Below are 144,179 nucleotides of genomic sequence, written 5' to 3'. Positions count from 1 at the left end.
TCAGACAAGAATAATTAATTGAACAGAGAAAGATGAATAATAAATATTATCTGCAGCTAAGCAAGCTAGAAAATAAATTAACTTGTATTTAAGAAATTGGGTTTTTTAAATAAAGAAGAAAAAATAATAAGATTCACTATACAAAAAGCATGAGTGTGTTCAGAATTGGCCATCTTAGAGTTCGAACTGATGAATTTGGTTGAAGAGAAAGCGTAAGATTTCCACTGCAATCCATTTTTTCAAGTGTTTACCAAGGCATAAATCAGGTTACCTATAAAGCGATTCTTACAAATCACTATGATTTTCAAAATATGCAGAATAAATAACAGTTCAGGCACTCCAGGATAACAAAAATAGCAGCTTTAGTGGGGCAAAAGCGGCAACGTTTTAACTCTACCGTTGAAACTCTACTAATAATATCAAGCTTGGTAAAGACCTGGTAGGGTCAAAACGTTGCTGCTTTTACCTCAATAAAGCTGCTATTTTTGTTGTTCGTAGAGAAAAATTATTTTTTGCAAGACGGAAGAAAATATTTTCACCAATACATAAAAGTGTTTACAGGACAAAAAAACAAAACTTGAGTGTTTAACAATAATCTATTTATAAAAGCCCTAATACAATATAACTTTTAGTAATTTGGGGGTTTAATGTATACATTTTAGATGTAATAATAAAATGTTGAATGTGTGCTTTGTAATATGGAACAATGGTGAATAATATACTGATATGTGTAAGACATAGTATGGGAGATTTATCAAAGTGTCTGAAAGTAAAATAATCTCAATGGGAACCTTCAGACAGGTACATTGTATTGGTGACAACTCCAGTTTTTCATCTTTGCAGCACTTTTCAGAGTGCAACACTTTCATATGTTCCTCCCATATGTTATTTATCAAACCTATATGTAGAAATTCTGCAACTTAACTAATTCCAATGATGGAATGTGATGGAATTAAGTCCTAATTTACAATGTATCACTGATGAATTTATATTGTCCATTGTTTTTCAGCTAATAACTTCTACTCCCCTTGGATAACTTCTGAAATAGACTGTTACGTTTAGAAGATCAGTAGCATCATCAGTCTTTCTGTTATGATACCTATGTATGCAGATCCATCTTACATTTCTGAAACTTCAGTTTGCATGTAATGCGTTGCACTTGTATAGAAGGACAGAGCTGACTATGAAATAATAAAATAACGTTTTCAGAGAAAATAATTTTCATACCATTTTAATTTAGGAAATTCTTATTGTGTTGTTAGCCACCATTATGGAAAGAGAAATTTGCTGGAGTACATGAGGATATTATAGCAATATGCTGAATGCAAAACTTCACTTTTCAGAGCAAATTCAAAGTAGACGGGTAGTTATGTCTGCCTTAGAGGAACACTATAGGACCATGAACACAAACATGTATTCCTGACCCTATAGTGTTAAAATCATCATCTAGCCCCTCCTAGCCCCACCTTGCCTCCCTAAATATAGTAAAATCTTGCCTGCTATCTGCTGACATAACCAGAAGTGGTGTTCTAAGCCTGAGCTGAGACTGTCAAGGTGTCAGATCAGGGGCAGAGCAAGCACAAGCCAAGCACAGCCCTGGCCAATCAGCATCTCCTCATCTCTATGAGGAAAGTTCAGTGTCTCCATGCAGAGGGTGGAAAAACAGAATGGCAGCGCTGCACAATGTGATGCACTTCCACAGGAAGCACCTCTAGTAGTCATCTGAGGAGTGGCCAGTGTAGTTATCACTAGGCTGTTGTTGCGGTCACCGGCCTGCCGAGCCTCACGGCCGTGCCCGACCGGCACGGCCACGCCGACAACACGAGCTTACCTGCTCGTCGGCGAGCCGGGAACCGCTCCTTCCGTTCTTCCAGGCATCACGCCCGAATCAAACATGGCGCCGACCACGTGGTCACGCCTAAGAGTAGCTCCGCCCCCGAAAATTATACCAACGTGTGCGTGACATCACGACGTCAACGCACACGCACGTTTTGGGGTCAGAGGTCGCCCTCTGACCAATCATAGCCTAGATAGGGGTATTTAAACCCCTAGCTTTTCCCATTACTTTGCCATGTCGTGGTTTCAGTTTCCTGATTTCCTGAGAGTGCTATTTCCGTGATTCTGATTTCCTGGTATCCTGATCCTTGGCGTTTCCCTGGTTATTCTGATCTCTGGTTTCCCTGACTTGGCTTGTTTTATCGGTATTGAGTATTTTCTGGCTTCCTTGACCTCGGCTTTCCCTTTGACCATTCTCTGTCTCTAGCGTATTAGTCCGGCCATTCTAAGGTCCGGTTTACGCTCTATCCTGTTATTTTCCTTTTCTTACCTATGTATATGTTTACATAGTTTCTGCGTGCTGGACCACATTACTAGTCGTGACATTACGACATGGCCATGGATCCTGCAGAACTATGCAAGCATATGATCGCCTGTGAGAGTAGGGTGGAGGATATGGACCACAGGTTAGACCAATTTGCCCAGGCATTTCAGACCTTGCTCCAGAGGACTGCCTATTTAGAGGTCCCTCCGGTACCACCTGTGGTTCCGCCACCTGTAGTGGTTCCCGTACCACATAAACCACCGTCCATAACCTTGTCACCGCCCCCTCGCTATGGAGGTGATTCTAAGGAATTCAGAGGTTTTTTAAACCAAATTGAATACCACTTTGAGGCCTCCCCAGGTTCATTCCCAACAGATAGATCAAAAATAGGCTATCTGATGAACCAATTAACTGGAAAAGCCTTGACCTGGGCTAACCCCTTATGGGAAAGTGGTGACGCAGTAGCCCGTGATTACAGTACTTTTCTTACGGCCTTTAAGGCTACGTTTGAACCTAAAGGCAGGGAGAAGAACGCTGCCAAAGCCCTTATGAGAATCAAGCAAGGCAGTCGTTCTGTAGCCGATTATGCAATAGAGTTCAGGACATTAGCGTCTGAGGTTGATTGGACCAATAGTGGTCTGGTGGCTGCTTTCTCTGAAGGTCTAGCTGAGAGTATACAAGATGAGACTGCAGCTAGAGACCTTCCGGTTAATCTTAATGAGTTTATTGCCTACATGATAGACATTGATAACCGGCTCAGAGAGAGAGAGAAAAACAAACAACGTAACAGACGTTCTAATTTGTCCATAGCTCCTCGTTTCTCTAACCCAGTGGTGAGTAGCCAAACGCCTCTTCCAGAACCTGAACCCATGCAATTGGGTAGCGCTAAACTCACTGAGGCAGAGAGACAACACAGACGTAACGAGGGGTTATGTATGTATTGTGGCAAGAAGGGACATCTAAGATCATCATGCCCGGTTCGGCCGGAAAACTTGCACACCTAAGGCACGTACGGGGACCGACCTTAGGTGTGATGTATATGTCCCCTAAATTGACTAAGAACCGTTTCCTTGTCAAAGTAACCTTATCTTTCAAGAACACTACTGTTCAGTGTGAGGCTATGATTGACTCTGGGGCAGCGGAGAATTTCCTAGACAAAGAATTCTCTGCAAAACATCTCCTGCCCTTAAGACATAAAGAGAAACCGATAGCAGTCGAGGCCATTGATGGAAGGCCTCTTACCCAGCCTTTCATCACACACGAAACTCTGCCAATCACTGTTTCAGTGGGTATTCTCCACTCTGAAGAAATGACCTTTCAAATCATATCTTCACCTACAGTTCCGATAATACTCGGTTTCCCTTGGCTTCTGAAACACAATCCACGTTTGGATTGGATTGAAGGAGAGATTGTGAGTTGGGGTGAGAGATGCAAAGGTGTTTGCTTTAAGCAAATCCCACAACCTATTGGTACCATTAATGTTCCTGTTGCACCTCCCTTGACCACACAAATTCCACCGCAGTATATGGATTTGAAAGAGGTATTTAACAAGGTCCAGTCAGAAGGGTTACCTCCTCATAGACCTTATGACTGTACCATAAACTTATTACCAGGGACAATGCCTCCCAAGGGAGGAGTCTATGCCTTGTCCCCCCAGGAAAATCTTTGTTTGGAGGAATATATTAAAGATGCTCTCAGAAAGGGTCATATCCGTAGGTCCTCCTCACCAGCCGGGGCTGGATTCTTCTTTGTCTCTAAAAAAGAAGGAGACCTACGCCCTTGTATTGATTATAGGGGTTTGAATAGGATTACCATAAAAAATGCCTACCCTATTCCCCTTATATCAGAGCTGTTTGACAGATTGAGGGGAGCTCGAGTCTTTACCAAGCTCGATCTCCGAAGCGCATACAATCTAGTCAGGATTAAGGACGGTCACGAATGGATGACCGCATTTAACACCAGAATGGGACATTACAAATACCTGGTTATGCCGTTTGGATTATGTAACGCTCCAGCGGTATTCCAGGATTTTATTAACGATGTCCTAAGAGAGTACCTTCACATGTTCGTTCTAGTGTACTTGGACGACATTCTCATCTATTCCCCAGACCTAGAGACACATCACGAACATGTGAGAATTGTACTGAAAACCCTGTTACAGAACGGCCTTTACTGTAAACTGGAGAAATGCCAGTTTGACCAAACGGAGATACAATTCCTTGGATACGTTATATCTCCGTCTGGTTTCCAGATGGATCCCCGTAAACTGGAGGCAGTCTTACAGTGGCCATTACCCAAGGGCCTTAAAGCCACTCAACGCTTTATAGGTTTTGCGAATTACTACCGCAAATTCATAAAGGGTTTTTCCTCCGTGATTTCCCCTATAACCAATTTAACCAAAAAAGGAGCTAATTGTACATCTTGGCCCAAAGAAGCAAGAGAGGCATTTGAACTGTTAAAATCTTTATTTTCCTCAGCACCTGTCCTGACCCATCCTGGTCCAACCAAACCATTTATCCTAGAGGTGGATGCATCAGAGACAGGAGTTGGAGCCATTCTGTCTCAAAGAGAAAGTCCTGATACACCTTTACATCCTTGTGGATTTTACTCTCGCAAACTCACACCTGCAGAGAAGAATTATGACATAGGGAATAGGGAACGTTTGGCCATTGTACTTGCCCTTAAGGAATGGAGGCATCTCTTGGAAGGTTCCAAAGAGCCACTTTTGATCTTTACTGATCATAAGAATTTGGCTTATATTGGGGACGCTAAGAGACTGTCCTCTCGTCAGGCTAGATGGTCATTGTTCCTCTCCCGATTCAATTTCATAATTACGTACAGGCCTGGTACTAAAAACACCAAGGCAGATGCACTTTCTAGGCAGTTTGAGACAGATGAAGCTCCGGAACAGGTGATATATCCTATTATACCTCCTGAATGCCTCATTGCCACTACAGTTACCGAAGTGTCTTCTCCACTCTTCTGTGCCATAATAGCAGATCAAACTCAGGCACCTGTGGGAAAACCTCCGGACAAACTGTATGTGTACTATATTTGTTCCATGACAACCTCACAGCAGGCCATCCTGGAGTCCATAAAACCCTCTCTGCCATCTCCCGGAGGTTTTGGTGGCCTGCTCTTAGAAACAATATCAAAGAATATGTTGGGGCATGTCAAATATGTGCCGTTTCTAAAGTTCCTCCTAGATCGCCTCCTGGACTCTTACAACCACTGCCCATACCCAGTGCTCCTTGGACCCACTTAGCCATGGATTTCATTGTGGATCTACCCAGTTCAAACGGGTTTAATAAAGTCCTTATGGTTATCGATAGGTTCACAAAGATGGCACATTTTGTCCCCCTTAAAAAATTACCATCTGCTCAAGATCTAGTTCAAATATTCTTGAGAGAGATTTTTCGGTTGCACGGTGTACCTAAAAGCATAGTATCTGACAGAGGTACCCAGTTTGTTTCTAGGTTTTGGCGTTCCTTTTGTAAGCAATTAGGCAATGAACTCTCCTTTTCGTCGGCGTATCACCCTCAAACTAATGGAGCAGCAGAGAGGGCGAATCAGTCTCTAGAAGCCTATTTACGTTGCTTTATAAATGCCAATCAGTCTAACTGGTGTGAGCTCTTACCCATGGCTGAGTTCGCCAGGAACAACGCCACTCATGAATCTTCTAATCATAGTCCATTCTTTATAAATCAGGGTTATCACCCCGCTGTTTTTCCTTCTGAATTCTCAGACACGGAAATTCCTGCCCTGAATACCCGTTTGGAATCAATTCATGATACCTGGGATTCCGTCCATTCAGCTCTGCAGAAAGCTTCATTACGAGCAAAGGCCCAAGCTGACAAAAAACGGGGCGCTAATCCTGTATATCTTCCAGGTGACAGGGTGTGGCTCTCCACAAAACATATCAAACTTAAGGTCCCGTCCATGAAATTTGCCCCCCGGTACATAGGTCCCTTTCGGGTTACCCAACGTGTCAATCCAGTGACCTATTCTTTGGCACTTCCGGCTCATATGAGAATTGCGAATACTTTCCATGTGTCTCTGCTCAAGCCCCTTACTTGCAATCGCTACACCAGATTATCCACTCCTCCTCCGCCCTTGGTAGTGGGTGATCAAGAAGAATACGAAGTCCGTTCTATCATGAACTCCAAATTATCCAGAGGTGTCTTGTCCTATCTCGTTGACTGGAAGGGTTATGGTCCCGAGGAACGTTGTTGGGTTCCTGCTGACCGGGTCCATGCGCCCCGTCTTATCCGGTCATTTCACAACCGCTTTCCTCTTAAGCCGGGTCCTTCCCGCCCGGTGCGCGGTCTTCGAGTGGGGGGTACTGTTGCGGTCACCGGTCCGCCGAGCCTCACGGCCGTGCCCAACCGGCACGGCCACGCCGACAACACGAGCTTACCTGCTCGTCGGCGAGCAGGGAACCGCTCCTTCCGTTCTTCCGGGCATCACGCCCGAATCAAACATGGCGCCGACCACGTGGTCGTGCCTAAGAGTAGCTCCGCCCCCGAAAATTATACCAACGTGTGCGTGACGTCACGACGTCAACGCACACGCACGTTTTGGGGTCAGAGGTCGCCCTCTGACCAATCATAGCCTAGAGAGGGGTATTTAAACCCCTAGCTTTTCCCATTACTTTGCCATGTCGTGGTTTCAGTTTCCTGATTTCCTGAGAGTGCTATTTCCGTGATTCTGATTTCCTGGTATCCTGATCCTTGGCGTTTCCCTGGTTATTCTGATCTCTGGTTTCCCTGACTTGGCTTGTTTTATCGGTATTGAGTATTTTCTGGCTTCCTTGACCTCGGCTTTCCCTTTGACCATTCTCTGTCTCTAGCGTATTAGTCCGGCCATTCTAAGGTCCGGTTTACGCTCTATCCTGTTATTTTCCTTTTCTTACCTATGTATATGTTTACATAGTTTCTGCGTGCTGGACCACATAACTAGTCGTGACAGCTGTAATGTAGACAATGCATTTTCACTGAAAATACAGTGTGTACTGCAAAAAACCTGAAGGGAAAGATTCTACTCACTAGAACAAATACACTGGTGACTATAGTGTACCTTTAATGCAGAGAAATAACAGAGCCTTAGCAAAGCAATTCTAGAGGATGTATCTTAAGGGCAACTGTTTTGGTAAGTGCCTATGTGTGATCTTTTTGTGCCCATTATTATTGATTTTTTTTTATGGGTAACAAATAGATCTGGGTGGTGCAGTAGACACTGCTTACCTAAATTTCAATAAGGCTTTTGAAACTGTCACACATTATCCTAACTCTTTAATCTCTTGGTCTCTGTGACACAGCCCTCTCATGGTTCTCCTCCTATCTCTCCCAATGCTCCTTTAGTGTCCTTTTTCCATTGACACCTCCTCTCCTCGTCCTGTCTCAGTCGGAGTACCTCAAGGTTCAGTTCTTGGTCCCCTTTTGTTCTTTCGCTATACTGCCTCTCTTGGCAAACTCATTAATTCATTTGGATTCCACTACCAACTGTACGCTGACGACACCCAGATACATATTTCCTCTCCTGACCTCTCCCCTGCTGTCCTACAATATGTCACTTATTGCCTCTCCACTATCTCTGATTGGATGTCTTCCCGCTTTCTGAAACTCAGTCTCTCTAAGCCTGAGTTTCTTATTTTTCCTCCTCATAACACTGATCATCCTCCTTCACTCTCTCTGCAGGTTGACGGTACCTGTCTCACCCCATCCTTTCAAGCTCACTGTCTTGGTGTAAATTTAGATCCTGGCCTCACCTTTGCACCTCATGCCCAGTCTGTTGCTAAAACCTGTTGATTCCAGCCTAAAAACATTGCCTGCATACGCCCTTTTCTTACACAAGATGCTACCCAGGCTGATCTTTCTCTCCTGTCACTCCTCTCACACCTCACCCCTCTGTCAATCCTTACACTGGCTTACTGTACCCTACAGGTGTCAATTTAAAATACTAACCTTACCTATAAAGCCGTAACCAACTCTAGCACCTCTTAAATTTCTTTACTGATTCATAGGTATGCCCCATCTCGGTCTCTCTGCTCTGCTGGTGACCTTCTCCTGTCTGCTGCTCGCACCCTTACTACAAATTCACCCCTGCAAGACTTCTCACAGGCTGCTCCTTTCCTTTAGAACAGCCTGCCTACCCCTGTCAGACTCTCCACTAGTCTGCAATCCTTTAAGAAGTCCCTCAAAACCCATCTTTTCAGGATTGCTTATGGCCTCCAAGAGTAACTTTGATCTCTCAAACCTTCTTCTTGCTCTCTCTCCTAAAGGGCCACACTACACTCTCAACACCAGTCCTGTTACTTTCCCACCATGTCTGTTTGCTGTCTCCCTCAATATACTTCCTATTGTGTTTTTATACCCCACCTCCTCTGGATTGTAAGCTCATTTGAGCAGGGTCCTCAAGTACCTATTTTCCTGTTACGTTTTGTTAGTGTCTCATTTGTTAAATTCCACTTATTGAATAAGCCGACACTATATAAATAATAACTAATAATAATAATAATAATAATAATAATAATAATAACATAGAAGACTTATCAATAAACTACAATCTTTAAGTTTGGATCCCAATATTGTTGAATGGGTTAGGCAGTGGCTGAGTGACAGGCAACAGAGGGTTGTAGTCAATAAACCAAAGTCTTGCTACCAGTATGGTACTTCAGGGATCTGTATTGTAATTTTATTAGTGATATTGCAGAAGGTCTTGATGGTAAGGTATGTATTTTTGCAGATGATACAAAGATTTGCAACAGGGTTGAGGTTCCAGGAGGCACAAGCCAAATGGCAAATGATTTATGTAAACTAGAAAAATGGTCAGAGCTGTGGCAACTGACATTTAATGAGAAAACCCAAGGACAGAGTAAAGCACTTTTGATACATTACTAACCTCAACATCTGAGGAAAGGGATTTAGGGATAATTATTTCAGACGACTTAAAGGTAGGCAGACAATGTAACAGAGCAGCATAAAATACTAACAGAATGGTAGTATTGGGAGTGGAATTAGCAATAGAAAGAGGGAAGTGCTCATGCCATTGTACAGAACACCGGTGAGACCTCACTTGGAGTATCGTATGCAGTATTGGATACCGTACCTTCAAAAGGATATTGATACGTTGGAGAGAGTTCAGAGAAGGCCTAATAAACTGTTGCATGTATTGCAGGATAATACTTACCAGCAAAGGTTAAAGGTTCTTAACATGTATAGCTTGGAGGAAAAACAAGACAAGGGGGGATATGATAGAAACATTTAAATACATAAAGGGAATTGTATGTATCATAGTCTTAAATTATAGGGGTGAACCTTTCAAAATAATATCAGGAAGCATTACTATAGGCTATACTAGACATAAGATAAGGCTGATGGACTAATGAAAGTATTTAGAAAATTGGGCAGACGATGGGCCAAACGGTTTTTATCTGCCATCACATTCTATGTTTCTATGTTTCTATCTATGGAAAATGTTGGAATGCTTTTACAGAAAGGTCTCAAGACATAGTCAATTAACGTGCCAAAATAATTGGTCATGTTTTTGTATAAGAAAAACTCATGTATAGCTCACAAAGAGTACCTTTTATATTATAATTAATATCTATTATTTCTGGGGAGTGCACATGGAACTGGTTACAGGCAATAAGTATGTACCAATTTCTGCTCAGTGCACTTGTGTGAGATTTTTTTTTTTTACGTTCCTTTCACTGAATATAAACTAAGTAGACGTAGATAACAAGAATCAGGCAAAATAACAAAAAGAATTAGTGTAAAGATGTACAGACTAAACCATGCACTGAATAAGTATGGTAATTACTTTTGTTATCGCTTTTACTACTTTATTAAGAAGTTACTGCATGAGTGAGCTTTATTTCATGTGACATTAATTGAGATCCACTGGATTGAAAAAAAGGGTTTGAATTATAAGGGAAATTGGAAATGAGTAAATGAGAGTGTGTATGGTGTCCGCATCCACTTACCGTAGGTGACAACCCAATTAGAGACATGCACAGCATGTAAAATGTAAGAGTTGGTGCTTCTCCTAATAACCAAGAAATAAAGCACACCAAGAAATATACCTCAAATCAAAATGGGATTATATTAATATTTATTAATTTTTGGGGGACAAGGATGTCATGTAAGTAAATCCTGGACACTTGGCTAAAACTTGCTCAGAATTACATATTAATTATATTTTATATATATATATATATATATATATATATACATAACTCGTAGAATTATATATATATATATATATATATATATAAATATATATATGTGTGTATGTATATATATATATATATATATATATATATATAATATAATTAATATGTAATTCTGAACATGTAATTTTTAGCCAAGTGTCCAGGATTTACTTACATGACATCCTTGTCCCCCAAAAAATAATAAATATTAACACAATCCCATTTTGATTATATAAGATTTGTAGAAAAAAAACTTCTTATTTACTCCAATCGTCAACGTTTCAGTTCCGCTTGGGAACTTTCATCAGGACAGCTTGTTTTTTTTCTACAAATCCTGGGAGTGCTGATTATCTTTGGGTTTTATTTATCAGTGCAATCGAGCACCGGGTCATTTACTATGTGAGTAAGAGTGCAAGGTTTTTTCATTATATATATATATATATATATATATATATATATATATATATATATATATATATATGTATATAGAATCCATTGGTGCCCTGCACACACACTTTCAAGTATATTTATTGATATAATGCCGGGTGCATCAAAGCCATAGCCAAAGATAATAATAGAATATACAAAAGGAAGGCTTGCACTCACGGTCTGTATAATGAAATATCTTCTTTATTCCAACATTTTAAAACATGATATAAGTCATCGACGTTTCAGCCATCTATTGTGGCTTTCATCAGGATCAGTTTAGCACAAAATACACAGGCACTTCACAGGCACATATAGTGTATGTTGATTTGTATACACTTTATTGTACATAATAGCACTTATCACTTTATTGTATATAACAACAATTAGTTTCACTAAATGGTTACACTTATATTATATAAATACAAATTATTATTTTTTTCATATATTTGTTGCATTTTAGCATTTAGTGCTTATATATATGCACTTCACAGCAGGGAATTGATTTTCTGCACTGCATGGCACTTTTTTACTCATTATGGGAGTATATTGTACTGTATCTTTAAGAAGCATTTTGTATCAATGTTGCCCCCTGCAGGATTTATATATATGTATGTTAGGATATATTCTTATTCACATTCTAATACTTTAGATATATAGCAGTATGGTCTATGGTATATAGCTGTTTATAATAGATATTTTTGATTGTATGACAGTACTGTGAATATGGTATTAAGATCCTTACTGTAGACATGCTGTTACTTTTGTGGACTGAGGACACATACTATGAGGTTGTTTTATCATGTTTTAATTTGTTTGCTCATCTGGCATTCACCCGGGCGCTCAGGAGCGTCACCTCGTTGCTGGGGAGCTTGTAATCATTTCGGGTAACCCTGGCAACGGATGGTGACGCGGGATCGCTACTTCCGGTTTTGGTATATCCACACATGCGTATTTTAGTTAGTGAGACGCCAGGTGTGGAATACTTCAGTTGGTGAGTGTTTTCAATGATTTAATTATCAGTTTGTTTGGTTATATAAACGCCATGATTAACATATGTATTTTGTGCTAAACTGATCCTGATGAAAGCCACAATAGATGGCTGAAACGTCGATGACTTATATCATGTTTTAAAATGTTGGAATAAAGAAGATATTTCATTATACAGACCGTGAGTGCAAGCCTTCCTTTTGTATATTCTATATATGTATATATATATATATATATATATATATATATATATATATATATATATATATATATATTTATATATATATAAAAATCTATGAGTTCATTTTAAATATATCTATTTAAGTGACTTTGCTTACACAATGTCTATGAGTGGCAGTTCCAACTTGTACAAACTTTAGTGGATCTCTAACTGCAGGGACAAGGAAAAGGAAAATATTCTATTCAGCACTTCATAACATAGACTCCTTCTAATAGTTGATAACAGTATCACTGGTAACATAAAACAAACAGAAGCAAGTAATATTCTGGACACAGAATCATGTAATAGTCAAAAGGTATGTGTGGTAGCAGAACAAGCTGAACTCAAATTAATCAGAAATACAAGTAAAGTTAAAATGGTAATACAGAGAAACGTTTAGACTAGGCTATCAGTCAGGTTAATCACAACAGGGAAAAACACAGAGGCGGTAATGACTATATATGGCTTGCGCCATGTGTCAAACAGCTGTAGAACTTGTTTGAAATATTACACATGTGCCAGAACACAAATACCACATCATCATAAGGCAGCAAATGCCACACATAACTTCATTGGTTTCTGCATTAAAAAAAATTGAATATATAAGAAAATGTGAAGGGCAAGCTACTGAGATTCTCTTAGCTTTTGCCTAGAATTCTCTGTTTTTGTTGCAATGCATTTGCTTGGGCTCTCCCTAAGTCTAAAGAGTCATTTAGATGTGGACATCCTGCTCACTGTGCATAGAGGGGTATCATCTTCACATCACTGAGGAGCCCCCAAAATTCCATAATAATCATTCAGGGTATCTGTATCTCTCGTACAGCAAAAACTTGCCAACATTTTTGTTCAGGACTGCCCTTATCGGTAGAATCAGTCTGAAGTGCAAATGGTATAAGTTCTACTTTGTACTGGCATAAGTGAACAAAAACATTTTTAAGACCTGTGCACGGACTAACTGAAGGGCAAGCTACTGAGTGTCTATAAGCATTTGTCAATTCTCAGAGTTCTCATATTCTCTATTTGTGTTGCAAAAATAAATGGTTAAGATGAAAATTGTACTTTGATATAGAATTGGCTTAAAGATAGTACAGAGGTTTGTCATGGTAAATGGTACATTTTCAAGCTGGACAAAAGTGGTAAATGGTGTCCCTCAGTAGTCTGTTTTGGAACCAGTTTAATTCAATCTATATAAAAATGATATTCAAAGAGGCATTGAAAGTCATGTGCTTTCAGATTGCCCACAACTATGTAAGCTAATACAGTGTGAGCAGGATATTGCTTCACTTGCAGAGGAATCGAGATATGTTAGGTTGTGGCGAAACCGACCTCGCCACGTGTCCTTGGAGGGGGCTGCTTGCCCACCTCTTGCCTTTAGACTATGGCCCCTGTTCTTTTTACCTGCAGAAAGGCTGGTTTGTGCCTTTCTGCAGACTGTTAAAGCCATGCTACCCAAGATAGCTATGCCATGGAGCCCAGCCATATACCGAAAGACTGTATGAAAGACTTTGGCTCCATGGCGATTGAACTGCATGTATGTGATCTGAGCGCCATCCGGTAATAATGTGCGCTCAGATCTAAGCTATCTGGGGATAGGTAGAATGTATGTATTTTATGTAATAAATGTAACATTGTGTATTTTACTGTATTTTTATATATTTTATTGTCCTTTGTCTGCCATGTGGCTAATGGAGTTTTGCCTCTGTCCTTGGAGATAACTGGATTATTTCTCAATTATCTCCAGGATAGAAGACTCTGTGGAACTGGTTTTGGGCAGAAAAGCCATGCTTCATTTGGTCACAAAGGACTTTGATCTATCCTTTGAACCAATGGACCAATTTGGATGATTTTGACATATGTTTGTATTTGGAGTATGCTGCTTATGAAAATGTTTGCAGTTCGGGAGATTGGTGCTTACAGTAGCTGCCTGTGCATCTGGAAAGAGGAATATCGCCTAAACGGTTTTTAACCTCTGGTGAGCAAAACGGTCCGTTACATAGGTGACAGGGCATTCAAATGGTAGATGACATTCAATGTAGATAAATGCAAAGTTATGGACCTGGGGTGAGGATCGTACAAGCATATTATCTGTTAAATGGTAGTGAGTTAGGGTAAAGAACACAAGAAGGATTTGGGAGTAGTTGTTGATATCAAACGAGACAACAATGTCAATCAGCAGTTGCTAATGCCAACAAGATATTGTCATGCATAAAAGAGGTATTCATTTGTGGGACAAAAATATAAGTTTGCCTCTTCATAAATCAATTTTAACACCACACCTTCAATATATTGTGTAAGTTTGGGCACCAAAATTAATAAGGGGAATAGAAGATTTTAGTTGTGAAGAAATACAAATCTTTTTAATTTAGAAAGAAATAAAAAGAAACAGTGCCTCAGAGGGGGTATGACAACGTATCGCATAACATATACAAAACATATATAAATATATACAATATAAAATAAATACAAATAAATTTGCGCCTGTACATAGTACACAAGGTCACCAATTTAGAGTGGAAAAAAGAATATTTAGTCTAAAGCAAAGGCAAGGATTCGTTAAAGTAAGAACAATAAAGATTTAACATTCTTAGCCTCAAAAGTTGGTTTTATGAAATTCTCCACAGAATTTAAAACAGATACTGGATGAATTCTATACTTGTGCACGCTGAGATAATTTGGTCAAATCATTTTTCCTGAAATTAGAAAATGAATCAGAAAAACAAAAAAGGCACAAAAAACTTGAAATTGTTTCCTAATTTGTTTTATAGATCAAGTGAGAAAAACTATCCAATAGAGGTTCGTATATTTATATATTTAATGTATAATTTATAAACAAATAAAGTACATTTAAATATGCAATAAATATAGTTGTTGTGCTTTATACTGCTACTCTGTATTTTCTGTTGATTTGTGATTTGTCTGTAAATTGGCTTAGAGTTTGGGAATTTGACTAATCATCCAATCTACCTAATTTAGATTAATTGCAGTACAGACTGAAGTGATTCTCCACATTTAATAAATTCTTGCAAATACATAATATTCGGGGATATAATAGTTAATATGTGGGGTAATAGCTTCTTTATCCAAGACTGCCATTCTGGGGTTGAGAAATATTTTTTTCCTAGGTTGTTGCAAAATTGGAAGGTTCTTCAAGCTGGATTTTTCTCTTCTTTTGGATCAACAACAGATGTAAGAAAGTTTGAATTTGAGGAAACAAGTCTGTTTTTGAGCCTAGATCAAGACAATAGAGCAGTAGGAGACTAGTTATGGTCCTTTCAAATGTGAGCTAAATATATCTATTGCCCATTATCTCATAAGGCTTAAATAACTAGATAGAGGTAAAACTGGGTGTAAATTATACTGGCTGCTGTATGTTAGTAGCTTGCACTTTTTTTTTTTTTTTTTTTTTACAAAGAATAGCTAAAGATTATTATTTTTATTTCTACAAAATATACACTAAATCTCTCTGCTGGGAATTTAGAAGTAATTTATACAGGGTCACCTCTCACAATTTTAAATTTATACAATATTTGTGCCCTATTCTAGTTATGAAAAATACAGAAAAAATAGGCTTGAACATTTTTACATGTCTAAGTAAAATAATTGACTTCAGATTTAAAATGCTAGACCTATGTCTCAAGGGCAAGGTGAAAATGTTCAACATTTCCATCATGAAATAATGTTTTTTGATAACAAAAAAATGATAAATACCATATTAATGGCAATAACACTAGACAATTTAGAGTATAATATGGCATTTGAAGATTTGTTGGAAATCGGACATAAAGAAAACTCAAAATGCTTTTTCTGATTATTGGATTTTGTAAAGGATGCAAAGATTGCAGACTATTAGAATGTAATTCATTGGAGGTCTCAGGTTACTGATTACTTGATGTCTTCATTAGCCTTTATTCATGTGATTGGCACTTGAAAAGTATGTATGATTGGTACACAAATGGTCAGAAGGCATACATAATTAATGGAAGCTGTTAACAGATACAATCATATAATATCACACATATTTCTCTGTTCAGTTTCCTAGCAACGAAGGATGCTAAGAATGAAGAATGTATTCATATGGTTGTGCAGTTTAACACTAGGTATTTAGTATTTAAATGCTCTATAATTTATTCTCTCATATATAACAGAACTGCATTGACACCAAAGAAAATATGTCTTAATATTTTAAATTATATACCTGCAAATAGAATGTATGCTTCTTCAAAATATGTATTTATTAACAGTGCTTATTTTTTTTTTTATTGAATATAAGTATTGAGAAATATAGTAGCTTTGCTTAATCCCCAGATAAGTCAATAGTTTTCTGTCAATGCATTAGGACAAAGGTAAGGCACTAATTTAAAACAAACAATATTACTTGGATTTTGGTAGAGATCTCGCTTTGCATCTTTTTAAGCAATACCACTGTTTTGAGGATACTTTTAATTATCCAGATGTTCAGACGGCTAAGTGAACACATCTACACAAACTGGGAATGAAAGAGGTCAGACCAGTTATTAGGAATTCAATTTTTTTAAGTATACAGTCCCCAGCCAGGTATACAACAAAAATAAATATATTTTAAATATTTCCCAGTCACTTTCTTTTTTTATTCACTCACTGTGCAGCTAACTATTGTTGCCCTACATATAACACTCTCTTTGAAAACTGCATTGCGGGAGTCATATTTTTGAAAATAACAAAATAACCAGGCATTCTGGGTGTTTAAATACAATATGTGTGTACACAAACTACAGTGAAATAAGTGCTCAATAGAATATAAGCAGAAAAGAACCTCCCTGAACAGGGTAGAACTTCCCCGAAGACTTCCTCTTGTCTTCAATGAAATACGTACAGAAAAATAGGGGATAATACTTTCACTGAAGTTAAAAAGCCTTTAACATAGGTTTCTTTTTTCAGCATGAATGCATTTTCCAAATCAATTCTTCCATCTAGATGGAAGAATTGATTTGGAAAAGGCATTCACGCTGAAAAAAGAATTCTGGGTGTTTATCAAGATTTTTCTTATTTAACAAGGTTCACAGAGTGCCTGGCCCTTTTCCTGTTTTCAAGTTTGGAGGAAGGTGATATCTTTAGACAGTTCCAAATATTTTGGGGATATTCTGTTTCTGAGTTACAGAGTTCACAGGTCACATTTGTTGATGAGTAAAAATATAAGTTGGCTTATTCCACCCACAATTAAATTGAGAAGAAGGTGCTTAAGAATGAAAGGGATCGATCTATTTGGCACAGAGAAAAAGAAAATTATGCATGCTGTGAATGAGTAGCCTAGCAGAGGATTAACGATTCAGTCAACAATTTGGAGTCACAAAAACAACTATAAAATTAATAAAACACTACATCGACCTATGCATAAAAGGCTGGAGAGGAGCACCATCATCAGAGATAACCTTTATTTCCTAGAGAGTGGTGGTAAGTGAAGTAGGCTCCATTGCGGCTAAAAGAAAATTATCTGGAGAAAAAATTTGCATCAAAACTGTTGAAGCTTTTGGTTTACTCACTACAGAGATAACGTTACAATGACATGAACCGGTCATTTACCCTCAACCTGTCCTCCTTCAGTCTCATGTTTCTCTTTCTTTATCTTCATCATCTTGAATACCTTTGAATGCCATATCTGGATCAGCGTATGATCAGAAGCAGTGGAGTTTAGCTGTTTTACATATTGTCATTAAATATGTCTTTATGTGTATTAGAAATGTTGATTAGTATTTGTTCAGATGATCACTACCAATAGTTAATACATTTTCAACGGGATTGAATAGGTGTATTAGCAAGCTTAAAGAGGATAAAACTGCTACTTATTGGGAAATAAGGTAGCATTACAATGCACTAATCAAAAGGCACACGTCCTGTATACTTAGGTGACATTTGAAATCCATGTATACAATTTGCAATTTGCAGTAAGAATAATAAATAGAAGAACAGAAAGAAAAAAAATAGATGCATAAACAAATAATAAACCCAGCATAAACTAAGTATATCAAAGAGATGGCTGTATAAACCAGAGCTAATCTTCTGTTACCGGTCAGGTGAAAGAGACGAACATTCCATCAGAGCTGTTGCTTAGAATATCAAGGATGGAGAAAAAAGGGGTAGATACCCATCTGTTGTACAACTCCCACAATGCTTTGCTAGCTTGGGATCTACTATTTGTCAATCCTTGCAGGGTTGTATTTAACATTGAGTAGTGTATGTTTGTTTGAATGTAAGCATGTTTTTGTATTGATTATATGTGTGTGAATGTAGGGGTGTATTTGTATGTAGTGTTGTGTGTTTTTATGTACTGTTGCCATTTGAAAGCAGTGGTTTCCTTGTGTGTAGTGTTTGCCTTTGAATGCAGAGGTGTGTTAAATGTTTGTGTCTGTGTGTAGTGTTGAAGTTTGAATGCTGAGATGTATGCACATATACACTGCCACATACACACACACATATACACACAACCAAATACACAGATACACACACACATACATGCAGATACACTGACACACAGATACACACATTGACACACATGTAGATTCACAGACACACACATACAAATGCACTGACATACACACTAACACAAACAGATACACAGTCACACACCATGACACACATACAGGTACACAGACATACTGATACACACAAAGACACTCATTCAAATTGTGACACACATACAGATACACAAACACACAGATACACAGCAGCATGAACACACCGATATACAGACACAGATACTTATACACAGACACACACAGACATATTTTCACACAGACAGGCAAAATGTACACATTTTAAGCCACCCTCCTGTTTACTACCTTTTTGGTGCAGAGGGGTGGCTTCCCTTCCCCTTCCATAAACTCCTCTTAGAAATTACTAATGTATCCCTCCTGTTCCAACCACACATATTCCTCCTACCAGATGTACCTAAGACCATGCCGAGTCCTAAGCCGAAACTAGCACTACATAATCTCTTGACAGCTTAACGCCTAACAGCCAGAGCTTGGAAGTCACAAACCACCACTTCTCTTTCCAATTTGTTGTTGGAGATAGACAAACATCATATATATGAAACTTTATTTTATACCAATTCCCGCCCTCCAATACAAGCGGTTGATGCTTGGACAGAGTGGAGATCGGAAAAAAAAACACAAGACTGGCTGAAGGCTAAATTGAATCTGGCTACCCCCATGGGTCTGGTGGAAACTATGTAACTGAGCCAGAACTAAATGTAAGTTCTAAGGTGCATTTTGCGGTATAAGGAACAACGATTTCTGAAAATTGCCATTTCAATATGCTGTATAATTGAAAAACTGGTTCCAGACTGGGTAACCCAGAATTGGAATGGAACATCTGTCTTTGGCTGTGTCTGGAAAGGATGTACCAATACCACTGCACCTTCCAACCCTCACCACCCCCTCCACTTTTCTTTTTTCTTTACCCCCTCCTCTTATTTGTGAAAAACTAAAATTTCTTAATAAAACACAATAAATAGCAAAAAAAATGTTGCTATTACTGACTTATACCAATTATATACCAATTTAATACACATACGTCCATCAGCAAACATGAATCATCATGGTTTCTATGCTGTTCTGTAGGAATTTACACATTAACAGACATGTGTTGTATTATGTTATAAACGCTTTACAGCCAGAGCTATGAATCTTTATTTTATACCAATTCCCCCCCTCTAATTCAAGCGGTTGATGCTTGGACAGAGTGGAACATATGGAGATCGGAAAAACCCACGAGACTGAGTGGTGGAGAAGGCTAAATTGAATCTAGGGGAAAATTATGTAACCGATCAGTGTAAAAAAAAAAAATCACAGACATCCATCAGCAAACATGAATCATTGTGGTTTCTATGCTTTTCTGTAGGAATTTACACATTGACAGACATGTGTTGTGTTATGTTTATAATACATAAGCTAGTAAATATTATGTTATAAGTTTGCTGTCATCCTAGTTTTTCTCCCCATCGACTCTAAACTTGGAGACTAGGTAGCATATAGCAATGCATGGGAGTGAACATATAAATTAAACATTGGTTCTGTATCATTTTCTCAATAACCAACAAAAGCAGAATTGCTAATTTTTCAACCTAATTACTTACTATTAATTAGTATCAATGACTTTTACCAAAAGTCTATATAGATCTTTTAATTTCGGTACATTTAAAATGTATTACATACTAGACAACCTACAAAGGAAACCTGACTACATATTCTAATTGACTTATTACCAGATCTTGATTAAAGAGTTTTTAAAGACTGAACTCTGCCACATGATTTGTTAATCCCCTTGTGCTTGCAATGGGATTTTCTTGGCATAGTGCCTATTGCTGGCAACTCTCAGTGAGGAATTGTAAGAGCCAAGAAGTCTCTTTACCAGCTGAATTGCTACTTGCCCTTCTTAATATGACAAACAAATTTGATTCACTTAACAACATGACTAGAATTTATCATTCAACATAAATCCTTTCACTTTAGGAGAAGCTCTTAGAAAATAATAAGCAATTGCCTGTGTTATTGTTAATTACATTTCCTTAATTTGCCCAATTAAGTGTTCTAATTATTTCTTTATGAGGTTATTAGATAATTCTTAACTAGGACTTCTTAGTAAATTAGTCTCCAGAGATACTACGCTTGTTTTGACCTTATATTTGTTTAAATATTCTGATTAAAAGTAAGTGGAATGTTAATGTATTTTGAAACCAGTGTGCTTATTGGAATGTGGACTGTAACACATTTAAAGTTGAAAGTGCACAAATGAAAATATAAAATGTGTAGGCTATAAAACAGGTTGAACCTTTATGTTTACAATAATTCATGAAATTAATATTTTAATGTGCATTCAATATAGAGGTTTTTTTTTTAAATTTAGTTTTTAATTTACTCCCTTCTTTAAATGTATTATTATGTGTGATTATATTTAGCTTTTTGACCCATAAATATTATTTGTTTTTCAAATGTAAGAAATATGTATTTAACAAAAAATGTAATTGTAACAGCTTTATATTTTTTGCCAAATTACTTTTTTTCCTTTTATACATGGAGCATCAGTGTTCGGGTTGATGTAGTCATTAAAATGCATCACACATTCCTGTTCAATTCTTCCTTTTATGTAGTTATCTTTTAAAATTATTTATTTTATATACTTCTAATAATAATAATAATAGTATATTAAAAATACTAATAATGGTTTTGTTAAACCTACAAAAAGAAATATTAAAATAAATGTTATTTAGACAAACCTTAAGTTTTGTGTTTTTTAATTACATTTTAGACTGGTGCTGCTGTATTTCAGGCCTTGGCACTCTTGTCATATAAATATCTCCTCCCTATCTCCTTATCCTCCTAGCCCTAGGTCTCCTTTCTTTTCTTAATATGCTCTATTCTTTATTTCTTAAATTTATGAGTGGGAGAGGCGAAGGAAACAGAAGGGATAACTTAATTATTCCTGTACTATTAACTCCCTATTCCTTCCCTCACAAATTCCCCACCCCACCCTAATTCTTACTTACTATTGTAAATTCTTGTTTATAAATCTTTATTTCCTGCCGATCCATGGAGATCCTTTTACCGTTCTAATTGTCTGCCCATTTCTTAGGATCTGCTTCTTTTTCCCTCTTCCTCCCCTTTTGCCCAGTTATAATAGTTGTTAAATTATAGCTTCCATTTTGTTTATCCATGTGTCCCAGTCTTCTATTTGGATGTATCTATTTCTGAGGTTCACAAATATGGTCCTCTCCATTTTTGCTTGCCATATGACTTGTGCTATTAATTCTTGAGTATATGGGAATTTCTCTGTTTTCCAGTTACGTGCTAAGGGTAGTTTAGCTGCCGTGATGATTTATAATGTTACCATTTGTACTTTTTGTGACATTTGAGGCCAATTTAGGTTTAACAGGACCACTTCAGACTTGAATTCTAGTTTCATTTTCATTTCTGTTATTTGATATATTACTTATATTACATCCTTCCAATATTGACTTATGGGTGTGCATTGCCACCAACTGTGAATCAAGTTACCTTCATTGACAATGCATTTCCAACACCTATCTGATGCCTCTGGGAAGAGTTTTTTTAATCATTTTGGTGTTAGATACCATCTATTAGAGATTTTGAATTGTGTTTCCATGAGGTTTAGACAATGTATATGTTTGTATGTTTTATTTAGGGAGCTTATCCACTCTTCTTCTTCTTTGTGTACTTGTAGCTCTTTTTCTTATTTGTTGATCAGACCGTATATAACTTTGGCGCATTTTGCCAATAGGTTTTATAATTCTTTAGTTTGAGAAGATGTCTGAGATTTGTAATTTTCTCCCCTTATTTTTAAGTAGATATTCTTAAATAAAACCTTTGAATCTCAGATAGTTAAAAGTTTCTTTAGTGGAAATATTAAATTCCTCCATAATTTGGTTGAAGGGCTTAATTATATTTTCCACTAATATATTTTTGAATTCCCTTATCCCCCCGATCTTCCAGGTAGTTATTTTTATATTTTTCATATCTGAAATGGTAGAAAATTGAAGCACCTCTATTATTCTATTTCTGAGTCCTATATTGATTGTAAATTTATCCCACCAGCTCGTTAATTCTTTGAGTATCTGTGGCTTGCTCCGTGCCTCATCAATAGATTTTTTTATTCAAGTCTAAGACCGAGAATTGAGAGGATAGATTGCTTACCCCAGTTTTCGTTCTTTCAATTTTGTACCGTGTTTCTTTAGTTGCCGTATAGTTTTGGGAGAGCAATATATGGAAAAGCCAGGTAACATTGAAAAATTTCTGGGCACCCCAATCTTCCATCCTGCCTTGACCTAGCCAGGTTTTTCCTTTTAACCCTTGCTTTGTTGCTGCCCCATACACAATTTTTTTAAAAAAGGAGGAGTGTAGTAAAGATAACCAGCTTTCTGGGAACTTGAGAGGGATCATTCTCCATAAGTACAGCCATTTTGGTAAAATATGTGTTTTTAGAATATTTATTCTACCCAACCAAGAGAAGCCTAATCCTTTCCAGTCCCTTAGTTTTTTTATTGGTTTGTTTTAATAAGGTTAAGAAGTTGGCTTCAATTAGGTCTTTTAAATCTGGAGGTATGGTTATGCCTAAATAGTTTAGCCTGTCCTTATTTTCAGGGAGCCCTATATTTTGTACAAGAAAGTTAGTTAATCATTTATTCATATTTTTAGCAATGAATATTGATTTCTCTAGGTTCATTTCATATCCTAAAACTTCAGAATATTTATTTATCTCCTAGAATAGCTCTGGGATGGAGATTTTTGGTTCTTTTAGTGTTAGTAAAATATCATCTGCATGGATATTTTGCTTTGTCTGTCCTGACATGTTAGTAAAGCTTTTAATTTTTTAATTTTGTCTTATTGAAATCGCTAGAGGTTCTAACAAAATTATGTACAATAAAGGAGAAAGAGGGCATCCTTGTCTTGTTCAATTTTTATATTGAAATTTTGTGATGTAAATCCTGACCCTGTAACCTTTGCTGATGGGTCGGTATAAAGAGCAGATATAGCTTGTAGTATTAAATCAGCGATAACAAATTGTTTTAGGGTAACAACCCCAACCAACCCTATCAAACGCTTTCTCTGCATCTATTGAAAACCATTAAAGGGGTTTTGTTGTTGTCTGTTTCTTCTGATATATTTATTATTTTTATAAGATTGTTAATTAAGGACCTCTCTGGTATAAAACCCACTTGATCGTTGTTCATTAATTATGGTATAACTATTTTTAACCTTTCCGCAAGAATAATAGAAATAATTTTAATATCGGTATGAATTAGCGAAATAGGTCTATAATTACCAATCAGTTCTGGATCTTTATCTGTTTTTGGGATGGGGACAATGTTCGCTCTCAACAACTCTCCAGGACATTGTCCTGTTCTCATTATATAATTAAAAATATTAGAGAGTTCTCCTTTTAGTTGATCTTTCATTAGTTTATAAAATTTGTTTGTAAAACCACCAGGGCCTGTAGCAGTCTTTGTTTTAAGCTTATCTGTTGATTTGCTGACCTCTACTTCTGTTATGGGTGGATTTATCTATTTTAGTTGGTTGGGTAGAAGTTTTTGGCATATGTATATTTTGGAAGAATCTATCAATCTCTTCTTCCTTGCCGTATATTTCTAATGGTACATTATATACTTCCTGATAAAATTTTCCAAACGCTTTTCCTATTTCTTATGGGGCCATTGTATATGTTTCTTTATCCTTTATTTTGTATATCACTCTTCTATGTTTTTCTTTTTTAAGTTTATTTGTCATTACTAGTGTTGTCGCGAACCCGAAATTTTCGGTTCGCGAACGGCGAACACGAACTTCCGCAAATGTTCACGAACCGGCGAACCGCGCAAACCGCCATTGACTTCAATGGGCAGGCGAATTTTAAAACCAACAGGGACTCTTTCTGGCCACAAAAGTGATGGAAAAGTAATTTCAAGGGGACTAACACCTGGACTGTGGCATGCCGGAGGGGGATCCATGGCAAAACTCCCATGGAAAATTACATAGTTGATGCAGAGTCTGCTTTTAATCCATAAAGGGCAGAAATCACCTAACATTGACACCTGTCCTCACTGACTGTGCAAATGGGCAAGGCATCCAACCTGACACAGACGCTGGCAGGCAGGCAACTGCTCTTCTATTACAGTGAAAAAAAATGATTTCTTTAAAATCTAAAGCTTAAGCTATTGTTAAAACAGATATGAGTGGTGGCACTGACTGTGCAAATGGGCAAGGCATCCAACCTGACACAGAAGCTGGCAGGCAGGCAACTGCACTTCTATTACAGTGAAAACAAATTATTTATTTAAAATCTAAAGCTTAAGCTATTGTTAAAACAGATATGAGTGGTGGCACTGACTGTGCAAATGGGCAAGGCATCCAACCTGACACAGAAGCTGGCAGGCAGGCAACTGCTCTTCTATTACAGTGAAAACAAATTATTTATTTTAAATCTAAAGCTTAACCAATTGTTAAAACAGATATGAGTGGTGGCACTGGGCAAGTAGGCACAGTATCCAATGTGAACCTCACACAGAAGCTGGCAGGCAGGCACCTGCAATTACATTACACAGGAAAAAAAAAAAAGCAGCCTGATGTTATAGCCCTAAAAAGGGCTTTTTGGGGTGCTGTCCTTACAGCAGAGATCAGATGAGTCCTTCGGGATTGTAGTGGACACTGAATACCCTAGCCTAGCTATCAATTTCCCTATCTAATCAGCAGCAGCTAAACTTTCCCTCCTCTCACTAAGCATGCAGCTTCAGAATGAATCGAAAATGGATGCTGGGAGGGACTTTGGAGGGTGTGGAAGGGAGGGTGTGCTGCTGATTGGCTGGAATGTGTCTGCTGACCGAGAGGCACAGGGTCAAAGTTTGCCGAATGATGACGAATAGGGGGCGGATCGAACTGCGCATGTGTCCGCCCGCCGCGGCGAACGCGAACACGCTAAGTTCGCCGGGAACTGTTCGCCGGCGGACAGTTCGGTACATCACTAGTCATTAGTGCTTCTGGCTTATTGCCCTTTAGATACCACTTAGATTGTAATGATTCTATCTGTTTGGCTGCTTTGCTCATTAACTGGTTGTTTATCTGTTTTTCTATTTCTGCAATCTTCCTTGCTATTTGTGTGGAGGGTGTTGTTTTATTCTGCTTTTTGTTATCACTTAATGTTATATATAGCTTATATAAAGGCGGTATTCCTTTCTCTTTTGTGTTAGATGCCATTTTTATTCTGTGACCTCTAACTATGCTTTTATATGAGCACCAGACCGTAATATCTGGTGTGCCTTTATTTTTATTTTCTAAGAAAAAGAGATTAGTTAACATTAATCTTTTTATGTAATATATAATCTATTAAACGCCACTCTTTACGGAAGGTATCAAAAGTATCTTTATATTCTAACATAATAGGGCTGTGATCTGACCACGTTATATCCTGTATCTCTATTCTTTTAATTATAGCATGGTCACATTTCCCAACATAAGGTCAATTTTGGAATAAGAGTTAAATGTTCTAGAGTAGCATGTATAGTCTAGATCAGAATGGTGAAGTGTTCTCCATATATCTCTCAAATTATAGTTATTCAGTAAATTTTGCATTCTATTTCCACTTACTATCTTACTCTTTTAGTCATTCTGGCTCTTCCTATCCTTCAGAGAGTCAATTACACAGTTAAGTCACATTAATAGTCAACAATTCTTTCTTAATATCCAGGGTGTTGACTTGTAATTCCTCTCTTAATTTCCTAAATTGTATATCTAAGTGGCTGAGTGGGTGGTCATATTCATTCCTTCCCTCTCTTGACTCTTGATTGTCCTCCATTTGTCCCTTATTGATATCTCCCTCTATTGGGATATTTGACAGGAGAAATTCCTCCATGTTTGTCTTATTGCCTGGAGTATGTGGTGAAAAAAATTGGGGGGTTTTCTGTTTTATTTTCAGGTTTTCTTTCTTTCTTCAAATGCTTGCCATCTTATGTATTTTTTGTAGCCATTTTATTTACTCTCTCTCTAGAAATTATTAACTCTTGGGAATAGTGGTATCTTTACTTTTGATATATTGTCTTCCCGCGCACCTTCTTGTTTTTGCTTTTATGCCCAATTATTTTTTACCCTTTTTGTTTTTTCCCTTCTCTCCCTTTTTTTTCTTATCTCGCATACACTTATTTCTACTTTTAGTGAAGTAATGGATTTAGTGCAAGAAATAGAAAAAGTAAGGCCAAAGTACAGGGCAAACTAAAAAAAATTAAAATAAATTTAGGACGATGTACAAGGGGGCTGGAAGGAACAGCCAGAGAGAAAAATAAATAAATAAAACAAACAGAAATCACAAGGAGATTTAACCCAACCTGCTTGAGACTGTCAGGCTATCAGTTCAGCACTACGACCAGAGTTGATTGGACTTTAAATCCTTTCTTTAACAAGGGTCCTTTAGTATTCTGCTGACTATAAGTTTTACCCTTTGCTACTTGTACATTTCCCTACTTGCTATTGTGCATTTAGTATGACTAAACACTTAACTTTTTGGGGTATGCTCCAGGATTGGTTTGTAGCGCTTGCTGTTTCCTTCTGGAGGAGCTAGCGGTGTTGCATAGCTCTGTCCGGCACAATGGTAGGTAGCTCCCTTTTTCTTGGCTTGGTGTTGGGTCCTCTTTGGTCGTTGAGTGGGGATCCGTGCGCTCCCCAACTGGCATGCCATGAAGATCGAGCTGTCCCATCGGCTCTTGGTCGGCTCCCTCAATCGCCCCCTTAGCCGCGTTTCACGAGGACACACGCGTTTACATTGCATCATCGCTCCACCCTCTTAGAAAGTTAGCACCCAAGTGTACTAGCAATTCGAAATGTTTTCAAAAGTTATACACTACTCTTCAGTTGCAAAGTATAACTTCTATTAACACAAAATAAATTGGCTTATACAGCAACTATATTATAATGAATTGCGTTATTTAAATATGGGGAAGCCAATTTAAATATTGGACAGCTATCAAAACAATATATTTTGTCTACAATTTCTACCAATACAGTACTTGATGTAGTAAGCAGTACACATTGTATTTATTTGCTATGGACCTGTCGTAGTATAAAGGTTAAATTAGAGTTATTTCTGTACAGAAAATCTAAACATTAATTTGGATTATTTTTCTACGCTGCATATTTCAAAAGGAGGTCATATATGTACCTGCTGTTACATACAGCATTCTTTCTTTAGGGATATTCATTGCCAGACATGTGGCATTATACAAAACAGTCACTACAGACATGTCCATGTGATGCAATTAATTTTGAGAGTGCTTTCTTTACAGATGATGGAAATAAGTAAGAATTGGGTGGAAGCTTCTGGTGTAAGAGATCCAGCATAGATTGGAATCCTACTTATACAGTGTGATTAGACTTTTACTTTTCCATGACCCATTTTTGTGTGAGAAAAGCAATGAGATAGATGCAGACCAATCCAAAACCTGTAATAAGAGGCTACTGGGGACCTTTCTGCATGTGAAGAATGAAACTTGGGAACCCCTAGTCTTTTAAAATCCCCTGCAGGACAAGTGTAGAGACATCAGCTCTGCTCTTGTTCTATACAGTAACGTACATTACCAATGTTGTCCCTGTTTTTTTCTCATACTCAGTATTACGTTAGCGTTTCTAACTGACTTTTCTTAAAGATTTTTTTTAGAGTTTAGTGGAAGCATTTGTCAAACTTATATAGCTGTCTTTACAGATGTCTAAATACATATAATTCATTTCTATATGCACATGCTTATTCAAAGGCATATCAAGTAACTAAAAAAATGGAGTAGGCTGCTTTAGATCAAGAAATGTTTTTCTAAAACACATTTGGATGAAACAGAACTTGTTTCTGGAGTATGATGATTGGTGACTCATATTGTTAGCTGGAAATATAGTCTTAAAATAATATCATGCCGTAAAAGGTTGTTTATTCAATGTGTTTCTTTTAAATAAAAATTTGCCATAACAAAAAAAACAATGTGTGTGCCGCAAGTGGTCAAAAAGTTAATGTGTTATTTTTTTTCTAAAAACAATATCAAAAAGAAACATCAGCCAGAATTGCTTTCAAAAATGTTCTAGAATAACAGTTTAATATAAGAATAAAATATGACGACCTTAAAATAAATGATAGTTACAGTGCACACTGAAAAAAAGTTGGAGAACAAATGGTATACCCTGCATATATACTTACTAAAATATAGCATACTCTCCAACACTATCAGTTCATCAAAGTTGAAAATTAAAATTCATCAGTCATTATCAAAGCAAACAAACCTGGAATGTTTGATCTTGTGAGGTTTAATTATGCTTTTACCCCTTCATCACAAGACTTGTATATATGATTGCCAGGGCATGCACCCATACTCTGAACCTGTATATGCACATTTTTAATATTGCAATGGAAAGCTATTCTCTGCTGATGCAGATCTTTTCTCCAGGTAAACGACTCACACGTACCTAGCCATCCACCCGATTCATCAGACCAGGCAACCTTCTTCTATTGCTCCAGGATCCAGTTCTGATACTCAGGTCCCCATTAAAAATACTTTAGACAGGGGTCATCATGGGCACCGTGATTGGTCTGTGGCTATGCAGCTCCATATGCAGCAAACTGAAATGCACTGAGTGTTCTGGCACCTTTCTATCATGGTAAGCATTAAAGGAACACTTTAGCATTAGGAATACATATTTGTATTCTTAATGCTACAGTCTTGGTACTACTGCATTTTGCCCCCTCTCTAACCAACTGTTCAAAAATTAAATTGAAATGTAAAAAAATGGAACAAATTGATTAACCCCTTAAGGACCATGGACATACTAGGTACGTCTGACAAAAAACGGTCCTTTAGTACCGCGGGTGTACTTAGTACGTCTGCTGTAAATATGAGCGCTGGAAGCGATCGTGATCGCTTCCAGCTGCTCTAAGGGTATTGCAGTGATGCCTTGATGTTTATATGCATATATAAATAAATAAATATATATTAAATATATATTTAAATTCTACGTTCATATTTATGTAATATTTTTACATAATTAAGTAATTTTATTGATTGCAATTTGAGGGAACTGCCTGACAACCCAGGTGGAAAGTCCAGAGAATTTAATTTGCTAGCACTGTATTTAACCCTGTTACTTTCCATGACACCCTAAAACCTATACATGGTTTTACTCAGTAGACTTCGCTGAACACAAGTATTAGTGTTTCAAAACAGTTAAACATATCACAGCGATTATATGAAAGTGAAGTTTTTTGAATTTTTCACACACAAATGGCACTTTCACTGATGATATTTGTTGTGATATGTTTTACTGTTTTGGAAACACTAATATTTGTGTTCAGCGAAGTCTCCTGAGTATAACAGTACCCCCCCCTCCCCCCCCATGCACAGGTTTTAAAGTGTTTTTGACAGTTACAGGGCCAAATATAATGCTTGAAATTTGCCAGATTGGTTATGTTGCCTTTGAGACCGTATGGTATCCCAGGAATGAGAATTACCCCCATGATGGCATGCCATTTGCAAAATAAGATAACCCAAGGTATTGCAAATGGGGTATGTTCAGCCTTTTTTTGTAGTCACTTAGTCACAAACACTGGCTAAAGTTAGCGTTCATAATTTTTTTCTGCATTTTTAACACACAAAGAATTATAAATGCTAAATTTAGCCAGTGTTTATGACTAAGTGGCTACTAAAAAGACTGGACATACTCCATATTGAATACCCTGGGTTGTCTACTTTATACAAATTTGTACATGTTAGGTGTGCTTCAGAGATTTATGACAGATAACAGTGTTACAATGTCACTATTGATACATTTTAAAAATATATATTTTGAAACAGCAATGTCCTACTTCTACTTATAACCTTTAAAAAAATAATCTAAGAACATTGGGTATTTCTAAACTCACAATTTAGAAACTATATAGCATGGGTGTTTTTTGGCAGTTGTAGATGCGTAACAGATTTTGGGGGTCGAAGTTAGAAGAAGTGTGTTTTTTAAATTGTTTCATCATATTTTATAATTTTTTTATAGTAAATTATAAGAAATTATGAAAATAATGGTATATTTGGAAAGACAATTTAATGGCGAGAAAAACTGTATATGATATGTGTGGATACAGTAAATGAGTAAGAGGAAAATTACAGCTAAACACAAACACCGCAGAAATGTAAAAACAGCCCTGGTAAACGGTAAGAAAATTGAAAAAATGGTCTGGTCACTTAGGGGTTAATTTTTCTCTAGTGCCTAGTCTTCGTTGGCGCTACTATGACCTCCTCCTTAGGCTGCATCATGCTGGAAGAATTCCTCCAGGATGACAAGCTAATCCAATGCTTCTCAAATTGTAGCATTGAGGAACATAGTTACAATAATAGCAATCAACAAATAAATTTGCATTACAGCCACGTTAGACTTTCTTTTTCCAAAACAGCGATTTCAACTTAACTTTCCCAGTAATGTTTTCAGATAACCACAATTCCTGGTTTAGTGAATAGAATCTTATGTGTGACTTTGAGGACTAAGAAAACGTTTTGAGAAATTATGACAGAAAATATATTGCAATAATTAAAATAATAAAACAAAATGTAAAATGTATTATTACACTTGATTCGCAATGGCTATTATTTCACCTTATGTTATACGATTTTATTTATTTCATAATCATTTTTCTTTATAGTTAGCCATAATAACTTGAAATGTGAATATTCTATTCTTTTACGTTATGATTTAATTACTATCCTTCATCACGATAATATGTGACTCTATACATATTTGATTTTAATAGAGTCAAAAGGCTCATTGAAATCATATTTATTGTTAGCAATTGATTTATAAGAGATCATTCTCTCAAAATATTGAGTTTGGAATAGAGACAACGGGTGCCATAAAACTACTGCTTTCACAACATTACACTTGTGTGTGCTTTAGAGAAATTCTGAAGATTTTCATTTTGGGGGAATGGAACAACTGCAGAAAAAAAATTGCTCATTTTCATTCTTGCCATTTCTTTCGTAAACAATCATCTGTGGTTATTGTCAGCCACATTTTAATAGTCCAAAGCTAGCCAAATTGGGAAAAAAGGACTAACAAAACTGATGTGGACACTCATTTCAACTTGGCTGCGTAAACATAAATGTTTCAGTACAGATGCCAATACACAGCTCTCATTTCTAACTCACTGTAATCAATAATGTGTTCATAGATATTTGATATATTTAAATTGATGAGTATATAAAATACAATCAAACAGTGGCGGCTCTAGACTTGGCGAGGCCTTAGGCGAAACTCACACATGAGGCCCCCACTAACACCATTATTGGAAAAAAATTGCAGTTGACTTGTGTGTGTATAAGAAGCTGTAGATATATTGAAGGGGAAGCTTGCAGTACTGGATATAGAGAACTAGTCTTTGTATACATCGCTGCATTGTCTACCTGTGTGTGCCTGAGAGTGTGTGTCTGGCAGTGAGTATCTTTGTATATGTATGTATGTATGTTTCTCTGAGCATGTGTATGTTTGTGTACTGCCTGTGGCCTTTGGCATTAAGTTCATGGCGACGCTATGTTTTATGACAGTGTGTAGAATGATTGCCTTTAGGGGTTGACAGGGTGAGTAAAGGAGTAACTGTGGCAGGGTGAGTGTAAAAGAGCAGGAGGGTGCCAGAGTGCGGAGAGTGATGCCTGTTTGTTTAGAGGGAGAGATAGTGTGTATGGAGGTAGGTGACAGTGTGTGCGGAGAGAGGTGACAGAGTGTGTGGAGAAAATGACATAGTGTAGGGAGGTGGCATAGTGTGAGGGGGTGACATTAGTGTGAGAGGGTTACATTAGTGTAAGGGGTGTGACAGAGTAAAAGGGGGTGACATTAGTGTGAGAGGGTTACATTTGTGTAAGGGGTGTGACAGAGGGGGGTGACAGAGTGAGAGGGGGGTGACAAGAGTGAGAGGGAGAGTGACAGCATGAGAGGGAGGGTGACAAAGAGAGGGGGGATGACAGAGTAAGAGGGGGTGACAGAGTAAGAGGGGGTGACAGAGTAAGAGGGGGTGACAGAGTAAGAGGGGGCGACAGGGTGAGAAGGGGGAGACCTAGTGTGTGAGGGGGAGACCTAGAGTGAGGGGGAAACCTAGTGTGAGGAGGGGGGGACCTAGTGTGAGGGGGGGAGACCTAGTGTGAGGGGGGGAGACCTAGTGTGAGGGGGGGGAGACCTAGTGTGAGGGGAGGGGAGACCTAGTGTGAGGGGAGGGGAGACCTAGTGTGAGGGGGGGAGACCTAGTGTGAGGGGGGGAGACCTAGTGTGAGGGGGGGAGACCTAGTGTGAGGGGGGAGACCTAGTGTGAGAGGGGGGAGACCTAGTGTGAGAGGGGGGAGACCTAGTGTGAGAGGGAGGGTGACATAGTGTTAGGGGGGTGACAGGGTGAGAGGAGGTGACAGAGTGAGAGAGGGTGACAGAGTGAGAGAGGGTGACAGTGTGAGGTGGGGTGACGGTGTGTGGGGAGTGACAGGGTAAGGTGACAGAGTAAAAGGGGTGACATAGTGTGGGGGGTCACAGGGTGGGTGACAGAGTAAGAGGTGGGGTGACAGGGTGAGGGGGTGACAGGTGAGGTGGCAGGGTGAGAGGGGGTGACAGGTGAGGTGGCAGGGTGAGAGGGGGTGACAGGTGGGGTGGCAGGGTGACAGGTGGGGTGGCAGGGTGAGTGACAGGGTCAGATGTGGTGTGAGAGGGGAGGCAGGGTGAGGGGGTGACAGGTGGGGTGGCAGGGTGAGAGGGGGTGACAGTATTAGGTGGTGACAGGTGGGGTGGCAGGGTGACAGGTGGGGTGGAAGGGTGACAGGGTGAGAGGGGGTGACAGGTGGGGTGGCAGGGTGAGATGGGGGTGACAGGTGAGGTGGCAGGGTGACAGGGGGTGACAGGTGGGGTGGCAGTGTGAGAGGGGGTGACAGGGTGAAGTGGCAGGGTGATGGGGGTGACAGGGTGAAGTGGCAGGGTGAGGAGGTGGCAGGGTGAGGGGGTGACAGGTGGGGTGGCAGGGTGAGACGGTGGTGACAAGTGGGGTGGCAGGGTGAGGGGGGTGACAGATGGGGTGGCATGGTGAGATAGGGTGAGAGGGGGTGACAGGTTGGGTGGCAGGGTGACAGGGGGTGACAAGTGGGGTGGCAGCTTGAGAGGGGGTGACAGGTGGGGTGGCAGGGTGATGGGGGTTGACAGGGTGAGGAGGGGTGACAGGGTGAAGTGGCAGGGAGAGGGGGAGTAACAGGGTGAGAGGGTGAGGAGGGGGTGACAGGGTGAAGTGGCAGGGTGAGGGAGGGTGACAGGGTGAAGTGAGGGGGTGAGGGGGGTGACAGGGTGAAGTGGCAGGGTGGTGGGGGTGACAGGGTGAAGGAGGTGACAGGGTGAGATAGGGTGAGGAGGGGGTGACAGGGTGAAGTGGCATGGTGAGGGGGGTGACAGGGTGAAGTGGCAGTGTGAGGGGGGTGACAGGGTGAGGTGGCAGGGTGAGGGGGATGACAGGGTGAGGTAGGGTGAGGAGGGGGTGACAGGGTGAAGGGGGTGACAGGGTGAAGGGGGTGACAGGGTGAGGAGGGGGTGACATGGTGAAGTGGCAGGGTGAGGGGGGTGACAGGGTGAAGTGGCAGGGTGAGGGGGTGACAAGGTGAAGGGGGTGACAGGGTGAGGAGGGGGTGACAGGGTGAAGTGGCATGGTGAGGGGGGTGACAGGGTGAAGTGGCAGTGTGAGGGGGTGACAGGGTGGGGGGGGTGACAGGGTGAAGGGGTGACAGGGTGAGGTAGGGTGAAGGGGGTGACAGGGTGAGATAGGGTGAGGGGTGACAGGGTGAGATAGGGTGAGGAGGAGGTGACAGGGTGAAGTGGCATGGTGAGGGGGGGTGACAGGGTGAAGTGGCAGGGTGAGGGGGGTGACAGGGTGAAGGGGATGACAGGGTGAGGTAGGATGAGGAGGGGGTGACAGGGTTAAGGGGGTGACAGGGTGATGAGGGGGTGACAGGGTGAGGGGGTGACAGGGTGAAGTGGCAGGGTGAGGGGAGTGACAGGGTGAAGGGGGTGACAGGGTGAGATAGGGTGAGGATGGGGTGACAGGGTGAAGTGGCATGGTGAGGGGGGGTGACAGGGTGAAGTGGCAGTGTGAGGGGGAGTGTCAGCTTGAGTGACAGGGTGAAGGGGGTGACAGGGTGAAGGGGGTGACAGGGTGAGATAGGGTAAGGAGGAGGTGACAGGGTGAGGGGGGGTGACAGGGTGAAGTGGCAGGGTGAGGGGGGGTGACAGGGTGAAGGGGGTGACAGGGTGAGATAGGGTGACAGGGTGAGATAGGGTGAGGAGGAGGTGACAGGGTGAAGTGGCAGGGTGAGGGGGTGACAGGGGTGACAGGGTGAGATAGGGTGAAGCGGGTGACAGGGTGAGATAGGGTGAAGGGGGTGACAGGGTGAAGTGGCAGGGTGAGGAGGTGGCAGGGTGAGGGGGTGACAGGTGGGGTGGCAGGGTGAGACGGTGGTGACAAGTGGGGTGGCAGGGTGAGGGGGGTGACAGATGGGGTGGCATGGTGAGATAGGGTGAGAGGGGGTGACAGGGTGGCAGGTTGGGTGGCAGGGTGACAGGGGGTGACAAGTGGGGTGGCAGCTTGAGAGGGGGGTGACAGGTGGGGTGGCAGGGTGATGGGGGTTGACAGGGTGAGGAGGGGTGACAGGGTGAAGTGGCAGGGAGAGGGGGAGTAACAGGGTGAGAGGGTGAGGAGGGGGTGACAGGGTGAAGTGGCAGGGTGAGGGAGGGTGACAGGGTGAAGTGAGGGGGTGAGGGGGGTGACAGGGTGAAGTGGCAGGGTGAGGGGGGTGACAGGGTGAAGGAGGTGACAGGGTGAGATAGGGTGAGGAGGGGGTGACAGGGTGAAGTGGCATGGTGAGGGGGGGTGACAGGGTGAAGTGGCAGTGTGAGGGGGGTGACAGGGTGAGGTGGCAGGGTGAGGGGGATGACAGGGTGAGGTAGGGTGAGGAGGGGGTGACAGGGTGAAGGGGGTGACAGGGTGAAGGGGGTGACAGGGTGAGGAGGGGGTGACATGGTGAAGTGGCAAGGTGAGGGGGGTGACAGGGTGAAGTGGCAGGGTGAGGGGGTGACAGGGTGAAGGGGGTGACAGGGTGAGGAGGGGGTGACAGGGTGAAGTGGCATGGTGAGGGGGGTGACAGAGTGAAGTGGCAGTGTGAGGGGGTGACAGGGTGGGGGGGGTGACAGGGTGAAGGGGTGACAGGGTGAGGTAGGGTGAAGGGGGTGACAGGGTGAGATAGGGTGAGGGGTGACAGGGTGAGATAGGGTGAGGAGGAGGTGACAGGGTGAAGTGGCATGGTGAGGGGGGGTGACAGGGTGAAGTGGCAGGGTGAGGGGGTGACAGGGTGAAGGGGATGACAGGGTGAGGTAGGATGAGGAGGGGGTGACAGGGTTAAGGGGGTGACAGGGTGAGGAGGGGGTGACAGGGTGAGGGGGTGACAGGGTGAAGTGGCAGGGTGAGGGGAGTGACAGGGTGAAGGGGGTGACAGGGTGAGATAGGGTGAGGAGGGGGTGACAGGGTGAAGTGGCATGGTGAGGGGGGGTGACAGGGTGAAGTGGCAGTGTGAGGGGGAGTGTCAGCTTGAGTGACAGGGTGAAGGGGGTGACAGGGTGAAGGGGGTGACAGGGTGAGATAGGGTGAGGAGGAGGTGACAGGGTGAGGGGGGGTGACAGGGTGAAGTGGCAGGGTGAGGGGGGGGTGACAGGGTGAAGGGGGTGACAGGGTGAGATAGGGTGACAGGGTGAGATAGGGTGAGGAGGAGGTGACAGGGTGAAGTGGCAGGGTGAGGGGGTGACAGGGGTGACAGGGTGAGATAGGGTGAAGGGGGTGACAGGGTGAGATAGGGTGAAGGGGGTGACAGGGTGAGATAGGGTGAGGGGGTGACAGGGTGAGATAGGGTGAGGGGGTGACAGGGTGAAGTGGCAGGGTGAGGGGGGGTGACAGGGTGAAGGGGGTGACAGGGTGAGATAGGGTGAAGGGGGTGACAGGGTGAGATAGGGTGAAGGGGGTGACAGGGTGAGGGGGTGACAGGGTGAGATAGGGTGAGGGGGGTGACAGGGTGAAGTGGCAGGGTGAGGGGGGTGACAGGGTGAGGGGGTGACAGGGTGACATAGGGTGAGGGGGGTGACAGGGTGAAGTGGCAGGGTGAGGGGGGGGTGACAGGGTGAAGGGGGTGACAGGGTGAGATAGGGTGAAGGGGTGACAGGGTGAGATAGGGTGAATGGGGTGACAGGGTGAGATAGGGTGAAGGGGGTGAGATAGGGTGAGGCGGTGACAGGGTGAGATAGGGTGAGATAGGGTGAGGGGGTGACAGGGTGAGATAGGGTGAAGGGGGTGACAGGGTGAGATAGGGTGAGGGGGTGACAGGGTGAAGTGGCAGGGAGAGAAGGGGGTGACAGGGTGAGATAGGGTGAGGGGGTGACAGGGTGAGATGGGGTGACAGGGTGAAGTGGCAGGGAGAGGAGGGGGTGACGGTGTGACAGGTGGGGTGGCAGGGTGAGGGAGGTCAAAATGTACCTTTTTCCCTGGTGGTCCAGTGGGGTCAATCTGTCCCTGGTGGTCCAGTGTCCTGGATGGCTCCCTGGTGGTCCAGTGGGCTTTCCGGTCTGCAGCTCCGCCGGATGCAGAGCTGCAGACCACATGGGGAATGTCTCGCGATCTCCATTCAGAGCGTTGCCGTGGTAACCCGCGGCAACGCTCTGATTGGCTGGAGATCGCGAGACCTCAGTCTGCAGCTCACACCCGGCGGAGCTGCAGACTGAGGCTGGCTCTCTCCCCGGGTGGACTGAAAGGAGGGGCCTCGCACCCGGCGGCACAAAGAGCAAGCCGCCGGGCCCCCTCCTGTTTCAGGTCCTCGGTCATAGACCGAGAACCCGACATGTCAGTCTGCCCCCAGGCGATTTAGGCGGCCGCGAGGCCCCTTACTGCGCGAGGCCTTAGGCGGTCGCCTAAATCGCCTAATTAGAGAGCCGCCTCTGCAATCAAATTCACCCCTAGCGAAACAATGCATTGGTTTTAAATAAATCAATACAACAATAAATCCATGTTCAAACATGTAAACAATTTTTAGAAACAATATTGAATCTTGCCAACTGACACAAAATCTGTCTTGAATAAGCAGTAGAATAATGGAAAGTATAACAAATTATTTAAGTTAAACAGAAAAAAAAATGGAGTTGTACTTGTTCTGCTCCAATCCTTAATTGGCAGGGCATCATGGGAAACATAGTTTACAAACATCAGGAATGCCAAGGTGAGAGACATCACTTGCCTGATATATATTGATTGATTGATAGCTTGATTGATTGATATATACATAGATATGTGTAATGCAGATGGTTTAAATTCTATCAAGACGTCTTCTCCCAAATGTCTCTAATAGCATTAAGGCCAGGCATTTTTCAATTTATATTTAGCTCTTCAATGCATCACAGTGTTCTGTTCTAAAATGATTGCAACTGTTCTTAGTAATGGGCAAGTTACCTGTTAATTTATAATGAGATATGTAATTACTACCAATATAACCTTGTTGAGTTCAGGACTAGATAGAATACTTAATTTATTTTCCAGTGTACGCAAAAGATCTTTAATTAACTCTAGAAGTTTGTTATTGTTTGTCACATATACACGGGCTGACATTATGCTCACTCCAGCATGTCACAGGATCATATTTGCTTATGTACAGAAAAACTATTGCATAATTATTTCATATAGCTATTTTTTATCTAGTTGTAAAGATAAGAAAAGTCTCTAGTATGACTCAAATTTTCACACACATAAGAAAATGTAAAAATATATTAAAATGCATTAAAATCTAGAAGAAATAATTACAAATATTTTTCAACAATAAAAAACCTAATAATAGCAACTTATGTAAACTGAATACAGATAAAATAAAGAAAAACATACCACTAATTGCAGAGAGCCTAAAATCATGTAAAAAAAAGTTGAATTACAATAAATCTCAATAAACACTTAAATGAACAGTTTAGCAGTAACACTTATCCAGCAATTGGTTGGACTCTGTTTTGCCTCCAAACAAGCCTCAATTCTGAGAATACGTTTAGATTAATTGCCCGAAACATCCCCCAAAGATTTTGGACCATGCTGACACAAAAGCATTATGTGGGTTCTGGAGAATATTCAACCACACATTCTTACTATTGATTGTCTGTCCACCTCATTCTAAAGGTATTTAATGTAACTCTTAGTAGCTCAGCTACCATGGTAATAAACTGGTCACTGTTAAATCTCTGCTTCACATGATTCATGATTAGTGAAACAGACCATTCTTCAGATGGAAGTATCTATCTATACAGACTGTGACAATAAAGAGATGTCCATGTTATGAATTAATGTATTAAAGGGACACTATAGTCACCAGAACAACTACAGCTTATTGTATTTGTTCTGGTGAGTAGAATCATTCCCTTCAGGCTTTTTGCAGTAAATGCAGTGTTTACATTACAGCCTAGTGATAACTTCAATGGCCACTCCTTAGCTGGCTGCTAGAGGTGCTTCCTTGGTCAGGGCTGCAGAGTAAGCAGCACTGCCATTCAGTGTCTCCACCCTCTGCATGCAGACACTGAACTTTCCTCATAGAAATGCATTGATTACATGTATCTCTATGAGGAGATGCTGATTGGCCAGGGCTGTGTTTGACTTGAGCTGGTTCTACCACTGATCTGCCTCCTTGACAGTCTCAGCCAATCCTTTGGGGAAGCATTTTGATTGGCTCAGACCACTACTTCTTCTGATGTCAGCAGACAGGGGCAGGTCAGAGGCAGACAGGGGCAGAACCAGCAGCTACAGACTTGAATACAAGTAAGATTTTACTATATTTAGGGAGGCAAGTGGGGGCCATGGGGAATGGACTAGATTGTGGTTTTAACACAATAGGGTCAGGAATACATGTATGTGTTCCTGACCTTATAGTGTTCCTTTAAAGTAAAGTTGTTATATACAGGGACTATTATGTGGCAATATTGAAATTCCAATATAATTGCATTACTACCTGTACAGAGGAGAACAAGCTTAATTAAATTCATAAATATGCAGTTTGTAATTTAATTTTGATAATACCCTTGTCAGGGTACCTGTGGTCTCTACCTCCGAAAGAGGTAGAGACTTAGCTGTTCCTCCATCCAGACGGTCTGATGGCTCCCTTCCCCGCGGTCTATCCGGTCATGCTAGGCCGGCCGCGAAGGAGTGACTGCCTTTTACAGCATCTAGGCAGGAAGTAGTCATCAGGACACTCCCCCGGAACGACCTGTCAGTCAATTGCTGCAGGACCAATCAGGACGCCTCGGAGGCGTGGTTACTGCTCTGAATAGGCTATTTAACAGAGCTTCTTTCATTAGCTCATTGCCCTGTCGTGGTTCTAGCTTGTTCTAGTCACTCAGTGCTTGTGTATTCTATTATCCCTTTTGGTTTTGACCCGGCTTGTTTACCTTACTCTGCTTATCTCTGTTACCCTTGATTCGGCTTGTCTCTCGCTTACCTGTCTTCTGTTACCCTCGACCTCGGCTTGTCTTTGACCATTCTATACTGTACTACTTACGTTAGTCCGGCCATTCTAAGGTCCGGTATACGTATCTGGCTACTGTTTGTACTCTGCGTGTTGGATCCCTGTCCCGATCCTGACATTACGACAGGGCCAATGGATCCTGCAAGTACAAACAGTAAGCTGGCTGCTCCTGATCCTAGGTTTGAAGCCATGGATCACAGAATGGATCAGATGGCACTTGCGCTACAGGCTCTATTATCTCATGCCAATAACCCACCAGAGGAGATACGTAATACCCCTGTTTCTCCTGTCGGTTCAGGTCTAGAGGTAGCCACAGTGGGTGCTTCTTCTCACATTACCCCCCCCCAGTACGCTATGGTGGGGCTCCTGAGAAGTGTCGTGGTTTTTTAAACCAAATTAGTATCCACTTTGAATTGCAACCTCGCTCTTATCCTACAGATAGGGCAAAAGTAGGATTTATTATCACCCTACTCATTGAGAAAGCTCTGAGATGGGCCAACCCACTATGGGAGAACGATAACCCATTAGTTTATAACTATAACGCATTTGTAGCTGCTTTTAGAAGAACATTTGACCCTCCAGGTAGAAAGGTTAATGCAGCCAGATTACTGTTGCGCCTGAGACAGGAGAACCGAACACTGGTGGATTATGCACTAGAGTTCAGGTCTCTGGCGGCAGAAATCAAGTGGAATGAGCGGGCGTATATGGATGTATTTTTGAATGGCCTATCTGATGTAATCCTTGATGAGGTTGCTACCAGAGAACTCCCTGAGAATTTAGAGGATTTAATTTCGTTCATCTCTCGTATAGATGAACGTCTAAGAGAGAGACAGAACACTCGAGAGAGGAACCAGAGACCTTCTTTTAGGTTAGCTCCCGCTTTTCCAAGTCCTGACTCCACGATATCTTTGCTTACTGAACCTATGCAGATAGGTTATACCCGCCTCTCTGAGGAGGAAAGACAGCACAGGAGAAGAGAGGGTTTGTGTATGTATTGTGGAGCCAAGGGTCATTTACTCTCGAACTGTTCTAACCGCCCGGGAAACGCTCGCACCTAAGTCTCTCTAGAGGACAGGCCTTGGGTGTTTCTATTTTGTCCTCTACTCCTAATTATAAAGATCACAGGCTTCTGCTACCAGTTTCCTTAACTTGGGGGAAGGAAGTAGTAAGGGCTATGGCATTGATAGATTCCGGTGCTGCTGAGAATTTTATCGACCAAGCCTTTGCTAGTAAGAACAATTTCCCATCCCAGCTAACGGAGACACCTTTGGCCGTTGAGGCCATAGATGGTAGACCACTACTAGACCCTGTTATCTTTCGTGAGACCATACCCATTGATTTAAATGTTGGTATCCTACACGTGGAGAATTTATCTCTTATGCTCATTTCGTCTCCTTCCGTTCCCATAGTTCTGGGGTACCCATGGTTGAAAAAACATAACCCTATTATCGATTGGGAGTTAGGAGAGATACTCTCGTGGGGCCAGGGCTGCCAGGATCGGTGTTTGTGCAAGGTTTCTCCATTAGCTAATATTAACATACCGGAGAATCCTACTCAGTCCACAGAAAGACAAATACCAGACCTTTACCTAGACTTAAGGGCAGTGTTTGACAAGAAGAATGCCGATTCTTTGCCTCCACACAGGTCATTTGACTGTAAGATTAAGCTTCTACCCGGCACTATGCCTCCGAGGGGCCATGTATATCCTTTGTCTGTTCAGGAAAACTCGGTTCTAGAGGAGTATATTCGGGAGAATTTAGAAAAGGGATTCATCAGGAGGTCTTCTTCTCCGGCCGGGGCTGGGTTCTTTTTCATTAAGAAGAAGGATGGCACGCTGAGACCTTGTATCGATTACCGAGGCTTGAATAAAATAACTGTCAGAAATGCCTATCCTATCCCACTGATTACCGAGTTATTTGATCGTCTTAAGGGATCCAAAATCTTCACCAAGTTAGATCTCAGAGGGGCTTACAATTTGGTGAGAATCCAGCAAGGTCACGAGTGGATGACGGCATTCAATACCCGGTATGGCCATTACGAATACACTGTTATGCCATTTGGACTATGCAATGCTCCTGCAGTATTTCAAGATTTGATTAATGAGGTACTTAGGGAGTTTCAGCATGATTGTGTTATTGTTTACCTGGACGACATACTAATACACTCTAAGGAGATTGAGACTCACCATAGACAGGTCAGAAAGGTATTACACAAGCTGCTGCAACATGGTCTATATTGCAAATTGGAGAAGTGCAGTTTTGATCAGTCTCAGGTAGACTTTCTTGGATACGTGATTTCTGGGGAAGGTTTTAAAATGGATCCTGTAAAACTCCAATCTATTTTAGACTGGCCCTTGCCCAAAGGACTCAAGGCTATCCAAAGGTTTATTGGTTTTTCCAACTACTATAGGCGCTTCATTAAAGGATACTCCTCTATCATTGCGCCTATTACCAATATGACCAAACAAGGGGCTGATACTAAGTTCTGGTCTAAGGAAGCTCTTGGTGCTTTCAAGACTCTCAAGGAACTTTTTGCCTCGGCTCCCATTCTAGTCCATCCTGATACGACTCTGCCTTTCTTGCTCGAGGTCGATGCCTCTGAGACAGCAGTTGGGGCTGTTCTGTCTCAAAGGTTAGGGGTGGATAAACCGTTACACCCTTGTGGTTTCTTCTCTAAGAAATTTTCTGGGCCTGAGAGCAGATATGACATCGGGGAAAGGGAACTGTTAGCAGTCATTAAAGCCTTAAAGGAGTGGAGACATTTGTTGGAGGGGACCCTACATCCTATTACGATTTTGACGGACCACAAAAACTTGTCCTATATTGGGGAGGCTAAGCGCTTATCCTCTAGACAAGCTCGTTGGTCCTTATTCCTGACTCACTTCAATTATGTACTGACTTACAGACCTGGTTCTAAAAACTCTAAAGCCGATGCATTATCTCGCCAATATGAACCTTCTACTGTACCTGAACAAGTTCTTTCTTCTATAGTTCCGAAATGCAATATCATTGCTAATACGAATCTCAGGATTCATTCTCCATTACTGGCCGAGATCATTAAGTTGCAACATCTAGCACCTAAACAGACTCCTGCGGGCCGTCATTTTGTTCCTCCTGCTCTTCAACTGGAACTTTTACAGTGTTTACATAATAGCAAGATGGCGGGACATCCTGGTATTCGCAAAACTTACGCGTTGATCTCTAAGGACTTCTGGTGGCCTGCTTTACGGAGGGATATTGAGGAGTTCATCGCTGCATGTGAAGTTTGTACTAAAACCAAACAACCCCATACGCTTCCATGTGGATTCCTGCAACCCTTGGAGGTTCCAGAAAAACCATGGTCCTGTTTGGCCATGGACTTTATTGTCGATCTACCTATCTCTAAAAGACAGACTGTTATCCTCACCGTGGTTGACAGGTTTACTAAGATGGCACCCTTCATTCCCCTGCCTAAACTCCCGTCTTCTCCCGAATTGGCAGAGATATTCGCTAAGGAGATTTTTCGCCTACATGGGATACCCTCTCAAATTGTATCGGACAGAGGCTCCCAATTTGTTTCCCGCTTTTGGAGGTCCTTCTGCTCTCAACTTGGTATTAAATTAAACTTTTCTTCTGCCTATCATCCTCAGTCTAACGGAGCTGCTGAACGTACCAACCAGAAAATTGAACAATATTTACGATGCTTTGTTTCTGAACACCAGGATGATTGGGTCGGTTTGATTCCTTGGGCGGAGTTTGCACACAACAATCTCGTTTGCGATTCTACTCATTCAAGCCCCTTCTTCATGAATTATGGTTTTCATCCGTCTATTCTTCCTTCGGATTCTCCTTCCCAGGGGGTGCCGTCGGTTGATGTTCATGTTGCCAATTTGAGGAAGTTGTGGGATCAAACTCGACAAATCCTTGTGCACAACTCTATGTTGGTCAAGAAACACGCTGATAAACGTAGAAGGGCGGCTCCGGTCTTTGTTCCAGGTGATAGGGTATGGCTGAGCACGAGGAACATCCGTTTAAAAGTGCCCTCCATGAAGTTCGCTCCTCGTTATATTGGACCCTACAGGGTGCTGACCCGTATCAATCCAGTTGCGTATCGTTTAGCTCTTCCTAATACCTTACGCATCCCGAACTCGTTTCACGTTTCATTGCTGAAACCACTCATATGTAACAGATTTTCCTCCACAATAGCCCCTCCTCGCTCCGTTCAGGTGGAGGGTCAGGAGGAGTATGAGGTTAACTCTATTATTGATTCTCGAATCTCCCGGGGGAGAGTACAATATCTGGTTGATTGGAAGGGATATGGTCCTGAGGAGAGGAGTTGGGTACCTCAGGAGGATGTTCATGCTCCCCGTCTCCGCAGGGCGTATCACTCTCGCTTCCCATCTCGTCCCGGTTCATTCCGCCCGGTGGGCGTATCTGAGAGGGGGGGTACTGTCAGGGTACCTGTGGTCTCTACCTCCGAAAGAGGTAGAGACTTAGCTGTTCCTCCATCCAGACGGTCTGATGGCTCCCTTCCCCGCGGTCTATCCGGTCATGCTAGGCCGGCCGCGAAGGAGTGACTGCCTTTTACAGCATCTAGGCAGAAAGTAGTCATCAGGACACTCCCCCGGAACGACCTGTCAGTCAATTGCTGCAGGACCAATCAGGACGCCTCGGAGGCGTGGTTACTGCTCTGAATAGGCTATTTAACAGAGCTTCTTTCATTAGCTCATTGCCCTGTCGTGGTTCTAGCTTGTTCTAGTCACTCAGTGCTTGTGCATTCTATTATCCCTTTTGGTTTTGACCCGGCTTGTTTACCTTACTCTGCTTATCTCTGTTACCCTTGATTCGGCTTGTCTCTCGCTTACCTGTCTTCTGTTACCCTCGACCTCGGCTTGTCTTTGACCATTCTATACTGTACTACTTACGTTAGTCCGGCCATTCTAAGGTCCGGTATACGTATCTGGCTACTGTTTGTACTCTGCGTGTTGGATCCCTGTCCCGATCCTGACAACCCTCTACGTGGCACAGAAGAAATGTATTTGCAAGATTTGGTAACATTTTCAGTTATGCAGTTCTGGAAACGTTTTTTTCTGCTGCACCAAACTGCTTGATAATTTGGGTATTGAACAAAAAACTTTTACACTCCACAGCTGATTTTTTTTTGGGGGGGTACCTGTGACTTTGCAATCAGCTTGAACAAAGTCCATCCATTCTCCTCTGACTTTTTTCATTCATATCTTCTCTTCCAATTTGTATGTGTTCACTAGCTAAAACTAGATTAATATAATTTGCTCATCTTGGCCTCTGCTCTAGCTTTTTAACCTATTCACCAAAAATATATTTTCTTGACAACGTAATGAAAATCTGTCTGTAATGCATGGGAGCTCAAAAGGCCCAGCAAGCCAAAAGTTGAATTTTAGCTCCCATGAAACAGAATTTAGAACATTGTGTACATAATAGAGCATATTTACAGGTTTGCAGACCTAATTTTGTATACAGTTGTGCTTAAAAAGTTTGCATACTTTCCAAATTAAAATCTCAAACGCGTAGTTCATGCGAGACGACCAAAGACTTTGCATGACCTGGAGGCATTTTGCCAAGATGAATGGGAAGTGATACCACCTGCAAGAATTATGGGCCACATGGACAACTATTACAAAAGACTGCACGCTGTCATTGATGCTAAGGGAAATACACAGTATTAAGAACTAAGGGTACGCAGACTTTTGAACAGGGGTCATTTCATTTTTTTCTTTGTTGCCATGTTTTGTTTTATGATTGTGCCATTCTGTTATAACCTGCAGTTGAATAGTAATCCCATAAGAAATAAAAGAAATGTGTTTTGCTTGCTCACTTATATTTTCTTTAAAAATGGTACATATATTACCAATTCTTCAAGGGTATGTAAACTTTTGAGCACAATTGTATATTTTGGTCTTTACAGCAGCACCACTACATAGTAGTAGTGAAATGCATGCTCCAGGTGAGCCCCCAATTCCCTTTCTCCCCCTAATTTTAGTCAGACAAATATGTATGCTAATATGGCCGACTTTGTCATATCTATTACAGGAAAACTTTGTCAGCTCTTAATATTAAAGTAAAGAATAACCAAGCACATAAAAAATGGAATCTTTGTCCTTTTACACTGTTCTGCCAAAACATTAAAACCACCAGCCTAATATCATGTAGCTCTGAGGCATCGAGGCATGGACTCTTCAAGACAAAAATGTTTTCTGTGGTATATGGCACCAAGACATTAGCAGCAGGTCCTTTAAGTCCTGCAAGTTGTGAGGTGGGGCCTCCATCAATGTTGTTCCAGCACATCCCACAAATGCTCAATCGAATTAAGATATGGGGAATTGGAAGGCCATGGCAACACCTTGAACTTTTCATCATGTTTCTCAAACCATTTCTGAACAATTCTTGCAGTGTGGTAGGATACATTATCCTGCTGAAAGATGCCACTGCCATTAGGGAACACCATAGTGGACAAGGGTCATCATGGGCACTCTGACTGGTCTGCAGCTTGCAGCTCCATATGCAGCAAACTGTGATGCACTGTGTGTTCGGACACCTTTCTATCAAGGCCAGCATTAAGCTTTTCAACACTTTGAGCTACAGTAGCTCTTCTGTGTGATCGGACCAGATGGGCTAGCCTTTGCTTCCCACGTGCATCAATAGCCTTGGACACACATAACCTTAATGCTGGTTCACCTGCTGTCCTTGCTTGCACCAATTTCAGTAGTTACTAACCACTACATATTGGGAACATCTCACAAGACTTGCCATTTTGGAGATGCTCTGATCTAGTTGTCTAGCCATCACTATTTGGCCCATGTTAAAGTCGCTCAGATATTTTCAATTGCACAGTTTTCCTCCTTCAAACACATGAAATTCAAGAACTGACTGTTGAGTTGCTGCCTAATATATCCCATCCCTTGACAGGTGCCATTGTAACAATATAATCAATGTTATTCACTTCACCTGTCAGTGGTTTTAATGTTCTATATGATCAGTGTATATATGTACAAATCTAAATATAAAATTCTAATTGTTTCATCTATTTTAATATGCTCTCTATTTAGCCTAGATTTCAAAATTTGATTACATGAAATACTGTGTGCATCAGTAAGTAAACCTATCTAATAAAGTGCTACTGAGAGTATTAACTTTTAGAACAGATTATGAATTTTGTTGATTGAACAGTTTTAACGATCATAAATAACGCCTTGTAGCTTTGTAATAAAAAAAAGTAAGCATGGAAAATTGTTGTCATATCCAAATATAGTTCAATGTTTCAATATTAAATTAATATAAATCAAATGTAAGAGTTCGGAGTAATTGCCATAGTAATAGTAGCCATCGTTAACTTCAATAAATCCAATATAGTGTGATAAGGAGATGATATATCCACAATATACCAATTGTACACTCACTTATTCTTATACTTAGTATTGCCTAGATATCATGGAAATGGTTTAACATAATTCTTAGCAAACCAAGTCTGCTGGTGATATCGACTAAAAAGATATTTTGGAACGGAAAGTTTTCTTGTTTAGACGTGAAGGTCATTGAATATATACTAGATATACTACATGCCTTGTTAGAATGAAGACCATCTGTATATAAAATATATATACTAATGTCAGTTACAATGCATTCTTATACATATTGTAACAATGTTCAGTGGTTTTATTTTAAGAGACGTTCAGCTATATAATGTTTTAAAACTTTTAATCTATATTATAAAAATATGGAAGGCAGAATTCCAGAGCAATTTTTTTCAAATCTTTTTTTTCTTTTTCTTTTTTCAATAATAGAACATCAGAAAAGGAAACCATGTTGTCTTTTTAAAGTACATAATGTAGCAGTAACTCATGTATATTTGCATTAGTGTTGTGAGCATTATCAGCCATGGTAGGTTTACAGATGTTCTGATATCATATGACCACCTGATAATATAAGAAGAACAGCCAATGTGCATGGTTAAACTAGTTTTGGTAACAATTAAACTTAACTTTAACATAAATAGAAGAAATGCAAGTAAAGACGAAAGTGAAGGGAAGATGAGAAATTATGGAAAGAATAGTGGGAGAGAAAATCTTTTCTACTATACTCATTATATATTATATGTTACTAATATTTTCAAACACATGCAAAAGATCCATTATATGGGTCATACAAACAGTTCTAACCTTCCCAGCATTATTGCTTTGTTCCAGATACCTCTAGATAACTGTTCCATATCGGAGATAAAGTTGGAATTAAAGGGACACTGTAGGCACCCAGACTACTTCAGACCATTGAAGTGGTCTGGGTGAAAACTTCCATCACCCCTATCCCTGAGCATGTAATTATTGCAGTTTTTTATAAACTGCAATAATTACCTTGCAGGGTTAAGTCCTCCTCTAGTGGCTGTCTACCAGACAGCCACTAGAGGGACTTTCGGGTTCTTAGGTGACTTTTGGTAGTCTAAATGATGCTGGACCTGCTCACGCTATACATTAATAATGCTTTCCTAAGGGGAAATCCTAATGTGAGCGCGACCATTGCTGCACATTAAGTCTCCCCCACCAGCGGACATTGGCGGGGGTGGAGCGTGGGCGGAGCTGAGCCACCAACGAGGCGCCCCACCCAGGTAAGTGACAGATGGGATTATTAACCCCTTCTTCACCATAGGGGTGGGCCTTGACAGAAGGGGAAACTATAGTGCCAGAAAAATTAGTTTGTTTTCCTGGCACTATAGTTTCCCTTTAATATGCATATAATTGCCTGTTAGAAAGGAAGCACATTTTTTTATTTGTTGTAACTGACTGTACATAAAATGTCATTGTTACTCATAGTCAAAGTGAAGGAGATGTACCCCTGCAGGTTTAAAAGATGTGAAGGAGCTATACCCCTGCCTCTAAAAAGTAATTTCTATTGGTTTCAATTCCAAATATCAGTAGACACTGATATTTAAGTTAATATCATATTGGAGAACAATCCTGATTAAAGGTACTAAAGAATATGTTTAAAATAAATATGACATAATGTAAAGATTGTGCATGTAAGGAGGAGTGTATGAAATATTAATCTGAAATATAAAAGTCACAAAATGAAAATATAATAAACACATAATAGTTACAAACAGAGGACACTGGCACACACACAGTCACCCAGAGAGTTCACTAACACACACATTTACATACACAGAGGACACTGACACATGCTTACACACAGAGGACTCACACACACACATTTACATGCAGAGGAAACTGATAAAAACATTTAAACACAGAGGAAACTGACACACATCCACTTACACACAGAGGATACACTCACTGACATAAACACTCTCACTGATTTTGCACACACCGACAGACAAACACACTCACTAATAGACACACACAGTTACACACAGATTACACTGACACACATAGTTACTGCCACACACAAATTGGAAACTGACACACAGATTTACGCACAGAGGAAACTGACACACACATACTCACTGACTGACACATTTTCACTGTTTTGACACACACTGACAGACACACTAACAGACACACTTACTGTCACACACACATTTACTGACAGACACACACACACACTCACTGAAAGATGCATACACATTCTCTCATACACCCCACAAATTATTATATTTTGATTACTTGTATTTAAGTCCACCCAGCCTCCCTACCTTTTTAAGAGCTGGGATTGATCGATTCCATGTGGTAGTCCACCCAGCCTGCCTTCCTTTTCCTTGTAGTCCAATGTCCAGTATGGGGCTTGTGTACTCTTTGTGCTCTTCCAGCACTGCTCACATCCCTTCTGTTTAGTGATGCTGGGGATGGAGTCACATCATTACCCAACTCCTAGCATCACCTTAGGGTAAACAAGCGAGCAGTACTAGGAGATCACAAAAAGTATAGCTCTCTTGACACCTCTAACTCCATTCTCCTCCAGACAGCCGCCTCTGCTTTCATTCTCCTTCAGTCAGCCTCCTCTGCCTCCATTCTCCCCCCGATGGAAGTTGCTAAGGTGGCCATCCAGCCACTTCTTGATGTACCCAATGCCTTTGGTGTGTATAGCCCCTGAGGTATGTGTACCAGGGGTTGAGAAACTAGGGTATATATGAAAGGTCTTATTTTTTAATTACATTAAAAAGAAAAATAGATTGATTTGCTTTTATCATCAAATAATCATCAAATAAAGTAAGACTGCAGTGCTTGACCAAGAATAAAACGAAAGTTTGTTTTCAAGCATTTTTAGGTCTCTGATACTAACTAGCATGCACATAAAAAAAAACTTAACGTTTCACTATATTTTAAAGGGATCTAAGTGGTGATCAAATTAAATAATAATTATAGCTTTCAGAAAGATTGTGGATACTAGGGGGGATTAAGGCAGTGCCTATGCTCACACATACCTTTTTCAATCCTTCGTGATCACTATGAGTGACAGGGATACCGTATTTTCCCTGTCTCAGTACATAATATAGTGATGAAGGGATTTTAGTTTTTCATGGATGAAGTCAAGTTTGTGGGGAGGTTGGGACAGTGTCCATACTTGTCCCAAGTCTTCATATCAGTTGGTTAATGTGAGTGACAGAGGGGCTCTTTTATCTCTAAATTACAAAGTAGTTTATTTATTTTTCCTAAAAGGGTGCATAAGATGCAGAGATATGGGCAATTATGCTATACTTCTAATCCATTGTAAGAATGAAGCTTGAAGACTTTTGGTTAAATATGTTTTATACTTAAATTGGAGCGGCTTAAGGATCTATGTATTATTGCTGTGAATGAGAAGGAGATTTTTGTAATGCAGATATACACAGCATCACTAAAGCTGTTTATGCTTACTGGGCATTTCCATACATGTACAATATTAATCACGAGATAATGAATGATCAGAAGGAGAATGTTTATAACTGTTCCAATTCTGAGTGAACACAGGATTATATTGTAGGCAGCTAAATGCATTGCAATATAGGTATGTTATTTTTAGACATGACTAGAGATTAACCCAATGGTAAGTTGAAGCTTCTCAGTTTTTGCCCATTCTCAGTGTTCTAATATTCTCTATTTTTGCTTTAGTGCACTTACTTACTGTTTCACAATGTTAAATAAATAATCCAGACATAACATGTGCTCACTGTGCCTAGGAGTAGCAATAACACCCCATTGATATCTGCTGAGACCTAAAGAAAGCCAAAACAATTGTCCATGGTTGCCATATCTTTCATACAAAGTGAAATTAGCAGCTTTTTTTTATATATATGGACTGCTCTTTTAGTGTGTGAGCAAAACAATTTTTGAGACCTAAGCAGGGACTAACCAAAGGACAAGCTACTATATTTTTGCCTATTCTCATTGTTCTCATAGTTTCTGTTTTTGCTTCAATGTATTTGCTTAGGGTCTCCCAAAGATGAAGGGGTAACCTAGACATGGGCCTCTGCTCACTGTGTCCAGGTGGGAGGGATCAGTTCCTAAAGAGGCCAAACTATTTTTCTGAGGTTGATGTATGTCTCATACACAACTTGCCAACATTTCAAACCTAGACTGTCCTTATGAGTGAGATCAGTCTGATAAGTAAAATAATAGGTTCACCCTGGAATGGCCCAAGTGAGCAAAAACTATTTTGATATCTGAGCATAGACCAACCAAAGCTAATAGATTGTTTCCATGCTCAGTGTACTTATATTCTTTCTTTTTGCTTCACTATGAGTATGTGACTGATTGTTAGGAACCAGTTTTAGTGAGGTACAATGTATGTTATTGGATTTCAGTGGTTTAAAAGTTAATATAGACCAGATTAAAGAAACACTCCAGTGTTAGAAATATAAAAAAATACACAAACAAACATTGTAGAACATCATGGGCTCCATTTCCTCCCAGTACCTGGAAAAATAAAGATTTACTATTACTATCTTACATCTACCCAGAAACCTCACCAATCTACTGGAGATGTAAATCATCCACCAGAACACTGCTACATATCTTCAGGAGCTATAATAAAATCTACACAAGTTGGAATTTGTCCAAAGGCTCATTGCCGAAGTCACAGGGTATATGAACCTGGCTTCATCAAGTTTTCTTATTAGATATGTTCCCCAATGATCTAAACATGTGGGATAAACAACTGATCTTAAATATTCTAATTGCAACAAAAAATAATCTAGCCAAACATTGGAAGTCTCCATAGACTCCGACGACATGGCCAATCTCTGACTCTCTACAAAACACATACAACTATGAAGAACACTTACAAATTTCAGAAAGTATAGAAATCTTGGACAAAGAACCTCACTCACTTTCAGTGAGATGCCACACTACACCAAATCCCGTTTAAGTCTACGCTTATATTCCTTTACCATTATGTTTATCATCTACCATTGCTGCAGTGGCTATTAATATTGTTTGTTTGTACTTATGTACTACTGAAAATTCTCAATAAATATAATATATTAGAATGTTTAAATAAAATAAAAAATTAAAGAGTTAACATAACAATTAAGAGTTAAAGCGTTAATTCAGCAGCAATATGCTCATCTCTCCACCAAAGATCCACTCTGCCTGTTGGGAGTTCATCAGCACTAGTGTTGTCGCGAACCCAAAATTTTCGGTTCGCAAACGGCGAACGCGAACTTCCTCAAATGTTCGCGAACCGCGCGAACCGCCATTGACTTCAATGGGCAGGCGAATTTTAAAACCAACAGGGACTCTTTCTGGCCACAAAAGTGATGGAAAAGTTGTTTCAAGGGGACTAACACCTGGACTGTGGCATGCCGGAGGGGCATCCATGGCAAAACTCCCATGGAAAATTACACAGTTGATGCAGAGTCTGCTTTTAATCCATAAAGGGCAGAAATCACCTAACATTGACACCTGTCCTCAAAGCCCCTGATACACACTGACACAGAGCAGAATAGAGACTGTTCCCCGTCCTCAGAGACCATGATACACACTGACACAGAGCAGAATAGAGACTGTTACCCCTACATAGGGTCACTTGGCAGATATGGCGGGGTCGTGGGAGGGGGAGGATGACTTTCACCTCTTCCCCTGTTACATTCCCGTTGTGCTGTGACATCACCCTTATACGCTGTGTAAAGCATACTATTTAATTTGATCAGCATGGCCACTTGAGCTTTTATAGTTTTCACGCTGCTTGTAGTTTATATATGGTTCACAAAAATCAAACAAACGATAAAGTAAACATGTAAGGATTCAGAATATTCTTTCAAACCCTTACACATTGTGTGTACATACTTTTTGTCTTAAGTTTGTGGCTTTAAAGAGGTTCACGTTGTTTCTATGATGTGCATAACATGTTCTTGTAAATGTTTGTTAATTTTTTCCTGGAATTGTAATTTTTGAATCTGAATAAAGATAGTCAAATCCCTGATACACACTGACACAGAGCGGAATAGAGACTGTTCCCCCTACATAGGGTCACTTGGCAGATATGGATTAACACCTGTCCTCAAAACCCCTGATACACACTGACACAGAGCAGAATAGAGACTGTTCCCCCTACATAGGGTCACTTGGCAGATATGGATTGACACCTGTCCTCAGAGACCATGAAACACACTGACACAGAGCAGAATAGAGACTGTTCCCCGTCCACAGAGACCATGATACACACTGACACAGAGCAGAATAGGGACTGTTACCCCTACATAGGATCACTTGGCAGGTATGGATTGACACCTGTCCTCAAAGCCCCTGATACACACTGACACAGAGCAGAATAGAGACTGTTCACCGTCCACAGAGACCATGATACACACTGACACAGAGCAGAATAGAGACTGTTCACCGTCCACAGAGACCATGATACACACTGACACAGAGCAGAATAGAGACTGTTCCCCGTCCACAGAGACCATGATACACACTGACACAGAGCAGAATAGGGACTGTTCTCCCTACATAGGGTCACTTGGCAGGTATGGATTGACACCTGTCCTCAAAGCCCCTGATACACACTGACACAGAGCAGAATAGGGACTGTTTTCCCTACATAGGGTCACTTGGCAGGTATGGATTGACACCTGTCCTCAAAGCCCCTGATACACACTGACACAGAGCAGAATAGAGACTGTTCCCTGTCCACAGAGTCCATGATACACACTGACACAGAGCAGAATAGAGACTGTTCCCCGTCCACAGAGACCATGAAACACACTGACACAGAGCAGAATAGAGACTGTTCCCCGTCCACAGAGACCATGATACACACTGACACAGAGCAGAATAGGGACTGTTACCCCTACATAGGATCACTTGGCAGGTATGGATTGACACCTGTCCTCAAAGCCCCTGATACACACTGACACAGAGCAGAATAGAGACTGTTCCCTGTCCACAGAGACCATGATACACACTGACACAGAGCAGAATAGAGACTGTTCACCGTCCACAGAGACCATGATACACACTGACACAGAGCAGAATAGAGACTGTTCCCCGTCCACAGAGACCATGATACACACTGACACAGAGCAGAATAGGGACTGTTCCCCCTACATAGGGTCACTTGGCAGGTATGGATTGACACCTGTCCTCAAAGCCCATGATACACACTGGGGGGAGCTACTGTCCTCCCCAACCACTGCGCGGTGGGTGGGGGCCATAAATCACAATGGGGGGACCTACTGTCCTCCCCCCCTCGGCCCCCACCCCTGCCCGGTGGGTGGGGGCCATAAATCACAATGAGGGGGCCTACTTTCCTCCCCCCCGGCCCCCATCCCTGCGCGGTGGGTGGGGGGCATAAATCACAATGGGACGGACCTACAGATAGGAGTGGAGTATTGTTCATATCAGTTTAATACCTTCCGCGTCTCCTATCAGTGGACGTGTATATGGCAGCCATTTTAGGAATCGCACACCTGGGACCCGAGCAAGGTCACCTCGTTCAAGCTGCTCTGGTTCCGTGATGAGCCAGCTGCCCGTGAGTTAACATGTCCCGTGGAGAAGCACTCTGTCCTGTAAAGCCTCACCACAAAAAAATTAAATAAATAACAGCACTCGGAGTGGTGAGTTTAGTAAATGTTCATATCAGTTTAATACCTTCCACGTCTCCTATCAGTGGACGTGTATATGACAGCCATTTTAGGAACCGCACACCTGGGACCCGAGCAAGTTCACCTCGTTCAAGCTGCTCTGGTTCCTTGATGAGCCAGCTGCCCGTGAGTTAACATGTCCCGTGGAGAAGCACTCTGTCCTGTAAAGCCTCACCACAAAAAATTTAAATAAATAACAGCACTCAGAGTGGTGAGTTTAGTAAATGTTCATATCAGTTTAATACCTTCCGCGTCTCCTATCAGTGGACGTGTATATGGCAGCCATTTTAGGAACCGCACACCTGGGACCCGAGCAAGGTCACCTCTTTCAACAGGCGACATGATTTGGCCCTGTAAAACTATCCTGGATATTCTCTACAAGTTCTATGGATATGGCATTGATTTATGTAACAGGGAGATGGAAGAAGATGCTTGGTCGGTCCTCTTACTTGAAATTTGTGGCACTGCGCGGGCAAGCTAATGTGCCACCAGGTAGGAGTGGTGAGTTTAGTATTGTTCATATCAGTTTAATACCTTCCGCGCCTCCTATCAGAGGACATGTATATGGCAGCCATTTTAGGAACCGCACACCTGGGACCCGAGCAAGGTCACCTCTTTCAACAGGCGACATGATTTGGCCCTGTAAAACTATCCTGGATATTCTCTACAAGTTCTATGGATATGGCATTGATTTATGTAACAGGGAGATGGAAGAAGATGCTTGGTCGGTCCTCTTACTTGAAATTTGTGGCACTGCGCAGGCAAGCTAATGTGCCACCAGATAGGAGTGGTGAGTTTAGTATTGTTCATATCAGTTTAATACCTTCCGCGTCTCCTATCAGTGGACGTGTAAATGGCAGAGATTTTTAATTGTTGAATCACCTCCCCTTTTTAGGCCAAGGTGGGAAGATGCTTAGACCACTGGTATATTGGTGCCATCTTGGAGGATTTTTTTTTGGTTTGGTTTTTGAAGCCACAGTGCTGCACCAGTGGGCCTAAAAATTAGGCATGTACACATGCCTGAAAAATTTGGTATTGTTGCAGCCGCTGTTGTAGCAGCGGCCAGAAAAATTGATGTTTGTTTCACAGGCAGAAAGTGCCCTAAAACATGGCGGCTTGAACCCTAGTTGGTGGCGGATAAGTCACGCAAGTCAAACGTCATTCAGAGCTAAAATACAGCAGCGTGTGGACCATTTTTAGCCCAAGGCAGCTCATCTCATCAGGCCTTTTTTAATCGAATGTATCGCCCAGTGTCAGTCCCTTCGGGATCCATCCCTCATTCATCTTAATAAAGGTGAGGTAATCTAGACTTTTTTGACCTAGGCGACTTCTCTTCTCAGTGACAATACCTCCTGCTGCACTGAAGGTCTTTTCTGACAGGACACTTGAAGCGGGGCAGGCCAGAAGTTCTATCGCAAATTGGGATAGCTCAGGCCACAGGTCAAGCCTGCACACCCAGTAGTCAAGGGGTTCATCGCTCCTCAGAGTGTCGATATCTGCAGTTAAGGCGAGGTAGTCTGCTACCTGTCGGTCGAGTCGCTCTCTGAGGGTGGATCCCGAAGGGCTGTGGCGATGCATAGGACTTAAAAAGGTCTGCATGTCCTCCATCAACAACACGTCTTTAAAGCGTCCTGTCCTTGCCGGCGTGGTCGTGGGAGGAGGAGGAGGATGACTTCCACCTCTCCCCCTGTTAGATTCCCGTTGTGCTGTGACATCACCCTTATACGCTATGTAAAGCATACTTTTTAATTTATTTTGCAAATGCTGCATCCTTTCCGACTTGTTGTAATTCGGTAACATTTCCGCCACTTTCTGCTTATACCGGGGGTCTAGTAGTGTGGACACCCAGTACAGGTCGTTCTCCTTCAGCCTTTTTATACGAGGGTCCCTCAACAGGCAGGACAGCATGAAAGACCTCATTTGCACAAGGTTGGATGCCGAGCTACTCATTTCCCGTTCCTCCTCCTCACTGATGTCATTGAAGGTATGTTCTTCCCCCCAGCCACGTACAACACCACGGGTACCAGATAGGTGACAACGAGCACCCTGGGATGCCTGTTGTGTTTGGTCTTGCTCCTCCTCCTCCTCCTCCTCAAAGCTACATTCCTCCTCTGACGCCTCTTCCTCACAATCCTCTTCCAGCGTTGCCGCAGGTCCAGCAAGCGATGCTGATAAGACTGTTTCTGGTGGTGATGGTGACCACAACTCTTCCTCTTCCTCTTCACGCTCATCTACAGCCTGATCCAGCACTCTTCGCAGGGCACGCTCCAGGAAGAAAACAAATGGTATGATGTCGCTGATGGTGCCTTCATTGCGACTGACTAGGTTTGTCACCTCCTCAAAAGGACGCATGAGCCTACAGGCATTGCGCATGAGCGTCCAGTAACGTGGCAAAAAAATTCCCAGCTCCCCAGAGGCTGTCCTAGCACCCCGGTCATACAAATATTCATTAACAGCTTTTTCTTGTTGGAGCAGGCGTTCGAACATTAGAAGTGTGGAATTCCAACGTATAGGGCTGTCGCAAATCAAGCGCCTCACTGGCATATTGTTTCGCCGCTGGATATCGGCAAAGTGAGCCATGGCCGTGTAGGAACGCCTGAAATGGCCACACACCTTCCTGGCCTGCTTCAGGACGTCCTGTAAGCCTGTGTACTTATGCACAAAGCGTTGTACGATCAGATTACACACATGTGCCATGCACGGCACATGTGTCAACTTGCCCAACTTCAATGCCGCTATCAAATTCTTTCCGTTGTCACACACCACTTTGCCGATATCCAGTTGCTGCGGAGTCAGCCACTTTTTCGGCCTGTGCGTTCAGGGCGGACAGGAGTGCTTGTCCGGTGTGACTCTCTGCTTTCAAGCAAGTCAAACCCAAGACGGCGTGACACTGCCGTATCCGGGATGTGGAATAGTACCTGGGGAGCTGGGAGGGTGCCGTTGATGTGGAGCAAGACACAGCAGCACAAGAGGACTCAGCCGAGGAGGTTATGGAAGAGGATGGAGTAGGAGGAGTAGAGGAGGTGGCAGCAGGACTGCCTGCAATTCGTGGCGGTGTCACCAACTCCTCTGCAATGCCACACATTCCTTGCTTGTCAGCCGTCAGCAGGTTTACCCAATGCGCAGTGTAGGTGAAATACCTGCCCTGACCATGCTTTGCAGACCAGGTATCAGTGGTCAGATGGACCCTTGCCACAACACTGTGTGCCAGACATGCCATGACTTCCTTTTGCACAATCGAGTACAAGTTGGGGATTGCCTTTTGTGAAAAGAAATTCCGGCCGGGTTCCTTCCACTGCGGTGTCCCAATAGCTACAAATTTTTTGAACGCCTCAGACTCAACCAGATTGTATGGTAAAAGCTGGCGGGCTAATAGTTCGGACAAGCCAGCTGTCAGATGCTGGGCAAGGGGGTGACTTGGTGACATTGGCTTCTTACGCTCAAACATGTCCTTGACAGACACATGACTGTGGGCAGATGAGCGGGAACTGCTCAAGGCAGGAGACGGAGTGGCGGATGGTTGAGAGGGGGCAAGAAGGACAGCAGTGGTTGACGTGGCTGAAGATGCTAGACCAGGAGGAGGATGGCGGCTTAGAGTAGGCGTGCTGCTTGTACTCATGTGTTGATCCCATAGGCGTTTGTGATGTGAGATCATGTGCCTACGCAAAGCAGTTGTACCTAGGTGGGTGTTGGACCTCCCACGACTCAGTTTCCTTTGGCACAGGTTGCAAATGGCATCGCTGTTGTCCGAGGCAGACACACAAAAAAAATGCCACACTGCTGAGCTCTGCAATGACGGCATTCTGGTGGTGGACACAGCATGCGTTGATTGGAGTGCTGTCGGGCTGACCCCGGGTGCCAATGCATGCTGTCTGACTGTGCCACTAGCTCCTTGCGATGACCCCCCCGCTTCCAACTCGTCTCCTCCTCCTCTCTGTCTCCCCATCTGAACTTTCGCCCTGTTCTTCTTCTTGCCGAGCGGGCACCCACGTGACATCCATGGATGCATCGTCATCGTCAACCGCTTCGCTTGTATCTGACAACTCAGAAAAGGAAGCAGCAGCGGGTACAACATCATCATCATCACACCGTACCTCCATGTGTTTAATGCCTCCTGCCTGATACATATCCCTGTTATCTACATCCTCTAGCAATAATGGTTGAGCATCACTCATTTCATCAAACGGGTGTGTGAATAACTCCTCTGACATAGCAAGTAAAGCGGCTGTGGTGCTAGTTTTGGTGGTGGCGGCAGGCGGGTGAGTGGTATCTTGAGAGGTGCCTGAAGCTAAGCTGGAGGAGGATGGTGCGTCAAGGTTCCGAGCGGAGGCTGTACAAGATTGGGTGTCCTGTGTTAGCCAGTCAACTATGTCCTCAGAACTTTTCAAGTTCAGGGTACGTGGCTTCTGAAAACTGGGCATTATTCTAGGGCAAAAGGGAATCACAGCACCACGACCACGACGGCCCCTGCGGGGTGGCCTGCCTCTGCCTGTCATTTTTTTGGGGATTAGTGGTACTATGCGTGCAAGCTACTGTGAGACCAGATATGATTGGCAATGTGAACTGTAAGAGTTCTGCAGAGCACACACTGTAGGCCTGACACACCCGCTTGAAGACAAGTAACTGCTATTCAATCTATAACAGTGAAAAACAAATTTTGGTTTTAAAAGCACGCTATAGAGACACCAGATATGATTGGCAATGTGCACTTGAACAGTTCTGCAGAGCACACACTGTAGACCTGAGACACCCGCTTGAAGACAAGTAACTGCTATTCAATCTATAACAGTGAAAAACAAATTTTGTTTTTAAAAGCACGCTATAGAGACACCAGATATGATTGGCAATGTGCACTGGAACAGTTCTGCAGAGCACACACTGTAGGCCTGACACACCCGATTGAAGACAAGTAACTGCTATTCAATCTATAACAGTGAAAAACAAATTTTGGTTTTAAAAGCACGCTATAGAGACACCAGATATGATTGGCAATGTGCACTGGAACAGTTCTGCAGAGCACACACTGTAGGCCTGAGACACCCGCTTGAAGACAAGTAACTGCTATTCAATCTATAACAGTGAAAAACAAATTTTGGTTTTAAAAGCACGCTATAGAGACACCAGATATGATTGGCAATGTGCACTGGAACAGTTCTGCAGAGCACACACTGTAGGCCTGAGACACCCGCTTGAAGACAAGTAACTGCTATTCAATCTATAACAGTGAAAAACAAATTTTGGTTTTAAAAGCACGCTATAGAGACACCAGATATGATTGGCAATGTGCACTGGAACAGTTCTGCAGAGCACACACTGTAGGCCTGACACACCCGCTTGAAGACAAGTAACTGCTATTCAATCTATAACAGTGAAAAACAAATTTTGGTTTTAAAAGCACGCTATAGAGACACCAGATATGATTGGCAATGTGCACTGGAACAGTTCTGCAGAGCACACACTGTAGGCCTGAGACACCCGCTTGAAGACAAGTAACTGCTATTCAATCTATAACAGTGAAAAACAAATTTTGGTTTTAAAAGCACGCTATAGAGACACCAGATATGATTGGCAATGTGCACCAGGGCCGGACTGGCCCACCGGGATACCGGGAAATTTCCCGGTGGGCCGTCGGCACCTGGGGCCGGGGTGACCTGCGGCCGCAGGGAGAACTTGATTGGCGGCCGCAGGGGAAGCTCTTCTGGGCCGGCAGCCGCTGGGGGAGCAGGCTGTTCTGGGGGAGCAGGCTGTTCTGTCTCTGCTCCCCCTCCCTCGCGGGCTAGAAAGAGACTGGAGCCGGAATATGACGTCATATTCCGGCTCCGGTCTCATTAAGCTGCACGCGAGGGAGGGGGAGCAGAGACAGAACAGCCTGCTCCCCCGGAACAGCCTGCTCCCCCAGCGGCCGCCGGCCCAGAAGAGCTTCCCCTGCGGCCGCCAGCACAGCGATCAGTCTGCCCACCCACAGGTACCAAAAAGTATGTATGTCAGTGTGTGTGTGTCATGCTGTCTGTGTGTGTGTCATGCTGTGTGTCTGTCTGTGTCATGCGGTGTGTCTGTCTGTGTCATGCTGTGTGTCTGTCTGTGTCATGCTTTGTCTGTCTGTGTCATGCTTTGTCTGTCTGTGTCATGCTGTGTCTGTCTGTAATGCTGTGTCTGTCTGTGTCATGCTGTGTGTCTGTCTGTGTGTGTGTGTGTGTGTGTCTGTCTGTGTCGTCTGTGTCACGGTGTGTCTGTATCATGGTGTGTGTGTCTGTGTCATGCTGTGTGTCTGTCTGTGTCATGCTTTGTCTGTCTGTGTCATGCTGTGTCTGTCTGTGTCATGCTGTGTCTGTCTGTGTCATGCTGTGTGTGTGTGTGTGTGTCTGTTTGTGTCACGGTGTGTCTGTATCATGGTGTGTGTCTGTCATGCTGTGTGTGTGTGTGTGTCTGTGTCATGCGGTGTGTGTCTGTGTCATGCGGTGTGTCTGTCTGTGCCATGCGGTGTGTCTGTCTGTGTCATGCGGTGTGTCTGTCTGTGTCATGCGGTGTGTCTGTCTGTGTCATGCTGTGTGTCTGTCTGTGTCATGCTGTGTGTGGGTGTGTGTGTGTCTGTCTGTGTCATGCGGTGTGTCTGTCTGTGTCATGCTGTGTGTGTGTGTCTGTCTGTGTCATGCTGTGTGTCTGTGTCATGCTGTGTGTCTGTGTGTGTGTCTGTCATGGTGTGTGTGTGTCTGTCATGGTGTGTGCGTGTGTGTCTGTCATGGTGTGTGTGTGTGTGTGTGTCAGTGTGTGTTTTTAAAAATAATGTTTTAGTCACCTTTTTTTTTTTCCAACGTCGTGCTGGTCTCTGCCTCTATGACTGAGATCATCAAGCTTGATGATCTCAGCCAATCCGCACCGACACAGGAAGCGCCTCTAGTGACCGTCTGAGTGTCTGTCACTAGAGGTGTCACTAGGAAGCAATGTAAACACTGCCTTTTCTCTGCAAAGTCAGTGTTTACATTCAAAAGCCTGCAGGGACAGGCTATAGACACCAGAAACACTACATTAAGCTGTGCGTGTGTGCGCCTGCTAGTGAGCTTGCTTGCTTGCGTGTGTGTGTGCCTGCTAGTGAGTGAGCTTGGGTTTTTATGTCAATGAGCTTATGTATATTAGTGAAATTGTTTGTCTATGAGGCTGTGTATCAATGAGCTTGTGTGTGTCAGTGAGATTGTCTGTGTCTGCATGTGAGTATGCTTACTGTATAATTAAATGTTTTACTCTGAAAGGACCAATATATTATATTAGAAAAAGCAATATATATATATATATATATATATATATATATATATATATATATATATATATATAACATAACTCTATTATCTGGGGTGGCAAGACATAGCCTTACATATTACATGCAACAATATATGGCGCAATGACTTATGGGGCTGGCATAGATTTTTTTTTCCAGGGCTGCTTTGTATCCCCAGTAAGGCCCTGATGTGCACTGGAACAGTTCTGCAGAGCACACACTGTAGGCCTGACACACCCGCTTGAAGACAAGTAACTGCTATTCAATCTATAACAGTGAAAAAAAAATTTTGGTTTTAAAAGCACGCTATAGAGACACCAGATATGATTGGCAATGTGCACTGGAACAGTTCTGGAGAGCACACGCTGAAGGAAGGACTGACAGAGCCGCTTGAAGGACACTGACTGGCTGCTATTAGCTTACACTGGAAACCTTTTTTCTTTGTAAAAGCACGCTAAAGAGACACCAGATATGATTGGCAACTGTCAAAGCACGCTGGCACAGGTCTGCAGAGCACACGCTGAAGTAGGCCTGACACCCAGACGCTTGCAGACAACTAACTGATCTTCTATTACAGTGAAAAAAAATGATTTCTTTAAAATCTAAAGCTTAAGCTATTGTTAAAACAGATATGAGTGGTGGCACTGACTGTGCAAATGGGCAAGGCATCCAACCTGACACAGAAGCTGGCAGGCAGGCAACTGCTCTTCTATTACAGTGAAAAAAAATGATTTATTTAAAATCTAAAGCTTAAGCTATTGTTAAAACAGATATGAGTGGTGGCACTGACTGTGCAAATGGGCAAGGCATCCAACCTGACACAGAAGCTGGCTGGCAGGCAACTGCTCTTCTATTATAGTGAAAAAAAATGATTTCTTTAAAATCTAAAGCTTAAGCTATTGTTAAAACAGATATGAGTGGTGGCACTGACTGTGCAAATGGGCAAGGCATCCAACCTGACACAGAAGCTGGCAGGCAGGCAACTGCTCTTCTATTACAGTGCAAAAAAAATGATTTCTTTAAAATCTAAAGCTTAAGCTATTGTTAAAACAGATATGAGTGGTGGCACTGACTGTGCAAATGGGCAAGGCATCCAACCTGACACAAAAGCTGGCAGGCAGGCAACTGCTCTTCTATTACAGTGAAAACAAATTATTTATTTAAAATCTAAAGCTTAAGCTATTGTTAAAACAGATATGAGTGGTGGCACTGACTGTGCAAATGGGCAAGGCATCCAACCTGACACAGAAGCTGGCAGGCAGGCAACTGCTCTTCTATTACAGTGAAAACAAATTATTTATTTTAAATCTAAAGCTTAACCAATTGTTAAAACAGATATGAGTGGTGGCACTGGGCAAGTAGGCACAGTATCCAATGTGAACCTCACACAGAAGCTGGCAGGCAGGCACCTGCAATTACATTACACAGGAAAAAAAAAAAAAAGCAGCCTGATGTTATAGCCCTAAAAAGGGCTTTTTGGGGTGCTGTCCTTACAGCAGAGATCAGATGAGTCCTTCGGGATTGTAGTGGACACTGAATACCCTAGCCTAGCTATCAATTTCCCTATCTAATCAGCAGCAGCTAAACTTTCCCTCCTCTCACTAAGCATGCAGCTTCAGAATGAATCGAAAATGGATGCTGGGAGGGAGGTTGGAGGGTGTGGAAGGGAGGGAGTGCTGCTGATTGGCTGGAATGTGTCTGCTGACCGAGAGGCACAGGGTCAAAGTTTGCCCAATGATGACGAATAGGGGGCGGATCGAACCGCCCATGTGTTCGCCCGCGGCGGCGAACGCGAACACGCTAAGTTCGCCGGGAACTGTTCGCCGGCGGACAGTTCGGTACATCACTAATCAGCACTGATAATCTCCTGGACAACAGAATACTTTGATTGTTCCTTTAATTGGCATAAGCTGGATTGATGATGCATTCAATCCACCCAATCACAAAAACAACCACAATGTATTGGAGATGAGGAGCAACAAGTGGCCTATGGGGACAATACATCAGCTCAGGGAATGGAAAATATTTTCTTTGGATATTGTGCCATGATTGGAGTTCATTTTAGAAATTCTAGCTTTATGAACATCCAGTTACACCTGACATCAATTTTAAAGTTCAGTGCAAATAACACATTGGGGATGCCATTTATTTCTTTATTATAAATATTCAATAATATTATTAAAATCAGTATTAATGAAAGGCCATCAACAAGGATGATATGTAGAACGCATTTCTTTTCATTTATTTGCTGGGTGTTAGATTGATTGGAAACCTTTTAACTACACTATTTTCAGTGTCTGTCTATTGTTTTTACTAAAACATCTCCCTTTTGCCTGCATTATTCTAAATTAATGATGATTGAAAAACGTTTCTGAGATGCTGAGGTTGGAATTCACAGGAAAACGAGTTCATTCTTCATGCAAAGAGTATAACATAGCTTTTGCAGTGTAGAACCGAAGCTGTCAGTTTCACGATGGACTAGAACATCTGTTCTTTTTTTTGTTCAACTAATTGATGTAGGCCTTCAGTTTTGTAACTGAAACTTGGACAGCCGCCCAGTGTAGGTCTGGGAATTGTTCTGTATTGTGTTTATTCATAGTCATTAGTGCTATGTTGGAAATTTACTTTTTTAATTTTTAAAAAAATGTTTGTTGAATACTAAATACTTAATATGCAAGTTAATTTTTTTTTGTATAGCTCAACGTAACTTTGAATGGTTGACAATACAAAATCTGCACATTTTTCATTTATTTTACAAAATTGCTTCATCAAGAAAAATAGAATGAGACCTCTCTTGTTTTTTAAGTACATTCTAAACCTCATATAATTAAGAATATATTTCTGTGCAATAATGCTTTATTTTGTGACTGATTGCTTCAACATTATCGGTTACATGTCCTAACTAGTAAAAACAAATAATATATTCTTATTTCATTAACTGTAAAGTTTGATGAAATCTTCATATGTTGCAAGAACTTTATTCAGTCAAATGAATAGTTGCTTACGGGTGAGTTCCCACATATGCTGGGGCATAGTCCATGTGAGAGGTAAAAACAAATTGAGCTATCTTCACCTGTTAATTTCCATTCCTGCCAAATTAAATTAAAAAGAAAAATAGATTGATTTGCTTTAATCATGAATTAATCATCAAATAAAGTAAGACTGTGGCGTTTGTGTTTGACCAAGAATAAAACAAAAGTTTGTGTCAAGCATTTTGAGGTCTCTGATACTAACTAGCATGCACATAAACAAAACTAAACTTTTTACTATATTTTAAAGTGATCTAAGTGGTGATCAAATTAAATGAATAATTACAGCTTTCAGCCACGAAATTAGACATTAACTGGATTATTAAATAAAGTGGAAATTCAGCGTGAATTTCAAATTTAGGGGCAGAGTGGCTAACCTGAAAGCATAGCTGATTTAGAGATTTTTTTTAGTTTTGGCTATTTTTACCTTAAATTTGAAATCCACTTGGAATTCTTAAATTCCCACTTTTGTGAAAAACTCTGTATATGTAAAACTGATTCGAAAAAGTCATATAAGACGTTAGAGTTTTGGTATTCACAGTTGATAGTATTAATATTAGTATATCAATCCGTTTTACTCGTTTTATCAACCTCGTATGATGAAAGGTAAAGTAGACCACACCACGAAAACTATATATAAAAATTAACCGCACTAATCCTAAATTTACATTAAAAACAAAACATAACAAATGATAAATAAAGCAAAAACTATTAAATGAAAACTCACAGTGTTAAAAACAAAAAACAGAAGCAACAACATAAGCAGTGGAATGTAATCAAATTCAGAATGTATTTTTTATTATATGAACATTTACAGTTTATACTTTTTACTTAACTTTACATTTCATATCTAATGTAGTTGCATGTACACAAATCAACAGTAAAGTGAACTTCTAAATTGTCTCAAAACGTAATTGAGTTATAGAAATGTATTAAACAAAAAAAATAACCTTGCATATACATATTGTAGATTAAGTTCTAAGTAAAATGTGAAGTTTTTTTTACATATATTTATATTATCATTCAAACATAATTAAAAATAAAATTCTTAATAATGTTTTTATTTATATCAATAAATAATAACAGTACATTTACTACATTGTAAAAAGAATAAACACTTTTTGAAACCACTGCTTGTGGCCATTTCCTTTGGTACAATTTCGACACTGCAGATCATGTTGTAACATTGTAAAAATAATATAGATGCTCTTCTCCGTTTACTCACAGGGTCTAGACAGCAATCTTAGTCCTGTGGTTTTTCAACCACAAACACACATGGAATTATTCCTAAACAGGGAATTGTGAAGATCCGACAAGGGAATTGCAAGTTTTTGCTTGAAATAAAAAGAAAAAATAAACAGGAAAAAAAAAGCATTATTATACAGAATTTAGCCAGCAATCTTTTCTCTTTTTCTATGTATCTCAGAACTCTTAAAGCTCATAAGAAAGGTGAACCCTGCTCCTTTGGGGAGAAATGGACAGGTCAGGTGAACAGGTAGATGTGAATAAAAGACTTGTAGTTAGTTAGAAAGATTTATAGTGGACATGAGTACCAAGGTTAACAGGTGAATAATGCTTTTTGGAAAAAAATAGTTTCTGTTTGAAAGTGGTTTAGTCTCAGGGCTGGACTGGGATGAAAATTCAGCCAGGGCAGTTAATGACAGAGCAGCCCACTGTGAGGGGCAGAGCAGGGGGTGTAGTGGGTTAATAGGGAGCACGATGGCAGGGGTTATAGTGGGTTAATAGGAAGCAGGATGGCAAGGGGTTTAGAGGATTAATGGGGGTAAAATGGCAAGCGGTGCAGGGGGTTAATAGGGAGCAGGATGGCATGGGGTATAGTGTGTTAATAGGAAGCAGGATGGCAGGGGGTGTAGTAGGTTAATAAGGAGCAGGATGGCAGGGGGAGTAGTGTGCTAAAAGGGGTAAGATGGCATTTGCCCGCTTTGCCCGATGGCCAGTCCAGGCCTGGTTAGTCTACTATTAGTCTGATAAATAGAATTATAGTGAAAATAGCAAATTTATTTACTGTGTCACTCTTAAATACTGTGCCATGTGTCTAGTAACTATATTAGCTTCTTCATATTTGTAGATATATGGTTAAGTGTACATTACCCAGAGATAATTCTAGATGCAGTGTTTTGAAATGTCATAACTGGTGAATTATCCCATGTTTTAGAAATCTATTCATAGAAAATCCGGGTTACTCAATTGATTGCCAATAGGATCAACTCGGTGTTCCAAGGTTGCTAAAATAAGTATGGTTGAGTGGGGTAATGATGGCATATTAACCTTAGTACACTCTTGATATATAGCGCAAACAAAATGAGTATTTTCCTGTTTAGATGCTTTAATATTAGTATTTATATTTTCCAAAAGAACAGTTCTCAACTACAAGAAGAGTGCGCACAGTATCGATCAATAAATGGTTCACCTTTTTTAGGTCGAACCAAGCACTTTCAGATGCTATAGACCCTGAAAATAAGGCTTCTCAGTTCAAGCTATGGATATTTGAGGAGCTGCAATGCAGTGCATAGCTCAATAAAAACGGAGGTTGTGCAATGAAGCGCCATGGTAGAGGAGGGTCAATTGAGTACTTTGGTTATCAGAAAGAATATTTGACCTAACTTTGACTTGCTTGCTTTTCCCATTGCTTCCATGCTGAGAATATGACAGGCAGCTGCAAAGTTCAAACAGTGCAGACGATTCGAAGAAATTCTTCACAGAGTTGACAAGGGTCTACAAGCCCAGGTCAGCCTTTCTTACTTGAATAAACTCAGGACTGATTTATGTTGCACCTTGCAAACACTTCAATAAAAAAAAAAACTTATTATTGTTAATAAACACAAATATTCTACAATAATTTTTAATCAATATGACTTTTTTTTGTGTAAAGAACAGACAAATATATAGAGTCTATTTTAAATGTCTTTTTTTTTAATAATAATAATAATAATAAGCAAATAGAAAATTCCAATATATTTATGAAAGAACACTTTTAAATGATATATCCAGATACAAACACATATTATTTGTGTAGGTTAGTTAGGCTGTGTTTTTCTAATAATTATTTTTAAAATATTTTATTATTTATTTATTTTTCTCCTGATAATTGGACCATAATATCACACTTTCTGCACCTCCCTCCAAACTTACAGTGTTCCTATTTCATTTACAATATATAGTTGTAGATGGTGCCATGACTTAGGGTTCACAGCATGAAGTTCAAGTGCTATCTTACCACAGTAGAAATCTGTCATATGAACCACAAAACACTTATTATAGTTACATAGTTACATAGATCAAAAGAGACTTGCGTCCATCAAGTTCAGCCTTCCTCACATTTGTTTTTTGCTGTTGATCCAAAAGAAGAAAAAAAAAACAGTTTGAGGCACTTCCAATTGTGAAGCAAACTAGGAAAATAATTCCTTCTTGACCCCAGAATGGCAGTCAGATTTATCCTTGGGTCAAGAATTTTGACCCAGAATCAAGAAGAACCTTGAATATTCTGTTTTTGCAAGTATGCATCTAGTTGCTGTTTAAACATCTGTATGGACTCTAATAAAACCACTTCTTCAGGCAGAGAATTCCACATCCTTATTGTTCTTACAGTAAAAAAAAAACCTTTTCTTTGCCTTAGATGAAATCTATTTTCTTTCAGTCTAAATGCATGACCTTTTGTCCTATGTAAAGTCCAGTTTGTGAATAGATTTCCACACAATGGTTTGTATTGGCCCTGAATATATTCATATAATGTTATCATATCCCCTCTCAGGCGACGTTTTTCTAAACTAAAGAGGTTTACATTTGTTAACCTTTGTTCATAGCTGATATGTTCCATTCCTTTTATTAATTTTGTAGTCCGCCTCTGTACATTTTCTAGTGTAATTATCTTTCTTTAGAACAAGTGCCCAAAATTGTACAGCATATTCAATATGTGATCTTACCAATGATTTATAAAGAGGCAAAATTATATTCTCATCCCAAAAATGAATGCCCTTTTTCATGCATGACAATACCTTACTGGCCTTAGCCACTCTTGATTGACATTGCACATTGTTGCATAGTTTGTTGTCTATCCCCTCTCATAATATTGTAAAGCGCTATGGAATCTGTTGGCGCTATATAAATGGCAATAATAATAATAATAATAATAACAATTCCCAAGTCCATTTCGTGTGTTGTTATCCCTAATTTGCTTCCATTAAGGGTATACATTGCTTAAGCATTCTTCTTTACGCCGAAATGCATAACTTTGCATTTTTCAACATTAAATTTCATCTGCCATTTGAGTGCCCAGTACCCCAGTCTATCAAAATCCCTCTTCAGCAAAGCAATATCTTGCTCACATTGTAATACTTTACAGAGTTTTGTGTCATCTGCAAACACTGAAACATGACTTTCAATGCTTTTTTCAAGCTCATTTATAAACATGTTAAATAGAAGGGATCCCAGAACAGAACCCTGAGGGACACCATTTGCCACCTATGTCCAGCTTGAAAATTTACCATTAATGTCAACTCTTTGTACTCTATTTTTAAACCAATGTTCTACCCCAAAACAAGCATTTTCATCTAGACCACTTATTGTGGGATGAGTCAAGCAGTGTAAGCATCATGATTGGCTTGGTCACTTCCTGGTTTGGTCAGGCCTTACTGCTCCAGCTGGAAGAGTGATAGAAGTTACAGTCCAGAGTGTTTTGAGACTGGTATCCCTAATCCAAAACCAACTATATCCTAACACACACAAGCAAGTGTTCTCTACTCCAAACCCCTCTTACCCTAATTCATTGAAAACTAAAAATCCAAAACCTAATCTCTTCTCTAACGCCTTACCTTGTCCTAGGTGTGTTGCTTAGATGCTAAATTATCCAGTGGTTGTGCCAAACTCAAAATATAGTGATCCTTTAAATGTAGCTCATCCCTACGTCCACTAATGAACTATTTAGTCTCCAAATGGGTGCCCCTATAACTAGATTTTAAAAGGTTACAGCAAGCAACATAACCAGAAGTGTTTTTGGTGTCTACATGTATAGTGTTTCATTATGATGGTGTTTAATCCCTTTGCTACAAGAGGTATAACTCCACTCCCAGCAGCAGTATCATTGGGGAATCATTAGCGAACCCAGAGAAAGAGTTCCTGGCTGGCTAATGTCAATTATGTGCAAATTGTTAGGCACAGTGTACCGTTAATTGATTGAGAATTGTAAACCGATGCACTCATCCAATAAACCGTGACTGGAACTGGAGCACATCACCAGAGGGGAAAGTAAACTTGGAACTCGATGTGGACCCATAACTGAGGAGCTATGCCAGAGTACTCCTGGTATTATAACTACTACAGTGGGCTGTAGTGTTTAATATGCTTGGAGCAACCATTTAATGTCTGTATGTGTTATTCGGTATGTGTTCATGTGCCATCACATTAAATTGGTGTGATTGAACATGTGAAAAACAAATGTTTATGTCACTATTGCACATTCAGGGCATCAGCCCCTAAAGTTACCCCTAAAGATACACATGTTGCAAAAGCAACACTGAAGGCAGTGTTAGGAAATATAGAAATGTGTAGCTGTTAGGAGCAGACATGCAATGCAAGCAAATCTGCATGTTTTTTAAATGCCTAAAAATAAGTACTGCGCTCAATCTCCCACTACTCCTGGGCAGCAGCAATGACCATAGTACACATCAGCACCAATACATACAAAACAAGCAAAGAAAAAAAATGACCTGTGCACTAGCCCAAATCCCTATGCATATTTAAATAAATAGAGGTTATATGTTTTCACAAAAGACCATTATAATTTCCCTGGCTCTCTCAACTACAACCCTCCCATGTGTTTCCAGCTGAGCACACAGACTCCTTGACTGGTAACTGTTTCTTAGAAAGCCAGAACAGCCGAGATGTTCCTAGCGGGTCCGGGCACTAATAACCTGGAACAACTTGTTGGATATCCTAACCCAGCATCAAACCAGCGGCCACTCAGTCAACGTTACAACCCACTGTGTTGTCCACTTAGCTTAAGCCTATGAGAGTGCAATTTGGAGGGGAGGTATAGAAAAACATTGCTGACAATGAGAGCCCTGGGGAACCCCCTTTTTTGGATCCCATGGAACCCCTATTCAATGACAGTGTGTTATTTCCAATAAAGACTGTTGTTCTCCCCTTCCCTATGTATAGTCTGGTTTTTGGGGGGTTGCGCTATAAACAATAAAACGTATTTTATTCCAGCAAGGGGGAATTTTAGCTGAGATATCTAGTTGGGATACCAGAGCTCTGCTACATACCCTATACTGGGTTGTGATTGGTTACAGATGGACATGATATTGAAAGTGTGTATATATCATCAAAAAGTGAAATATACATTGAACATATAAAAGAAGACCAATGGAAGGGTTCCATTTCATACATGATGTCATAATAAAGCACCAGGTGACTGGGTGTGCATCAAAGGATAGAAGAAACATCACTTCCAAGATTACACTGCACTGTGAGGAACAGGCATCATGACACTATCTAGGAGCAAATTTGATGCTGTGTCAAATTTTTTAGATTCTACATTAAAGTATCAGAGTAACGTCAACAGTTGAGCAGGTTCCCTCCATTATTAATGGTAACGTCTTTTAACCCTCAGATATCCTAGTGTCCTAAGCCGTAATTATATACTAGGCACCCACAACCCTGACATATTTTTAAAATGGCAGTGTTGTGGGAGCCTAGTGGATAAAGGGAAAATATAGGCCATGGATATTCAAATATTAAACTTGTGTCAAACTGCAAATCCTATGAATTCTTGCCAGCCACATGCTATTTTTTCTGGGAGTTGTCGTTCCTGTCCTATTGCTTTCTTTAGGCCCTTAACATTGGTGAAATGACAGATTAATAATTTGTGATAATTGGTAAATCCAAAAAAAAATTCTAGATTTTTTAGGCCAATCTTTATATTTACATGTAACTTTGTAGGATCCATTTAAAAACCACCTGTAGCACCAACATACTTTATACTATTTCCTGAAATCGAAACTGACACTTCTCTAATTTGAGTAACATTAATTTTAACATCGGCACTGATCAAATTCTAAAGCATCCTATTATTTTTACAGTACTTTAGTAACTTCCATTTTACTTTAGTTGGCTGATTTATCTCCGACAGTAAGAATTAAACTTGAATTAGATTTGGACAGTTAATTCATATTGGGTTTATTCACTAACCAATGAATTGTAGTGAATTAAAAATGTAATGAAAACATTTAGTCCATAATAGGTTATTCGGAAAATATCTTCCTCGCCTCTGTAGCCACAGATCTGACATTTTAGACCAAAAATCCCCAGTTTGACTTTCAATTCACCCTAGATTTTTTGCGACTAAATCTGTTTTGTGAATAAACCATAGTTGACTTTTATTTCATTACTAAACAAAAATAGTTAAACATATTTAGAGATACAAACACAGTATAGTCGGTTCTGCAAATAGACCCATGAAGTATAGACGCTCTGTTTATAATCCATATAAAAAAATAAATGCTTATTTACACGGGATACAAAAGAGAACCGTAAATAGATGTTTTGCATTGCCTTATTAAATGATATGTTGCATTACCAATTTATCCTTTAATATATCCCAGTTGAACAACCATGATATCCCTAGGATGCGATTAACTTTGCATATTTTAATAGTACATTTTCAAATATATAAACAACATTAAAAAACAACTCTTTGGCTTTCTGTTTTGTAGGTCATAGGAATATTAATGCAAATATAAGTGTTCAGAAATCTAAACATTATAATAAAAAGGTACAGGATAAATAATCTAATTTCATGGGTGGTCAAATAAACTATAAAGAGGAAGAAATAGAATTCACCTGTCTTAAATCCATCACTTCACCGTCACAAGCACTGTACGGATTAATGGGTTAGCAATGTCCCTATTTAGATTTGACATGTGAAATACTCTTAATATCACTCATTGTGGGCCCCTCTTCAAATCATCACTGTAATTTTTCACTTCATAGAGTGCGTTTCTATTTTTTCATACTTCTCCACTAAGCACATTTGTCACATTTTAATGCACAGTGTTACAGAGAAGACAATGTCATGTCACACATATTTTCTGGTATGATGACTCTCCTTCCAGTTACGTGTTGTTTTTTTTTTTTTTTGTAAATACTGCACCAGTAAATATGTATTTGAGATTTGCATCCAGTTTCAAATGAATGTCTATTTTTCAAAATTTTGAGTGATTGGTGATATTTCTGAATTCTGTATGTAAATCTAGATTTACATAGTATATGGTATAAATAATATTTAAAGATCAATTTTTTCTGCTGTTTACTCTTTTTTCCCTGTTTTGCTTACTTCTTCTCACTTGATCAGTGACCCAAATGATAGGAAATAACACCTATCAGTGTACTGTGAAATACATACATAGTATTTATATTAGGAATATATTTTGCAGTACTCTGATTGGCCAGTCCCCACACCCTTTTAGTTTGTCGTAATTGTTTATTCCAAAGACAATGGCATAGATAAAAATCGCTCAAGCCAAAATGCCACAATTCCAAATCAGTCGACACCAAAAAATATTTTGAATTAATTGTCTTAGTTAAGACAATTTTCTTTCTTTTTTTTATTATCACAGCAAATAAAGGTTTCTTTTTTGGAGAGGTGTTTTGAGGAAAGATCTATATTTTTTAGAAGGAATTCAAACACAATAAAACAACAACAAAAAAAAAACATTGAGGAAAGTAAGAGCAATCCTTTTAATTATGCCGATTTTTTTGTTTACAAAAATTAACATTGGGCCGTTTGAAACCTGGGATGAATAATTACTAAATACATTTAGAACATAACATTTGACGTATAGATGGCTGCTCTTAAAACAATGTGATTACACAATATTACAGATGTTTATTTTTCAAATATGACTTTTATTTTATTTCTAGATACACACTCAAACACCTCTTTATGAATACATATATTAGGACACTTTTGAAACAAATACGTGATGTAATACATGTGTAATAAGTCATGTACTTGTGCAAAATAGCTTGTCCAGATTGATTACAATCTATCAGGGATTAGCAGTATCATTATATGGCAGGTTATAATTTGGATGAGCATTTGAAACCATAGTTGAATCTATTTTTGATATTCATGATTGCCATATTCTCATCTACTGCTCTGTAAAAAAAAATATATTTTGCACTCTTTGGCAGAAAATGTCCTAAAAGAGAGTACGAAAGATGAGTCTGATGATCCTCATTATTCGTTACAAAACTTGACATGTACGTACCTACCAATTTAATCTTTCAATGGCAGAGTTCTAATTGAGCTCTATATTTTCATCCAAGGCTTTCCTCTTAAAGTAATTAGGATTTGTCAGTGTCTCCATATTAATATCTGTATTACCAAAGATTGAGGAATTTCTTTTTCTAAACAACATGGTTCTAATTTACTTTTTTAGAGAGAATTTTTATAATTATTTATTATTAATATTATTATTATTTTTTTAAATGGTGTGGAATGCATTAATTAAATGCAAATCCATGTAGAAGAATGTCTCTGTATTAAATTGAATGATTACCATGTGCCTCTCGGTATAGTATGAAAACATATTGTTCAAGAGTTTTCAGTAACTGCTTTTATCACTATATGAGATCACTGTACAAACAGAAATTCATAGCACATAAAGGCAAATAATGCCAAAAACAGAAGAACCTGCAATATAAGTATTATTATTTTTTACGTGTTACGTAGCCAAGTTGTAAAATAGAATGTTTTATGGGTAACTGTTGCAGTTAATTGCTATTTTGTTTTATAAGCTTGATTTATTTTTAACTTGGTGTTAATCTTCCACTGTAACTAAGCTTGCTGTTGTTATATCGCAGCCATGATTAACTTTGACACAGCAGAAGTTTAAGAACTCCGTTTACCATGATGCCCCAGCAACATTTCACTTTCTGAGAATCACTAAAATTATTGTCTAACAGACTTTTCTGTGACAATGGTAGTTACCACTGTCATACTACGTATCGAGGGAGTACAATCGCAACTGATAGGTTAGTGCACGAGTCAGGGTGTAAAATAGATTTATTTTTAGATTTAGTTGACATTGAATCAATTGATACATTTGTCTGACATAGCTACATGCATTAAAGGACCACTCTAGTGCCAGGAAAACATACTCGTTTTCCTGGCACTAGAGTGCCCTGAGGGTGCCCCCACCCTCAGGGACCCCCTCCCGCCTGGCTCTGGAAAGGGGAAAGGGGTTAAATCTTACCTTTTTCCAGCGCTGGGCGGAGAGCTCTCCTCCTGCTCTCCTCCTCCGATCCGCCTCTTCTCCTCCCCGTCGGCTGAATGCGCACGCGCGGCAAGAGCTGCGCGCGCATTCAGCCGGTCACATAGGAAAGCATTCATAATGCTTTCCTATGGACGCTGGCATGCTCTCACTGTGAAAATCACAGTGAGAAGCACGCAAGCGCCTCTAGCGTCTGTCAATGAGACAGCCACTAGAGGACATAGGGGGAAGGCTTAACCCATTCATAAACATAGCAGTTTCTCTGAAACTGCTATGTTTATGAAAAAATGGGTTAACCCTAGAAGGACCTGGCACCCAGACCACCTCATTAAGCTGAAGTGGTCTGGGTGCCTAGAGTGGTCCTTTAAACATACTTTTCAAATTTGGATTGTTCAGGTACATCTGAAATACTGTGATATCTGCCTTTTAAAAGGGAATTGTGGCTTCTCTGGAGTTCACACCTTTTATCTTCTGTCTGTACTCCCACCTCTGATGCTCGCCTTCAAGACTTTTCAAGGGCTGCACCATTCCTGTGGAACTCACTTCCCTCCTCCGTTAGTTGCCCACGCAGTCTCCACTACTTCAAACAATCATTAAAAACCCACCTCTTCATAAAAGCGTATCAATTAAACTGTTAATAGCGCCCGATTGATTCCTCTCTTGCAATTGTCATTAGTCTAATAGTATCCTAACTTTTTGGGTCACTTTACCCCACTCCCTCTAGCATGTAAGCTCATTGAGCAGGGCCCTCAACCCCTCTGTTCCTGTGTGTCCAACTCGTCTGGTTACAACTACATGTCTGTTCGTCCACCCACTGTAAAGCGCTGCGGAATTTGTTGGCGCTATACAAATAATAACATAATAATAATAATAATAATAATAAAACATTAAACAATGACTTGTAAATTGTGCTAACTTTTTCTGCACATGACACTTTATTTTCTTTTACATTTATTTTAAAGATTCAGCTAATGACATCATAATCCACTACAGTTCAGGCACAGCATTTGTGGATTTTTACATTTACATTTTATTTTCCATACCTCATACTTGGTATTAAATATAGTTTGTAAGTAAACAAACTATTTTTTTTAAATGTGAAAAGTTCCTCTTTACATGATAACGTTCACCTAATTTCTATTTGCATGACAAACATCTGATTGGTTAAGACAGGGGTGCCTAAAATGTAGATCTCCAAATGTTGTAGAACTAACCCACCCTTAAAGCTTTGCATACCTTTAAAACACTTTTAGAATGACATAGCATCATGGTAGTTGTAGTTTTAAAACATCTGGGTATCTACCTTTGGGCACCCCTGGTTTAAGATCTCAAATAAGTTAATAGTTGCTCCATTTCTCGCAGTTACTGTGGCATACTTAGTTACTATTACATTTACACAACCTGATGCTGCAACAACTACTGATTTTACAAACATTTTGTTACTTTGTAGAAGGTTGAGAGAATGAAGATTGAAAGTAACAGAATTGTTTTTTCTTTATCTAAAATTCTCCCAAGCTACAGTTAATTAAGGGAAACAATAAATTGAATCTTGCCATTTGGATTAATCCACAAGTTACCAAATAATCTACTGTCTAGGAGTATAAAAATATATTGTAAGCACCATAACTAAAGTTAATTGTAGGGGTTATGGTACAACACGCAACATAACTCAAAACACATACATGTTTTCATAAAATCTCCTACCAATCTCCATCCCTTTGAGCTCAGCTGAGTTCCACCTCTTTTTTGTACTTCATCACATTTTTAACCATTTTCCCTATTCCTTATTTTAGTAAAAGACACCCTTTCCCTTGTTCTTGACCTTTATCTAGCCAGTCGATCACCATAGCAGCTTACTTAGTCCCTTCTTCTCAGTTTATTCTTACTCAACCCCACCGAAACCATGTTACATTTTCTCCTCCAATGCATATATTATCTCACATTGTGTTTCCTTATGTATTGCCATTTGCTTTCTCCACCAAAATCATTAGAATCATATTTACTTTGATCAGTGCTCACATATATTGCTTTTATTTTTCTAGGTATACATTGTCAAAGGATCACTTTTCGTAACTAAGTTCTTTAAATACCTTTTGAGCATCTATAGCAGGGGTGGGGAACCTTTGGCCCTCCAGATGTTGTGGACTACATCTCCCTTGATGCTTTGCTAACATTTTGGCTGTAAGAGCATTATGGGAGATGTAGTCCAAAACATCTGGAGGGTCGAAGGTTCCCCACCCCTGATCTAGAGTACGAAAATTAGTTCAAAGTAATGAAGTGAGTTCACTCACAGTAAGATCTAAAATCTTCTGCTTTGAACTATGTGTAACCCAACAAGTCTAGTTTTTCTCCAGCCATTATTAATCATATCCTCTAACAAAATACCTATTGTCCCTGGAGACATGGATCATGTAGAGGAGGTTAATGAGCTCTCAGTGGACTTGCTGGAGGTAGGAAAAACAAGTTGCACTTGCAAAAGTATGGGGAACTCTCAGGGTCACTAGCTGTTGTTGGTTCATTTCACCAATCTTTGCACACCTTGCATTAACATGTTCCTGTCATTAACCAGGACCTTGTACACACTTGATTAAGAAGGTTTTCTTACCAACGCACACTTTAGAGAATTTCTAAATAATTAGAAAATCCGATACTGACAATAGTATTTTGCACCTATACATTACAAAATGTGTTAATTGTTTTGTCATTGGGATGAGCTAATTAAAGCTAAAAGAGCATTCAGCATAAACATAGTATATTCAATGAAACAGTTGTTAATGAAATTATTCAAAATGTATATAATGTAATATGGTTAATCAGACTATAGCTACTATATAAATTGTTTGGTGTTGACCCTAAGTTTGTATATACTTATACTTATATATACAATATAAACTGCAGATAGTGTATGTGATTAAGCTCACATTTACCAGAGCCTATTCACCCCTGGCTCTGGGTTTAAAAAGTGCAGCATGAGAGGGATAATTCCCACACCAGGATAAGTGGACAGAATGGATATCCCCAATTTTCAGGTATATTCAGCCAAACAAGATTCTTCTATAGAAGTAGGAGACAAGTAGAAAGGCAAGGACCCCAACTGAACAGTATCCACATTTTATTACAATAAAGGTTAAAATCTCTTACTTAAATAGAGGTGGGAATTGCCAGCAAGTTACCCACAACTGAGTATGAAGATCAAGCAGATGCAAATATTCAGCAGTTACTTTTGGGTTCTGCCATTCATCCGATTGTGTGGGGTTTCCTGGTCTGCCTCTCAATGACAAACTTTTTGACACGTTTCGCCTGCCTTCTCGGGCTTCATCCGAACTGTATGTGGCCTTGGCTATGCAATGTTGAAATATTATTCAGGTGCTAACCTGTTTTGAAAGGACTCTAAAACATGGAGTCCAACCACCATAATCCATATTCCATGTGTAGTCATGGAACAAAGGGATAGTGTGTGCAAAGAGATGTCCGATTGGTTCTTATCTGCCATCACATTATATGTTTCTATGTCCATGTGCACAGCTGCTTGTAAATGCAATTATATCACTGCTCCTATAAGCCTACACACTCGCATTAACAACTACTGTCCTGTAAAGTCATTTAGAGCACAAACTTTTTGTAGGCACATTCTGTGGCTAACACTTTGTCATTCCAGCAGCAAGAAGCACTTACTTCAGATGCCTTCCCACATGGCTACTCAGGGTCCAGGGCATGCCGCAGCAGACTCTCTTGCTGGCACCTGCATCTAACCCATATGCTGACACCAGCCGCAGCACAGTGGTTCCATATAAAGGCTCTGTCTATGATTATGATGTGAATGTGCGTGCAACATCACACCAGTTCTAAGGTCATGTGATCGTGAGTAAAGAATCACAGCCCTCTTTTGGCTACATAAATCTAATTTGGGAGTTATTTAAGGCCCTGTCATGGTTTCCATCTTGGTTAATCCATTTACCTATTGATTCCTCTGTGTATTTGAGTTTTGGCATGTATTTTGACTATTCTGATTTCTATTATCGTTGACCTTGGCTTGTCTCACCGTTTATCTTCTCTCCGTTTTCCTGACTGGGACTGGTCCTGTTTTTACATTTAATCCAGTCATTATAAGGACCGGTAATATGTTTATGGTTTTTCTGTTTACTGTATTGAGTTATTTAGGTTCTGCATGTTGGGTATCTATCAGTCCTGACCAGGGCCACCATCAAGGTCTGGGCCCCCAAGGGACCACCTCCAAGCCTGCCCACAGGACCCACCTCCAAATCCACCCACAGGGCTCGCCTCTAATTTCACCCAGAAAGATACAGGGTGTGTGTGTAGAGTGGATAGAGGGTGTGTGTAGTGGATGCAGTGTGTGTTTGGGTATTGGATGCAGTGTGTGTAAAGTGGACACAGTGTTTGTTAGTGCATGTGTAGTGTGTGTGTATATATATATATATATATATATATATATATACACACACACACACACACAATGTGTTTGAATGTAAGCATGGAGTATGTTGGTGTTTGATGCAGGCATGCATTTGTGTGCCATGGTATACACTTCCACACACAGACTGACACACAGTTTGACACACACAGACACACACGGACACACAGACACATGTTACACAAACAATGGCACATAGTTACACACACATAAAAATACACACATAGACACAAACACAGTCACACACACTGACACACAAATACACACAGAGACACCCACACACAGACACACACTGACACACAGAGACACACACACACTGACACACAGGAACATGGACACACAGACTGACACAGACTGACACACACTGACACACAGACATTCTGACATACAGATACACACAGACTGACACACAGACACGCAAACTGACATGCTAACACAAAGACATGCTGACACACAGAAACATGCAGCATATTTTTCAGTCACCCTCTTGTTTCTTACCTTTTTGGTGCAGGAGCACTGTCTCTTCCCTCCTCACTACCTGCGCTCTTCTTACTCACTCACGTGCGGCATAAGCTGGGAGGAAGTGACCAGCTGTCGCTTCCTCCCTGCACTATTCGCGGAAGTCATGTTTAAAGGGGCACTGCCGTGCTATTAAACGGCCGCAGTGCTGACCGGGCCCCTAAATACATATAATAAAGTGCATGGGCCACCAGATTGGCCCCATCAGTGTGCAGGTGCATAGGCAGCATTTCCACCGCTATAGATAGTGAATGTGATGGCGGCCCTGGTGCTGACATTTAACACATGACATTTTTGGGAAATATGTGGGCTGGTTGTACCAAATTATCCTGAGCAATAAACTAGCAACCCTGATGCTTTGCACAAGCAAAACTTGTATTATATATTTCACTTAATGTTAAAAAAGATATAACTATACTAAAAAGTTCAAATATACTTTTCAAAGTATCCTAATTATTTTTACATATGCCTGACTTGGAAATCTGTAATTTTAGCAGGAGAATTCAATATTCTGGTATGTAAATGCTTGCAGATCTCCGTCAAGCATCCTCATAAGTATGACTATATTGCATTTCATTTTCCATACTCCCCACTAATTAAAACAAAAAGAAACTTCTCAAATGTTTCCACTGAATAAAACTATTTTTTATTGTAGTGATCTGTCTGCAATGTTTCATTCTTCAGTTTGATTTTACATATGTATTCACACTTTGTCACAGATTGGAAACGAAATAAAGGCATAAGTTAATCAATAATTCTTAAAAAAAACAACTTAAAGAACATTTTAATAATTAATGCTGGTCTCATTTTCTCTGCAAAATGCATACATATTTGGGTACTCAAAAATAAATTATAAATAAAATCAACAATGCAATGTAGAAACAAAATTAGAACGCAGATAATAAATAATTACAAAACTATTCTTTCTTAAAACCCAGATAATGTAAATTCTTGGTATATAGGCCTCGATACCTGGGAGAATATAGTTCATAGACATGTTATGTTCTGTACATGAACTGGCAATATTTTAAACAATCAATTATTTTTTCACTTCTTTTCTCTAATGGGAGATGTGGTCCCGGCATTTTCAATAAATCCCTTATTTTATGGACAGAAGATGACTTTCATGTTGTCTCTTCTATTACTTAACTTTTTCAATTGTTTAGAAAAATAACATTATCAAAGGATACATGTATAATGCTCCTTAAATTAAAATTTAAAGCATTCTATCGAATCCTTTGCATTTTGGCTTACCTCCATAACTACAAGCGATACATTATTAATGTGTATCAACAAGTCACTAACATATAAAATTACAGTAGCCATGACAATTTCCCCATAAATAAAATTGGATTTGGGGTTGGTACCCATACCAATATTTTGAAATTAGTCACAGCAATTTTTTAAAATTTTTGAAACAATACACATGGTAATAGAATCTGTGTTCTGTGTGTATTACCAAAAGGTTATAAAATTAATGTTAATTTGCATGTCACTACCCATAATTCTCCAATATATCTGCCATCACAACAACCTCTCCTGCTAATGAACTCACAGCATGATTGTCATTACAGTGAATAACTATGTTTCTTTTTGAAGGTAATAGGCTAACAAAATATTCATTAGTGGATTCTATTTATGAAGAACTAAAAATGTCAAAAATTGTTGAGCACATAATTAAGTTGTTGTGTATAAAAGACTTTAAAAATGTTTCCCTTTTGTAAGTACAATACCGGCTTTGACCTGTGTAGGGTTCAATAATACTACACTATGCTGTTTCAGAAAAGTATGTTTTCAAATATATTCCTAGTTTAAAAAAATATATATTCTTTTCATTGTACATTTCCAGCATGATAAATATATTTACTCATGTGTATATGTGTATAGATATAACACAAAGATAATTAATTAAAATCAGGCCTACCATTGGATTATGCAACATTAAGAAGTATAAATATATTCACAACAAGCAACTAGTAACTTGTGTATTATGATATAGTCAATGTAAAAACTGCGGATTACTTCCATATCAATAACCTAATTGTGTGTATGTTTAATATAGAAATGTAAAACAAATGCAAAACAATTACTAACAATTTAGTCAGAGCATGAAAACCGTTATACAATCCATACGCTTTAACTGATACATTTTGCGTTTTATGTATTACATTTTATATTCATATTAGATATGTATTCTTAGCATTGTTTTTATGCAGTGACATTAGATTTTGGAAATAGTTTTGAACACAAAGAAAATACTTCTGCAAAAGCAATAAACTGGTTCATAAGTGAGGGTATAAGTAAGAGACAGCTGTTTTTCAATTCTTTATTAAGCACCCGTCTAGTCAATGGGAAGTAATATCCACGATTTTAAGAATGACATGATTGTCTGCCAGGCTAGTAACCGCTTGCAGAATTCCTTTAAAATGATGAATTATTTTGTTAACCCTTAAGTGAGCAGAAGTGAATATAGAAGAGTGCATTGTTTTAGATTAATAACCTTATTTAAAAAAAAATAGCGTTTGCTTTGTATGTGAAATACTTATACTATATTTCCACATCTGGGAGAAATATATAATGAATATTATTCACCTTCATCTATTCACCCAGAGAAATGCTTCTTCAAAGAGAGAGAGAGAAAGAAAGAGAGAGAGAGAGAGAGAGAGAGAGAAAGAGAGAGAGAGATTGGTAGTTCAGCTAAACTCTGTAGGAATATGGAAAAGATTTTAGTCGTTTATGCACTAAACCTTGATCAGCGAAAAACTGACAAAATAATTGAAAGTTATAGACCCAAATAGATGAAGTTAATATCACTGAATGGTATCTAGTTTGGCCCAAATTCAAGGCCCCTTGTCAATTTTCTACAATTCCCACTTTTGTAACTTTTTTTGTAATCCCATTGACTAATTTTGGATCACGTCCTCAATCATTAACTTGTTTTGAAGACCCTGTTCATCTGGAGAAGGCAAAATTCCCAGCTTAGTAAATAAAACCTACTGACTTTGCTTACATCTTTTTAGACCAGCAATCTAAAAGTTACTGTCTGTCACTGACTACTTCCAGAACAGTCAATGCTGTTGGGGTGTACAAGATAAGAGGATCTATCGTTTCTCCTAGTCTAGAACATAACAGACTGCTAATAGTTTAGCTTTTCAAATCATGAGAAAAATCTAAATACTGCAATGTTTTGCAAACCTATTGGACAATTAAATTGTGTTGTTGCAGCCTACACATAATGCCTGTAGTGTACTTAGCACAACTAGAGGGCTCCCTACATCTCCCACTTATTTTATCATTTTCTTATAATGCTGTAAAGCAAATTTAATCTATCAAGAATAACAGTGAATTATGGGCTAATTTGTACTTAGCATTTCTTTACAATGCAAAAGTAACTTACTTTTTGAGTTCACATTTGTTGGAACGAAGGGGTTACTCAAGTAAGCTATGTGATTCATATTCTGTTGCAAATTGGCAGCCTTAAAAACCTGAACACAAAACAATACAAACAAAACAAGGATACAAAACAAAAAGCTGCTATTCTTGATACAAAAAGATCTATAATATTGATCTCTGCCCCCTGTGAGTAGTTAATGCCCCATCATGAGAAACATTGACACAGAGTTATACAAAATTATAATTCCTTTATTTTATCCTGATTATATAATCTATTATGAAATGACACAGTGTTCAACTGGGGATAAAAAAAGGCTGTTGATCTAAATAGCAAATGGAAAAACTGCATGGTATATGTTTAAAACCGCAGAGGGATTCTCATAATTTGTAATATATAAATTTTGCATAGCAATTACTGTGCTAAAAACAAAAGCACCCGGTGAATTTATTTGTATTATTTGTTATCCGAGCAAGCAGTTTGGATTATGAATGACTGCCTTTTGTGCATAAATACATTTTGAAATAATGTACAGATGTTAAATCAGCAAGGTGTGGTTTTCATAATAAAATATTTTTGTTGTTTTTCTTTTTTGTTTTGCAATGAGTTTGCCTAACGTAAGAGAGATTTTGTAAAAGTGTGGGGAGGTGGGGGGTTCCCTTTCTCTATTTTTAAGTGTAACAGGTTTATAATTTGGCAATATACCTCAGGACAGAATGCACCTTTCATGGTTGAATATATTTATTATAATATATATATATATATATATATATATATATATATATATATATATTGTTTGTAAATTGTATTTTTGTAGTATTGTATCCTATTGTAACACAATGCAATGTCTTGTGGACCCAGGACCTACTTGAAAATAAGAGAAATCTCAATGTATCCATCCTGGTAAAATATGTTATAAATAAATAATTTAAAAGAGTGTTTAATGTCTAAATTTAAGGTACTTTAAAATAAAAGGTGTGTTTGATCTTAAAATGAGTTAGAATGAATGCACCTTGGATAAAAGATTGTTGTTCAGAGACATAAAAATGGAAACTTTGTAAATGTGTATATTTTTTAAATTATGCATTCGTACTTTAATGTTTGAGAAACTACCCTAAGACGGAGCTCCTGTACTCCGAGCGAGTCCCTCCGCCCAGTCCGCTTCCTAGCCGCTTGCAGGAACCCTGGATCGCTTCAGCCATTGTCACCAAAGCTTGACTGGGGTCTCTCCAGAGCTCTCTCCTTCTAGGCAGCTATCGTCCCCTCTGCCTATTCTACTGCAGCCCTTCTTTCAGGCAGCTATCGTCCCCTCTGCCTATTCTACTGCAGCCATTGTTCCAGGCAGTTATCGTCCCCTCTGCCTATTTCTCTGCAGCTTTTCTTCCAGTGATTCATATTACTTTTAAAAAGGCACTTGCGGCCCTCAGGCCTAGCTCTCTTGATTTATCCTAGGGCTAGGGAGATCCTGCAGCCATCAAAAAAGGTCAAAGACTCTGCCACTGGGGTCCCTAAAAATTCACACAGGACACAAGTTCCAAAAGGAACAAACATACAAAATGTTATTTTTACTTGGGACAAGTCCTTATGTTCATTACATTTAGATTACTGTGACACCTCAATAAAACAACAAACAGTCAAATCATAGCAGACAACATACAGCAACTTTTATAACACAATGACAAATGTATAAAGGGGTGGGGAAGACAATAATTAACAGAAAAAAATCTCTCCTGTCTACAGAATTAGCAATAATCAAATTGCTACCCAAATATGCTAATTAGCAAGCCTTGCTATTCAGGTAGTGCATATCGCGGTGGCTAGATCCTTGCAACCAACAGGTGGCGCTGTACAGACTGCACAGCCAAATCCACCTAGCTGGTTGCAAGCATTAGCAAGACAAAAGATCACACTAACATTTAAGACAAACAACCACATACACACACTCCCTGCACCCACAATGGGCACAGGTTGACTTAAGCATAGGAATCATTCAGATACCTAATTGAATTGTCCATGTTAAACTCTTGGTGATGTTGACAACCATCACATACCCTTACCCGGCTTCTGAAGCATTATCAGAAATGCATACGACTCTTACACTCATTGAGATAAATATTAATACTCTCAGTGAGGTGAAATACCCTACTTATTGGAATTTAATTTTTCATCAATAAAGCAAACAAACTGTAAAAATAGTGCCTGCATACAAGCATAATGCCCCTATTTCGTAGAAATTCATTGTACTGTGCAGGGCTTTGCAAGTTGTTATAGTACCTGCACAAAATGTTATACACTAAGGCAAGGTTAGGCAACCTCTGGCACTCCATCTCCCATGATGCTTTGCCATCATTATGGCTGTAAGATCATTATGGGAGAAGGGCTAGATTCTCTTAGCATCATAATATTTTACTCTGCTTACTGAATAGTACATTTCCCACAGACTTTGAATACGCTTTTAATATTCAGTTAACAAAGTAAACTTTTATTTTACAAAGTGAATCCACCTCTAAATGTTTTCATAGACCTTTCCCCAGCTTATACAGTGAAAACCTGTTTTTTTTATATATCAAAATCTTTATTGTGTTGGAGATAGGAACATTAACAAGAATGCAGAGACACAGGAATGGTAGGACAAACATCATATATTGACAGAAATGTTAGAGACAAACATGTGACACGGACAGATGTTCAATGGGTAGGAGGAGGAGGTGTATTTGCACATGTATATCTTCATTGTCATAAGATGATTTAGAGACATCTATAACATTACAGAAGGCAATACTGCACTGGATACCAATATGCCCTCATGTATACATCTCGGAAATCCCAAACTCTGTAAACTAATTATTTTCTTTAATGCAAACGCATTTCTGCTGTTCTAGTATTTCTTAGCAGTTATGCTAACTAACAATTCCAACTCCATTTTGCTAACAAGAAACTCATTTCATGGCATGCCATATATACTATGATGAATCCAAATAAGTGGCATGATTTAGATTATAATTGTTGAAAGAGCTTGATGTTTTAGCCTTGTTCCAGCTAGTTTTCAAATAATTTTTACATCTACTTTGTTATGTAAAATGGGAGATTTTTGATATCTAAGACCATCCTTTATGCAAACAATCTATAACATTACAGAAGGCAATACTGCACTGGATACCAATATGCCCTCATGTATACATCTCGGAAATCCCAAACTCTGTAAACTAATTATTTTCTTTAATGCAAACGCATTTCTGCTGTTCTAGTATTTCTTAGCAGTTATGCTAACTAACAATTCCAACTCCATTTTGCTAACAAGAAACTCATTTCATGGCATGCCATATATACTATGATGAATCCAAATAAGTGGCATGATTTAGATTATAATTGTTGAAAGAGCTTGATGTTTTAGCCTTGTTCCAGCTAGTTTTCAAATAATTTTTACATCTACTTTGTTATGTAAAATGGGAGATTTTTGATATCTAAGACCATCCTTTATGCAAACAATTAGAACCAGTAAGATTAATAAATACTATTGGTAAATCTGCATATTTAGCAGCTATATAAGTCTTCATTCAATGTTCAGAACTCACCCTTCCAAACTGATTTTTTTGTTTTAGTTTGATTGAGTCATATTGCAATAATAATAAACATCAATAGCCCATAAAGGGTTAAGCTTTGTTTGCTATACTTGGTTTAGCTTCATTTTATCATCCACCTAGAACAAACATATCAACACAACGCCTTTTCCACAGCTATGCCACCAGTGCCAAAGGATCTCAGAGTAGCTGTTACACATCCGTCTGTGTTACGTTACTTAGAGCTAGCTAGGTAGCAGGTATGTTAGTAGATTGCAGGACACTTCAGTCAACATAAGTCTCACCTCTCCCAGACCAAAGAATACCCCCATGAGAGTCATTATGTGAAATCCAGAAATTCTTGCAGGAATGTCCCATGGCACCATATAATTTATCAGCAGGTGTGAGCAAGGGACAGAGATTAAAGAGTAGATTTTGCCACAGTTGTGTGATTAGAGGCAGATTAACCCATAATTTGTTATTGCAGTTTTGCTGTGCATTAAGAGTTCATTTTGCCAAGTGTGCAATTAAATCTCCCACCCAAAGTCATATAGTTACTTTAAAGTTGTGCATTACCTGAACATTCAATTGTATCTCACATACGCATTAATGCTAAAATGTATCCATTGCCTGCAATAATTTATAAAACATAAATCATTTAACCTTAAATAAAAATAAAACCATTTTGGGGGGGGGGGGGGGGCGTGGCTAGGCTGCCGATGGAGTAGGACGCAGGCAGTAAGAGCTCCTAGGCCCCAACCCACCAAACCCTTTTACACATTGCAGTAATAATCGTCCTTATGGGAAAAACGAAGAGGGGGACTACCCCTGGCCCGCAGCAGACCCCTATGAGCCAACAACCTGGGCCGATGGACGAATTTCTCTCCACCTCACAGTACCTTGCCGGAGCACGAGGCCCAGACAAAATGGCACCCTTGTCCCCTGGATTGAGCAGCCGGACGGGCTCCACACAAGACTCCCCGCGGAGGGATGCCCTCACACAGATGTCCGCAGAGCTGGCGTCGATCTCAGCAAATATGCTCACCAGGCAGGATAAGACGGATCTAGTAGCCGAACTCCGCTTCGTTATCAGAGAGGAAATAACAGCGGTACGGAAAGACCTTACAGCACTAGAGCACAGAGTGGATGACCTGGAGGTCCAACGCCTACAAACAGAACAGCACCAACGGGCCACTGACATGGCAACCACACTACAGGGCAACCTACTCCTAGATCTTAGACGCCAGGTGGAAGACCTTGAAAACCGCGGCCGGCACAACAATATCCGCGTTAGGGGCTTGCCGGAATCTGACGGGGAATCACCAAGGGAGCTACTGGAAGCTTACTACATGGACCTTTACAACCAATCTATGCCCACAAAAGGGACAGAAGCCCAGAACCACCGCAGAAGAGTCACAGACTACCTAACACAAAATGTGACCCGCAAACTCACTACAGAGCTCGCGGAGGAACTCGATGACCCCCTGACACTGGAGGAACTAGCCGCGGCTATGAAGTGCTCAAAACCACATAGAACCCCGGGCCCGGACGGCCTCCCCTTAACGTACTTACGAACATTCCCGAGACGCCCTACTACCCCGACTTCTGGCAGGCCTAAACTCCATACAGGAGGGAGGGCGATTCCCCACGGCAGCGATAGTCACAGTCATCTCCAAAGAAGGAAAGGATCCATCTAACTGCTCGAGCTATAGGTCAATCTCGTTACTAAATGCCGACTTGAAGCTATTCACTAAGGCCCTCTCCCTGAGGGTGTCGCGGATCTTGCCGGATCTCATACACCCAGACCAGGTCGGCTTTATCCCAGGCAGAGACGCTAGGGACGACACGATACGGGCCCTAAACATCATACACTGCGCAAGGACCTCGGGACGCGACACAGTCCTCCTCTCCACGGACGCCGAAAAGGCGTTCAACAGAGTGGACTGGGTATACCTGGATGAAACGCTAAGACACATGGGATTTGGTCTCCACATAAGAACATGGGTGTCGGCGCTGTATTCTACCCCGACGGCAAGGATCCGCATTAGCGGAGCCCTAACGCAGTCTTTCCTGATATGCAATGGGACCCGCCAGGGTTGTCCCCTATCCCCCTCCTGTTTGCCCTCTCTCTAGAACCATTCCTGGAGGCGGTCAGACAGGACGGGGGTATAACAGGGGTGAAGGTGGGTTCCGAACACAAAGTGGCGGCCTACGCTGATGATATGCTCTTCTTTCTAGAACAGCCCAGGATCTCCGTGCCCAATCTGCTACAGGCATTTCAAACCTATCACCAGGTATCCAACCTGAAACTTAACCTGGAAAAATCTGAAGCTATGCCGATAATGCAGAAAGAGGAGCAGCTCAATACCCAGTTCGCCTTTTCCTGGTGCGCGACCAAATTACGATACCTAGGCACCTGGCTACTGGCAGACCTGACACAGATCTACAGGCTGAACTTTCTCCCTATCCTTACAACCATACAACAAGACCTCCAGTGGTGGACACAATGGTACATCTCCTGGTTTGGCCGCATTAATGCGGTCAAAATGAATGTACTACCTAGGCTGCTGTATCTCTTTGCGACACTGCCTTCAAGGATCCCCCAGACGTTTTTCAATTCAGTAACTACAGCTATCCGCAGGTTTGTGTGGAATCATAGACAGACGCGCACCCGCAGGTCGATCCTGGAAAGACCGAAGGCAGCAGGAGGGGTGGGACTACCGTCAGTGATCTCATACTACCGGGCCACACATCTACACAGAATAGTAGATTGCCATGCGCGCCCTAGCACCAAACGTTGGGTAAACATGGAACTGCAACAGACACAGGGCACCATCCCATCAAGGCTCTGGCTCGGTGGCTCCACCTTCTCGGAGCTCCACACGAGGAACCCAATGATAGATGCCACCCTCACGGTTTGGTGCGGACAGCGGTATGCCCATCAACTCACCACCTCCTCAAGCCCGCTTACACCCATTACACACAACCCGGGTTTGGCAGGGGGCCTCCACCTGGCTGCCCTTCACAACTTCCAGAGGACTGACTGGATCTATGTGCGCCAGTGGAGTCCCGGGGGAAAGCTCCAAACGCTGGAGAACCTGATGCCAGACCGGAAACCCACCCAACTGGACAAATTCCACTACCACCAAGTTAGGACGTACTATGCCAAACTCCCGGTACAAATTCACCTACAACGTCAACTTTCGGAATTCGAACGACTGTGCGTAGGTATAGACCACGGGGGTTCATACCTATACGCTATGCTCCAGAGGATAGGTGACAGCTGCCCATTAGGTTACACAAGCAGGTGGGAGAGGGAGACCGGTACCCAGCTGACAGACCAAGAATGGGACAAAATATTCCTCCTCACACACAAATGTTCAATAAGCTCGAAGTTTCAGGAAACCAGTTACAAATTGTTAACACATTGGTACAGAACACCAGACTCCCTCAGACACATACACGGGTCTAACACGGGCGAGTGTTGGAGATGCTGCACAAGGGGGGGCACTAGCTTACATATTTGGTGGTCATGCCCCCATATAACACCGTACTGGCAGATGATCAATGCAAAGATCAAAGAGGTCACCGGTGACGAACTCCCCCTACAACCCTTGCTGATGCTCTTGCACCATACACCTGTCCCCACGCAGGCATACAAAAACTCCCTGACCATCCACTTGCTTAATGCTGCAGAAGCTCTCATACCCCTGCACTGGAAGGGCCCGTCAGTCCCCACTCTTAGGCAATGGATAGATAAGGTCGAGAATATCTACGACATGGAAACGCTGACGGCCTCCCTGTGAGAGCGCTCGGATAAGTGCGCCTTAACATGGTACCCCTGAAGGCTATACGTCTCCAGAGGGGTGGCTTGAAACACCTGATTTCAGAACCCGCCCGAGGCGGTAGAACCAGGACGAATTGCGATAAAAATACGGATCCCACGCTACAGCGGGGAAGACGAAGCTCCAGGGGGGCGGCCCCAACCGGGCCCATGCTGCTTATCCCCCCTGTCCCCCCACCCCACCTTACCTCTCCCCTGATCTTCCCCCCCCCCCCCCTTTTTTTTCTCTCTCTCCTCCTTCCTCTTCTGCTTTTTTCTGTTCCTTTTTCCAATATCCGTACCCAGTACGGAGACTTTAGGTTAAACCGGCTTCTGCCGAATTACACACAGACAACCGCACAACTCAGACACACACGTACGACAAGCACGATGGGCAGGCCGACCCAAACGGGCAAATCTAGCACAGCGTGGCGGACCTCCGCCCTCCCCGGCACACAAGCAGATGGACGGTGAGCAACCACAAGACAGATTTACACCGACTAGGGGCAGGACAATTACACCTACCCACACTTAGCTATGTGAGCCTATACGCAACCTACTGGGAGGGCCCAGGAGCCTGGCACACTTTCTACCATAGACCGACCCTACGAGTTAGCAGAAAAGCACACTGAGCGACCACATGGGCACCACAAATAGACGCAGGGAAGGCCTAAATAAAACAACAACTGCCCCAGACGGTCTGAGGACCCCAATAGGGATCCACGGCCGGCCCCAACTGACCATACGTACTGAGCGACACGATTACCATAATGCCACCTCCGAGGTTACAAGTCAGCTACTAGGCTAAAAACCCACTTCGAAGGCAGTGATAACATCCGACAATGTAATGTTGCTCATATATGTATTGCACCTTTTATTGTCTTACACATCGTATGCTCACGGAATTTATGGAAAACTTTTTCTTCAATAAACATGGTTGACACAAAAAAAAACAAAACATTTTTGTAAGATCTAAAGAATACATTTTTAAAGATCGATCTACAAAGCAGTCTGAATCTTAGAACACATTTTCTGTGTGTGCAAGAGGACAGTAGATCAGGTTAGTACAGACTCAATTAAGGCAAAAATAAGCACTAGGAATTGTAACACTTTCTCTCTTTTTCTGCACATTTTGTTTTGTTTTCATAGAAGAAAATATTTAAAATCTAGTGTTGTTTACCAGTGGTGGATACTTAGATATCATCATATAATAATACACTCCAAATAACTTTATCACAATATTATTTGCTGATAGCTGACACTAAAATAAGAGTTAAACATACTATACAGCTTTTGTAGTGAAAATTGATGATTTAATGAGGTCGACGAGGATACTAAATTTACTATACGGGTTCTTTTAATCTTTTAATCATATTTTATTGTTTTTTTGCCCAATTTTGTAACAATCAGGAGATTGCCACAATTGTCTCTTTCAAATATCCACAGATAGAAGAACAAGTATAATTATATCAGTTCCCTATTTTGGACAAACTAATGTCCATCTCTAGACTAACATTTAACATACATATAGACAAAGAAGCTTTGTAAACCTTCCAAACACTTCTTTACAAATAAGACAAAGTTAATCCATTGCCAAGTAGGAATGATCGAGGATAATAACGAGCACAGAGTTTAGTCTGTATTTTTCTTTATATTTCTAAATTACCAACAATACAGGGCTAATTATTATATAATATAATATGGCAATCACTTTTAAATGACAGAAGTTGCAATTGTAGTTACACTATATGGTCAATAAGCAATATACAGAAAATATTTTACATAATGTATAAGTAGTATCTGTAATAATGTACAGACCAATGCATTCATGGAAGTGTCATCATGTTTTAAAATAAACATAAGCAGTGCTTTTGGCCATTTTTATAAAAAAAAAAAATATACTGTATTTTTGCTTCAATGCTAACATTCGAAATCCTATCTAAAATATGAAAGACTTATCAGAGCCGATCCTGTGTGGATGCAAATCGGACTGGTGCTCTGTAGATAGGTGGGTATGCAGAACTAGTCTCTGCCCCTTTATGTTAGATCCTGCACCTCTATTTAGGTTCCATCACTTAGGTGCGGTTTATTGTCTGTATTGTTTTCTGTTTGTATCTTTCATCACAAGGTTGTGCAATCCTTGTAAGATCTACTACTGCCTTATCAATAACAATAGTGAGCACCTAACCTTCCATTTTGTAAACAAAAAATGGTGGCAAAACTGGGGAGGCAAAAGTTACGAGCTGAATTGCTGACTCGGCATGTTGTCCTCAAACAGCTTGTCACCTTACAACTTTTGATTTTGAAAACATATGTAGTAAACATATAATGAAGGCACACTCACAATTTACAGAGCTACTAAGAGCTCTGCTGTATTCAGCACACTAAAGGGCTTATGTCATCTCAGGTGCGGTTTATTGTCTGTATTGTTTTCTTTTTGTATCTTTCATCACAATGTTGTGCAATCCTTGTAAGATCTACTACTGTCTTATCAATAACAATAGTTAGCACCTGACCTTCCATTTTGTAAACAAATAAAAACATGGATTGCATAAATCTCCATATTTATCATTTCGTGTTGTGTATTGAACAGTAATTTATACACAAATATGTTGTTTTATTCTGCTAGCTAAGCTTCTCATCTCTCAATTTAATGTCAGTGCCATTAAAAAAAATAAAAAATTGTCAGCGAAGGGGCTAATGTTACAAATAAAAAAAAAATGAGGGGGATAGAAAATCCTAAATATCCGATATTTTCTAAAAATGATCCCTTTACATTCATTGCAAGATATTAAGAGAAGTTTTACGCTTCCTTTAGTAAGTGCCAAATGTAAAACGAGAGAGCAAATATTAAACAATATGAGAAAAAAAATGTATTTTTAAGCAGAAACTTTTATTGTACTTGATAAGACATTCAAATGGTTAAAATGAAAATAGTGAAAAATGCATGTACATAAAAAGAACTGAAAGAATACAAATAATTGAATACATTCCAACTCATCCTCCAGAGTGAATAAATATAAAGTAAATTATTATGTACAGTCTAAAGCAGACGCGAGACAGGGGACCACGTTGCTCACTGAAATGTGAGCAACTGCTAATAATCTGCAACACAAAAGACAATGCTTGCAATAGAAGAAAACAACACACTCGTAAAGCATGTAATAGACTGATGCACAGTGAAAAAAAAAATGGATTGGCTGAATTGATTTGTCTGGAAAACGTTTTTGTGTCAGTCAATTTGGGATTTCTCCATTTGGTGTTTCAGTTCAAACAGATTTCATCACTGCAGCTGACTATTCTGGCAAAGCAAAATGGCATTAAAATGGGCCAGTCAGTGTACTGCAAAATATATACATAATATAAATAAAGAACACTGGTAGGTGTACTTCGCCACCATATGGTCCACAAAGCAAGTGAGAAGAAGGGACTAAAAGAGGAAAAACAAATATTATTTAAAATTTATTAAATAAATAACATATAAAAATATAAAACACAGATATTACTGCTTTCCTTTTCTTCACTCTATTGGTCACCAGTCACTACTTACTTGGTGACAACACTTGATCCTATAGCTCAAGGCAGAGAACTTACTTCGTATGTCTGGGCTTACTGTGTTTTATGGGGTTTGTTTATCCATTTTATTTAAGAAAAAATAGGCATAGCATTCATCTATGTTATACACCTTGATGAGAAGAATCAGGCTTCCTCCATTATAAGGTGGGGTTTAGCTAAGCAAAGAGAGGAAGTGACTGGTACTCTATGGATCCTGGGTAAGAAGTAAAACTTAGCAACTGGTTTGATTACTTACTATGGGGATCATCAGGGGACATAATAAAGATCCTGAACCAATTTGGCTATAGAGTGACACACAGTAAAGATCATAATATAAATGAATGAAGAATGTGATCTGTAAATGTTGTGTGTCGCTCCAGATATTAATCAATATGCAATAAATCAGTATTTATACACATAAAATTGCTGGTATTGACTATATCTGTCCCTAAACAGTCTCATGTTCTGCAATCTGCTGTTGGTTCCTCTTGGTATTTCCAGATCTTTCTTGTTTGACATTGTCATATATTGTTGTGTGAATGTGCCTGAATGAAGTTTGTAGTAGAGAACTAGTGTTTTTTTTATTTTTTTTAAATAACAGCTCCATCTGTGCTAGTGAAAAATTAGGATGCATTATAAAATTCTCACTGATTGCCCAGATTGACAAGTGTATAGGGTCTTGATAATTCTAACATGCATACTTGTTGGGGACAATACAAGAGACTTCATATATATATACAGCTCCCCATTCATTACATTTGTTATAATATTTGAGCTAGCCAGAAGCTGTAGTACCAACACATCTCATTCTTTAGGAGTGGCAGCTCATGCTTTAGACTGTGCACTGTGCATTCAGTGGTTATGGGATGTGCATGCAAGCTGTGACAATCGTCTAGCATTGAACCAGCAGGATTATTTAATAAAGTGAAAATGAATTCCAAAAATGTCAAAGTAAATGTAAAATTTAGGGTCAAAGTTGCCAAATTGCAAAACATTTTCCTAGTTATCTGTGCTTCCAGTTTGTCTACTCTGGCCCTACATTTGAAATTCTCTGTGAGTTCTCTTTGAACAGCCCACAATTCTCATTCCGCACCACTTGTTTTAACACATCCATAATTAGGGATGAACCTGCTGCTATTTTCAAATTTAACACCCGATCCCGGAACAAGACAAACTGATAATGCTCATCATTTCAATGGACCAAATAACTGTCCTTGTTTACCAAACGCATTTCTTTAATTGTTACACTTTTGAATATTCAGTCTCACTACAAACACCACAAAAGACTAATCACAACATCATTCATAACATAAACATTGATATATTTATGAAATGCGGAAATGTTGTTTTTTCTGTAAATAAATGGTGTGAAATTTCGTGTAGTGTTACAAAGTCAACATGATCTCTTGTTTTCTGAAAAGCAATTGTTCCAACCCTGTACACAATGAACATAAGAGATTTGTAGCTCAATTGAAAACAAAGATCATTAAAGGGTAAAGTGAAACATATTGTTATTAATATGTACTTTTTTTTAAGCTGTTCATAACTCTGTAATAAGATCATTGAAAATAATAAAAAGCAAACAACCTTTAAAGTTTTTTTATTCAAACTACACAAGGTCATTTGTAGTGCTATGGTAACACATTTTTTCAACCTAGTTTGGAAAATTTATGGTATGAGAAAGATTAAGGACAAACTGCAACAATGTCACAAACTAAAAAGAGAGATATTGTATAAACAAAAGCCTACATATGGAACTTGTTATCCTTCAATCCAGTTTTCAAAACACGTATTTTCAAAATAGCATTAAAAAATACAAACAATGAAGATGAATAAAACATAAAGACATAGACAAACTCAGGAACCGAGTTTGAACATTGTAAAACAAATATAAAGCAAGCAAATTAAAAGACAGTGCTCATTATTCACCACAATAAACTAAAGGGTGCACTTGCATTTTAAATAATGGCTTAGAAAACAAAAGTCTGACACACATCTGAAAGTCCAGTCTTTGTCACATCTGTTTTTGTTGTTGATCCAAAAGAATGCAAAATTTATAAAAGTGACAATTTCTATTGAAATTTGCACATTTTGCAAAATGAAAAAAAAAAGAAAAAGGAGACTCGTCAACACGTCATCAAGCTAAAGTGCTTTAGGGGTCTGCAGTGTGTCTTTAGTAGAAAACACAGTAAAAGGTAGACTTGTATACACTGAAAAATTGTTTTGGACAAAAAACTTTGTCCGAAAATATTTTTTTTACGGCGGATTTTGATCTAAGGTGGTTTGGAAAATGGGCCGATAACTGTACTGCAAAATATTTAATTAATAGAAATATGATGTTTATATTTTGCAGTACACTGATAGATGTGTTTTCCTCCATTTGGTTCACAAATTAAGTTAAATAATGTAACCAACATAGGGAAAATGAGGAGAAACAGTAATAAGTCTGCATTTGTATATTTTTATATATTTTTTTAAATATATAAAAAATAAATATAGATTATTTTTACTGGTCCTTCTTTTTCTTCTAATGGTTACTTCTTACTTGTGAATAAACTCAAAATTTAGTGGTTGCCCCTTAGCCATCAATCACTTTTTTTTCCCATTAACCATCTATGGTTTTGGCGGTGCAGACAGGACAAAATCAATCAATCACAAATCAAAATTGACATGTTCGTCCACTACGTGAGTTGTTTGTTATATGATTAGTCTACATGGCAGTTGGGAAATCTAGACAAATTCCGACGAACTGTAGTTCATAATGAAACGAATCTCCAAGTCTAGTAAAAGAGTGAATTGTTACATGGGCTTGATCAGTATTTAATGTACAATGTAACTCTTGTTGATGGATTATAGAAATCTATTGAAAATGCAATTTTGATTAACAGTATAAGAAAGTTAACCAAAGTTTATGAGAATTCAAAGAAAAGCAAAAACACATATCCCTAATAGTCCCGTAATATGCGATACAGTACATTATACACTATACAGCTGCATTTGAAAGCATGTTCTATTTCCTCTGGAGGAACGCTCGGAAGCAGATCCCAATTTAGCTTTTCGTTGTACATTTTTGTTATGCAGTTCAATTTCTACTTTTCACATAAGCTTTCTGGTGTTTATAATTAGAATTATTGTATTTTCAGTAAAGTAAGTGACATTTCACATGGCAAAACGACAAGATTAAATTCTATTTTAGCTTAGTGAAATAGACAGTATTCTTGCTTTTATTCTAAGGGCAGGTGCATAATCCGATCCTAATTCTATTAATTTATTTTTGTGAGGCGCTGCATTTTAATTTACTTGATTTCAAGTATTACCCTCCATAGTTATTTGTAAATATATGTCTACCTGTTCTATCTGTCTATCTTTCTGCCTGTCTGTCTGTCTGTCTATCTATTTTCTGCCTGTCTAGAGATGTAAATTATTGTGTACAATGGGTTGCTATGACTCTGGATCATAATGTGTGCCCAATTAAACCATTGGACACACAATGCAGTAACTTTTTGGGGGGAGGGGGCTTAGTTGACTTATGTAGCCCTGAAACTTACCTCTTCCTTTACCTACCTAAAGTTATTTACAGTATCTCACAAAAGTGAGTACACCCCTCATACTAAAGAAATTATTCTACGCTACAATGTAAAATAGTAAGTGTACAGCCTGCATAACAGTGTCATTTTGCTGTCCCCTCAAAATAACTCAACACACAGCCATTAATGTCTAAACTGTTGGCAAAAAAAGTCCAAATTGGGCCCAAAGTGTCAATATTTTGTGTGGCCACCATTATTTTCCAGCACTGCCTTAACCCTCATGGGCATGGAGTTCACCAGAGCTTCTCAGGTTGCCACAGGAGTCCTCTTCCACTCCTCCATGATGACATCACAGAGGTGGTGGATGTTAGAGACCTTGCACTCTCCCACCTTCCATTTGAGGATGCCCCACAGATGCTCAATAGGGTTTAGGTCTGGAGACATTCTTGGCCAGTTCATTATCTTTACCTTCAGCTTCTTTAGCAAGGCGGTGGTCGTGTTGGGGTGTTTTGGGGTTGTTATTATGTTTGAATACTGCCCTGCGGCCCATTCTCCAAAGGGTGGCTTCAGTATGTCACAGTACATGTTGGCATTCATGGTTCCCTCAATGAAATGTAGCTCCCCAGTGCGGCAAGCAATCATGCAGGCCCAGACCATGACACTCCCACCACCATGCTTGACACTTGTCTTTGTACTCCTCACCAGTGCCGGTGCAAGGATTTCTGCTGCCCTATGTAAAGCTCCATTTTTCTGCCCCATCATGTCACTCTCTCACTGACCGACACACACTGGCAGACACTCGCCTAACTCACTGACAGACACACATACAGAAACTCACTGACAGACATACACTCACTCACTGACAGACACACACACACAGGCAGACACTCACTGACAGACAGACACACACACAAACACACTGACAGTCAAATACCCACACACTCACTGACAGACACACTAGCAGACACTCAATGACAGGCATACACTCACTCACTTACAGGCACACACATACATAGGCATACACTCACTGACATACATACACATGCTCACTGACAGACACATACACAGACAAACACACAGACAGACATACACTGACTCACTGACAGACACACATACAGACAGACAGACACTCACTGACATACATACACTCACTCACTGACAGACACACACACAGGAAGACACTCACTGACAGACATACACTCACTCACTGACAGACACACACACACACACACACAGACACTCACTGACATACATACACTCACTCACTGACAGACACACACACAGGCAGACACAAACTGACAGTCAAACACTCACACACACATTGACAAACACATACACAGACAGACCCTCATTGACATACATAGACTCACTCACTGACAGACACACAAACACAATCACTGACAGTCAAACACTCACACACTCACTGACACAGACTCCGACATCCTCCTTACCTCCCTGGTGTCCAGTGTTAGGCAGCTCCTCACTCCTCCAACGTGCTGTTTAGTATGTCGGGGCCAGAATTACGTCATTTTCGACATCACAGAGGGCGTGAGAGTGAGAAGCTAGAAGAAGAGCCTCCCTCGCCGCCCACACTGCCGCCTGCCTGCCTCCTCTCCTCCGCTGGCATTCATTGGCACAGCAGGCACCTGCCATCAGGGTACGCAGGTACCTGCTCTGCCATACCGATTAAAGGACAGCTTCGGGGGCGCCCTGAGGTGGCCATATGGCCACCTCCTGGGCCCCCTGTGACAAGGCTCCTCCAGGTGCCCGCATATGGCCAGGCGTTCAGGGGGCAGCGGCTCTAGAGCCGCTCGCCCAGTGCTGTGGAAATATCCCGGTGGGTGCCCCGAGCAGGCCGGTGCCCTAGGCAAATGCCTAGCTTGCTTAACAGTGGCGCCAGCCCTGCTCCTCACCTGGTTGCCACCACACACGCTTGGTACCATCTGAATCAAATAAGTTAATCTTGACCTCATCAGAGCACAGGGCATCACGTTAATCAATGTTCTTAGTCTGCTTGTCTTCAGCAAACTGTTTGCGGGCTTTCTTGTGCATCATCTTTAGAAGAGGCTTCCTTCTGGGATGACAGCCATGCACACCAATTTGATGCAGTGTGCCGCGTATGGTCTGAGCACTGACAGGCTGACCCCTCACCCCTTCAACCTCAGTAGCACTCATATGTCTATTTGCCAAAGACAACCTCTGAATATGACACTGAGCACGTGCACTCAATTTCTTTGGTTGACCATGGCAAGGCCTGTTCTGAGCGGAACCTGTCCTGTGAAACTGCTGTATGGTCTTGCCCACCGTGCTGAAGCTCAATTTCAGTGTGTTGGCAATTTTCTTATAGCCTAGGCCATCTTTATGTAGAGCAGCAATTCTTTTTTTCAGATCCTCAGAGAGTTCTTTGCCATGAGGTGCCATGTTGAACTTCCAATGACCAGTGTGAGAGCGATAACACATTTAACACACCTACTCTACATTCACACCTGAGACCTTGTAACACTAACGAGTCACATGACACCAGGGAGGGAAAATGCCTAATTGGGCTCAATTTGCATATTTCCACTTAGGGGTTTACTCACTTTTGTTACCAATGGTTTAGACATTAATGGCTGTGAGTTAAGTTATTTTGAAGGGACAGCAAATTTACACTGTTATTCGGGCTGTACACTTACTACTTTACATTGTAGCAGAGTGTCAATTCTTCAGTGTTGTCACATGAAAAGATATAATAAAATATTTACAAAAATGTGAGGGTTGTACTCACTTTTGTGAGATACTGTAGGTGGAAGGAATTAATTCAAGAAAATCTTTGGTTTTTACTATATGTATTAGCTGATGTGTACTGTAGTCATTGCTGCCGCCCAGGAGTGATGGGAGTGAGCGCATTACTTTTCTTTTTGTATTTGGAAGGAATTAATTGCTTGAAGAATGCTGTTGAGGAAATGAGCTATAGACATCCCACTTTACAAAGTACAGTACACTTTACAAAGTACTGCTTCACCCTTTATTACAACCTATGCTTGGGCATAGCATAGACTTTCACTGTAATTCTAGGTTCCATTCAGCATCTCTTGTTGACCACCAAGTGTCTTTCATTATTGACCCAGCTCTTTACTTTAGTGTCCTATAAAGATAGGTGCAGGTCACCAGAAGATATCAGAAATGTATCATGTGTGCAGAGAAAAATAAATTACTGTGTGTCACATTTATTGCCCATTTTATATGGCCTATTTAGACAAATGAAATGGCCAAGGAATAATTCCTTAATGGACAGTTTGTACTACACATTTTAAAAGTCTATGCAATAGAACACTCAAAGTGCCCTGGCACCCTCCATTGTATCTAGTTAAACTGTTTTAGAATGATTTCAATTCTTACCTGGGTTCCACCGGGCATCACGTCCCACCTCCACTGCTTCAGACAGCAAGTCAGAAGCTTTCTCCAGGTTATATTCTAAGCTGAGTGTTCAAAGTGAATTTAAAGTGTATTTTAAATGTAATTATCCAGTTTCATAATGTTGACCTTAAGTTTGAAAAATTCCCCTTGAATGCACTTCTAATTATTGCGTAAGTGAATAACCCTGTCTGAGCGAAGCATTGAATAGTCATCCACTGCAGGGTTTAGCTCGGGTGAGCTAATAGACGCTCCAACTTAAGAACTTCTGGTTCTCCATCAGAAATTGTGAGGTTGGATGCAGCACCCGATGGGCCCAAGGTAAGAAAACAAACCGCGTTTGACTACTTACAAGTGTGTGAGAAGATGGGGGGACACTAGAGCACTCCTAGCACCATAACTACTACTGCAAGCATGGTGCTTGGAGTGTTCCTTTAAGACATTATAAGAAAGCAGATATCCACTGACACCCAGTACTCTTAAAATTATGTATTTATTTATTGCTTTGACAAGACAATTTTCAACCCACTTAATGCAATCACTGTGTTATACAGTTTCTCTGCATTTTCAGTAAATTGATATTATGGTATGTTTATGACAGCAGTACTGACATTCAATTGAGCTACAGTAGCTGTAATGTAGTCAAGTCTTTTAAATCAGTATTGTAGTTAAACACTGATCTGCCAAAACATTAAAACCACCTGCTTAATATCATGTAGGTCCCCCTCAAGCTGCCAAAACAGCTCATATGCATTGAGGCATGACCTCCACAAGATCTCTGAATATGTCTTGTGGTATCTGGCAACAGTTGTGAGGTGAGGCCACCATGCATCGGGTTTGTTGTTCCATTGGATTGAGATCTGTGGAGTTTGGAGGCCTCTTTGTCATGATCCTCAAACCATTCCTGAATAATTGTCTCTTCCGAGGTAAATACTGAAGTTTCACCAACCCCATTTGTATTTTTTTTTTTTTTTTTAAATGTTTTTTCTTTTTCTATGTAAAAAAGTAAAGCAGCAAATTAAAGAGTTCATTAGTACAATATGTACATGACCAATCCGGTTATGCTAGGTAGGTTTAAAGATACTGTACAGATGTGGGACCTTACACCTGGTCCGGCTGCATACAGCATCGATAATACAATCTAGTAACTATGTAATGGCTTTACAATTTCTATAGTTTTCAACTGTATTGATTTATGATAGTTTTGATTCTTGCATAGCAGGGAAAATACTCAAAATAGTAAATAGCATGTTGGGCTAACTTTGATGCAATACTAGAAATAAATTGGTATTGCACTCTAGTCAACTATCTTTGAAGTGTCCTCATTAACGCTAGAAGTGCATTATAAACAGAATTATAAAATGCTTGAAAATGAGAACAAAAAAAGGAGGCGGAGGGGAGTAGGAGGAGACACTTTATAAACATAACAGCCATTATTGCAAAGCTGGTAATATACATATTGTAAATTGGAATTCATATTTAAATATATTCATCACAAGAAGTTGATTATGTTAGTTCTTGTGAGTAATATATAAAGAGAGAATATCATTAATTTACACAAGAGAATTCTCACATTCTTATTCCCTTTATATACAGTTTCAACCTTACCAAGTAAGGAGAGGACAGTAAATGAAATAAATTCCAGGTTTTTATTTAAAAAATTAACCCCTTAGGAACCAATGGTATTCTTTGGTGCCTTCATGGAATGGCTGGCTTATTTAGTACAGTTGGATTCATACAGCCCTCCTGTTGCCTTATTGACTTTCCATTTTAATGAAGGCTCTTTAATGTTAGATTATGAGTAAATTAGTACATCATTGGTCCTTAAATAAAGCTTCAACTAATAAAAGAGAAGATGGCTCATAAACAGCTGCTATTTTTCAATTTGATAGTAGCCATCAGAACCTGGAATCTTTCTGTACCAAGACATGTTTAAGGTGCGTATTGGATGCATTGTTGCAGTTGTTAAGGTAATAGTCAAACACAATAGTCAAATATAATGATTAGCAACAACATTAAAACAACCTGTCTAATTTTGTTGAGGTCCTTTTCATGCTGCCAAAACAGCTCTGATGCATCAGGGCCTGGACTCCACAATACCTTGAATGTGTCTTCTAGTATCTGTCAGCAAGACATTACAGCAGATATTTTAAGTTTTGCAATTTGCAAATTGAGGCCTCCATAGATCGGATTTGTTGTTCCAGCACATGCCACAGATGCTAAATCAGAAAAAGAGCTAGGGAATTTGGAGACCATGGGAACACTTTGAACTTTTTGTTGTGTTCCTCAAACCATTTCTGAACCTTTTTTGCCGTGTGGTAGGGAGCCTTAGCTTGCTGAAAGAGTCCACTGCCATCAAGGAACACCATTGCCATGAAGCGGTGTATGCAGTCTGCAACAATCTATAGGTAGGTGGTACGTGTCAAAGAAACATTCATATGAATGCCAGGGCCCAAGGTTTCCCAGCAGAACACTTCCTAGAGCATAACACTGTCTCTCTTCCCCAGGTAAACAATACACACGCACCCAGCCATCCACCTGATCTAAAAGAAAATGTGATTCATCAGACCATCAACTTTCTCCCTTTCTCCTCCCTTATTAATGTTATAACATTGTTATAGCTTAATTTAGTTTAGCTTATTTTTTTCTTATGTTTATTGTAAATGTTAAGATGTGTTTTATGAAGGCCTTAGACAATGACATGGATACATACTTCAAAATTAAACTTGGGATATTTGTTTGAATGACGTAGGACTTCTTTGGTAGCAATAATCATACTAACAAAAACCCAATTTTTATTTTCTTTTTTAAGCTTATATTCCACTTACAAACACGTTATAGTAAAATAGGTTGGGCATGTAGGAACAAGAAGTGGTATGCTTACAGGCTAAAGGAAATAAAGATTAATTACACAAAAACAATTTATCCAGGAGAGAAGATTTTCAGGTAAGACTCTGACTCCCATCCGTCCATGTGGGCATGGGCATTGTCCTTTGTCAATTGAGTGCATTGAAGAGTGGGAGCATATCCTGGTATCAAAGGAACATGAATGCAAGATAACAGTGCTCATTACCTCATTCAACCATTAAACATAAAATATGCTAAATAATGCAATTACTTTCACAAACAAAAACATGGCAGTTCATCACTACAACTGGAAACAAATTCCGTTTTATTAACCTTTAAATGGACAGTGTCTATCCAGAAGATGATATCATAACAAGGAAGGTAATTATTTTTAAGCATATGCAAAATAACACTATTACCAAGTAGAGAAGATTAGATGGAATAGCGTTTGCTTTGAGAATATTAAGTTGGTGCTCAGGAGGTTCCATCAGAGAACACTTAGGTAAACTATGGGGATGCAGAAAGGGTTCTACGACTTCTGAATGTGTCCACGAATATCATTAATAGTCACTTAATTCATTGCCCAGAGCATTAAGCTCATTATACATTCTACTTTTTTCATTTCTTTTCCCTGTTATTGGGGTCTTTCACATAAACAACAATAGGAAACTGACCATCATCTCTCATAGATTAGCACCATATAAAGCTTGCACATTCCATTGGAAGTATGCAACTCAACCGAAAGAAGGTTGACATAATGAAGTGAAACTCCCCTTCATTAAAGAAATAACCATTGCCACTCAGAAGACTCCATAAATATTACGCAACTCAAACTCCAGAAGCCATGGTAAGGTAATTATCCCCCTCTTACACCGACCGAGAATGAAAGTGTAAAGGCAATCTTTGCACGAATTGTTAAAAATAAAAAGCTGAAATCTTCAAGTAATAATACCCTATAAAACGTCTAGAAAACAGCAAAAGTAATTCATTCAGCAAAACAGAGAGTGCAAGAAATGAGCTGAAGATCATCAGCAAGTAAATGAGGTTGCTAAATGCTAATGTGACACACAGATAATGGTTATTAATTCTCCAGTGATAGTATAAGAACCTGTCAATCTATGACATTTGCATCCGTGTTAGAACTATTGCAGCAGTTTTATTCGACAATATGCCCTAGAAATAAAAAGAGCCAGCATTATATGGAAGACTAAATTGACAAATATATGTTTTTTACAAATATATACATTAAAAACAACAACACACATGTACCAACTGTATATCCAACGTATTGAATATTTTCTGCTATAGCTGGTAGGGCTGAAGAAAGGACAGAGAGTCAGAGGACAATGAAAAAAATTAGGAAGTTGAAAGAAAGATAAATATTGGAAATAGTGGGTGAGTCCAGGTTATCATATAATTGTATATCCTTTTTTCCTAGTTTTCAGATAAGGCAACTATTATTTCTCATCATGGTGACGATCATCTAGAACTTGGGAAATTTTATCAAAATTTCACACATGTTAACTTATTTTATTAAATGTCATTTTTATTGCGTGTGTGCAGGATATTTGTAGAACAATCAGCTAAGGACACAAAGTAATACAAAGGCACACTCTTTTTACAAAGAGGCATATAATTCACAAGAAGTCAACAGTTAAAGAAAAATGATATGCATGAAACAGCACTCTTCCTGTCTCACAAACAAACAGCTATTAAGACTACAATTTCATACACAGGGCACTTAGATTAAGTAATATCTCTTAAGAAGATGAGAGACTATTTCAAGAGCAAAACCTCATCAACATAGCTTATTGAAACTAAAATTGGTATTGCTGTGGAACTCTGGGTCACATAGAAACCACCCTCTACAAAGGAACGACATCAATACAACAGATAATACTTCTCTTCTATATAAACTGATATTGGGGGAATAAGTGAGCAGAAGTCAAACCTCATATTGCCATCATGAATCTGACACCCCATAGAAACCTGGTTTTAATTTTGCCCATGCTGATACTTCAAGCAGAATGTCTCTACACTGCAGAAAGATAGACGTTCGTCTGTGGAGTTCCAAACATTGATGTAGTTGAAGTGTGTACAAGCTCAGTGTGTGGAGGGTAAGCACAGCACCCTATAAAGCTTGGATTGGTCCAATCTCATGTTACTACTGTATTTTTCGCTCCATAAGACGCACCACACCATAAGACACACCTAGTTTTTAGAGGAGGAAACCCAGAAAAAAAATATTTTGAACAAACCATCCCATAGTGTTTTTTACTATGGGAAAGTTTTTTCAGAATATTTTTTTCTCTCCCCTGTCCAATAGTGTTCCTTACCACCCACTCCCCTCTCCTGTCCCATAATGATCTTTAACCCCCCTCCCCTATAGCATAGTGATTTTTAACCCCCCTTCCTCAGTCCCATAGTGATTTTTAACCCCTCCTCCCCTGTCCCATAGTGTTCTTTAACCCCCATCCCCTTGTCCAAGTGTTCTTTAGCCCCCTTCTCCCCTTGTCCAATAGTGTTCTCATCCCATAGTGTCCCCCCTACCCTCCCCTCCTCCCATAGTGTTCCCCCTCCCCTCCACCCATAGTGTTCTCCCCCTCCTCCCATAATGTTCCCCCCTCCCCTCCTCCCATAGTGTTCTCCCCCCTCCCATAGTGTCCCCCCTCCAATAGTGTTCTCCCCCCTCATCCCATAGTGTTCCCCCTCCTCTCCTCCCATAGTGTTCTCCCCCTCCCCTCCTCCCACAGTGTTCCCCCCTCCCATAGTGTTCTCCCCCCCTCATCCCATAGTGTTCCCTCCTCCCCTCCTCCCCTAGTGTTGCCCCCTCCACCCCTCCCACAGTGTTCCCCCCCATAGTGTTCCCCTGTCACCACCCCTTGTCCACCCCCTCTCTCCTCCCCTTGTCCCATAATTACTTACCTGTCTTGAAGCGTGGGCCGGCTTCACAGCGAGCACCGCGGTACAGGAACTTCAATTTCAGGTTCCGGTTTCCGGCGGGACTGAAAGGAAGGGTGCACACTGAGTGCGCACTTCCTTTCAGTCCCGCCGGAAACCAGAACCTGAAATTGAAGTTCCAGTACTGCGGTGCACGCTGAACACCGGCCCACGCTTCAAGACATGTAAGTAAACCTTCACATTCGCTCCATAAGATGCACAGACATTGCCCTCACTTTTGAGGGGGGGAAAAGTGCGTCTTATGGAGCGAAAAATACGGTAAATATTCTCTATACCCAGAAATCTTACATTCCAGCAGAACAAAGAGGGTAAGAATTATGGTTGTATTTTGTATCAAATGTGCTGTATTTTCTTCAAATTCCCATATAAATTCTTCAAATATAATGACAGGTAATTCATTTTCACTTGATTTGTTAATGTGAACATATGGAATGGCTCCTTCCTTTACTTCAGTGGACGCAAAGATAATATAATGATTTGTTAAAAATAATGTTATAATAAATAACAAGAGAGTAAGAGAAACAAAGAGAGAGGAAACCAAAAGTGTCACTTGTCAGAGATTATGGTGTATCTACCAAATAAAGATGATGAATATTATAGTTTCATTATAATTGATTATATTTTGTTCAAATGTATAATTTAATTACAAAACTGCATGCTGTATTTGTACATGACTTCACTGTATTGATGGCAATTTCGGTTTTTTTTTACACAAGATTTCTTGTATAAAGTTTAAAACGAGCTGATATTCCATTGTTTCACTTTTAGCGGAAGCTTTCCCACGTTCCTATGAGCCACCATTTCGTCTGTCTATCATTTACAAATAGTTTTATTCCTTATTACAACTCTATATGCTACTGATATTTATGCTGTGACTTAAAAGAAGAGCAAAATGTTTTTATTACTAGAATTGAATCAAACCATGACTTTACTTCACTTTTTAATATCCCGTAACTCTTTAACATTTTATACAAATGCTTTTCCAGTGCTTTCTGATCCACTTCTTGGTCCCGGATATTTAGTTAATCAGTCGCAGAGGGAAATTTGTACATGTGTTAATGACATTGTGGGTCCTCTAGTATGAAAAAGAATCCTACAAATATAAAAAAGATTTCTCTTTACAGATACTCAGTCTTTGTCTGGACTGGTACATGGCACCTTCTGTCTCCCTTGAATGGTCCATCTGTCCAGATTTTTTTTTTTTATATTATTATTCTTTATTTTGTTTGTGCAAAGGATTAACAATTATGCATTCAAAGCCATAACAGTGCATAGAAGTATCAGTGTTTCAACAAGGGTATCAGCAAGGCATAGTTTAGACCTGCACATTTTTCAATAGGTTACTCAGGCGTAGTGTGTCCATTGTAAGAAAACAGAAATGGGAAGCATATCATACTTTGAACAGTAGGTATAAACATGTATGTGACAGTAGAGAATATTGCACATTTTAGGCTTATCACAGTATGCTACGACACAGTATGTATACAGTACATGAAAAGCAGGTCTCTCAATTAACTGTGTGTGCTTAAAATATACATTACATTTAAGCAGGTGCTAGTGTGGTTACTGTTTGTGGTAGGAGCATGCTGCGATGAGCGATGCCTGTATTTAGTGGAGTATTTATCGCCCTGGGGTTCCGAATCTGAAACTCAATGACAGGATCCCGCGGGCGGCTGCGAGGGGAGGCTGCAGTCCGCTCGCGGCACTCACCCTCCAGCCGTCCGCGGTCCCCTTCCTGGTGTGCGCTCGGCGGGCGGCATCCTCCCAGCCACGGATGCAGCCCGCGTCTTCCTCTACGTCCCCCAGCGGCAGCATACATGACACTGCACGCTGGGAGACCGCCCATTTTATTAAACGCCGGGGTCAGCCACCTGACCCGGCGTTAAAGTCTCAGTGCCTCAATCACAGTGGGAGGTCTAGATATCTCCCACGTGTGATTGTTAATTCTGATTGGAAATTATCCAATCAGAATTAACCTATGGATTTAAATACTTACCTTTCCTGTTCCTCTCTGCCCTGTTGTGGTCTTTGCTTGCAAGTATTGCTACTGAACTTGTGTTTCTGGTTACGTACTCTCTGGCTTGTTTATCTGACTTTGTGACTTTCTCCTACCCTTTGACCTCGGCTTGTTTCTCGTTATTCTGTCTTCTGGTTCCCCTTACTCGGCTTGTCTCCTGACTATTCTTTGTGGGCTTAGCCCGGCCACTCTAAGGTCCGGTACTGCACCTTTTCTGTGTGTGTGTTAGCGTGTTTGGTTTGCGTAATCGTGACACTCAAGGCCTAATCCTTAGGGAGGAGGGGGGGGGGGGTCGTGGGCAGCAGGGAGATGTGGGTCGGGATATTGCTACAGCCGTGTTCGTCTTGCGCGTGAGGGGGTGGGTTCGGAAGTCCTCGGTTCAGAAGTCCTCGGTTCGTAAGTCGGTCTATGGTGTGTGGCGGGGGATCTGTCACTGGAGGTCTGTCGTATGTGTGTGTTTGCCATGTGTCTCGGTCGGGTCCCATGGGGACAGTTGGGGTTGCGACTTGTGGTGGTCCCACTAAGTCGGGGAGGGGGTTGTATGTGTTGGTTGTTCTATGTGGCTTCCTTTCTTGTTGTTGTTGCGTTGGCAGAGGGTTATGTGCGATCGGGATTATCAGGTAGGGGGCGCGAGGGAAGTGGTGCTAGTGGGGATGGCAGAGACTTAGGGTAGGCGGGGTGGGGTGTGAGAGGTGAGGTGTGGGCTCTGGGGGCTCTGCCCGGGCCATCTGTCCAGATTAACTCAACTAATGTCTGCCTACAATCATCTATAGACCAATCTGGAGACAGTTTCTTCCTTCTGTACAATCTGAGCATTGCCTCCAGTGGTTGACATTAGCTGTTAATTTTATTTTTGCAGGGTGCTATTTCTTATTACTGAAACAATTTAATTGCCTTTTCAGTCATGATCTTGGCTTAGCTCTGATCTTCCATATCTTCTGATTGTCACTAACCTTCAATTTAAATTCTAGTTTTGTAAATCTTTAGTGCCTTGTCTTTTGTACAACTTGATTTTTTTTTTTATTTAACATGTCAAGTGTTCTATAGTCTTGTGATATCAATTTACCTACTGTGAACACTTAAACATAAATGTAAGATATCTCCTGCAGTGTGGCTTCTCCTGGGATTTAGGCACTCCAGGGAATGGCACTGCCTATTTGCTCCTCTGACCTATGAGTTCTAGAACCCAATATTATTATTATTATTATTATTATTATTATTATTATTTATATAGCGCCAACAAATTCACCAACCAGACAAGTTGGACAGACAGGAATAGAGAGGATGAGGGCCCTGCTCAATGAGCTGACATGCAAGAGGGAGTGGGGTAAAGTGACACAAAAGGTAAAATTAGTATTAGAGAAGTAGATTGGTAGAATAGTATTCACTAAAGACTTAGTGTGTGTGTTTTTTTAATGACAGTTGCATGAGAGCAATCAGTTGGGAGCTATTAAAAGTTTAATTGATACACTTTTGTGAAGAAGTGAGTTTTTAATGATTTTGTGAAGGAGTGGAATCTGGGTGAGTGTCTAACGGAGAAGGGAAGGGAGTTCCACAGGAACGGTGCAGCCCTAGAGAAGTCTTAAACATCCTCACGGGGTGATGTCAGTCATTACGGCAGCATTTTTACTCAGGATTGTAAGACATTAGAATGTTAACTAATGCTTAGTATTTCTTCAAAAATACTGTACATTTTGACTTAATCTTTAACACAATCAATGCAGTAACACAAATATTAACACTATAATAGAGAAGCCAATAGCTTCAGCACCAACCATCACAGCCTTCCAAATTTTATTAGTAACAAACAAGTGAGATGTAACATTTTGTTGTCTCTAGATACCGTACTTGATACTTATTTCTGATTATGTATGTTTGCAACAGATTTATAATTTCTTGCAGAACAGCAGTATTTAGGAAATGTGACCCATCTACTACTTTCTTTAGTTTGAACATTTTATGCTCTTGGGTCTGTATTCCAAAAACAGTGAAGAAATGTATTGTTTGTTTAAACTGTCTATGCATGTAAGGGTTTGAATTGCCATTTTACAGATTGAATTGATCTAAACTGTCTGGATCACTGTTTATTTAGGCATCATTATTTACTGCATTATAAAAATATCAAGGGATCATTTTCTCTATTTGTGGCTATTCTATTACAGCCCGTTTGTTCATTCCCTGTCGTCTCAGAGAATCAATTCACAGCACAGTAAATCTAATGTTGATAGACACAATTGCCACAAGACTGATTACATCGTGTGTCTTACAGATGCAAATAATCAATGAACCGTTTTATTGAAGAAAAAGTAAATAAATACGTTTGGCATAAATAATCTGAAATGATTTAACCATTTTTCAACAGTAAAAAAGCAATGATTTTAAATCACTGAGTAGCAGGAAAAATATTAAGGTTTACTTTTTTTTTCTCCCAACTAATATTTGTTCCAGCTGTATTAAATTTAAATGAAATAGCGTGGTTTAGCAAAGAGAGAAGTGATACGCTCTATTAACCCATAAACATTTTCTAGAACACTGAGTTTATTTACAGTTGTAATATTTGACACTAAATAGCTGTGCTACAGGCATGAATGCCTTCATTTATAACTTTTCAAAATAAACCAGCAAACAAAGAGAGATCTCCCTATGCCCCCAAACCATATTATCAAGGAGAAGGTTCATAGAAAGGTACTCCAGGCATCTACATTTACATTTACAAGCCAGTATATATGCTTATATATAACAAGTAAGATATATATGAAAGTTTATCATTTTAAACTGAAGTGTTGATGAATAAAAGTTAAAGGAACATTATAGGGTCAGGAACACAAACCCTGATCTACCTGCCCCTGATCTACCTGCTTGGTTGACATCATCAGAAATGATTATGTGAGCCAATCACAATGCTTTCCCAATGCTGCCTCATTGAAAGTGTTTCCCAGGACTGCCAGCACAAGACAAACACAGCCCTGGCCAATCAGAATCTCCTCATAGAGATGCATTGAATCAATGCATCTCTATGAGGAAGGTTAAGTGCAGCACTGCCCCAGGAAGCACCTCTAGCAGCCAGCTGAGGAGTGGCCACTAGGCTTTAATGTAAACACTGCATTTTCTCTGAAAAGACAGTATTTACTGCAAAAAGCCTGAAGGGAATGATTCTACTCACCAGAACACATTCAATCAGCTGTAGTTGTTCTGGGAACTATAGTGTCCATTTAAGTTTCAATGCTGACCATCCTTTGGATATTTGTAATTAAAATTGCTGATCACTAGCACTAGGCATGTGAAATCTAAAAAAAAAACTGCAGTGTGTGAAAGGCAAGATAGATTAATTGAGATATCAGGAAATCATAGGAGAAAACGTCATGCCGTCTGTGAGGAAGCTGAAGCTGGGCATCATTGGGACTTCCAACAAGACAATGATCTTAAGTATACCTCAAATTCCACCAAGGCATTTTTTCAGAAGTAGTCTTGGAAAATTCTACAGTGGCTATCACAGTCATCTGACTTGAACACCATAGAAAAGCTCTTGTGGGATTTGAAGATGTTCAAGATGTTAGTGTTCAAGTCAGGTGACTGTGATAGGCACTGTAGAATTTTCCAAGACTACTTCTGCAAAAATGCCTTGGTGGAATTTGAGGTATACTTAAGATCATTGTCTTGTTGGAAGTCCCAATGATGCCCAGCTTCAGCTTCCTCACAGACGGCATGACATTTTCTCCTCTAGCACGCAAACCCAAGAATATTACTGAACTGTAAGCAATGCGTTAAGATTCTGGCTATGCATCTCATTTGCAGTAGGTCATAACAGCAAAAGGGTGTTCTACTGTAACGGACCGTTTCAGCAGACAAGGGGTTAAAACCACTTAGACGATAATCCCCTTTTCAAAGACAGGCACAGCTACTGTAAAATCACCAAAACTCACGAATTGGATATAAGTGAATGCACCAAACTCCCGAACTGCATACAAGGGAATAAGGTAGCACTCCAAACTCCCGAACTGGAACCTCACGAATAGCTGCTAGCAGACGAACAGGAAAAGCTCCCAAGCGGCTTACACTCCTGGCAATCAGTCTCTATAGGCATACAGTGAATCCCCCCAAGAACGAGACAAGGCTCCGTGTTGAGGGTCAAGCAGTGGTCTGTTTATTGAGGGCTACCTGCCCCTGTATTTATGCAGGTCTCCCACCTGGTGGACACTCCCCTAGGGGACCAGATGGATGACTGTAACAACGGACAGACAAGTACCAATTACCGACATACAGCAGTAAAACATCCCCACAATGCATCCTGGTTTCCTCCCCTCTGCCCTGGAGATAATTGAGAAGTAATTCAATTATCTCCCAGGACAAAGGCAAATCGCCATTATGCACGTGGGACACAAAGACAGACTATCACTTAAAAATACATAAAGTCACCTCTTACACATAAAACATAGACATGTCACATATTCCCAGATAGCTCAGGTCTGAGTGCACATTATTAGGTGAATGGCACTCAGACCACACAAATACAGTTTAATTGCCATGGAGCCAAAGTCTTTAATTCCACGAACAGGCTCCATGGCAGGCTATCTGGGTTACAACATTCCCATAAAATAAACTCCCGAAGTTCCAGGTGTTTGCTAAATTGTCCCAAATAGGAACCAGGGGGCTGGAGGCTCAGCGGTGCCTGCACGTAAAAGTGTCCGCTTTTAGTGCATTAAAGCCGGGCAGAAAAGCGCTTGCTGCCCGGGGAGCTCCAGAACACCGCCATCGTGTGGCGGATAGGTGTAACCGCGACCACCCAATAACAATCAATTAAGCTGCGGTTAACCGCAGCTACTGGGTGGTCAATTGCAGGCACACGCTCGTTAAGCCGCGGTTAACCGCGGCTTCAGGGAGGTAAATGGAGGGCACACGCCAGCTCTGGGTGGCCAATTGACGGCGCCGGCCGGCTTCCCACGGCTCTGGGGAGGCTGATAGAAGGCTGTTTTGTTCGGTAGATAGAATCTACCGAACGGCTGTGCAGAAAGGAAGAAATAAATCTTTCTGCACAGTAAAATTAACCCTTTAACTGCCGGTCCATAATCCAAAGGCAGCAGGCGGGCAACCAGGCTCCTCCAATGCAATGTGGCGAGATTGGTCTCGTCACATCTACTAAGTACTAAAGATGCTTGCCATGAATGGGTTGATTAACTTTGATACTGGAGAAGTCAATCTAAGTTGCATTTACAGTTGAATTTGGGGAAACCACTTTAAGCATTTGTTGTGATTTGTTTGATTTGTTCATTCCAAACAGCTGAAATTATATATATATATATATATATATATATATATATATATATATATATATATATATAATTATTTATTTATTAATTTTTATATATATATATATTGAAATAATTTAAATAAAGAAGTTTGATTTATGAGACCACCCTTTATGCTAATTTATCTTAGCTAACAGGTTGTTGTTTCTCCAGTAATATAGGGTGCCATCATGTTGTTTTCTGGGAATTTCACTTTAATTCTTCATAAAGCATTACTGTGTAGTAAATTATGGGATAATCTCAGCATAGCTATAGTTAAATTGTGATTGGTCAAGTCAATCTCTGGATGTTTGTAGTAAATACAGAAAATTCAAATGTAAGCATCTTTTTTTAATATTATGAATGCATTGGTTTTGCAGTTATTGTAATGCATTATTTGCGTAATACATTAACAAAATAGATTTATTAATCTCCAGCTTGGAAGATCACTTTCTAAGTGGAGAAGAATATAACAGAATGATGCAGCACTAAGCACTAAACAACACTAAGCAACACTAAAGGCATATATGTATTGATTTTACCACATGACAGGAGGCTTCATATTTGCATATCTTTCTTTACTGAAAACTCCAGCAGCATAGAAACAGTAACAACCAATCAGAGAAAAGATATGCTGCCCATAAAAGGGTCTGTCTATGACATCATTTCCTCTTTCTTTGCTGCTCCAGCCATCAACAGGTCAGAGTATTTTTTACCTGGTACTTTATATCGATTATCTACTGTTCTTTTTTGTATGGTGCACTGCATCTCATTGGATTTCTCTTTTCTGTTGTTGTGCACTGCTTTATTTTATTTCATTCCTTCTACCCTGGCTTCCCGTTTTTTATCCCCTCTCTACATAGCCCCTGTTCACTGTACTTTAGCTTACTGCTTTCAGACGATCCGCGGGCGGCGTGGCTGCCTGTGCCTCGCTCGCCGCGCGGACCTGTCTGCCCTCAGGGGTCGGTAGGGGCGGGTGGAGGGTAACCGGGGTTGTACTTTATGGTATTCTTTTGTATTTTCTCTCCTTACTTTGCCGCGTCCCGCGGGTGATTAGAGGCCGCGATCGGGAGCTTTCTCTCCACGCGGCCGGCGGCCATCTTGGATCTCGCGGTCGTCGCGAGATCCGCGACGGCCGTCTATTGTACTTCACGGCGGCTCGGTATTCACCCGACCGCCGCCACGATACCGGGGATCACCCTCAGGGGGACTCCCCACTCTCTCCCCTGCGTCCTAAGGTGCAGGGGAAAGCGGATTTTGCTCTGGCAGTCTGCCCCTAAGGCTGCATACAGTGTAACACGTTTTTGGTGTATCTGCCTCAGTGAGGCACAAATGAATGCATGCATATATATATATATATATATACTTTACACTGGTATTTGAAGGCTTATATGATACATGCTATCCTGAATGTTATACAGCAATTTAAAGGGGCATACCCCTGTTTCCCCTCCCACAGGAGCCTGTGTGTGATTACTTTACCCATCCAGGGTTTTAAGATTTGGTTACCCCTTACAGGGTCATACCTCCATACTGCACCCAAGGGTGAAAATTATGTGGGTGTCCTCTGGGTATTTTTTTCATGGCACACCACCTGGGGTGGTCCCCCAGTTACGCATGCAGGGCGATACGGCCCATGTTTTTTTTTTTTGGTTGATGTGGGTGTCCTCTGGTCTACCACGGCACACCACCCGGGGTGAACCCCGAGAATATGCACTAGGGCGTACCTAATTCTACTACTTAGCCCTTTGGATAAAATACGTGCATAAAAGCCTTCTATACACGACAATATTGTCTATATTTGCATACGATAGACCACCACGGTTCTCCCCACTGAACCTTGTTCTCGCCCCACAGGTCTGACGCTACATTTGATCATGGAAGATACGCAAAACACAGACTTTCAAGCCATGATCAATGCCGCCGTGGCGGCTTCTGTGGAAAAGGCCCTCATACGAGCCCTCCCCCACAGCCATGGTGATACTAGCCCTCCGGAACGCATGGAAGCGTCGGGCTCTGAGGCGTCCAAGGCCAAGAGACTCAAGAAGCCTTTGAGCCCCCCCTCCGCCAAGGCGAAGGGCAGGATGCCCGCCAAACGGGTCAAGAGCGCGGACCAACAACCCGCACCCTTCGCACCCCTGTCCTCGGACGAGGACGACGCCTACGATACACATCGCCTGAATGTGGTGGATGAATGGCAACGGGAGGGTTCACCCTCGGACGACGAGGAATGGCAGGACCTGCCACCCACTTCTTCGACTTATGTCAAGGAGACTTTTTTGGACAAAGAGGCCGATGACAGCCACACCGCCGGTCCGTCCGGAGATGGCGTCTTTATGGACGAACAGGGGTTGCCGTTGTTTGACCCACGCACCATCCGACACCCTCGCTCCTCGGAGTGGACACTGCCAGAACATCTGGCAAAATTTATACATTACTGGCTGCGCAAGCCATTGGAAAAGGAGGTACGGACGCGCCTCCGGGCCGAATGCCCCAGGCCCCTGATCCCCGACAAGGTGGCGCTAACGCCAGAATTTGATGATACTATGGTAGCCTTTATGTCACGCTCGGGCAGAGACCCGCGCAAAGGGGTTGAAAAGGGCATAAAGGCAGCACAAGACAAAGTGCTGGATCTGCTGGGTCCCATAGCTAAGATGCTCTATCACGCTGACATGGCCCTCAGCCAAGAATCGCTACTGGACCCTCATATCATACGCGAATGGGCCCAACGCGCAATATGTCTGCTGGGCAACGCCAACGCAGCGCTTTGCGTCGAGAGACGCAGATCGGCTCTAATCAGTATAGACAGCAAGCTCCTGGAACTGGGAGCCAAGGAATTTGGACCTAAAGCCAAGGGTCTACTATTTGGCGATGCCTTCATTACTGAGTTAAAACGACATGTGAACTTATTCACGACCTTAAACAAGGCCCAGACCTCCCTCAGACAAGTGTTCCACACTCCTCCCGCAAGAGGTGTTTTTGGAAGGGCTGGCCGACAGCGGAACCGTGCCGCCAGCCGATTTTGGACCTCAGGTTCCAGGGCGTTCCCACAGACGCCATCCTTCTTCCCGTCCTCCTCACAAAAGCCTTCTACGTTTCGAGGCGCAGGAAGGTCCAGAGGTTTCAGGAGCCGCGGACGCGGCCGCTTCAATAATCGTGAGTCGTTTCCATACGAACAATTGTCCCAAAGTTTATTGCAGGCAACCTGTCTTCTTTTTTCCAGAACTGGGAACGGATCACCAAAGACGCCTGGGTTCTCCAGACGGTGCGCGGTTTCGTAATAGATTTTACCGCGCAACCTGTCCAAACCGCTCTCCCCCTCCCGATACACATGTCGGCAGAACAAAACCGACTGGTGGACGAGGAGATCCACTCGCTCTTCGAGAAAGGCGCGATTCAATACGCGCCAGACGGGGGAGGCTTTATAAGCAATATCTTCTTGGTAAAGAAGAAAACAGGCGAGTATCGGCCGGTTATCAACCTCCGACAGCTAAACGCCTTTGTGGCCTACAGACACTTCAAGATGGAAAGCATCCATCTTCTACAAGACCTTCTCGTCAAGAACGACTGGTTTACGCGCCTGGACCTCAAAGACGCGTATCTCACGGTCCCCGTGGACAAAGGTTACCGTCAATTTCTCCGCTTCAGATGGAGAGGACGGGTATGCCAATTTACTTGCCTGCCATTCGGCCTCAGCTCGGCTCCGTGGTGCTTCACGAAGCTACTGAGACCGGTGATGGCTCACATCCGTACAAGAGGCATACGCTGTCTCGTATACTTGGACGATTTGCTGATTTTCTGCGAATCCGCGTCCAGGCTACGATCGCAGACGAACTTTGTAGTTCACTTACTAGAATCCCTGGGATTCGTGGTGAACATGCAAAAATCGTCTCTCACTCCATCCCAGTCAGTGCAATTCCTGGGCTTCGACATCGATTCGAGGGAATGCGTACTACGCCTCCCCTCGAAAAAGATTGCCTCAATAAGGAAGGAAATCAGGCGAGTCTTGAAGATGGACTCAATACCGCTCAGGATGCTCGCCCGGATTGTAGGACTCCTGTCCTCATCCATTCAAGCGATATTCCCGGGCCCTCTGCACTACAGGGCCATGCAACGGCTGAAAGCGGGATACCTGCGCACCGGACATTCCTACGACCACTGGATCCCACTCACTCGGGAGGTGAGATCAGAACTGCGATGGTGGTTGCTACACATACAAGCCTGGAACGGCAAGGCGATCTTCGGCCCCTCCCCGGACTTCATCGTGGAATCGGACGCCAGTTTGTAGGGATGGGGCGCCAACTGCTCAGAGGCCTCCACGGGGGGCCCATGGCAGGGAGTGGAGACCAACCTACACATCAACTGCCTGGAGTTGATTGCGGGTTCCTTCGCCATACGCAGTCTGGCCAAAGACAAGTCGAATTGCTGTATCCTACTCCGCATGGACAACATCTCAGCGGTGCAATACATCAACCGCCTGGGCGGAGCGAGGTCCAAAGACCTGACCGAAGCTACGAAGGACATTTACAGCTTCTGCATACGGAGGAACATCACGATACAGGCGGAATATCTCCCAGGGGTCTCCAACCTGACAGCAGACTGGTTCTCCCGGCACTGGAGAGACACCAGCGATTGGACGCTCAACAGGGAGGTATTTCAGACACTGCGACAATGGATGGGTCCGCTATCAATAGATCTGTTCGCCTCAAGGACCAACCACCAACTACAGAGATACTACAGCTGGCTTCCGGATCCGATGAGCGAAGCAGCGGACGCTTTCCTGCAGGACTGGCCCTCACACGGAGCCTACGCTTTCCCTCCATTCTCGATGATCCCACGAGTGCTACGGTACTTACGCACCCACAGGACTTCGATCCTACTCATAACGCCCCTCTGGCAGAGTCAACCGTGGTTCCCGGACCTCCTGGAGATGTCCCACGACACTCCCGTGCTGCTCCCGACTTTCCCACTCCTCCTGTCGGGACCTCCAGGGGAACCTCACCCCCTCATCCTGGAAGGCCAATTGGAACTAGTGGCTTGGACGATTTCAGGGGTTCCTGGTCAGTCCACGGCCTATCGCAGTCTACTAAGGACCTCCTTTGGGATTCGTGGGCCCCGGGCACCAGGAGATGTTACATTTCCGCATGGTCAGCCTGGAGTGATTGGTGCATGGAAAGGGATTCCGATCCCTTTTCTGCCCCTATCCCGCTGATACTCAACTATCTTGCCCATCTCTTCTCGACTGGTAGATCGTTCAGATCCCTTAACGTGATCAGATCGGCCATTTCAGCGGCACACATCCCAGTACAAGGCAGACCGGTGGGTCAAGACCCACTGGTATGTCGCCTGCTGCGAGGCGCTAGAATGACGAGACCCCCAGCACCCAAATATTCCAACCTCTGGCAGGTGAATAGGGTGCTGGACTTCCTGAGAGGTTGGCCGGACAACCCGTTTCTGTCTCTGAAACAACTCTCAGCAAAATTGGCCCTTTTGTTATGCCTTGTCTCTTTCCGACGGGTGTCTGACATTAGGGCCTTTGACGTGGACGGTTTCTCTCTCACTCCAGAGGGAGTCACTTTTTCCATTGCGAGACGGACTAAATCAGATACGCCCTCTGTATCCTATCCATACTTTGAATCGGATCCCAAGCTGTGTGTTGTCAAGACACTCAGGAGATACGTAGAAAGCACAGCCACTCTCCGGCACTTTCCGACGGGTCAACTGTTGATTTCCTACGTGAAGCCTCACGGCCCAGTGTCTACGACCACCCTGGCCAGATGGGTTCGCTGGTTACTACAACTGGTGGGAATCGAATCTAGCTTTGGAGCACATTCAGTTAGGGGGGCGGCGGCATCCCAAGCGTTCTTGGCAGGCGCCTCCCTAACCGACATTATGCGTTGCGCGGACTGGTCTAGGGAAAGTACTTTTCGGACATTCTATTTCCGCCAGGTCTCGCATGCTTCCTTCACACTGGTTAGGCCTAAGCTTTAAAAATGCAAATATGAAGCCTCCTGTCATGTGGTAAAATTGAAGATTATATTAGCTTTAGTGTACTAATAATCTTAATTTTAGTAATGACAGGAGGCGAATATTTCCCGCCCTAGGGTTTTTTCTTTCCCCCCCAGATTACTTTTGTTTTCGTCAGGTTTAAGTCCTAGTGCTCAGGTAAGCATGCAGGTTATTACTGTATATGTTAGCATATGTTTTGTTTGCATTGTTCATTGCTATGCATGGATTATATATATTATCAGTTTTTCCTTTGACTTAGTGGTTATGCTTCTCACGTTCCGTTTTGATGACCTAGGTTTATGTATAATACTTTGATGTCCTAGGTTTAAGTTTCGCATCTTAATATACATTATTGCTCAGTTATACAATTGGTTATGATTTGCGGACACGTTGCCACGTCAGAAACCTTTCACCTTTTTCTTTTTCTTTCAGCGTGAATATCCATTTTATGGGACGAAGAATCGTCTTCCACTCCGTCACATCATGGATCTATCAAAGTTCATTATCGTTATATATTGTTGAATTGTTCATCTGTATTGATTTTTTATGTATTGACTGTTACCTTTTTTTCGCCTCAAAGAAAGAGGAAATGATGTCATAGACAGACCCTTTTATGGGCAGCATATCTTTTCTCTGATTGGTTGTTACTGTTTCTATGCTGCTGGAGTTTTCAGTAAAGAAAGATATGCAAATATTCGCCTCCTGTCATTACTAAAATTAAGATTATTAGTACACTAAAGCTAATATAATCTTCAATTATGAGCTAAGCAATGACACTTATTAGAATCATCCCTATAGAGTGATGCTCTCTCTCATTTGTAGGGCAACATAAACCTAGTTAGCTATATAGTGATGCTGCTATGGTGAATGGGAGGTATGGTTGCACATTTGTCATGTGATAAACCCTGCCATCTATACAAATGCAGCTTCCTGAGAACTGCCTATTCTCCTCTCCTGTTCATAAGATTACTCTAATTAATGTGAGTCTCATTCCATTGAAATATAAGGAGAATATGTTGGTACTCCAGGAAATATTATCACCACTACTTATGACAAGATTAGGGAGGTATAGATGGGAAATGTGTAGTTAGATATATATGAGGAGGGAGAATTGTTGGTAGCATTGTAAAATTTGGTATTGTTTAAATGTTGTTCTTGACAAGGTTGCAAACAAGTAAAGGATGTTTAATGTAATAATAGGATAACAAAGGTAAAGGAAAAATAGAAAGATTGTAGTGTTTTGTACAGACTGGAATTGGATCAATGTGAGACAGGAATGTTAATAAGATCATAAGAAGAAGGTTCTGGCAGTTAAAGAAATGAGAGTCAGTTAAAGTTGAAGAGGAAGTTGGTCTATTTATTAAATATTGTTTAGGTAAAGGCAGATCCCTATCAGAGGTGACATAAATCCACATTAGAGACCAGGTGAATCTGAAGCAGGAATAGACATGAGACATATAGCAGAACACTGCAGGTTGATATATCCCGACAAGGTTGATCTGTAGCAGCTTTACTATTAACCCCTTAAGGACACATGACATGTGTGACATGTCATGATTCCCTTTTATTCCAGAAGTTTGGTCCTTAAGGGGTTAAGCCAATTTTGGAAAATGATTGATTTTCAACTTAACAATACATTAATAAATATATAAATAAAATACATTAAATTAAGTGGTTATTGTAACAGGAGTGCCCTGAACCATTTGACTTTGCTGGACACTGCTCTTTGCCTCCACGACTAACGCCAGAATACCAGACGTTTTAGGTGGTTAACAAACAAAACATAACACTTGTGCATTTGGTATCCAACAAATTGCAATTCATCTAAATTTTGGGCAATTAGTGATTTGACCGAATTTCGAAACTCTAAAATTTTATATGGACTTATTGAGAAACAAATTAATTGGCAATGGATGAGCTGTTTAATTTGTTTCATGATTCTGAAGTTCTGTCCCTGGTGCCAGAAAAAAAGCAGAAAGAATGGAGAAAAAAAAATCCTTTTCTACATAAAAAAAACAAAAAAAAAAAAACAGGTGTCAATATTACCCCCATATTACCCCCATAATACTTATCTTATTCCCTAACCTGCCATTCTACAGGTGTTTATATATCTACTAAACTAATAGCAGCCAGAAGCTGGGCAGCTATAAAATCTTGCAACTGGTTATTGCATGGCTATTGCTTTCCAGTTGCTGACAAAATACAATGAGGTGACCTATCACTGGTTTTCTCCTTCATGGGCATCAGGTGGAGACAGAAATTAAATAATGGTAGGTGGGCAGGTCCCCCTCCAATGGCAGTGGTTGGGTTTTAATAAAAGCATAAGAGAAAAACATAGTACTTCTGAGCCTCTACCCATAGGCAGTGGGTGTGGGCTAATTAAAAATTAAACAAGTGTGGTGGACATGCCTTTGTCCTGCCTACACCCTCCACACTCCAGGGAGTGTCAGGGGAAGGGTTTTAATAACATATCAACATTTTGAGTCTCTTTCACCCTCTAAGAAGTCTTCAAGACCTTAGCCAACACCCAATAAAACAATGCCACCTACCACCTTCATGCTTGTAATGGTGAGGGGCCAACAAGTCTATCTTCTGTAAAAAAAAAAAAAAAGGTATCCTTACCTTCAGGAGTCTTCTCAAGTCTTATTTTCTTCAGCCTCAAAAAAGGCTACATAAAAAAAAAAAAATAATAATATAATATTAATATTAATGGGTGTATATTTAATAGCATAGCTTGTGGCTACAGACGAAATGTAATATCTAATCTAAACACCTTTAGCTACTTCTAAAATAAAAAAGACCAAAATGTAAAAAAAAAAAAAGCATTAAAAACAGAAACATCGAACCACAAACTTCATAATGGCCTTTCCACACTTTGACATCTCAGTCAGAGAGCTCTGGTTGGTTGCCTGCTAAGCAAATCAATCAGATTAAGGACAGGAAAGTCTAACCATTCATGAGACTTTCCTAGGAATATTCCCACGCAGGTCTTGTAAGAGGCAAGATTTCTGCTTCCACCTGAAATACAAACATGCAATCCTAACGATATAGTGTTTCCTCACCTACAGGTGGATCCCTCTCAGCAATATATTTGTTTCTCCATTTTAATTCAATCCTTTTGAATTGCCATAAACATGAGCTCATGTTGACCACCTTTACGTTTTAATTGAAAATGCAATGGTAAACCATGCTTCTTATTTATTTTTTATATTTACATGTTCCTCTCTTCTTTTAAGTAGGGGAGGCATTGACGTTCCTACATTTGTTTGATATGCTAAAGTCTATCTTTAATATGTAGGTCTTTAGACATATTAAGGTTTTTCTTTTTTATTATCTTCAAATGCTACGTAGTCACTACAACCAAAAATTCTTTGGACATATTTAAAAAAGTTTGTCTTGAATTTCATCTAATGTGGTTCCATACTAATTTTATTTTAAGTTAGGAATGCCCCAAAATATTATATGGGGTTGACTAGGAAGTACTCCAATTAAATTAGGGTCATTGCTCACAATAGACCGATTTTCTAAAATAACTTTCTTTATTTGATCATTTTTACAGTTTTAATCACAAATGACACCTCATTTGCTGTTTTAGTCCCATCTCTTTTTTGTTACATTTTATTAATGTGTTCTTCTCTCTGTTACATACTTCCTTATATGCACTTTCCAACAGATTCTCTACTAAGCCCTTTACTTTAAAATAGTTTTTTTTTTTAGCTTAGGTATAAAACATTCTAATATCTGTTTCCAAAGCAAAGTAACATTGCCTTAGGGGCATTTAACAACTAAGGAGAAAATGATAGCTACTTTTCTGTATAGCTGTTCACATTGACTTGCTGAAAGTGCGTACTAGTTTTTAGCTAACAATCCTCCCTATAAATATTTATATATAAAAATTTACCTTTTCTTTGCTGTAGTTAGTAGTAAGCATTACCCCCAATTGCTAGTTGTAAAATAGGTTAAATACTGTTAAATTCCATTCTAAATTTTTTAAAAAAGTAATATGTGAGCTAATGAAAGCTCCTGTTAGGAACTGCTGGGTATCTTGTAGTGGAGGTTGGGAGCGGTGCTTGGTGGGCCCCAAATAAAAAGTAAACCGTTTAAAACCAGTTTGACTATTTACAATTCAGGGGCCTCAAGGTATCCTATTACCATAAATACAGGACTAAGTCATTATAGTGATTGGAGTGATCCTTTAAGCACTTTTTGGACACATTTGATTGCTGGTATACATATATTGGTTGGTTAAAGCAGTGATAATGTCACAGATTGTAAGCCTGTTTGAGTAGGGCTTTCTTCACTTTTAAAATATCCCCTTTCTATAATTGTTAAACGCTGTGATAATGTTGGTGCTATAAAAATGATATAAAAACTGTCTAATATGCCCAAATGACCGAGTTGGTGTATTTAATAGTTATTTCACATTTCAACGTGAGTTTTAACTTTGTGTCAACATTTTACATTGCTCTGCCTGTTGAATGAAGAGACTCTAGAAGGACAGCGACATATTGTTTCATTCCAACAAGTACCAGTAGCACAAAGTAATGTTCCAATAGTTAATTGCTGGTATCCATGGAGATCTGGGTACCTATTTCACTTGAGTCCTGCATTTTGGACCCTTCAAAATTGCATCTGTGCATTCTGCATGTAAAAACAAATATGTATAATGCCTAATATGAAGATCATTTGAAAATATTTACATTGCTCTCTTTTGAGGAAATATAAACAAAATATTATAATGTATATATATTTTGCAGAATAATGAGTGACCTATTTTTTTGCTCATTTAGTTAATCTTATTCAGTTCCCAAGTCAATTCTTCAGTACCGAAATTTTGGCGAGCCGAACCGACATATGGTTGAAATTTGGGTGTTCCAAAAAGGTTTTTAGTTTCAGGAAAAATAGCCAAATTGTCTCACCATGAAAAGTTTAATTGTTACTGATGGAATTGTAATTTTCTGCTGATACTTACTATGCCAGTATTAGTATTGATAATTCTTGTATCAAAAGTATCAAATGAATGGAACAGGAAGCATTTTGTTGTTAAATTGTTATTTTCTATTTAGATTAAGTCGATTGTTCTGCTATGCCCTAACTTGGCTGAATTTTAAAAGAGGGTTTGCATAAGATGGAATGCAAACTTTAGGATGAAATATACAATTTTCATTCTACTGCGTACTAATTTACAAAAAAAAATGTCACTTATGATATAGATGTGAAGGTGCTTACACAACATATCATGCCCTTCTGACACTCCATCATTTAAATGGTTTGTAAGATGTTTAATTACAAAATGCCACAATCACTATTCATCTCATCATTTGATATGTAATGTCAAGTGAATTGCCTCCCTGGAGTGCGCTGCATTTCACAGATCAATAGCTTTAGTCAGAGCTTGAAGGAGATATTTAAGAACTCACAGGCGAGAAGAAAGCTGATCACTCCCTTAAAGCAGTTTTTGTTTGGCCAAGCAAAAGCTTTGTTAGATAGGTCATTATTAACTTTCAATATAACCAATAGGCGTGAAAGAAAAATTGTGAAAGAGCACACTTGGTTGGTGTTGGGAAAAAATTGTGTGTAAAACTTTTATAGACTGCAGTTGAGGTCACCAAAAACAGGTTTCACCCCTTCCGAATGAGAATTAAAAATACCAAGAATAACAATTCCAAAGACATAACAGACTGACTTCACTAACATGAGTATGTATATCACAAAGATGCTGTTGAGATCCATTCTGTATGAGAGGAAGGCAGACACATTGATATATACTTACAGTGTATGTACAGACGTTTTTATTACAAAGTGGAATATTGTATTGGAATTATTGGAACTGTCAATCATATTTTTTTTCAATCAGTCTTCTCCCTTTTTTGCACTATGGATGGAACTCTGAATCACGAATCAAAATAAACTGTTTGTTTATTGTCTGTTTTGTTTGTTTTTTGTCGATTTGTCCATATAGCATTTTAGAGTTACAGAATTCAGAAGAACTGCCGATCGCCTAATCTTTAGGTGAATCTCAATTTTTTTCTAAAGAAAATAATAAATATAATCAAAATTATTTCATCAAGTAAACTTATAATGCACATTTTAAAATACACAAAGAGCTTTTCAACAGAGTGGGTATTGTGGGAACATCAACATATATTTCACATTAAGAAAAAATAGACAAACTGAAAACCTAAATTATTTGGAGATATTTTCCAATTTGGCATATTTTAGCATATACTTAATTCAGCTCAAATTGGGTTAAATGCATTAATGGGTGTATATTTAATAGCATAGTGTGTGGCTACAGACAATATGTAATATCTAATCCAAACATCTTTCTTGTAAGTTCCGAGAATTATTTTTCACAATGAATGATAAAAGTGAAAGTTATGTGTGATTCAACAAGATGCATTGCACTTTGGCATGAAAATATAAAAGCCCTTGCCAACTGAAGTGCTCTTCATTCTATAGTCAACAGACTTGATTGCTTTATCTGTTTTCAGAAGGTTTCTGTGATTGGATATTATGTTTTATTTTAACAATTACATTAGATTGTGATAATTGTAGGCTATGCTTTTAGGCAAAAAAAAATATGATGCTATTCATAGGGAAGATGTTTAGTAGATATCATATGAACCAATGAACACATGAATGTATTTTGGGGTATTCTCAAAAGGAAGCTTGAATCGCATGGACAAAAAGAAAGAAAATGATGCGACATAGTTTGGGGTACGAACAACTCCCGCCTTGAGTTGAAAATAAGGCTTGGAACACGATGGAGCACCAGGTGAGAGTGTCCACTGTGGAAATAGATTTTATAAACTAAGAGATATAAACCACAGCATATTCCACAGAAAATTGGAAGTACGCACAGGTGAAACAGTGACAATTTATTATCACTCTATTAAGAAGGTGTATAAGCAGAACCGGTAAACTGAGGTTTATTACTACTTTCAACCTGGCTGAGGAAGCCACTACATGGTGGTGAAATGTGTTCAGGAAAGAAAGACTAGATTATTGATATTGGACATGGTTTCTTTTTATACTAATCAATTACATATGCATGTTTAAAATTAAATAAATTGAATTATGCTCCACTGAGCTAAACTACCTGAAATGAACTGAACCAATTGTCTGATTACAGCCAGGTGGGGTGTATTAAGGTTAATTTATAAAAGTGCCAATTTCTACTGAAATCTGCACTTTTTGTAAAATAGTTACATAGTTATAAAAGTTGAAAAGAGCTTACATCTGTTTTTGCTGTTGATCCAAAAAGAAGGCAAATAACCCAGTTTGAATTGCATTCCAATTTTGCAACAAACTAGGAAAATATTCCTTCTTGACTCCAGGATGGTAGTAAGATCTCTCCTTGGATTAAGAAGCCATTACATCACAAATTAAAAATAATATCCCTGAATGTTATGTTTTTGCAAGTATTTATACAGTTGCTGTTTAAACACGTATAGAGACTCTGATAAAACCACCTCATCAGGCAGAGAATTTTACATCCTTATTGTTCTTAGTGTAAAAAAACTCTTTCCTTTGCCTTAGATTAAATCTATTTTTTCCAGTCTAAATACATGAACTTGTGTCCTGTGTATAGTCCTGATTATGAAGAGATTTTGCAGATAATGCTTTGTATTGGCCCCAAATATATTTGTATAATGTTATCATATCTCCTCACCTCCAGGCACCTTTTTATCTAAACTAAACAGGTTTAAATTTATTAACCTTTTTCTTATAAGTAAAATAATCAAGTCCTTTTAGTAAATTTGAATATGCTATGCAATTTGGGGCACCTGTTCTAAAGAAGGATAAAAGAATTCTAAAGAATCTCCATGTTGTAGATTGCTGTGTCCCTCTCCCTACCACTTGTTTAAAATCTCCTCCAATATTCTAGCTATGCTGTCCTCCTGCACAGCAGATCCTCTTCTGTTTATGTGCAAATCATCATGGCTATAAATATTGTATCCAAGTGCAAAATCAGCACAGTTCACAAAAACTCCCAAACCTTCCTTCCTACAACATAATTTTAGCCAGGCATTAACCTCCCTTATCTCTTGCTGCCTACTGTAGTGCAGGGCACAGGTAATATTTCTGAAAAAAACTACCTTGGTCCTTTTTTTAAGTTTTCCTAATTCTCCAAACTCTTTCATCCTTTTACTTTGTCATTGGTACCTGCAAGAGCTAAACTCTGTTAAGATGAATTAGTGATGTACCGAACTGTCCGCCGGCGAACAGTTCCCGGCAAACTTAGCGTGTTCGCGTTCGCCGCCGCGGGCGAACACATGGGCGGTTCGATCCGCCCCCTATTCGTCATCATTGGGCAAACTTTGACCCTGTGCCTCTCGGTCAGCAGACACATTCCAGCCAATCAGCAGCACTCCCTTCCACACCCTCCAACCTCCCTCCCAGCATCCATTTTCGATTCATTCTGAAGCTGAATGCTTAGTGAGAGGAGGGAAAGTTTAGCTGCTGCTGATTAGATAGGGAAATTGATAGCTAGGCTAGGGTATTCAGTGTCCACTACAATCCTGAAGGACTCATCTGATCTCTGCTGTAAGGACAGCACCCCAAAAAGCCCTTTTTAGGGCTATAACATCAGGCTGCTTTTTTTTTTTTCCCTGTGTAATGTAATTGCAGGTGCCTGCCTGCCAGCTTCTGTGTGAGGTTCACATTGGATACTGTGCCTACTTGCCCAGTGCCACCACTCATATCTGTTTTAACAATTTGTTAAGCTTTAGATTTAAAATAAATAATTTGTTTTCACTGTAATAGAAGAGCAGTTGCCTGCCTGCCAGCTTCTGTGTCAGGTTGGATGCCTTGCCCATTTGCACAGTCAGTGCCACCACTCATATCTGTTTTAACAATTGGTTAAGCTTTAGATTTTAAATAAATAATTTGTTTTCACTGTAATAGAAGAGCAGTTGCCTGCCTGCCAGCTTCTGTGTCAGGTTGGATGCCTTGCCCATTTGCACAGTCAGTGCCACCACTCATATCTGTTTTAACAATAGCTTAAGCTTTAGATTTTAAAGAAATCATTTTTTTCACTGTAATAGAAGAGCAGTTGCCTGCCTTCCAGCTTCTGTGTCAGGTTGGATGCCTTGCCCATTTGCACAGTCAGTGCCACCACTCATATCTGTTTTAACAATAGCTTAAGCTTTAGATTTTAAAGAAATATTTTTTTTTCACTGTAATAGAAGAGCAGTTGCCTGCCTGCCAGCTTCTGTGTCAGGTTGGATGCCTTGCCCATTTGCACAGTCAGTGCCACCACTCATATCTGTTTTAGCAATAGCTTAAGCTTTAGATTTTAAATAAATAATTTGTTTTCACTGTAATAGAAGAGCAGTTAGTTGTCTGCAAGCGTCTGGGTGTCAGGCCTACTTCAGCGTGTGCTCTGTAGACCTGTTCCAGCGTGCTTTGACAGTTGCCAATCATATCATTGGTGTCTCTTTAGCGTGCTTTTACAAAGAAAAAAGGTTTCCAGTGTAAGCTAATAGCAGCCAGTCAGTGTCCTTCAAGCGGCTCTGTCAGGCCTTCCTTCAGTGTGTGCCCTGCACAACCCTGCCAGCGTACTTTGACAATTGCCACTCATATCTGGTGTCTCTATAGCGTGCTTTTACAAAGAAAAAAGGTTTCCAGTGTAAGCTAATAGCAGCCAGTCAGTGTCCTTCAAGCGGCTCTGTCAGGCCTTCCTTCAGCGTGTGCCCTGCACAACCCTGCCAGCGTACTTTGACAATTGCCACTCATATCTGGTGTCTCTATAGCATGCTTTTTCAAAGAAAAAAGGTTTCCAGTGTAAGCTAATAGCAGCCAGTCAGTGTCCTTCAAGCGGCTCTGTCAGGCCTTCCTTCAGCGTGTGCCCTGCACAACCCTGCCAGCGTACTTTGACAATTGCCACTCATATCTGGTGTCTCTATAGCGTGCTTTTACAAAGAAAAAAGGTTTCCAGTGTAAGCTAATAGCAGCCAGTCAGTGTCCTTCAAGCGGCTCTGTCAGGCCTTCCTTCAGCGTGTGCCCTGCACAACCCTGCCAGCGTACTTTGACAATTGCCACTCATATCTGGTGTCTCTATAGCGTGCTTTTTCAAAGAAAAAAGGTTTCCAGTGTAAGCTAATAGCAGCCAGTCAGTGTCCTTCAAGCGGCTCTGTCAGGCCTTCCTTCAGCGTGTGCCCTGCACAACCCTGCCAGCGTACTTTGACAGTTGCCACTCATATCTGGTGTCTCTATAGCGTGCTTTTACAACCAAAATTTTGTTTCCACTGTAATAGAAGAGCAGTTGCCTGCCTGCCAGCTTCTGTGTGAGGTTCACAGTGGATACTGTGTCCTCTTGCCCAGTGCCACCACTCATATCTGTTTTTACAATAGCTTAAGCTTTAGATTTAAAATAAATAATTTTGTTTTCACTGTAATAGAAGAGCAGTTAGTTGTCTGCAAGCGTCTGGGTGTCAGGCCTACTTCAGCGTGTGCTCTGTAGACCTGTTCCAGCGTGCTTTGACAGTTGCCAATCATATCATTGGTGTCTCTTTAGCGTGCTTTTACAAAGAAAAAAGGTTTCTAGTGTAAGCTAATAGCAGCCAGTCAGTGTCCTTCAAGCGGCTCTGTCAGTCCTTCCTTCAGCGTGTGCTCTCCAGAACTGTTCCAGTGCACATTGCCAATCATATATGGTGTCTCTATAGCGTGCTTTTAAAACCAAAATTTGTTTTTCACTGTTATAGATTGAATAGCAGTTACTTGTCTTCAACCGGGTGTGTCAGGCCTACAGTGTGTGCTCTGCAGAACTGTTCCAGTGCACATTGCCAATCATATCTGGTGTCTCTATAGTGTGCTTTTAAAACCAAAATTTGTTTTTCACTGTTATAGATTGAATAGCAGTTACTTGTCTTCAACCGGGTGTCTCAGGCCTACAGTGTGTGCTCTGCAGAACTGTTCCAGTGCACATTGCCAATCATATCTGGTGTCTCTATAGCGTGCTTTTAAAACCAAAATTTGTTTTTCACTGTTATAGATTGAATAGCAGTTACTTGTCTTCAAGCGGGTGTCTCAGGCCTACAGTGTGTGCTCTGCAGAACTGTTCCAGTGCACATTGCCAATCATATCTGGTGTCTCTATAGCGTGCTTTTAAAACCAAAATTTGTTTTTCACTGTTATAGATTGAATAGCAGTTACTTGTCTTCAAGTGGGTGTCTCAGGCCTACAGTGTGTGCTCTGCAGAACTGTTCCAGTGCACATTGCCAATCATATATGGTGTCTCTATAGCGTGCTTTTAAAACCAAAATTTGTTTTTCACTGTTATAGATTGAATAGCAGTTACTTGACTTCAAGCGGGTGTCTCAGGCCTACAGTGTGTGCTCTGCAGAACTGTTCCAGTGCACATTGCCAATCATATCTGGTGTCTCTATAGCGTGCTTTTAAAACCAAAATTTGTTTTTCACTGTTATAGATTGAATAGCAGTTACTTGTCTTCAAGCGGGTGTCTCAGGCCTACAGTGTGTGCTCTGCAGAACTCTTACAGTTCACATTGCCAATCATATCTGGTCTCACAGTAGCTTGCACTTATAGTACCACTAATCCCCAAAAAAATGACAGGCAGAGGCAGGCCACCCCGCAGGGGCCGTCATGGTCGTGGTGCTGTTATTCCCTTTTGCCCTAGAATAATGCCCAGTTTTCAGAAGCCACGTACCCTGAACTTGAAAAGTTCTGAGCACATAGTTGACTGGCTAACACAGGACACCCAATCTTGTACAGCCTCCGCTCGGAACCTTGACGCACCATCCTCCTCCAGCTTAGCTTCAGGCACCTCTCAAGATACCACTCACCCGCCTGCCGCCACCACCAAAACTAGCACCACAGCCGCTTTACTTGGTATGTCAGAGGAGTTATTCACACACCCGTTTGAAGAAATGAGTGATGCGCAACCATTATTGCTAGAGGATGTAGATAACAGGGATATGTATCAGGCAGGCAGCATTAAACACATGGAGGTACGGTGTGATGATGATGATGTTGTACCCGCTGCTGCTTCCTTTTCTGAGTTGTCAGATACAAGCGAAGCGGTTGATGATGACGATGCGTCCATGGATGTCACGTGGGTGCCCGCTCGGCAAGAAGAAGAACAGGGCGAAAGTTCAGATGGGGAGACAGAGAGGAGGAGGAGACGAGTTGGAAGCAGGGGGGGGTCAACGCAAGGAGCTAGTGGCACAGTCAGACAGCATGCATTGGCACCCGGGGTCAGCCCGACAGCACGCCAATCAACGCATGCTGTGTCCACCACCAGAATGCCGTCATTGCAGAGCTCATCAGTGTGGAATTTTTTTTGTGTGTCTGCCTCGGACAACAGCGATGCCATTTGCAACCTGTGCCAAAGGAAACTGAGTCGTGGGAGGTCCAACACCCACCTAGGTACAAAACAAGAGAAATAGGCGCTCACTAAATAAACTAAAGGTGGGCAGCAGTGAACCGAGCAGGAATTCCCAATGCCTACTCAGAATAGTGAAGCAAACAAGAAAAATAGTGGTAAACCGCGCCCAAACAGTACAAGTAATAATAAAATCGTATACATACAAATAGTCCTATAACAAGGAATGTATGGAACCTTCAATAAAAGATACAAAATAGTAATGGTGCAGTATATCAGGCAAGTAAAAGTGGTTAAAACTTTATAAAAGACTAACTCACACTTTGCAGAGCTACTCAGAGCTCTGCCGTATAGCGCCTAGACGGTACAATCCCCGTCTCGGGATGTCAAGTGATGGTGCAGTGCGCGGTCCAATCCTCCACAGTAGTATATGGAAAAAAATATAGAGATAGGATCCAATAGTATAGCATGTATTGCAAACAGTGTTGATAAAAAAGGAAAAATATCCTACTTACAAATTTTGGAGCAAATATCTTGCTCTGGTATGTACAGCATACGGTGGTATAATCCCCACCAACGGATATAAATCAGGATGCAGGAAAATCAGGAACAGCAGATAAAATAGTAAAAACTATAGCTTTATTTAGAATATAAAATATAACAAATATATATAAAATCAACTACTTAACGCGTTTCGCCCAGTCTAGGGCTTCTTCAGAAGTATAAAGTCCAAGTTTGGATAAAATCCGCTTATATAGGGGTTCCTGATTGATAAAATTAAGTCCTGATTAAACCTGTGGTTTAGCTTCCTACTTCCGGGTCGCGCACGTCGCCCGGAAGTGACGTCATCATATCGTTCCGTGGCATGCTGGGACATGTAGTCTCCCGCCGTTTGTGTTATATGTAACACAGGAAGTGATGTTAGTTGGCTCCTGGTGCCTTATGGGGCATGTAGTTCATAGTGTCCTCTTTCTCATAGGTATAATTTCGTCACCCGGAAGTGACGTATCGCAATGCACAGTATCATGGGATTTGTAGTTCGGCAAAATGCCGATATTGAATATGAGATACACAGAAGGGAAAGAATGATAAGTAAATAAAAAGCCGAATAATGTCTCAAAAAACACCTTAGTTAGTATTAAAAAGATGAACAAACATAATTATAAATATAAAACATAGGAAAATATGCACAAACAGAAAAAGGTAATTCTAGTAAAAGAGACAGCAAGGGCATATTCCTACACAAGGGGCAATAGTGTTTTTACATAAAGTAAAAATATGAACAAATAGTGCAGGTATATATAAAACAAATATACATATAAAAATATAAAAAATGGACATGCATAAAGTGAACCATGCATAAAAAATCTTAAAGTGGTACTTGAGAGGTGGTGTAAAAAAAAAAAAAATATATATATATATATATAATAAAAAATAATAAAAAATAAATAATAAAAAGTAGAATAAAAATTGAAATGCAGAGAGAATATAAATAATACTCCAATATACGTACTATAAAAAGTTAAAAAGGTCAAACTCTGCATTTAAACCTTTTGGGTGGAGTGTGTCTAGAAAATAGACCCACTCCATTTCTTTCTTTCCTAACTTATTGATTATATCACCACCTCTCCAGTCTTTAGACAATTTTGAGATACCCATAAATTTTAGGTGACGTGGATCATTGCCGTGTAGCTCAAAGTGTGAGGATACCAAGTGGGTTTTTAGTCCTTTTTCTATGTTGCGGCAATGCTCACCAATTCTGATTTTTAATGGTCTTATGGTTCTACCTACATATTGTAGTCCGCAAGGACACTCTAGCAGGTATATGACGTTTTTACTCATGCATGTAATTGTGTCCTTGATGTTGTAACTTTTATCTGTATTATGTGATTTAAAATTATAAATACATCGGTTAGTTTTACTAGTTTTTCTGCATGCTACACAACAGTTACATCTAAAAAATCCATTTTTGTGTTTCATAAAATTATTTATTGCTTCAGACTTTTTCTGTTTTGTGTAATTCTGTGTGAGGTGCATCCTCAGGTTTGGGGCTCCTCTAAATATAATTCTTGGACGGTCTGGGATAATCTTTCCTAATATAGGGTCTTCCTTCAAGAGGTGCCAATTATTCTGAATTAGTTTTTTTATTTGTTTATTCTTATTGTTGTAGTCAAGGACAATGGGTAATATGAAATCCGTCCCATTATTTTTAATATTTTTTGGACCATTGTTTTGAGTTAGGAGATCTTTTCTATCTAAACTTGTAATATTTTCCAGTGTCTTCTCAATTTGTTCTTCATTATAGCCTTTTTCAATAAATTTCTTACTCATCATATTCGCCTGTGTTTTATAAGTTTCAGCATCTGAGCAATTTCTTTTTAATCTAAGGAATTTTTTATATGTATATTTGTTTTATATATACCTACACTATTTGTTAATATTTTTACTTTATGTAAAAACACTATTGCCCCTTGTGTAGGAATATGCCCTTGCTGTCTCTTTTACTAGAATTACCTTTTTCTGTTTGTGCAAATTTTCCTATGTTTTATATTTATAATTATGTTTGTTCATCTTTTTAATACTAACTAAGGTGTTTTTTGAGACATTATTCGGCTTTTTATTTACTTATCATTCTTTCCCTTCTGTGTATCTCATATTCAATATCGGCATTTTGCCGAACTACAAATCCCATGATACTGTGCATTGCGATACGTCACTTCTGGGTGACGAAATTATACCTATGAGAAAGAGGACACTATGAACTACATGCCCCATAAGGCACCAGGAGCCAACTAACATCACTTCCTGTGTTACATATAACACAAACGGCGGGAGACTACATGTCCCAGCATGCCACGGAACGATATGATGACGTCACTTCCGGGCGACGTGCGCGACCCGGAAGTAGGAAGCTAAACCACATCAGGACTTAATTTTATCAATCAGGAACCCCTATATAAGCGGATTTTATCCAAACTTGGACTTTATACTTCTGAAGAAGCCCTAGACTGGGCGAAACGCGTTAAGTAGTTGATTTTATATATATTTGTTATATTTTATATTCTAAATAAAGCTATAGTTTTTACTATTTTATCTGCTGTTCCTGATTTTCCTGCATCCTGATTTATATCCGTTGGTGGGGATTATACCACCGTATGCTGTACATACCAGAGCAAGATATTTGCTCCAAAATTTGTAAGTAGGATATTTTTCCTTTTTTATCAACACTGTTTGCAATACATGCTATACTATTGGATCCTATCTCTATATTTTTTTCCATATACTACTGTGGAGGATTGGACCGCGCACTGCACCATCACTTGACATCCCGAGACGGGGATTGTACCGTCTAGGCGCTATACGGCAGAGCTCTGAGTAGCTCTGCAAAGTGTGAGTTAGTCTTTTATAAAGTTTTAACCACTTTTACTTGCCTGATATACTGCACCATTACTATTTTGTATCTTTTATTGAAGGTTCCATACATTCCTTGTTATAGGACTATTTGTATGTATACGATTTTATTATTACTTGTACTGTTTGGGCGCGGTTTACCACTATTTTTCTTGTTTGCTTCACTATTCTGAGTAGGCATTGGGAATTCCTGCTCGGTTCACTGCTGCCCACCTTTAGTTTATTTAGTGAGCGCCTATTTCTCTTGTTTTTTACTGTTTACTTCAACTTTTCCCATATAGGCAGCCCTAATATAACTATGACACTATTCGAATACAGAGAACAATACACTATTGACATTAATGATGTATTTAAAGACATAGATCTGAATATTGATATAAATTGTGATGAACCCCTAGTTAGTTTCGATAACCCACGTGAGCTTTTGAAAGAACTTGAAATCACATTAATTAAAGAAATGAAATTACGATGGGAAATAGCAACATTAAAAAAGTATATCGAAGACAAAATAACACCTAGGGGACTAAGACTTTTTAAGATGCCAACTTCTGATACCGACAATAGACCCTTTATGGAAGAGTGGTATGGCCATCTAGAATTCTGTACGTTTGGCCTTATGAAGTCTCTCATAAAGGTAAAAAATGAAAAACTGCAGAATCTAGATAAAAAGATCAATGATTTAAAAGAACAACTAATTCCCTTTGGAGACACAGAGGAATATTATGATTCCACACTTAAAATAAAAAGAAATATTGAAAAAACAGAAATAGAAACTAAAAAAATAAAAATCAGTAAATTCAGTAGAGACAAATATGACTACGCCCATGATCAGGTGCGCAGTTACAACAAAAAGAAGCGAAATTCACAAACGGGATGGAACTATGATGGCCATAGAACCCCCAATAAATTCAATCAAAATAGATATGGGACTCAAAAAAGAAATTTTGACTTCAAGCCTAAACGTTTATATAGCCACGATTTAACTCATAGAGCTAATTTCCAACAGAAAAGATATAGAATGCACACACCAGAAAGGAATTTTCCACCATACAAATCTTCACCCTATAGAAATCACTCACCAAAAGTAATGAGAAGACATTACTCACCAAAAAGAGCACACATCTCACCAAACAAACAAAAATTAGAGATGAATAAAAATCTACACACCAATAGACAAAGGCAACCCGCCAACCACGATTTCAGAAAAATAGATACACACAATTCCCACAAAGAAATACAATTAAGAGACCACTCAAATGCACTAACACGTAAAACAAATATGGATACTATTCACCATAAAGAAAATCTTGATAGAAGAGAAAGGATCCACACACAGATTGAAACCACAGAATCCCCTATAGTTGTAAGACCAAAGACATACAGATTAACCCAGGACCACAGGTCCCCTAAAGAAATTCGAAACAAAGATAGTAAACTCACGTGGAGAAGAGAGGAAAGGAAGACCCATAAAAGATATGAGGACACCAGAAACAGTCCCCCCGATGATGCACTCCAACATAACAGATATCATGCCCTCTCCTTCTCTGAACAATTCGATGAAACATCTTTTTTAGAGATTCCATCAAACCGAGAGAGACAGTCCGACCATATCAGCCCAATCAGAGGCCGCAAAAGAAGTTTAGAGGAAGAAGATCAGGTAGACGAAAACAAAAAAGGAAGAACAGAGAGATTCTAAAAGTAGCGATCAAAAAAGAATTAAAGGAAAATCTAAATGAGGATGATAATAAAGGGATTTTTAATCTATCAGGCAAACCTCTAACGAATATACAGCTAAAAGTTTTAAATAAAGGTCTTAAATATGCCCCTACAAAAACTTTTAATCCTTTTTTAGCATATATCGATATAAATAAGTTTGTAAGAAATGCCACAATAAAAAGGTTTTATATAAGCAAAAATAATACGACTAATAATCAAGCTACAGATACGACTAACATGAGAGAAGATAAATATGTCAAAAGTACCCTGAAAAATAAAAGTAAATTTTACCCGTCATATTTTAAGTCAAGTGCAATAGATATATTTGAAAAAAAGGTGTCTAAAGGTATAAGGAATCTAAGCGATAAACACACAGGAGACAAAAATAACTTATCAAAGAAGGAAAGAGAAAGCCTTAGAGATCTTTAAAATGACGATGCTATTGTCATAAAACCAGCGGATAAGGGGGGGGGACTTGTAATTTTATCTACAGAAATGTATGAAGAGGAGGCTTTTAGACAATTAAACGATACAAAAACATACGCCAAACTCACAAGAGATCCTACCTCAGATATTAAAAATATGTTAGAAACGTTTTTAAATAAAGGTAAGGAGGAAGACATACTAAGCATTGACGAATATAACTACCTAAACAAAAAATTTCCAAAAATACCGGTCATATATTTTTTACCGAAGATCCACAAAGACCTAAATAAACCCCCAGGGAGACCCATCGTCTCCGGTATAGACTCTATTCTATCAAATATGTCGGAGTATATAGACATTATGTTACAGCCCTATGTTAAACTGTCCCGATCCTATCTCAAAGATACTATGGATTTACTTAACAAATTAGAGACGATAAAGTGGGAAGAGGACTATACACTTATAACTTGTGATGTGCGGTCTCTATATACTATTATCGAACATGAAAGAGGCTGTAGAGCTGTAAAAACCATTTTAGAAAGACACAATAAGATGAAAGAGGAACAGATAAATTTTATAATTGAAGGTATCTTTTTAATTCTAAATAACAATTATTTTTGGTTTAAGGATTCGTTTTACTTACAAAAGAATGGCACAGCAATGGGGACCAGGTTCGCGCCCAGCTATGCCAATCTCTTCATGACGGAGTGGGAAGAGAGAATGGTATGGAGCGGGCATGGCTGGGTGGAGAACCTGGTCGCCTATTTTCGCTATATTGATGATCTCCTTTTTATTTGGAAGGGCCCTATTCCTACGGCCAAACTATTTTTAGACTTTTTAAACACAAATGATGATGGTATAGTTTTAAAAGCGGATTTTAGTAAGACTAATGTAACTTTTCTGGATTTGGACATTTTTATCCATGATACTAAAATTAACACAAAAACTCATTTTAAACCGGTTCATGTTAATAATTTTATTGGAAGAACAGTTGCCATTATAGGAGTTGGCTTGATAGTATTCCCAAGAGCCAATTCCTTAGATTAAAAAGAAATTGCTCAGATGCTGAAACTTATAAAACACAGGCGAATATGATGAGTAAGAAATTTATTGAAAAAGGCTATAATGAAGAACAAATTGAGAAGACACTGGAAAATATTACAAGTTTAGATAGAAAAGATCTCCTAACTCAAAACAATGGTCCAAAAAATATTAAAAATAATGGGACGGATTTCATATTACCCATTGTCCTTGACTACAACAATAAGAATAAACAAATAAAAAAACTAATTCAGAATAATTGGCACCTCTTGAAGGAAGACCCTATATTAGGAAAGATTATCCCAGACCGTCCAAGAATTATATTTAGAGGAGCCCCAAACCTGAGGATGCACCTCACACAGAATTACACAAAACAGAAAAAGTCTGAAGCAATAAATAATTTTATGAAACACAAAAATGGATTTTTTAGATGTAACTGTTGTGTAGCATGCAGAAAAACTAGTAAAACTAACCGATGTATTTATAATTTTAAATCACATAATACAGATAAAAGTTACAACATCAAGGACACAATTACATGCATGAGTAAAAACGTCATATACCTGCTAGAGTGTCCTTGCGGACTACAATATGTAGGTAGAACCATAAGACCATTAAAAATCAGAATTGGTGAGCATTGCCGCAACATAGAAAAAGGACTAAAAACCCACTTGGTATCCTCACACTTTGAGCTACACGGCAATGATCCACGTCACCTAAAATTTATGGGTATCTCAAAATTGTCTAAAGACTGGAGAGCTGGTGATATAATCAATAAGTTAGGAAAGAAAGAAATGGAGTGGGTCTATTTTCTAGACACACTCCACCCAAAAGGTTTAAATGCAGAGTTTGACCTTTTTAACTTTTTATAGTACGTATATTGGAGTATTATTTATATTCTCTCTGCATTTCAATTTTTATTCTACTTTTTATTATTTATTTTTTATTATTTTTTATTATATATATATATATATATATTTATTTTTTTTTACACCACCTCTCAAGTACCACTTTAAGATTTTTTATGCATGGTTCACTTTATGCATGTCCATTTTTTATATTTTTATATGTATATTTGTTTTATATATACCTACACTATTTGTTCATATTTTTACTTTATGTAAAAACACTATTGCCCCTTGTGTAGGAATATGCCCTTGCTGTCTCTTTTACTAGAATTACCTTTTTCTGTTTGTGCATATTTTCCTATGTTTTATATTTATAATTATGTTTGTTCATCTTTTTAATACTAACTAAGGTGTTTTTTGAGACATTATTCGGCTTTTTATTTACTTATCATTCTTTCCCTTCTGTGTATCTCATATTCAATATCGGCATTTTGCCGAACTACAAATCCCATGATACTGTGCATTGCGATACGTCACTTCCGGGTGACGAAATTATACCTATGAGAAAGAGGACACTATGAACTACATGCCCCATAAGGCACCAGGAGCCAACTAACATCACTTCCTGTGTTACATATAACACAAACGGCGGGAGACTACATGTCCCAGCATGCCACGGAACGATATGATGACGTCACTTCCGGGCGACGTGCGCGACCCGGAAGTAGGAAGCTAAACCACATCAGGACTTAATTTTATCAATCAGGAACCCCTATATAAGCGGATTTTATCCAAACTTGGACTTTATACTTCTGAAGAAGCCCTAGACTGGGCGAAACGCGTTAAGTAGTTGATTTTATATATATTTGTTATATTTTATATTCTAAATAAAGCTATAGTTTTTACTATTTTATCTGCTGTTCCTGATTTTCCTGCATCCTGATTTATATCCGTTGGTGGGGATTATACCACCGTATGCTGTACATACCAGAGCAAGATATTTGCTCCAAAATTTGTAAGTAGGATATTTTTCCTTTTTTATCAACACTGTTTGCAATACATGCTATACTATTGGATCCTATCTCTATATTTTTTTCCATATACTACTGTGGAGGATTGGACCGCGCACTGCACCATCACTTGACATCCCGAGACGGGGATTGTACCGTCTAGGCGCTATACGGCAGAGCTCTGAGTAGCTCTGCAAAGTGTGAGTTAGTCTTTTATAAAGTTTTAACCACTTTTACTTGCCTGATATACTGCACCATTACTATTTTGTATCTTTTATTGAAGGTTCCATACATTCCTTGTTATAGGACTATTTGTATGTATACGATTTTATTATTACTTGTACTGTTTGGGCGCGGTTTACCACTATTTTTCTTGTTTGACCCACCTAGGTACAACTGCTTTGCGTAGGCACATGATCTCACATCACAAACGCCTATGGGATCAACACATGAGTACAAGCAGCACGCCTACTCTAAGCCGCCATCCTCCTCCTGGTCTAGCATCTTCAGCCACGTCAACCACTGCTGTCCTTCTTGCCCCCTCTCAACCATCCGCCACTCCGTCTCCCGCCTTGAGCAGTTCCCGCTCATCTGCCCACAGTCATGTGTCTGTCAAGGACATGTTTCAGCGTAAGAAGCCAATGTCACCAAGTCACCCCCTTGCCCAGCGTCTGACAGCTGGCTTGTCCGAACTATTAGCCCGCCAGCTTTTACCATACAATCTGGTTGAGTCTGAGGCGTTCAAAAAATTTGTAGCTATTGGGACACCGCAGTGGAAGGTACCCGGCCGGAATTTCTTTTCACAAAAGGCAATCCCCAACTTGTACTCGATTGTGCAAAAGGAAGTCATGGCATGTCTGGCACACAGTGTTGGGGCAAGGGTCCATCTGACCACTGATACCTGGTCTGCAAAGCATGGTCAGGGCAGGTATATCACCTACACTGCGCATTGGGTAAACCTGCTGACGGCTGACAAGCAAGGAATGCGTGGCATTGCAGAGGAGTTGGTGACACCGCCACGAATTGCAGGCAGTCCTGCTGCCACCTCCTCTACTCCTCCTTCTCCATCCTCTTCCATAACCTCCTCTTGTGCTGCTGCGTCTTGCTCCACATCAACAGCACCCTCCCAGCTCCCCAGGTACTATTCCACATCCCGGATACGGCAGTGTCACGCCGTCTTGGGTTTGACTTGCTTGAAAGCAGAGTCACACCGGATAAGCACTCCTGTCCGCCCTGAACGCACAGGTGGAAAAGTGGCTGACTCCGCAGCAACTGGATATCGGCAAAGTGGTGTGTGACAACGGAAAGAATTTGATAGCGGCATTGAAGTTGGGCAAGTTGACACATGTGCCGTGCATGGCACATGTGTGTAATCTGATCGTACAACGCTTTGTGCATAAGTACACAGTCTTACAGGACGTCCTGAAGCAGGCCAGGAAGGTGTGTGGCCATTTCAGGCGTTCCTACACGGCCATGGCTCACTTTGCCGATATCCAGCGGCGAAACAATATGCCAGTGAGGCGCTTGATTTGCGACAGCCCTACACGTTGGAATTCCACACTCCTACTGTTCGACCGCCTGCTCCAACAAGAAAAAGCTGTTAATGAATATTTGTATGACCGGGGTGCTAGGACAGCCTCTGGGGAGCTGGGAATTTTTTTGCCACGTTACTGGACGCTCATGCGCAATGCCTGTAGGCTCATGCGTCCTTTTGAGGAGGTGACAAACCTAGTCAGTCGCAACGAAGGCACCATCAGCGACATCATACCATTTGTTTTCTTCCTTGAGCGTGCCCTGCGAAGAGTGCTGGATCAGGCTGTAGATGAGCGTGAAGAGGAAGAGGAAGAGTTGTGGTCACCATCACCACCAGAAACAGCCTTATCAGCATCGCTTGCTGGACCTGCGGCAACGCTGGAAGAGGATTGTGAGGAAGAGGAGTCAGAGGAGGAATGTAGCTTTGAGGAGGAGGAGGAGGAGGAGCAAGACCAAACACAACAGGCATCCCAGGGTGCTCGTTGTCACCTATCTGGTACCCGTGGTGTTGTACGTGGCTGGGGGGAAGAACATACCTTCAATGACATCAGTGAGGAGGAGGAACGGGAAATGAGTAGCTCGGCATCCAACCTTGTGCAAATGGGGTCTTTCATGCTGTCCTGCCTGTTGAGGGA

The sequence above is a fragment of the Pelobates fuscus genome, chromosome 3, assembly GCF_036172605.1.
Source record: "Pelobates fuscus isolate aPelFus1 chromosome 3, aPelFus1.pri, whole genome shotgun sequence".
NCBI lineage: Eukaryota > Metazoa > Chordata > Amphibia > Anura > Pelobatidae > Pelobates > Pelobates fuscus.
The sequence above is the reverse complement of the archived record's forward strand: the minus strand, read 5'-3'. Positions refer to the sequence as shown.